Source organism: Liolophura sinensis, chromosome 1 (assembly GCF_032854445.1).
Source record: "Liolophura sinensis isolate JHLJ2023 chromosome 1, CUHK_Ljap_v2, whole genome shotgun sequence".
In the NCBI taxonomy this organism is placed as follows: Eukaryota; Metazoa; Mollusca; class Polyplacophora; order Chitonida; family Chitonidae; genus Liolophura; species Liolophura sinensis.
In genome coordinates, this window is record NC_088295.1 from 84,947,667 (window position 1) to 85,091,845 (window position 144,179).

A 144,179-nucleotide genomic window follows, 5' to 3' on the forward strand; every position below is an offset into this window, starting at 1 on the left:
CAGATGAATATTCTTTACTTTTATGTGTTTTTGTGCGACGATAAAAATGTGAAAAACGTTAAACTGATAGAAAACATTATTATCAAGACTCGTCAGCTGAGTCACCATTAAAAAAAACTTTCTTGTATTCATCAATTGTTTTTTGTACATACAATCAGCAAAACGGTAGAAAGCATTATTATCAAGACTCGTCAGCTGAGTCACCATTAAAAAAAACTTTCTTGTATTCATCAATTGTTTTTTGTACATACAATCAGCAAAACGGTCAAGCACATAAACGTCTAACGCTATTGTGATTCTTTCAGTAAACCCTAACTATCGAAACTACATTTCTTGAATGAGGTACCTTTTTCCTGCGGAATATGCACTCGGGTCCAAGCCGGAGTGACCATTGTTCCCTTGTAATACATGAATACTTGCATGTAGCTCCACGGTAATACATGAGTACTAGTAAGTAGCTCCACGGTAATACATGGGTAATAACAAGTAGCTCCGCTGTAATGCATGAGAACCAACAAGCAGATCCGCGATAATACATCAGTTCAAGCAAGTAACTCCGCGGTAACGCATGGTAACTAGCAAGTAGCCCCACGGTAATATATGAGAACTAGCAAGTAGCTCCACGGTAATACATGAGTACTAGCAAGTAGCTCTGTGGTAATACATGAGAACTAGCAAGTAATTCCACGGTAATACATGAGGTATAGCTCCGTGGTAATACATGAGTACTAGCAAGTAGCCCCAGGGTAATACATGAGTACTAGCAAGTAGCCCCACGGTAATATATAAGAACTAAAAAGTAGCCCCAAGGTAAAACATGAGAACTAGCAAGTAGCCCCACGGTAATATATGAGAACTAGCAATTAGCCTCACGGTAATACATGAGTAATAGCAAGTAGCTCCTTAGTCATACATCAGTACTAACAAGTAGCTCCAAGGTTATACATGAGTACTAGCAAGTAACTCTTCTGTAATACATGATAACTAGCAAATAGCTCCACGGTAATACATGAGAACTAGCAAATAGCTCCACGGTAATACATGAGAACTAGCAAGTAACTCCACGGTAATACATGAAAACTAGCAAGTAGCTCCATGGTAATACATGAGAACTAGGAAGTAGCTCCATGGTAATACATGAGAACTAGCAAGTAACTCCATGGTAATACATGAGAATTTGCAAGTAGCTCCACGGTAATACATGAGAATTTGCAAGTAGCTCCACGGTAATACATGAGAACTTGCAAGTAGCTCCATGGTAATACATGAGAACTTGCAAGTAGCTCCATGGTAATACATGAGAACAAGCAAGTAGCTCCACGGTAATACATGAATACTATCACATTACATCATCATCATAAAAGCAGGACTGAACAATGGACTGAACAACTTTGGTTGGCATTACATGAGGTGAGAAAGGTTCCCATTTCTGCCACTTGTTTACGATGAGAGTGTATGGGTTACGTTAGCAAGGTAATTTGGTTTCAGAGAATCACAGTTTAACCAATATAAGACTCACAGCATACAGTGTAGAACCAGAGCAGCGACGACAGTGTGATGTTAGCAAATGGTCACACATATCCGGTGAAATAAGGCCTCTTGTCTGTTTACCTCGTATTACGCAAGGTTTTGTTTTAGCTGATCGTGTAAATCCGACATTGCATAACAAATTACACGTCCCCTGGCACCATGGCTTCAATTAGGTAAACAAATGCAGTGATATTACCTGCAATTTATTACACGTCACTGGTCTAGAATTACCCAAAATGCTGCATTGTCATCACATTTAATAAACGATAGCATGAAAACAATGATTTACCTATAGGCTTCCATATTTTCCCGTGAAGTACAGCCATGAATCAAATAATTTGTGGCTTTTCTGCTGATGTGTGTTGATATGTGATGCTTTCTGTTAATTTAAGGTCATCAAGGTTTGATTCCCAGAATAAACTGTCAACTGTTTGTTCACAACACATTTTGCTTTGTACGTTTTGTAAATAAAATTATCATGACAAACCAGAAACAATGTTTTCTGTAAGTTTGGAAATTGTACAAACTGTCCCACGTTTAGTTGGTAAGGTGTGAGGTACGATTACTGAAAATGCCATGTGTAAAATCACGATACCGTTGTTCTCTTGCAATACATGAGTAATATATCACCAGATTGTTCACTAAACGTTGTTCACTAACAGATTACACAACTTACATGTATAGACCAGAATTAATAAGATGGGAAAAGTTCAACATTGATCTCGATGCGTGAGAAGTTTAACAGGCGAATAGCTGTTAAAGTTTATTAAAGCTTTCAGGGAAATATACCTAGCCACGTCTTCTTTCATTTCAAACAGTCCATATTTCCTATAGTTTAACATCTACTGTTGATTCTGTATTCCAGAATAACAGTCTAGATCATTTTAGATCATCTAGATGGCTTTTCTCTTCGAATTATTTGGGTTGATATTTACTATAAATAGATCTCTACAAAACAATCATATCCATTAGAATGTGATAATGTGAAAACCGCAACAGTATTCATAAATCCAGTGGTGGTTGAAATACTAGAGTCCGTCAGGTATAAAGAGGGAAACAATTTCTCAAGTCCAGGCCCCCGGATCACGAAGGGATCTTAAACTTAAGACAAAGTTTCAGTCATTAAACTTAGTATGTTACTTTTCGTCATTTCAGCTGAAATTTGTCATACAACAACTTACCCATGGTTTACGTTGTAAAGCAATATTTTGATCTTGTTACGTAAGAGTTAACAGTCTTTAAAGTGATTTGAAATTTTGACTTGTTTTCGTGATCCCAGGGACAGGTCGGGTCAAAACTAATGCTCTACAATGATGAAAATTTTGGTAGTTCCTCGCTGGGTAACCAACACAAGGGAATATATAGGCGTAATGTTTGCTGGCCTAGCGTCGGAAAACTGTGAATGGATGGACTTCCATGTCATATCTGGTATCTCCAGCATGCTGTTAGTTGGAGTTGTAGCTCACTGAGTAACTGGTGTGCGCGACTCGGACAAGGTAAGGATTCAATCCAGGCCTTGTCGCTTATGCTACGATATGGCATTCAAATTTGTACTTATGCATTTATAGGTTTAAAATATGAGTCTAACTTCTTTCAAATATGATTTGTTTAGTTTGAGAAAAATGCCTGGTTTTTGAATGTATAGCTATTTAGGTGGTATATGTACCTGACTTCTTGCGTTTTTCAGAAAAGGTCGTTTGGCAGGAGGTTGTGTGATGAACAACTCAAGAACAACAGCAATCGCTTCATACTTTATATCTAAACACAGTTCTAAATTATCCCAGAGACGAAAACTGTTATTGCAGAGAGTTTAACAGTTTACATTAGAACTGGAAACAGATTTCTCAATTTAATTATTGACAAATTCTTTTTCTCTTTAATAAATTTCACTTTCACCAAGCAAAATAATCACGTGTCTATTCAGTAACTATCTCAACGTCATCTAGAAGCTGTCTAGATCTTGAGTGAATAGCTTTTAAAGGAGAGGTCTTCTTTAAGATATATTTGTCTCGGGAATTTTTTATCCTGAATACCCATCTACTTCTTGACAAGTGGCGGAATTAGTGTGTTTAGATTAAGTAAACATGAGGACAGATACGGAGTAAATTTCGAAAAGGCTTGTATAGTTATTTAGAGAAGCAATACAGATTGCAGAATTATCAGTAAAAGCTCTCCGTATGTCAAAACAACTAAGCTGTAGGCGATAGGCAAAATGCGGGATGTACATTTATCTTGGTCAAAGCCTTCAACTGGGAAAGGGGGTAAGCTGTGTGTTAGGAAGGGAATCAACACAGCCTAACAGAAAATAACGACTTGTAGAAAGAAAGAAAGTTGCAAATCGGTAAACGATATGATCTTTTAATGCTGTCAGCTAAGTTTCTAATGCCGTAGAGCTGAAAAATACAAAAGACAGAAATTCATCGTGTTGAAATTTGCACTGGGAAGCATGCGGAAATAAACTAAATCCTGCAGATCTCTCTTTGTTTGGTGAAAATCTTAAAAAGGATCAATAGCGGGAGAAAGTCATTGTAAATGTCAACTAAAAGAACGATAAGAACATCCTGGGCGAGGTGATATTGGTAATTAAATATACTGAGAGTGCGTGTCTTTGTGTGGTCACATCACGACGTACTTCACAGCAGCTGATATGTACATGTGGATTGACAAAGGCAGCCAACATGCCCAGACACCTAACCTGCTTACACTGAGTCGAAGATACACAAACGAATTGACAGAGAGATTAACAGACTGGCTACATAAAGCTCTCTCGTTTCCAACTGTGAGAACAGCATCAAGAAATATTGAAACTGGTTTGACAGCAACACGTCTAGAGCAGATTTCTAACAAACGACACTAATCCTCTATAGGTGTATTCGTTTACCGCGTATTGGAAACGCCCCTTATGCATCGGGATTTACTCAAAGAGAAGGTCAGTAAAATGTGCTAACAGATCTATTTGCCGTTGATGAGCTATTATCAGGAAGCGCTAAAGTTTAGCAAATACAGGCTGTCGTCTTAAAGTGACTTGTTTTTAAATTAAATTCGCAACAACATGAAACAATCCTTTTACAGTTAAGATTGTTTGCTGTCAAGCTCTGAAGCGCAGTTAAACATGTAAAGGGGAGTAACTCTAACGACCTGGTTTGGGAGGTATCGATGTGTTGCCATTGAACTCTTTCTCCTTTAACCGCCTGGCACAAAATGTATCATAGCGTATAGGTTTGTACATACAACATTTGATATAAGGAAAATCTGCGAAAAAATGCTTCTGAAAAGTGACCAAAAACATGCTGGTCTGGGAAAAGAGTCGAATGTTAGTTTCACTTGATGCCTGACGATTGTATTGACAGCTTGGTCCTTCACTCTAAGGCCTATGTAACCTTGCCAGCACCAGATGTCTATATCGTATTGGAGCCAATGCCTTTAAGGTTGCAATTCAAGGTTGTGGTCAATGGCAGAAATAGTATTTAACTCTGTCCCACAGGTCTGACCTATTTATACATCTGCAAACAGATATATCCACGGGATAACTTCTGTAAACCACTATGTGTTAGCTCCGAGAAAATCAATACAATCCCTTGAGACTGACTTGCCCACGTGTTGTACAGAGAGTGTGAGAAATGCCCCATACCGACTAAACTTTGGGAAAACTTCATTGTCTTATTACAGACTATGTATAATGTGCATTGATGAGCGGATGGAAAATTGTGATTGTTCAACATTAAGGTAAAGTCATCTGCATTATTTTCTGAGCTACAACCGAAACAGAATTCTCGTCTGGTGCAAGTGTCCCAAGGCTTTTGTCACTTTAACTCCCATGGTGCTCTCGCCCTTTTATCTGTAAACATCATAACACGGATAACGTTCATGAAGACTTCTCATCTCTCTCAAATGCGCATTCTTGCTGCGACTGTCTGGTCGCCTTGAACAGTGAGGTCGCGTTTTCGAATCCACAACTTGTTGTTTCGGCTGACACTGCACTTGTGGAGTCTCGTCAGGTATATGGCAAAGATCGGTGCTCAACCCCCACCCTTAAATCTGAGCCATTAACGTTAATAAATAATATGTCTCTTTAAGCTTAATTCTGATCATTCACAACAATGTCAGTATGTGTATGGTACGTGTTTTGTATACGTACACACGGAATATAACATTATCTGTGGCCAAATAACTCTAGGTATGAAAGTAAATAAAAGGTACATCAAAGATTTATTTATTTATTTATTTATTTGATTGGTGTTTTACGCCGTATTCAAGAATATTTCACTTATACGACGGCGGCCAGCATTATGGTGGGTGGAAACCGGGCACAGCCCGGGGGAAACCCACGACCATCCGCAGGTTGTTGACAGACCTTCCCACGTACGGCCGGAGAGGAAGCCAGCATGAGCTGGACTTGAACTCACAGCGACCGCATTGGTGAGAGACTCCTGGGTCATTACGCTGCGCTAGTGTGCTAACCAACTGAGCCGGTACAACAAAGAAGAAAAAATATGTCTCTGAGGGTTTGTACAAACTGGCCACACTGGTACCGTGAGGACTGGACACAGTCGCTGGTCAGAAATCACAACAGACGTTAGACAGAAAAGAGTTTTTAAATGTGCATACAAAAATGCTACTCCAGAACTTCAATCTATATGTCGTATTTTTAGCAGTTTATGCCATACAAAATATGACATTGAAAGCCTGTAAAATCATTCAACCTTTCTGGAGTGGCTTGTTACGGCTAGGATGCCCTTGAATCAAGGTTGGGAGAATCAAAAGGAATCAAAGAACAAATTAGAATGTTCTTACAATCATTCTCCCAATCCACGAAATTGTGTTTGTATAAATAGTATAAAATCAAACACTACAGCATCCAGAGTAAAACCAGAACAACAACGACAGTGTGATATATAGTTGGCGAATGGAAACACACAACCGATGATATACATGTTTGGCTCCATATCAGTTTACATTCGTTCGGGTTTTATTCTAACTGTTCACGAAAATTCTTAAATGGTAGCAACATATACACCCTACGAAACTGTAGCGCTGTTACCTGTGATTTATTTATTCAAAAAGCTGTTGTTTTTTATTACATTTAATAAACATTTAAATGAAAATATTGCAAAGGAGGTAGGCCTCGTAGGAGAGCCTAAATAAAATACCATAAAAAAGACTTACAGCATGTAAAGGAAATCCGCAACTTGACAGTGTGAGAGCAAACATTAAATAAATCACACACCTCCTGGTATAATGGCCTAAACAGAATTAGGTAAAAATGAAATTCAGTGATGTTACCGGCGATTTATCAGACGTCACTGGTGTAGAATCACCCAAAACGCTGTACACGCTGTACACGCTGTATTCATCATTTTCACAGACTGAAACTGCTCATTCGACACCAAGGGAAACAACTTTTGTCCTATTATCTACGCCACAGTGAGAATAGAACGAATGAATCGTCATGGCTTAACGCGAACTGTGAGAATAGTCATTTCGTGGATCAATTTTGGTAGGGAACATCGGTGGCCGCGCAGTTAGCGTGCCAGCGCGGCGCAATGACCCAGGAGCCTTTCAACAATTTGATCACCATGAGAATCTAGCTCATGCTGGCTTCCTTTAAGGCCGTACACAGGAAAGTCTGGCAGCAACCTGCCGATTGTCGTGGGTTCCCCCCAGGCACTATCTAGTTTGCTCCCACCATTATGCTGGTCGCTATCGAATGAGTGAAATTTTCTTGAGTAAATGGAATCAGTGTCCACCTCGTGTACCATGAGCTTTTGTCTTTAATGCCTGTAAGACTGTAATCCAACTTGGTGGTACAGCTTCTTCATCCTGTAATATAAAGCGAACTTTTCACTTGGATTTATATGTTGTTAGGATGAAATAAAGTGACCGTTCATTTTACCATATCTTCTAACAAGAAAGACCACTGTAGTATGAAATGTGAAAAGTAGATTCTTTTTTTGTCTCAAGTATTGTAATGCTAAATTAGAAAGTAGCTTGCAATACCCATACCTCAAGCAAATGTATCATCCCCTGCACTAATACTCAGTAAACTGATTCGTCTGCCTTAGCTGTACGAATTTCGTCCGACATGTGACTGGATACTGAACACTCTAACGCCAGTGTCTGTTTCATCTTCGCGTGTTACAGAAGATACTGAAATATCCATGCGGCCAAAATTCTACATTTTACAATGTCTAATGAGACATAATGTCTGCGAACGATCTATATCACTGAACGTTTAACAGTTTACTTTGTTACTTATTGTTTCAGCAACCTGAAGAGTTAATCGTGACCTGATGAGACAAGTACCGCTTGTCTTGGTGTCAGTGAGTGGAGGGCCTCATTTCTGGTGCTTTCTGATGACTAATTTCAGTTGGTGTGTTCACTTTACATGTACCGTACCTTACGGTGCTTTATGGGTGCAGGAAAATGGCTATCGCACAAGAAAACCACCAAACGCCACACGTTGAAATACGAGCCAATGGAGGTGGATTCGTACACATAGCCGCACTGGTAAAGGGCTACAGTCGTATTATTGTCTTCAGCATGGTGTTTTAGTGAGGCAGTATTATGAATCTTGGTAGACAGTTGTCTACTACCATCAGGCACCGTCGTCGTATAACAAATAGTTTCACAATAAACCCCACATAAAACAATAAATAGAACACGGACGTGGATATATGCGTCAAAATAGGCATTCGTATAACACCCTTTCTGGCAAAATAAGCTGTGGAAATTAGTAGTAGAAATTTATTGGTATTGTTACCAATTTGGTAGTGGTACCTCTAAACCGCTGGTGAAATTTTGTTACAGCTACGACTGGTAGAATGGGTTGCCACTGCATAAATTTTGGATCAGAGGGCACATTTACACATTTTGGGTAACTCGCATTGCCGAAGAGATATACTTGTTGCTGATTTTGACTTTTTAGTAAGTAAATATACTCTGGCACTGTTGGTAACAGTGGTTGAAGACCTACCTTTGTTACTGCCAGCAGCAGGGTAACAAAACTAATCCATTTCTACTACTAGCAGCTAATTTTGCAGAAATGGGTGCGTACACCAGCCCTTCACTATGATGGATCATAGGGTCAATAATTGCACCGAAAGAACTAAGAAAGCATATATAGAGAGTGATAAAACAGGACGGTTTCTTGCCAAAAGAATATGTTTAAAATTTGCAGTGATGCTGGAAAGGTGCAAGAATTTCTTTTTGCAAATGAATTAAATCAGTGTCCAAATCATGTACCGTGCTAGTTTGTAGGTGGTCAATAATCAAAATATGTATATCCGTTGCGCTTCGAAGCTGGATGGTGTCGTAGTTGTCTAGATAACATCTCTAAATCCATATAACTCAGTGTGCTATTTGCATACAGCAAATCTTTATGATTTTAATCAAAGGAATAGAATTGTACCCCCAAAAGTTCAGAAAATGTCTTATACATATTTTATGCACATATATCATAGATCCTTGCAACCAAACGTTCAAGACGTGATAATTGGAAACTTCGACCATATTGCACAGTGTCTTACGTTGGAATCACCTAAACATCACAACGTGTGCTCTTATCGCAATGTATAAAACACTTTCCCAAGACATATGAATATATGTGTTTGTAATATATCTCTGTATCAACTCATGGTCAGTAATACGTGTATTGTACGAATGATTCTTATGTCTCTTTCTCGCCTTAAACACCATGTAAGCAAGCAAGCGCTGGATTTTGCGTCCAGCAAAGAGGGATAAAACAATTCAAACGCTAGATGATATAAAATTTTAAAAAAATGAATACCACACAGGGCCACACTAGCTATTGTGAAGAACAGCCTAAAATTTCATTCGAAATATATCCTCCGCGTATAAATATGGAATGCATCATTACAATAATGTAATTTGATATCACATTTCCCCTAAGCTAAGCCCCTGAAAATACCCTTTAATACCACAGGTAAATAATTCTTCAATATGAGAAGATATTGCTTCTGGTGTCAAATGTGGTTCGTGTCGACAAACTTGTCCCGGAGAAAGACAGCTTTTATTATACGTGTATACCTACATGGAGATATCAGCCTTCTAAGAGTGTTACATCTTAAGTGTCCAATACCACGGCGATAATGAGGACTTTCCAACAATCTTTCCGACAGTTCTGTAATGAGATCCGGAAACTGGAAAAAAATAGCAGTGTCAAGACAGAGGTGTTTTTGGCTAAATCTCCCAGTTTTGTCGACTGCTCAGGTATTTTTGCTGTGTATTCTTGGGGAGTTCCCATCGCAGCTGCACTCCACCAATTAGAACGGTGTACATTACCTGACCTTCAGCAACCTGCATGCCGAGACCCTGTATTGATAAACTAACTGTAAATTTATCCTAGCCAGTTAGAAAGTGTAATAGCTTTCACCTTCTAAGTGTTTAACCCAGACTCAACTAAAATATTGTATTAAATTAACCCTAGAAAATTTGTTCCGGGTTCAGTGCACTTTTTACATGCGGTTCTGGTCGAGTGATGACACTTCTCTGCTCAATATGACACGTTACGCAATTCCTATCTGTGACTGGCATAAAACAAAAACGATACATAAGGCGTGTTTTAAAACTGCGAACGCTATGAGATGTTTGCAGCTTAAAACGCTCTCACGTGAAAGCGAACAACATGGCACATTGCATAAGGTTTCAATCAACAAGTGGGACAAAAGGCTGCCAGAGTTTGTGCAGAACGACTGACTCGTTTCTCACGGACATTCTTAGCCCCATTGGACATAACCAATGCGCGACGTTTATTGGTTATATCCAATATGCGACAGAATGTCACAATATTGTGGCTGAAATATCAGAACCTTACTTGATCTGAACTCGGACTTGGAGGCATGATATGTCTTATAAAAAACCATGAAGAATCCGTTGAAGAATTTAGTCGCTATATGCCGTAGAAATGATACTGCCCTTTCCTGTATCTGGACAGAAAAAGGAATAGTTCTAAGAAATATTGAAACACATGACACAATAAAGAATACATATAATTTATTACCGGCACCACATAACACAATTTTACAATACTGAAACATCTACACCATTGCCTTTGAAACGCTTCTATCGACTTCAGAACACGTGATCCGTTATCAGACATTATAACCTGTCTTAACCAGTCTTGTTACTGATGTAACTATCTTTTGCAGAAAACAACTGTGTTTCCACGTTCTTAGTCCCATGGACTGGTGTTTTAGATTCTGCTATACTTTATTAAAGAGATATTGTAATTTTTGTAGCCCTTAGAAAAGTGTTGTGATATACACATTTCCCTTCTCTGAGTGTCTCTAACACTTAACCAGTTAAACTACCCTTAAATATCAAGACTCTTTGAGCAACCGCATAACAAAATTCAGCAACAAATTTTGGCAATGTACACGTGGTGATCACAGAATGAGTGTCTCAATCATTCAAATTCCAGTGTCATTGCACACTTCATTTCATCGAAGGAGAAGTACAGTTTGAAAAGGGTGAAAACAACAATTAAAAATTTAGCTACATGTAAACCCAGGTATCTGGGTCACTTATAAATAACTGAAACTTACATTGAAAGCTAGAGAAATCCGTAATAAGTGTTTCCGTGAATATGCGACATGGTTCCATGAAAATACTAATGTGAATACCAAATCGGGTTCGATGAGTGAATCGGTAGCTGAGTGAATGTGCACTAGCGCAGCGAGATGACCCAGGAGCCTCTCACCAATGCGGTCGCTGTGAGGTCAAGTCCAGCTCATGCCTCTCCTGCCGTTCGTGGGAAGGTCTGTCAACAACCTGCGGATGGTCGGGGGTTTCCCACGGGCTCTGCTTGGTTTTCTTCCACCATAATGCTGGCCGCCGTCTTGTAAGTGAAATATATTTGAGTACGGCGTAAAACACCAATCAAATGAATGAATAAATAAATGAAACAAAGACAAATTAATGTGCCTAAGTTGATAGTAAATAGGATTCGGTGAAATGTAAAATTCTGAAGATGTAAATAAGGATTCAAGGAATTTAAGACTCAGCAAATGTGAAACAGGATTCAGTGTAACTCGGATGACAGTGGATTTAAGAGACCTCCCGAACCAAACGTTGAAGCTTGAATCACAAAGCACATGGAATGTACATTTCACCACTCTATTCTCAGACGGAGAAGAGGGAATTCAGATGCAACAGCAGTCGCGTTTGATTTGCATCACAAAGGTATCCCATGTTGCAGCAATTTCTGAACAGGCACATCTTGTGAAACATACTCTTGTACGTCAGAATTCATCCACCCTATTTATCAAAATTTATCTATTTATCGATTATTACTTTAAACTCCCCTCTGCTATAACGCGACAAACAAGAAGCTTGTAATGAATTACATAATGATGCTTCTAAGCTACATTTCTTCAACAATTTCAAGTGACCATTATGCTGTGTTTTTGGAATATGAAATCCTTCAAATTCATTTGCGTGTTGCATTATTAAGTAAACACTTTGGAAGGTAATCAAATGTACAGATTATTGGAAACGGTTAGCCCTCCTCCATTTGGGGTCAGTAGATGTAAGCGCTGGTCTCTAAGCCTCCAGCTTAGGAGATCTGCCTACTTCCTCTTGCCGATGGGTCCATTGTGCCGTGCGTAAGCCGGTGACAGGAAGTCCGCCGGCTCATAATGATGACGATATCCCGGGTAACCATTTTGAAAGTAACTAACTTCATAAGCGTAGTCATCGGGGTTGCTTGAAACCGTTGTGCCGATGTGTCCAGTTCCTGTGCTATCGTCGATGTAGTCCTGATTGTGCCTCCAGTAATCGTACACGTAGTCACCGTAGTCCTGAATCCCTTTGCTGTTATCATCGTAGACGTAGTCTGGATTATAATCACGCCCTTCATACCAGGCGTAGTCGTGAGTGACGTCACTCCTCTCCTTGTCGCCCACCTCTCTAGAGATATCCGGTCCAGGGCTTCCTTCGGGGTACAAGAAGTCTATAAGCGACATATGTGTTGTGGAGGGCGGGAGGGTGCTTGGTGGGGTCTGAGGCGTCGCAGTTTCCACCCTTGGATCAGCCAAGCCAGGTATAATGCCGTGTATAGGAGTATTCTCTTTGCTGTCTCCTTCTACACCATCGTTGTTGTTGTTGTGCAGATCATATTCCTCGTCGTACAGCTCGTAGCTTTCGTTCTCCCAAGGGTGGGCCTCCTTTCCGTATTCATGGTCGCCCTCATTCTCATAGTCGTTCTCTATCGAGATGGATTTCTCCTGATTAGTCTGAGAGTGATCCTGTACGTGGGAAGTCCCTCCACACTCCACATTGTACTCAAAATCACACGTAAGAAGTTTGTGGTTCCATTTGGTACCGGTCGGGCAATGGAACGGGTAGGCAGCACCCCAAAAGCATCTGTAGAACTTGGTACAATCGTCTGGGTCAGGATAGAAGTCAAAAAGGGTTGGGCAGACAAAGTTGGCTGAAACGAGATTACGTATAGAAGCGATGTCAAACAATTATTATAGCTTAGCAATACTGAACTAATGGTGTGTAACTCTCGATCTTTGAAAGTCGGCTTTTGGGCAAATTTACCATAAGTAAGATACTTTCCATCTTCTCAAGTCCTACAGCCCTTTAACTAAACAATGAATAAAAACTTAACTGAAAAGCACACAGGAAATAGCACATGTTTGTCTTTGCATATCTGTCGTGCAAGATTGCGATTTATCTTGCATGTACATAGAATTGCAAGGCTGTGACATTTGTTTGTATATGTGAATCATCTAAAGAAATGGTTTGGCTTCTTCCACATCATACCCCTGGGAATATACTCTGGCAAAAACAAGTGCCGCTACCCGTCTTTTTCCGCCAAATGTTATGATGTCATCTGAGGTAAATGTACATACTCGAATAGAACTTTCGGCTTGTGCGTCATTTTTATCAGAATGCTTTGGGCAACTAAGGGAGGGTTCAAATAATGCCCCCGCCACACATGATCACTGAAAAACATTTCCAGGCCCATCACATCTCTTCCTCCCTATATCAATAGTTTACTCGCCGCTTGAGACTAGGCTAAAGAGTGATTTGATGTTCAGTTCGAGACTTACCTCTTGTGATCTGTATAAATAAGAGTCCTGCAAATAAATAAAGAAAACAAATATTTCATTATGGGCGCCGCCTCTCGTATCAATACTTCAACATGCCCCAGAAGAGGCATGTTCGATTCTCGGTTTCTATAATGTCTGTGGTGGTATGTTAATTGATGTTGTGTATTACTGGATTTTTTTAAAATTGGATTTGGCGTGCTCCCGAATATTTCATTTGGATATCGGCCCTGAAGGTTATGGAAGAAAAAGCCCAGGAGAGCAAACTGTACAAATTCATACATGTAGAAGATGATGTAGTCAAATATCCCCGCCAGCAATCCCCGGATGGTCGTAGGTTCCCCCGGGGCACTGAATGATTTCCTGTCACCATTATGCTGGCCGCCGTCGTATAAGTATGAATTTTTCCTGAGTATGGCGTAGAACACCAATCAAATAAGCAAACAAATGAAATGTCTCACAAAAAAGAAGACTGCATTAAAATTTCCATTTTCGCAAAATACTACATTGTTGTTTTACTTTATTGTTGTTGACAATAAACCGCTTTGAAAAGATGCCATTGCATGGACAGGAAATAGACTTTAGATATATAAAAAGGTAAGTGATATAGCTTCCCTCCGAACCATTCACTCTGAGGTTTGATAGTTTAATACTAATTTTAAAGAAGAAAAGAGACAGATACAGACAGTCGATACAATGCCATTATGAAAACGGTTCCTGGCACTGAAGACTACATCAATCCAAATATCTCTTCAGTTTGAATGAATGATTATGGTTTAACACATTCGACAGCTTGTATTAACATAGTGATACCTCCGGGAAACTTTGATCTAATAAAAATGGGCGAATTGATGGGTTCAAAATATAAAACAAAAACACAATTATACTATGAAAAGTTCATGGTCGCTAATGTAACGACTATTTACTGAAACGAAAGGTGATAGCGTAGGACGATATCGTCATGGTCGCTAATGTAATGACTACTCACTGAAACAAAAGGTGATAGTTTAGGACGATATCGTCATGGTCGCTACTCTAACGACTATTCACTGAAACAAACGGTGATAGTGTAAGACGATATCGAGTGAACCAAACTATCACCAAGTACGGACAGGAAGTACGGACAGATTAATAACAACGGTCAGGAGGTCTCTCTAGATCTTATTTCACGCTTGTGTGAGCAGTCGAACATCAACACTAATAGTTTTCTTTGAACACAAATTTCATTACATGCCTAGGAAAATTTGAAACAGCTTAAAAAAGATATTCTGCAAAGAGTGTCATTGGCTAAAAGTGGCCTGATGCAATCCAGTGGCACCATGTTTAAATGTTTGGATTTCTCCCGGGCTCTGCCCGGTTTCCTCCCATCTGGCAGCCGTCGTATAAGTTAAATATTCTTGAGTACGGCGTGAAACATCAATCAAATAAATAAATGCTGTTACCATTTGGACAATACACACAACTTGTGTATCTTGCATCTGGAACAGTTCCTAGACGGCAGACACCTCCGTGGAAACCGTTTTACAAGAAGAGAATGGTGTGTGACGATACATGAGAAACCTAAAAAAAGTCACAGGAACAAAGCGTTGTAAGAATGCAGGCTATAGCTTGATATACATGACTGAGATATCGTGGGCCATTGTAATTAACCGGGCACGTTACGTAATGGACGACGAACGCGGCCAATGTCTCTGTGTTAAAAAGACATAGGAAGGGAGAGAGAAGAAAGAATTGAGAAATGACAGTGTACTCATGGGAGTAATGCGCGAACCCACACACGGCAGAGCACATGACAAAGTGCTCAAACATCATTCCAGCAGCTATATAATACGCACCATTGTTTCTGCATCCTGTTCCTTTTTCTTATTATTGAGTTAAGAAGCTATGTTGTTGAATTAACGTCGGAATTATAAACAGCGAGGAGAAGGCCCTCGTGTCTCTCCCTATACTTTCCTCATGTCGCGGGGCTAAATCTGTAGATACCAAACGGATAAGCCGACGCTACTATCAACACGGCTTCAATAGCAGAAATAATTTAACTAACTGCACATTAAATAGGCCAATGAGATCTCCGGGCAATGTCCTCTGGGTCAGTAAAATCCAGGTACAGCAGACTAATTCAGAAAAAAATCGTCTTTTCCGTGGTTTGTGGCTGAGTTCCGTTGCCACAGAGAGGCGATTGATTGGTTTCGTTCAGTTTTGACCTTGCTTGTGGATTGGTATCGCTAATCAAAGAGTCAGATTTAATTTCATTTCCGGAATGGCCACCAGTGATTACTATGTCAATTGTCTCAGGGTGATGCTTGGGTAGCCTTCTCTATCTTCATTACACCAATATTTAATAGCAAGTCTGTCGGGTAAACATTGGTTCAGTTAATATTTGCCAGTTTTCGATTCGTGGTACGGCCGATGACTTTACCAAACAGAAAGATGTCCAGAAAAAATAAATGGCCTGATTTTAAATACCTTGGCATGACACCAGGTTGTAACACCTTCCACTGGGTGTGCCGCTGTGTACAAACGCCAACAGTGCCAAAAGGTATTTAACTCCCCCAAGACAGTGCCTGCCATGGCGCCTGATCGCTGATGCTAAGGCGCTGATGTAAAACTCTCATCTAAGCAAACTTTATGATACCTTGTCTGGCTTCAACTCAAGCCCTTGGGAATGGCCCACAAGATTGGACAGGGCGTATAGCGCCCTGTCACAGGCTTAGGCAATGCGTGGTTACTTTACGCTCTGTGTATCCCACAATGTTTCTCTACCCCTCTATGATGCACAACAAAGTTAGTTTAAGGTTGAACATTACAGCCCTACCCTTGCCGAAACTCAGCAGCATAACCTGGGAGATTGTGGCATCCTTAGTGAAGGTTTCCGCAGTGATAACTAACCTTTGTGTTGTTTTTTCCTGGCCTATGAAAATACCATCTACTCGTCAAAATACATACATAAAAGTTATCATATCCTTGCGGACTTCATGGTTTTCTTTATAGACAAAAGGAAGATACTTTTTGCTCCTTCCTCTTCGTGAGGGTAAAATCGAACAACATTAACAAAGAAGACAATATCAAAACGAGAATATAAACACTGAGACAGAAAATTTACCACAAGTCAACTTGACTTTGAGAGTCTTGACATGTATTGACCAGTCGCAATGTGGACAGAGATGAGAGTAGTGCAAACCTCAGCCCTAAGTGATAACAAACCAAGCCTCGGTGGGCAGTTCTAACGTGCCACATCAACACTGCTCCGGTCACGCCGCAAGATGGACTTACAGTCAACGCCGATTATCGAGGGTGTGAGAGGTATTCTATCCGTGAAAGGAATCTTGTCAGGGGAATTCCCCAAGGTAGTGTCTCTCGCCAGTGATACGTTAACTGTGTACTTCAGAGGCGTTGACAACAGTAAGTGGGACGGCGAGTCAATACTGAACCTCTGTCTTATAACACTGATTTACCTGAAAGCCATGTGAGCCACACGAAACCAAGGCTCCAGAATGTTTGTGGTCAAATACTTATCACCTCCTTGATGAGTATGCCATCACCATCGCCGTACAATGCATTTACCAAAAAAATGGCAATAATTAGCATGACAACTTTTTGTTATGCATTGACTCCAAGGAAAGTGATATGTTGGCTATTATGTGACAAAGGAATTGTCTTAGACATTCTTCATTTCAAATGTACATACAACTTTTAGTGATCAAAATTACTAATGTGTTGGCTCTACATAAAATCACTTTGGCCTTAGACAAAATGAAATTAACAAAATAGGGTTATTGGATATGTTTTTTTTGTTCCTTGGACAATTAAATAAGGAGATATGAAACCATTTTAATCATTTACTTTAGAAGTAGTGATTAAGTTGGGGCCCAGTGGTTGAAGGGGCTTGTCTTTCAATCCTTAAGACAGGGAATCTGAACATTCCCCCATTCTCACTGTACCTGGGTCTTTGGTGGACCACGATATTATGACCGATTACACAGTCTGATGTTCACTGAACGTCGCATGTCTTCCACCAATTTATTCATTTATTTAATTGTTGATTAACGCCGTACGCAAGAATTTTTCACTTAAACGATAGAGGCCATTTTTATGAGTGAAGGAAACCGAATTGCCTGGCGCAAACCACCGATCTATGGCTAGTTACTGAGGAAATTTCCCATATCTGACGAACAGATATGCACATCATATTGGTGAAAGACAAATGGTTTTCCAGAAACGTTAAACTCCGTTAACTGCCATCCAAGTGTCGTCGATCACTTATTACCACCCTGGCCACAGGTCGAGATTATTCTTCCACCAATATTGTGGCATATATGATCGTCACAGGTGGGAAAGTTTGTCAGCACCTTGCCAAAGGTTGGTGGTTTATCCCCAGCACTACGGTTTTCCCTACCCATACAAATGAACTACTAACTTTACATGAAACTTATGCCCAGTATATAGGAGTATGCCTACCTTTCTCCGACACACTCTAATTGAGAAAGTGCAAGACTGAGTTCTTATCTGTTCCATAAAGCATAGCAGCAGTTATTAAAAATGCTGTGACTGGAAGACTATTTCACATAATAGAGCAAAGCCTTATGCAGGCATTATTACGTTTTAAACGTGTTATGTGAGCTGAATGAAATGTAAATCCGGTTATAAAGCGCGTAGTCATTGAAAAATATATGTGTTGTAAATGTAACTGTAACTATGTTTGTAAACATTTCAAATACAATATAGCATATGCCAAAAATACAAAAACACCAGTCGATCGTGAGTGTTTTCGGCCTGGGCGCCATATAAAAAATCTTCAAAAATTTTATGTTCTTAGATGATTGTACAATCTGAGATGGCTGCATTCATTTTAATCCCAAGGCAAACCAGTGGACATGATGAAGACACGGGCATGAAGACGCAGAGAGTAAAGCAGGGTCCAGTTGACCTCTATTGCGTGTCCACTTCAATGACAAAAGGTTAGCCTCTTGGCAAGTTTTGCATTTTTGTACCTAGAACATGTTTAGTTACCCTTCAAGGAAGATTTACGAGCAAAAAATAACAGGACCTAAGAAGTGAAGATGCTGTTGTAGAACTGTTTGCCTTGTAAAGCACCTTTTGAACCCTGTCTACAAAACGTCCCTACAGATCGATTGCCCAAATGTTGACAAGCTAACGTGTATACGAGAGACACGCTAGTAATTAACGCTTGAGATACGAACTTCATTACCTTTGCCGTTACGTGGTGAACGGGTGCAAGAGAGACCCAGACAAGATTTGACACTTTATACACCATCGACGACCTTGTGGTAAGGTGAATGTCAAACAATAACTTCCTTCTTTCAGACGACGCCGGGCTGCCAGGTTTATCTCACCAATGCACAATATTAATGTTCTGTTTTTCATTTATCTTCCGTACTTAACCATTTCAGATATGATGCCAATATCTAACCAATATTATCCCTTCTGTCAGCACGTGATGCTCTTGTCCTGTTGAACTTTTCGGGAAATCAGCTGATTTTGTTTTGATCACGTAAAAATGTTGAGTTATTTCAAGGGTAGTTTTTGGAATTTTATGCCTTTGGCGAGTGAAGAGTTAACGATCAGGTATTCGTCGTCCTGGTTAAACACCAGACGCCAGCTTCATGCGTTTTCCGCTGCCAAAACCATAGTCACTCCTGCCATTTTAGAAATACTAAACCCTATAAATAATCCTGGAGTTATGCACAAAATGTGTCACAAATGGCCTCCAAGCTTATTGACAATCAAAGAGGGAAGAACAAGATTACTTTACGTGCAATCTGGCAAAACAAGACTTCATCCACGCATATCTCTGTTGAGAGTACATTGCATAATGTCACGCATCTGCCATAAAATAACAGATTCACATATTTGTACGATATTAATGTCAAAGAGGCTAATATTAGACCAGGTCAAGTTTCTATATTTACCAATTTGAGTCAATAACTCAACGTAATCACACACCAGTGCTTCTAATAAAATAAATGTGCTGAAAGCCGATGATTTGGGATCAATACGCCAGTTTTCATCATATACATAACCAGATGCATGAATACGACAAATAAAACAATGATCAAAATAGTTTAGCTCTTTAGGGATTACTGAAATAAAACCATGCCCGCCAAAGCGCACATATGAGCTGCGATTTTTCGCACGTTCACTTAATCAAGGGCATTCTTTTCTCCTGCATTATATATTTCCAAAATTAGAAATAGATCAGGTTATAGCTTATGTTATACATATGACACACTTACTCGCAAAGCTTATGAATATTTTAATGTAAATTCAACGCTCTTAGATTGAACTGTTTACAGCATGATTGATAAAGAAGGCGAAAATAGTGTTGTCTGAAGACTTAATGTCAAGGATAATTGAAAAGAGAAACTCTTATCAATTTTCCAGAAGTATACACGTGACCCGTGCTGTAATATTTCACACAGAATGAAAATGTATTTTCTATCAGAGATGAAAACTTCAAGGCATTAACCCAGTGTTCACATACAAAGTCTCTGTTGGTTTCCAAATCAAAGTCATTGTTCCAGTATGAATCTGCCAGCAGAAGAAATGCAGATTCAATTCCACAAGGTGGATTTCACCGAACTGAAAAATTCGACTGAATTTCTACCTGCTTACAGGGCACCTATTATACCAACGTCAACAGAAAGCTACCAAGGCCATTAACCCTAATCCAGTGCATTATGTGGGCAGGCAAATCGCTGTGACATGCCCACATTAAGACAGATTCCCTCCCGGAGTTGTGTGGAATTTAGCAGGTAATGACATCGACCTGTCTTCTACAAGTGAGATGTTCAATTCCAAAAACAGGGAGCCTTTGTTGAGATGCTGGGTAAGATCTAACCTAAGGCGAACAAGGGATGATACAGCAGTGTCCCCTGACGCATGCACTCGAATACTTTCAATTCTTTTCAAATTTTTCCTGGGGTCATCATGCAGGATATGCAAACATTGGTCTAATTGAATTTAACTTGGACAATATTTTAGCGGTGGACCTCAGTCTGCAGCTTTTATAGCCCAAAGTTTGGTTATCTCCAACGGTAATTCCTTGAAAATCATGGAATACAAATCTTATTTGCCGAAATTGCTTAGTACAAGGGTTCCAGTCATGCATAGAAATTATTTCAGATTCCAGCCAAAATATCTGAGGGCTGACAATGATAAAACACTTTAGTTTCAGAGAACAATATGTCATACGAATATGAATGCTACAGAGCACATCTACTGGTTTATGAGTTTCCAGTGATAGCTAATGACGGCAAGGACTATTGCTTACTGTATCATAAAGTATTGATATCAGGTTCAAGAAACTGTATTTAAGTTTTAAAACTGTTAAAATCAGCGTTGGCCAGGAAAAGGCTGTAATGCTGAAACACACTTTAAACTCAACTATAACATTGGTATACCAGTCGAGAGCTAGAAATGTATGAAATTCATTATCCTATGGCTATTTCCACAGACAACAACACTGACTCTCAATAGCAAACATATACGGTACGCAGATTAAGATTCGTTTGACGAAGAGATAATCTTTCACAATGAACAAAGATGTATTGCTCAGGGCAAGGAAACCTTTCAAAATCAAATTTCAAACCAGATGTCCAAAATGTAGAATTCATTTATCTGTGTCATGTATGTTTTCACTCCATTTGCATATATAGTCGCCAACGTTAATTGTCTTCACGTCACCTATACAATGCACAGCATTAGTCAGATACAGAGGATGAAGTGTAACTAAAATGTCTTTCATCACCTATACAATGCACAGCATTAGTCAGATACAGAGGATGAAGTGTAACTAAAATGTCTTTCATCACCTGTACAATGTACTGCACTAATCAGATACACAGGACGAAGTGTAACTAAGATGTCTCCACATCACCTATACAGTGAACAGTACTAATCAGATACACAGGTTAAAGTGCAACTAAGATGTCTCATTATTACCTATACACTGCATTGCATTAGTCAGATACAAAGGATGAAGTGTAAGATACCTGATCATCACCTATACAATGCACAGTACTAATCAGACACAGAGGATGAAGTGTAACTAAGATGTCTCCACGTCACCTATAAAATGCACAGCATTAGTCATATAAAGAGGATGAAGTGTAACTAAGATGTCTCCACATCACCTGTAAAATGCACGGCAGACTCTGATGCTTCAGCACCATCCGCAAACTCTACTTTCGTGGCGCAAGTAACTTCGTGGCGCTAATCTCTGTCTAATAACTCCCTGTTTAGACCTGCGCCTCCTTGGTGGCATCCGCAGATGGTACGTAACGATAGCACTGACTTTCGGCTTCTGAACAATCTCGTGCAAAGCTGTGTGTACTTGGGTGCACTCATGTTATAAAACCTTCAATAAAAACTTGGCCTAAGGCTATTTTTAATGTCCACTTTCACTACACACAGCACATGGGTAAAGGTTACGCGCATCCTCTCTCAGCGCTGCAAGGTTAACTGTGGTTTGAGCACAGTCCGGAAGCTCTCATCCTCCATTTCAACACGCGTTACGCAGTATTTATCCCAAGGGCTTAAAGCAATAGCTCTTTACCTATCACGAGTGTTAACGCATATTTGTTCCTGTCATTTTTTATACCAAGGTAATGGCACGCTTCTATCTATCTTGGTATAAAGCCAACCCGCAAATATCTAAACCGAAGGATTTTAGACGATTATGCCACGACTATGTATATTTAATGTAATAAATTCCACCAAAATGCTTTTTTTTAATTACGTAATATGACTAGAATTGAGAACTATATTTTGTGGCGCTCAATGACCAAGTCAAAAAAACACCGAAAATACTAATTCATACATTTTTAAGCCTCATTCCGTAATATATTTATTCATATAATACGAAAAATGGCTCGGTTTTCCTTCGGGCTCTGCACGGTTTCCTTCCACCATAATGATGGCCACCTTCGTATAAATGAAATATTCTTGAGTACGGTGTAAAACACAAATTAAATAAATAAATAAATGAAATGGCTCAGTGTTAATTATTTTAGCAATTTCTTATTAAAGGCAGCCGACTGTTCACAACTGGCATTTTTACAAAGATCCTCCATGAGAATGACATGTTGCTTTGAGCATTAAACCAACTTATCTATTAACTGAGAACAAACGCGTAGTTGATTTCACAGGTGTGCAATAAGCCCACAATTGTCTCCAATGTCTTACCTGTGACGAGTGTTCGAACAAGTTTGTTGGTCATGTTGCCAATCGCTCGCGTTCACACCTGGACCATCCAACTCCCACGGCGGAACGGTAAGTTATAAACACAGAGCCTAGCGCTGCTCTATCTTCTGCCAACTCGTTTGTTTGTTGCCCGGATTCATGCGCATGGGCTTTATAGCTCCACTGATTTCTCTGGCAGAAAAGAGTATTTATGAGGCTAAACACGGGTCGTTTGCCCAGCTTGGGCTCAGTCAATGTTTAGCCAACCCGTGTTCCGCCCTTGTGACAACACGGGAGCCGTTTTGAAGAAGCCTGATCTAAAGACTACCACTTACATACAAGTTATTGGAGATGTTACATTATTGGTAACGCTCACAATCTCAAATAAGTAAACTCACAACGACCTGCGGCAAGCACTGAATCAGGAACTCCAGCCCCACATGTCAACCGAAGTAGTAATTTTGTCAAATTATGTCGCTTCATTTCTACCCATCGTTAATAGAGTTTTGAATGTAGATCTTTAAAAACTAAGTGTGCCGTATTTGTACAGGTCAATTGTGAAAAAGATTTTGGATTAGAGGATAAATGGGCGCTATTTAATTTATTTGGCGTGTGGCAATCGCTGTGTTTGTGCACTTCCGGTAGCACAGCTCGTTGATCTCCCAGCTTATACAGGTGTCCTGGCAATGTCTTTCGGTTATCTATTCTGTCAGTAATACAGATATGTAACTGGGCACTGGGCAATCAGTCAAGGAATCCCACAAGCGCTTCCGCTGTACATTTTATACTTCTATTCTACATCTAACGGACATGTGACATACCTCAACTGGCATGGAAATTATCCATGCCAATAATGCACAATGCACGCCTTGTATCAGCAAATCTTGAGAATGCAATCAGTTCGCTTACCAATGAAAATCGAACACGTTGCCATTTACAACATGGCACTCCTCTAGTCTGTCCAACTTGCTCTCGACCGGCCTGTAATATACAACTGTCATCAGTTGTCATCCATATTACATAGCAGTCTGCGATTCTACCTTGATAATACATTAATTGCAATAATTACACTGATGGCAATCCTGTATTAACAATTTGCCCTTTACCACATCTTCTTATTTATTTATTTTTTTGATTGGATTTTTTATTCTGTACCGGTACTCAAGAATATTTCGCTTATACGATGGCGGCCAACATTATGGTGGGAGCCGTCTGCCATAGGCACTCCAATTGTCATCACTGCACCAATGGGAACCTGATGTGTCGTTGATTATTCCATTGAGGATTAATATACCTCCTGTATTGTAGTAAGAATGTAAGAACTTGGACCCAGCTGTCTTGCTGTAGATGTGATCTCAGCCTTATCTTACCGTTTATACAGGCCTTATATAGGCCCTAGACGCCTAGATAGACTGACATCTATGTATAGATAAGCCAGTTATGAGTGGAAGAACTGGAGCTCGTTGTTTCGTACTTCTTATAGCACATGAGATCTGTTACATGCAAGTTAAACCCTTTACGTTAAACTCAAAGCTGACTTTAATTACGAATCTCGCGGAGGAGGCCCTTCTCCGATAGCTACGTTATCTGTACAGGGAGGAGATTGCAACAGTGTCATCGCCTAATGTGACGACATTGTTGATTGTTTGGATGAGCAGCCATGTTTGTCAAGTGCAGTTCAGAAGGACACAAGTCACAAACAGGAAGCCAAGGTAACTGTCTGTTCCCAGATCCTCAAAGTGTGCACAGGGTAGATATTTATATTTGTCTGACAGTGTCGTTAGCAGATTTCATCCCACCCAGTCAACCTTTTTTTCCTAATCACACGTACGCCAACTGCTTTGGTGCATATTGAAAGGAGCTGTCATCCGTGCCCCTTCAGAAGTTTTACAGATTTCTGTTTGGTGCATCTCGAAGTGCATCTTTAGGGTACTCCTATTCCGCATGGGTCACATATAGCTTTTGTCACACACATCATACCATTGTAGCATGTATGATGCAAGTCAGATGAGACAGGTATTCAGCTATAGACGGGACAAATTAAGCATTGTGGATACATCAGATAGTCAAACTAACATTATTTTAAATGACGGTTCAGAAACATACTTTTATCTTCAACGAGATGCTATAATAGTATATGAACTGCTACGGTTGATGCTAAAACGTCACCAATGTGATAGTCTTATCGCCTGGTGCTTGTATAAACCCTCAAACTAACTCAAGTGACATATTACCTTTCAAATAAACAGTTTTTTTTAAAAATTATTTTCTATCTTGTCTTCATGTATATACAGATCTGTAGAGTTTAAGTGAATTGTATCATGAATTCCATCTAATTTGGCTAAAACACACACAAGTGGATTCATTAGTGCCTTTGTGTACTCACAGTGCTTTTGTGTACTCACAGTGCTTTTGTGCACTCACAGTGAGTTTGGCAAATTGAAACGATTGTGTAAAATATGGACATAATTTTGCTGAGGGCTTTTGAAAAATCTCACGCTCTTGCCCTTTGTCGGAGGGTGTAGTTCGTGAAAAATGAGCTCTCGGGCGAGTACTCAAATTTACTCATCAATATAGAGAAATACAAGATGCCGATATCTGGTAAAAGCTTTGGTTAGTAAGTCATTATAACTCGGATAAAGTTAGCTGATGAGATTAATCTACTGTTGACTGTATCGTGGCAGGATCGATGAGGCACGGAGGTGCGATTTGAGGACATGTCATCTAATATCCGAGGCGTCAGAGCTTCAAATATTGATGCTAATGATGTTACCCTGACAGAGACTGTCTTCGTCACTAATCAGACTTCCAAGATTGATACAGATGAGTCATTTTTTGTTGTTGATCAGACTGATGGCGTCTTTGAATCTCGACGCTCTCTGTGGCCAGGGAACACCCAGTACACGCCACCACACTACAAAAGAGAGGTTTAGAAACTACCACACTACAAAACAGAGGTTTAGAAAAAATTAATAGTTGCTCACAATGGTTATAAGCGGAAAAGTCAAACCTTTGTTTCAAATGTCATGAATATGAACAAATCAAACGAAACATGTTACAAATTGCTGTCCCTTTGATGTTTGATGTTTGATTTATGGGATTCTACACAGGAGGGTTAAAGCGTAAGACGCAGATCTGTGGAAAGGCTTTCAGATGTTGAGATGTTCACGTTTCCTTCAAGCATTCTCACGTCCTTATGGAAAAAAATAAACCAAAGGTCGCTTTGTGGTTTCATATGAAATTACTAAGAGCAGTAAAATTTACAAGGTTTATTGAGCACTGACTGGCTGCAATGTGTCAGAATTCCTGTGTATAGTACCATTAACCAAAATTTTCATTTTCGAATAATTATATACGTGTAGATTTTATCTGTATCCCTTTACATTTGCTGCACAAGAGAACAAATGAACATTGTTGGGTGAATGCACCGCATTCAGCTCAATCACCATGACTGGACATTAATACAATTACCAATACCTAGCCGTTACAACGTTACATATGTGTAACTGTTTGTGAGAAAGCTAAAATTCTTTTTGACATGGCGTGTAAATAAGCTAAAAGACTGCTATCTGGTGGCTAAGTTATATATACAATTGTTGTTCAAGCTGTGTTTTGCTTCGGTCCGTCTTGCATGGCTCTGGAGCGAAGGCCAGTGTTTTGTTTGGGCACCATGGCCTGTGGATTTACACTCCGCCTCTGTGTTATTGTATCGGATTTTAGAGGGCTGTCGGGCATTTTCAAGTCTCCTATCTCAAAGCAGAACCTGGCTTTCTAATTCCTGGAATATCTCTCTCTTCTTTTTATGTTTGCATTATTTTATTGGTATAAATGGAGAGGCTTCTGTGCGACAAAAAACACCCAAAGAGACATGCCTATATAACCTGTTGAAAAGACAGCCATTTAGAAATATGACGAGACACCGGTGTTTTATGGCTAGATTCAATTCTGTCGGGTTGCTGGCAAATTCCTGTTTCAACACACATCCAGTCGTGCTGCTTTTGGTATGTGTGACCTGCAGATCTTGCTTACTCGTGGATATTACCGTAAATTCACGACCACAAAGACAGCTACGCCTGGTATTTAATTCCTCCTACACCAGTGACAGAGCGGCCCCAGGCGTTGGGCTATGTGGCCAGAGTGTTACGTAATCCGGCTTTTACCATGATCTCACGCAGACAGCTCCCCCAGGGCCACGGCCTCCAGTCCCACGTTAACGTGGTTCGCGGTGCTTATGCTGTATAGCTTTATACACAATACCAGCAAGTACACAGGATATCACGAACAATTCTTCAGCATTAACCAGATCAAGACAAGACTGTAATGTCTTCAAGTACAGATCTCAGTTGCTTTACCTGTACGCCCTCTTTTAATCACCAACTCGCGAACTACAAGATTTTTGTCCCGAAGAACACAGAAGTCAATCAGGACTATATTTTGTCTTTTTAAAATATAAAAGTTTCTAAGACAGGGCTCTGTACAATCGCCTGCACATTTCATCTGTTCCACCCTTAGGTCTATACACACTATACACACCTTTGTAAATGCCTTGTGGGGGCCTCCGTGGCTCAGTCGGTTAGCGCGCTAGCGCAGCGTAATGACCCAGGAGCCTCTCACCAATGCGGTCGTTGTGAGTTCAAGTCCAGCTCATGCTGGCTTCCTCTCCGGCCGTAAGTGGGAAGGTCTTCCAGCAACCTGCGGATGGCCGTGGGTTTCCCCCGGGCCGTGCCCGGTTTCCACCCACCATAATGCTGGCCGCCGTCGTATAAGTGAAATATTCTTGAGTACGGCGTAAAACACCAATCAAAAAAAAAAAATGCCTTAATGCCAGCAAATAAACCAGCGAAGCCTTATTAAGGAGGCTGATTCTTTGTGATTGTAAATAGGTTACCAACCAGTCAGGTTGTTATAGCCATCTTTGGACCACAGATTCGAATTAACGGCACGAAAACACATAAATAATCATTCACAGATTTAAGACAAAAATACAATTATCTGATTTATTAATGGATTTTTTCCTGTCGTTATTGTATAAAAAACGAAGACCCAAAAGCGGGGTCAGATAATATTCATAGCTGCTGGTTCTCTTACATATAAACCCGACATATCCAAAACCTGTTATCCCTTTTTAAGAAGACATTATTTCGAAAAGAAATTATACGAAAAGTTTGGCTTAAAGAAATAGTTTAAACACTACTAATATTTAAACAATATATGAATGAATTGTGAAATTTCATAGTACATGTAGGTTTATCTTAAAATGAGATCTCAATTACCACTGGTCAAGATATGTCTCATTACCTTCCAATCGCAAGGGTTAGAAACCCGGAGGAGGCCAACATACTGACTATACATGACCCGAGCCTGCGTGAAACAATAGCTACGCGCCCACAGAGGCCAATATTAGGTGACACTTTAACTTCCTCTAGATATAAAACTCAGCTTCTTTCGACATCATGCGGACGATGACATTAAATATCGAACTGTGCTTGGCTGATAAGAACGCCCCTGTGTATGTCACGTTCAAAACATCGGCTAACAAATGCAGAAAAAAAGCAAGAATCACGTTTTGACAAATATAGCTGAAATATATCATCATAAGTTCCGGTTTTATAAATCCCTTTTGTAGTTGATTTATCAGAAAGTAACTGTTTGTATTTATGCACAAAGAGGTATAAACAAAGCTCCAAGACGACAGTCTATGACTGTACCCTTATTCCTCACCTGAGGTGTGCAGAAAACCATTGTCTAAGTAACATGCTACTTCTTTCTCCTATACATCGTAGACAAATGTTTCCCGTCTTGTGGTTTGAATAGACATTCTACAAAAACATGGTGACGTTCACTACCACAGCTTTTCAAAAATCACATTACTTATGAACTAAACGAAAACTGAACCCATAAACAACATGTTGTAGGTTTAAAGGTGGAGAAAACGTTCAAATGGAAGAGTGCGAAAGGTTAGTAGTAAATGTGGTCTTCAATGTTTTTTGATTTTTCTTTAAAGAGAAAAAGACACTAGAAAATAATTTTTGTATGGTGTGTATTTGGGACCATCAATTGGTACTTACAGTCTTTGTGTAATAATGTTATAAATGATGATGTAACAATAAATATATTTGCACTAGAATTTGGTCTTTTCAGCTAACAAATGTGTTCAAGCTAGATTTTGATCGTATTTTAATATATTCATAAATATCATAATAGTTCAGATTAAATGCAACTGTTTGCATAGAAACAACAAATATACAATAATAGATTATTTAATAGACTTGCATCACATCCTTATTTATAACATTATTGTGCAACGACAACAAATACCAAAAGGTGGTCCCAGATACCCACCATAAAATATTTTAAATACTTCTTTTTTTTAAATAAAAAAAGTAAAGACCATATTTGCACGTTTTGACGCCCTTTCATCTGATTTTGGCAGTAATTTTATGTTTTCTTCTCCTTTAAAGGAAAAGACCTCAAAATTAAGCGGGCATCAGCAGAAAGCAGAAAACTGTACCTGATAATTGCTGTGTACATCCAGAGTGCTCGATTTTAATGTAAATTGCGTCGCTAGGTTCATAAAGCATAAAATTTTGATTTATTTGTTTATTTGGCTGGTGTTTTACCCCCATAAAATTTTGTCTATGTCATTTATTTTATTAGACATTCACTAACTGCTAAAGAAATCTGAGTTCATTCATGTAATAGGTCTGGTGTGGATTTTGCTATTTCACGTATCGTTATATCGTTCTAAATTGTAAATTTGACTATTTCGCATTGTGTGCAGTTTTGCAAAAGTGCAGAGTTATGTCAGACATTAACGTTCGTAGATCTGAACAAAAATAACACTTATAGTATTATTAGAATAAGACTGGTTTTAAGATTTTATTCTGGTTTAACTTTCAGTTTAGACTTCTTGAATAACCTGCTCGATATGTTACAATTATCTACTCAGAAACTCAAGCAGTTCGTTCAGGTCTCGTATGTGCGATATATGCTGTTGGCTTGCACATTCCTGCGTCGAGACCGGGTCGTGTATACAATTCATGGTTGTGTTGGTAGTTAACTGACGTAACTGACGTTAAAGTAGCAATCAATCCGGTTGTTTGGTCTTCCGTCTCTAATGGATGCAAGCAAAGTTAATGTACAGGTAAACCCGTGAGTTAAGTGTCATGTGTATGGGTTCTACACGAGCTGTGTATTTCTGGCCAACAGACAGTTTCCCGTGAGCAGGCAAGATGCTATGTGCTGTTTTGTCTGTATGACTTCGGCATCTAGTTTGTTCCAGGTGATCCTACACAAGAGGCTGTATTGTTTGAAGCGCGGAAATTCTACACATGCAAGACGACTGAGACGAAAGATCTCGGAGATGATCATGTGACCGCCAGTTACGCGGGAACTCCGCGTTTGTTCTTTTACTATCAACACTTTCAGAGACGCTCTCAGACAGCCAGACAATACTTCGACTGTGTGTCTTAGGAAAATTGTGAATAATCAGATAACAGAGAAACTACAGCGTCTACGACAATGTACGAGATCTGCGTTCTGGATTGAGAGGAATCCCTAAAGTATACGTAAGCTGAAGCAAAGTATATGGTATGAAAAGAATCAATGCTTCTCTGAAAGTATGCTACACGACACGTTTTGACTGTAAAACGTTTATGTATATATCTTTAAATCTGCCACCTTTCAAGATTGTGTAAGCTATTTATTCGAACGCCTAAAAAAAGTATACTATTTTTAGCTTTGTGCAATAATTTAGGCAATAGTCCGACGCTTACTTCTTAACAGAACGTTCGTTTTGTACAATATGGGACGAAATGTATCAAATTTAGGTCTATACCCTTTTCTACCGGAAATCAACTAGCTTTTGTCCAATTAGTCAGCAAGATTTTACAATTCTACCCCTCATCATTTATGCGGCGCCTTTATGCCAGGATCTTTGTCGGGTATCTCATTTGATGTTGTAGTTTGCCTCGGGCTATATCATTTTATCAGATAATTTAGTTTTTATATATTCGATTTGTGTTTCGATATTAGATTTAAATATTTCACATATACCACGGTGGTCAGATTTATGGCGGAAAACCGACAGAACCTGGAAGAAGCCTTGCACTGCACTCGCGTACCTACTCAATGTCGCTGGATTCGATCATGGGACATTAAGGGCCATGTCAAATGTGGCATGTGCAAAGCTGTAGTCCAATGATCCAGAAAACGTTCCAACAAACTTGCATATATGAGCATTTTAAGCTACTTTCCAAAGGTAACCATGCTTTAATGTCTGAGAACAGAAACAGTTCACGGGGGTTTACATGATTCGATATTTTCGTTTATACGATGGTTACCTGTTTTATAAACGCAAGAAATCGAGAAAACGACAGCTACCAGCGTGGTAGATGACCACACTTCTGACAAATGGTCCAGCAGTACCAGAGACGACGTGAACTGGATTTGAACACACTCACTAAGCAAAGAACCCTTAATATTGTCATGTCTCTAATGCAGCGATGAGTGCTTATTTTGTCAGTGTCCCTCCCGTACGCAGAATGTCCACGGTATGGGTATGTACACGTCGCCACTTGCGTAGTACTTAAATATAACCGGATGGTAAGACAGTTTGTGCGAAGTAATTATCACAGCCAGCTCGGCATCGACAAAACCATCTGTTTCTTTTGAAAGAGTAAAAAATTTCAAGTAACATATGATGAATATATTTAAAACAAAATTAAAAAAAAAAATTTCACCAACGTTCTTCAATTATCTTTCAAGCATAAACATGTAACACTAAATATAAGGGTTCAATGTTACATACAGGAGAAAATAAAATAAATTTTTCCCCTATAAACCTCTACGGATTATTATTAAGACCAATCTGACATGAAAATGCTTAACAGATTGCACAGCCTTTCCATAAATGCTACAATTTCTCACCATTAACAGAAGACGTGTTCTCGCTCGTATTACATGCATTTAGTTTTCATTAATGTACATAGCAGTACATCTTATTCACATATATTATATGTATACGGTCAATAACATTTATTAAACCATTTTCTAAAAAAATAGCACATACACCCATGTTTTTTGTAGTTTATACACTGATCAATTTTGGAAAGTTTTGTTGTTACATTTGATTCCTTTATTTATGCACATGTGCATGTACACTGTAGACTTAAAAGATGTGTAAAATTAATTATTTTAATAAATGGACAACATTCAATCTAAAAACCTTGTTCTAAAAACCGGAAATATATTTTCGTTGAAAAGTTTTCCACAACTAGATTTGACAACAAAAAGGGCTGCGCCTTACAAAAAAAACCTGAACATCAAAGATCTCGTATATGTGTGAAACAGAACACTTACAATAGCACGGTAGGGGTGCTCTCTCCCTTTGAATAACATTTAGCCGGCTGGTAAGCCGTAATGTTAAGATAATGTAGTCTTTCACGTATATCTGTACAAAGAATCTGCATAGTGGGTATATTCATGTATACAAATTGCCAACTACAACTTTTTCATTAACTAAAGATATATCACGTGCTCAACACGATATATAAACAAACAGAATACAGTAAATACAGTTTAACTGGATACAATGTCAACAGTCGTGAAGACAGCTCTTTACTTATGACATAATTATGGTACAGAATGAAAGACTTTGATATTCAAAGATATGATCCGACATTCAAAACGATCAATATACCTGGGTATCCAAAAAACACAGTCTAGATATCTAGACATAAATAGTACAGACGGTAACAAAGAAACGTAACTTCAGGATTCCTACCAATAAAAACGCCGCGTATATATACACACATATATATGTCTATATGAAAACACATACCTGTGTAGTGGATTGTCTAAACTCTGATAATGAGCTCATGATTATGGTACTACAGACCATTATGGATGCAGGGTATATGCTGTCTACAATACAGTTTGTCCTTGAAGCGCCTCTGAAGGCGAACACGGTAAATACGCTTACATGTGTTATCACAGATACGCCCAGCCTAAGTTCATTTGATGCTTAATTCTATATCAAGATACTTTAACACAAAGAGGTTTTCACACAGCACCTTGGTAACTCTTGTGACAAATAATATATTGTTCTATTGTGCCAGTGCACTTCGCATCTGGCGTGATAAAGTAATGCTAATGAACTGTATAGTCTAGTGTGATATTTTGAGAATCTATGATTAATATGTTGGAGGTACACATACAAGAACAAAAGTGGTCCATTAACGTAAGTTTTAGTCAAATTATCTTAGTACAAACCTGATTACCGATTGGAAAATCACCTTAACTGCATTAACAACAATCAGTTAAAATAAGTCTTCAATAAATGAGAAGTTGACCTTTGAGCAGATTTCAAATGGATAAATAATCAAAGAATCATTGGGAATAAGTTTTAAAAAATGTTCTTTCATAACGAGCCATGGCGTTTTTGCTAACAAGCTGCACAGTTAAAGATGAAAGAACAAGGTGTGAATATATACGTCATGGAAAAGAACTCCGTGGAGGTAACCAGGCCATGGTACATGGTTCCGCTGATCATCATTCTGGATCGATATTTCAACCTCAGGTTCTTGGACTAAACATCCTAAAATCTATAGGTAACAGAACAGAAAGATACGGATATGGTGTACACAATGGTCAGTTTGTTTGTTTTTGTGTACATCACAAACGAACTTCCCACGTCGATGATACATCAGGAGAACCATTAGCAATGTGGGCGCCAGGATGAGCGCTGATGACTGCCACCCATACATCAACGATTCACTCACATCATTTGCCTAAGTCAGCAACAATGTCATCAGTAACTGAATCCCAAGAGGGATGCGATCAGGGCCAGCATACACACGATGTCAAAATATCCCTATGACACAATCCAGAGAGCTCGCATTGTCGGGAAATCGAAGAACTCGCATTCGAACAACATCATCGCTTGAGCAAACACTTTACGGGAGAAAATGTGGAAAGTACAAGGCGTGGTGTGGGTTCACGTTGACTTAGAACAGATGCCACAAAAATAAATTCACCAAACATTAAAAATAGATAAACTGTCTTTGGTTCTCTGGCTCTGATGGTATTCTATACCAATTTATATAGGATGGCATCGGCGGATGACAGGTGCATAGGTATACAGGTCCAGGTCTGGTAAACGCTAAGCCTTACCACCAGCTTTCAAGTTTTCCACGTGTTTTCGAACATACTTTAAATAGTCCAGTAAAAACGAACTCATTGCTTTATCTATCACAGCCTGCGGTAACCAACCCTGTAAGAAGACAAGAAGTGTGTAAAAATACACATGAAAATAAATTATTGTCGATAGAGTATACTTTGCTACCGAACATCAAAGACGGAAGAAATCTGAAAACTTCAAAAATTTTTAGATTCATAATTAGCAGTTTTGTGTACATTTCAAAAATGGTATTCGCATCAACTTTCTCTTCAACACATAAAGTGGCCACCTAAGAGTTAGAACCATACCAAACTGTCCCCAAGAGGTGCATGCAAAATGTTAACATCAAGAAAACGATGTTAGACAAAATTAACGGCCTTCCGTTTAACCTCTCCAAATTAGACGAGTTACTCCCAGTCATGAAGTCCCCAAACTTGTGATTCCATACACCAGCAAAATACTCACCTTCAGGTCTGTTTTGTTTATCCACAGTAACAGCGAGGTGTTGGGTTTTCGGGGTACTGGCTTTATCACCCAACCCCCAGCACCATTCTCACCCCTAAGCCAAATAAAATAAACAGTGTGCTTAAGAATAAAATCATGTTTATGGATAAAAAAAGGACAGAGATTTAAACTCAGTACTTAATAATGACACATATTTCGCAAACCTAAAAAAGCAAGCGATCAAGTCAGTTTTGGTTATTTCATTCATATGTAACATATTTATTTTAAAGTTCCAAAAATTTCAATTTATTTAGGTACATTTGCATTTATTTTGGTTGCAAAGACTTACCGGACCAAATTTTTCTGTGGAGGCATGTCCGGGTGAGTCGTGGAAATGCCAGCAGATAAGTAGATACCATCCCTCTTTCCCCAATGTCGAACATTCACAAAATCTCTACTGGACACCATTCCTCCCACAGCCTCCGCTGATATACTGTATGTAATACACGTGTAATCATCCAACACTTGTAACGTCTGAAAACCGACATGAAATCAAAAGACATGTTAGCCTAAGTTAACAGTTGACAATTAAGCAGACACTAAACCAACGAGGTATCGCTAAAATGCCTTAGGCTTTACACAAACGTTTAAATATGAACTGTAAAAAGTTGAGTATCTTTTAGGTTCTCTGTTTGCTTTATTACTTTGTATGAAAATCATAATTCCAAATTGATACCACAAGTTCCTGTTGTCTCCAGGGCGGTTGTCATCATGTTAAGACAGTTTTGCTATCTCTTAACGACCTACCAAAACCTACATCAAACTGTTAGCTGTCTTACCCGACTCTCCACCAAGGTTGGATTCCAGTTTGGGGACTCGTCCAACCCATAAACCAGCTCATGCCATAGTTTGTCAGGACTTATCTGCACAAGGCCCTGAAAACATTCCAAATATTTCATCTCAAACCCGCACATAAACAAATTTCATATATATTTTGGATAAGTTGTTGAAGCAATTTGACCTAGTTCGTCACGTTTTCAATTTTATCTAGTACATACCAAACTGTTTCCCGAAAGGACAGTATGTTCTTCACACATTTTGAAATTATCGAAACTCTATTACCAGACCAGTTAGGTGACACGAACTATCATTAGGTTTGTGTGAAATAGGGAACTGGTCTCAATGAAAAGACTGGAATGAATGTTTTTAAGTCGACGACTGAGCCAAAAATTGCAAACAGGTATTTCCACCCACACAAGGCATAACTTTACCTCCAACATAAACACTTTGCCTATGCCTTTCTCATGCCTGCTCTTGACACAGCCCCGCACCTCGTCTTTGCCGGTCTCTAGCTTCCAGTCGTCTTTTTGAGCTAAGTCCCAAAGGGCGTCCCAACATGACGCTGCTTGGGCCAGGTATTGCTGTTCCTATTCAGAACAAAGTACGACCAACGATGAAACAAAGAAATCTCTTGGGCAACCTGATTAATGAAAAGTATACGGTTCTATTCTTATGTTGTGTTGTGTTGTGTTGTGTTGTATTGCGCATGGCGGTAGTTACAAATAGTGACACCAGACCAGGGTTGCATGTTACAATATACCATTATTTTCCCGTCTGAAATTAGTTTATGTAAGCTCCAACTTACAACAATCGATGTTGTTGATGAACGACTGGCATTTCGACTGTGGTGACGTGACGCTCTGGCCGAGTGAAATCCTTTTTCGTTTTCATCATCAGAAACTGAAAGACAAGCACCAAACAAAATAATTTTCCAGTACGTTTGATATGAATTAGCCCAAACAGGATAAAAAAGGAGGCTTCGTTACAATTTTTAATCAACACATTATCGGCCTCTACGTTGGCAACCACAAGACCACAGATCACGTTAATAGCTCTGGCACTTGCCACTTTAAATGTGATACAAACAGCTAGTGTTATAACTGTAGGCCTACATATTTATTTGGCACTCCTGTTGCACGAAATCAGTCGTACGTAATAAATTATTTTCTCCTGAAAAATAAGCCTCTGGACGAAGTCATCAGCAGAGTATGCAGGCAGAGCATGCGGGTATATCGGTACACGAAAACAGGAGTCCTGGTCTTGGCGCAACGCTATAGTGAATCACTACATACCTCTACGGTTAAATCTTGTCACAATACATTTCCTCTTTAACATTCTTCTTCGGGAAAATAAGTAAACCAAACATTAACACATAACAAGAGCTAATCTAACCAAATTCAGACGGCCTGACAAAATACACCGAGGGTTGAAAGTCATATAAAATGGTCATATATAAAGAAATGGTCTGGCAAACCTTTTGACCCGTTCTGTTAATTTACTTCGTGACTTTGTGTTGATGGATTTGGGCAAATAGTGCACCGTTTTCCAATGAAAGGCCTCTCCGTAACATGGGGTAACGGGCAAACATGCTAGACCAATGGATGCATTGCCGTAATTTCTGTTCCACTGCCAGAAACATAATTCCTGTGTTTGTTGAAATTTTCCATTAAGATCATACTCTGTGATAGCCGCATGTCATTTAGGAGATTGACGACTCGCAATGAACAACGAACCCCCTATATGTGAATAGAAATATGTCCAATCATAGTACTATATGGTTCGACACAGTTCAAACATATACTCCTACTACGCCGGTCAAGAGGAATACCCTGGGCCTGTACAAGAGGAAGAAATGCCAATATTTCGCAATATCATAAACTATGTATTTGTTGAGCTGCGTTAAAATCTACAAAAGGGTGCAGTATGACACCATAATTAATGGACATCGGTGCGTGCATGAGTCTCGTCTGACAGGTGATATTGGTGAAGTCTAAGTACAAATTGAACCTCCAGATTAATCTGTGAGCGCTGAGTTCAATGTCCTCACAATACATGTGTTGACAGCACGACATTACTGAAATAATGCTTATACTGCTAAATTAATGGCGAATATACAAATCCAAAACATTTCCATATAAGTCATGAATGAAAATAACACTCGTGATAAAAGAACTTATGAGGAAGTGAGAACTATACATGTCTGATACAGCGATGAATAACTGACAGTAACCTCAAATTCCCGCCCGAATTATAACCAGGTCTATACACTCCAAGTATACACTCCAAGTATACACTCCAAGTATACCTACAAATACGCACACAATGAATATCAATTACGATAAAATTACTTGGACTAAAATATGTCCAGATGTATCAGCTTTTGCTCATATTATAGTCCATGACGTATTCGTTACACTGTTTAATAATGTTACTGACTAGCGTGCTAGTGCGTTGTTGTGTCTTCTAATCCAAATGAAACCGTGTCATTTAAATAGCGCAAAAAGTTTGGTCCTCAACCCGATGATTTCGGTAAAAACTCCAAAATAAATACAGAATGGGTATCAGGTAATGACCTTTGAATGCCATAAATCAAACACAGAAAACATCAGGGTGGGAAGCAAAACAGGATTGCAACCAAAACGGGAAGGATCCGAAGATTTAAAGTACCCTTTTCTTCTCGTGATTCAAAGGTACACTGTTTTTGGCGTCAATTCACTGAGCATTATTCTTTTCACAATTTATCTATTTAACAGTTTGTTTAATAACTTTATGAAATAAGGCACGAGTCAAAATGATGAGTGAGTGAGTGAGTGCTTGGGGTTTAACGTCGTACTCAACAATTTTTCATATGACGACGAAGGAATCCTTAGTGTGTATGGAATGTACTTCCCTGTTGCAGGACGGGTTTCCACCGCTCTTTTATCTAGTGCTGGTTCACTGAGACGACTTACCGAGGGTAAGTAAGGTGCCCCGCCCGAGTCATCATATTGATACGGGTCAACCTGTCGTTGCACTAAACCCTTCATGCTGAACGCCAAGCGAGGAAGTTACAACTTCCTCTCCTAAAGTCTTAGGCGCGACTCGACCCAGGATTGATTCTGGATCTACCGCTCCCGAAGCGGACGCTCTACCAACTGTGCTACCTGGGCCGGTCAAAATGATGAAGTAACAGTAGTAATATAATATTATGAGACACATGACTTATTTCTGCAAGTGCAAGAAGTCCTATTTCCCCTTCACGCGGCCAATCCATGAGAAAACAAAACAGTCCGTTATAGGTGGCCTACCAAAACAAACAGCAACAGAATGAATCACAATTACAACAAAACTTTCGATACCTGTTCTTCTTCCAAAAAATGTTAACACCATGGCTGTGGCCATCGCTGGTCACCATTCGGCCAGCTAGGCATAGCTAGTATCGGGACCCAGTACAATTTGTGTACAGTGTGACAGCCGGTAAAATCTTGTACTCAGCTACACGTATGATTGGCCAGCGGTCTTATCAGACCACTGTTTCGATCTATACATAGGCGAGTGACAAACGCCGCCTTAGTAGCTGCTATATCGGGTGATCGTGACCTCATGTTTATATCCTGCATAGCTTCTCATTTACCTGGCGAGCTATGTTCACCTAGTTTACAAATGTACTCACATCCAGGAAATAATTCCCCCTTAGAATATCATTCACGGTACAGGGCACACCCATTACTGTACAAAAGGCCTGTTCACAAGCCTTGGATACCTTAGTGGTAGGCCTAATAACTGTATTCCAGCTAACGCATGGCAACTAAAAATGCACTTGCCACTTTAAAGGGCTTAAAATGATACTTTTGATGCCAGTGCTTAAGTTTTTCTGATGAGAAATTCGTCAAACGTTAAAAAAAAAAAAAAAAAAAAAAAAAAAAAAGTTGCAGGCTCCTAAACGTATCACTTGCAGAAAACTAAACTACAGGTGACAGTACTGTCAGAGTAGTTCTGTACTTATGTCCCACATTTACATTCACGGACTTGTCAGTTGTCAGAGTTGAATTCCAGCAAATGACTTACCACAGTATAAATAGTTTACACTTTGTAAATCAATCGATCAGTTGTTACACAACAGCTTTCATGTATACTGATCACAGAAAAAATTCACCAAACTACTTCACAGTGTGAAATATAACACTTGATATATATCAGGCTTGTCATCTGGTTCATTTGTGGTTTAGCATAATTTAAGTCAACAAACCCCTTGTTAAATACTATGGTCAATTTCCGGCTTACTTCTCAACACAGCCACTCACACTGAATCTGATCCATTTTATTTTTATTTCACTCCATCCAGCCTTCATAATGTTCCAATGGCTTCACTGAGACGCCTTACCGAAGGCAAGTAAGCTGACCTGCCCGAGCCATTATACTAACACGGGATACGTCATTTTACTATGCCGTTCATGCTAAAGGCCAAGCTAGAAAGTTACAACTTCCTCTTTTAAGGTCTTAGGTGTGACTCAACCCAGGATTGTCCCTGGATCTACCACTCCCAAAGAGGACGCTCTACCAACTGTGCTATCTGGGCCTGTACTTTCACCTTGGAAATTCGATTTCTACATTTGTTTTGAGTAGGGTTTTCCCCAAAGCCTCAAGAATATCTCAGGCTATTTCACAAAACAGCATTAATGTGCACAGAGAAAACTAAAGTCATCGCAAAATTCTTGATATAAAGCTACGGCTTTCCATGCAGTGCAAATGGTATCTTAGATGGCTATGCCAGCCTGGGTACTTAAATCAAGCCTAGTGTATGTATCAGAAAATGGCAAAAAGTGGTAAACTGTACATTTGAAACCCATCTTCATACACATATCACAACTTTTTATAAAAAAAAAAATTGCAAAAACTTAACCTATAACCCACAATACTGGAGCAGGAGATCATACCGTCACCATCTGCCACTATGCTATTTATGCTGGAAGACAATGTTGTGACATTGCTGAAACACTAACAAACCCCAAGCAATACAAACAACCAAGCTGTAGCTTACCATCAGGCGTGTTGACTGGAGAGTAGTACTGGTTTTGATCAACTGGCTGTGATTGGCTGTAGTAATTGCGACCATCATGAATTAAAGGAGTACGCTCATTAGCAAATCTTACTGTCAAAAAATGAAAACATTTATGTTACTGATTAAGAATTAAATACTATGAAGGTTAATATTTCATGAAACTGTACATGCATGTACATGTCCACAATAACAAAAGAACAGTCTTTTTTACACTTTTCTACATATTCTCCTCAACTCCAATATTTCCATATAGTCAAAATTATTATATACAGAAGGGTAAGAACCAGTCAGCATATTTTCTTTTTTTTTTTTTTGGACTTCAATTTTACACCATAGTATGGAATATTCTCCTCATATGACAGTCGCCAGGTTTGTGGGTGGAGGACCAGGCACAGTACAGATAAAACCATTGCTCTTAGCACATGAAAAAACCTCCGTCCAGGATCAAACACAGTCAAGCTGCAGTCAAGCTAAAGACAAGGTAGAGTCAAGGTAAAGTGAAGCCAATGATACAACACAGGATGTGAGTGGTTAAGCACCTGCAATCTTCAGCAAGTGCATTTAGATTCACGCCGTCCTCAAGAATATTTCACTTATACAACGGTGGACAGCATTATGGTGGGAGGGAACTGAGCAGAGCCCGGGGAAAACCCACGCCCATCCACAGGCTGCTGACAGACCTTCCCAAGCAAGAGTAACATGCATCCTTGATTATGCTATTTACAACCTAAGGATACCTACACAATGTTAGGTGATAAAATTGGGCTACAGACATGCATACCACTTCTTTGTTCAGCTTTAACAGTTTGACCATTAAGCATGTATAGCATATCACTGGTTGTATACTTACACGCATCAATGGCTTTCTTCTCCTGAGGTAAAACCTTAAAATCAAGAAACCAGGTTTCGACCCAAGCGATCACAAATGGAATGATGAGAAGCACATAGCTTAGGGAGTTACCTGACCCCGCCGACCTATTTTGAAACTGAAACAATGAATTCAGATGTAAACTTTAACCTAATTCAGTCTGGGAAATTATCATCTTATATATCCTTATTTCTGGTATATTATAAGTTCCCCAATGCTGAGAAGGGCTTCTGGTAAAACCTATCATTCAGAAACACAAGAGGCTAGTCATAAATTTTGTAATTTACAGTAATTCAGTGAACATCCCCCTCGTATTCCTGTGCCTTACATGTATGTAAAACCTCAGCCCAATACATGCAGTACTTTCTAAGATACATTGTACCACCTTTAACATTTACCTTAATATTGTAAACTTTAACTGATTAATGGGACACAAACGCTCAGGCTAGACCATAAGTTACGCCTCTACTTAATACTTGGTACAGGCAAGTTAAATAGTATTCTAAGTCAACTGGTGGGCTGATATTGCTCACAAAGTGGTTTACTTTCGAACATAAAAACTGCTGTTTTTTTTTTTATAACTGCTCAGCTTCCACAAATAAAAAGACATAAACATCATAATTCAAACAAAAAAAGACAACTTGCCCACCTCAAAATTTGTCAACAATAAAAACGATATGCCACACTAGTCAAGGTCAGTAACCATATTTAATTAACAGATTAGAGGTCATCAAATGCCCTTATAGTTAAAGAATAAACATGTTATAAGAACTAATTCAACAAGCACCAAATGCTAGAGAATATCCTAGTTCTAAACTTAAACTTTTCAAAATAATTCATGAGTTTCTCCTGATTTTGTCCTTGAAAGACATATAAAGGAAGAAATTTTTGAACTTACCTGAAATAAAAAGCACTTTACAAGTAGGAATGCACATGTTGAGAAGGTAGTTATCTGAAAAATACATCAAATAGCAACTTAAGGAACACGAATACCTGTATCTCCTACAAAGATACCTCCACAACACTGACATTAATATCAGTCAGTTTTAAGGCTGTAATACTTGTATCTCCTATAAAGATACCTCCACAACACTGACATTAATATCAGTCAATTTTAAGGCTGTAATACTTGTACCTCCAATAAAGATACCTCCACAACACTCACATTAATATCAGTCAGTTTTAAGGCTGTAATACTTGTACCTCCAATACAGATACCTCCACAATACTGACATTAATATCAGTCAATTTTAAGGCTGTAATACTTGTACCTCCTACAAAGATATCTCCACAATACTGACATTAATATCAGTCAGTTTTAAGGCTGTAATACTTGTACCTCCAATACAGATACCTCCACAATACTGACATTAATATCAGTCAATTTTAAGGCTGTAATACTTGTACCTCCTACAAAGATATCTCCACAATACTGACATTAATATCAGTCAGTTTTAAGGCTGTAATACTTGTACCTCCAATAAAGATACCTCCACAACACTGACATTAATATCAGTCAATTTTAAGGCTGTAATACTTGTATCTCCAATAAAGATACCTCCACAATACTGACATTAACATCAGTCAGCTTTAAGGCTGTAATACTTGTACCTCCTACAAAGATATCTCCACAACACTGACACTAATATCAGTCAATTTTAAGGCTGTAATACTTGTACCTCCAATAAAGATATCTCCACAACACTCACACTAATATCAGTCAGCTTTAAGGCTGTAATACTTGTACCTCCAATAAAGATACCTCCACAACACTCACATTAATATCAGTCAATTTTAAGGCTGTAATACTTGTACCTCCTATAAAGATACCTCCACAACACTCACATTAATATCAGTCAATTTTAAGGCTGTAATACTCGTACCTCCTACAAAGATATCTCCACAACTCTGACATTAATATCAGTCAGTTTCAAGGCTGTAATACTTGTATCTCCAATAAAGATACCTCCACAATACTGACATTAACATCAGTCAGCTCTAAGGCTGTAATACTTGTACCTCCTATAAAGATACCTCCACAACTCTGACATTAATATCAGTCAATACTTGTATCTCCAATAAAGATACCTCCACAATACTGACATTAACATCAGTCAGCTTTAAGGCTGTAATACTTGTACCTCCTACAAAGATATCTCCACAACACTGACACTAATATCAGTCAATTTTAAGGCTGTAATACTTGTACCTCCAATAAAGATATCTCCACAACACTGACACTAATATCAGTCAGCTTTAAGGCTGTAATACTTGTACCTCCAATAAAGATACCTCCACAACACTCACATTAATATCAGTCAATTTTAAGGCTGTAATACTTGTACCTCCTATAAAGATACCTCCACAATACTGACATTAATATCAGTCAATTTTAAGGCTGTAATACTTGTACCTCCTACAAAGATATCTCCACATCTCTGACATTAATATCAGTCAGTTTCAAGGCTGTAATACTTGTATCTCCGATAAAGATACCTCCACAATACTGACATTAACATCAGTCAGCTCTAAGGCTGTAATACTTGCATCTCGAACAAAGATACCTCCACAACTCTGACACCAATATCAGTCAGTTCCAAAGCTGTAATACTTGTACCTCCTACAAAGATATCTCCACAATACTGACATTAATATCAGTCAATTTTAAGGCTGTAATACTTGTACCTCCTACAAAGATATCTCCACATCTCTGACATTAATATCAGTCAGTTTCAAGGCTGTAATACTTGTATCTCCAATACAGATACCTCCACAATACTGACATTAACATCAGTCAGCTTTAAGGCTGTAATACTTGTACCTCCTACAAAGATATCTCCACAACTCTGACATTAATATCAGTCAGTTTCAAGGCTGTAATACTTGTATCTCCAATACAGATACCTCCACAACACTGACATTAATATCAGTCAATTTTAAGGCTGTAATACTTGTATCTCCAATACAGATACCTCCACAATACTGACATTAACATCAGTCAATTTTATGGCCATAATACTCTTAAGACAAATACTCCTCGAAGAATATACGACTGAGCTGTCAATATGCCAATACTTCCAGAGTGAACACAGACATCCATTTTAACTTAAACAAAAATATTAAAAATAAATTGTGTGAAATGTGTTGTTCTTATGCTGGCAGATTCATACTAAGAAAATATCGTTCACGTTGACTACAGAAGAGATGATTTTCTACCTTAAATCTTATAAAGCTGATAAGGTGAATCTGCTTTAAATCTATGCAACTGTCACCCTGTGGTGATAAAAAAGCGTGAAAGTACACACAGCCTGGGAGAATACACAGACCAAATCTGATCGTGTCAGAATCACACATTAGTTCACCATTACCAACCTTACCCCACCCCATTTATCATTACGCAGCTGTCACCCTATGGTGACCTAAAAGCCTGGTAGAATACACAGACCAAATCTGAGTGTGTCAGAATCACACACTGGTTTACCACTACCATTCACCCCCATCTCTCATTATGCAGCTGTCGCCTTATGTTAGTACACAAAGAGACCCAAACGCTGCAGTGTCAGAATCATACACTGGCATCCCTAACACCTTTACCAATATGTCTGATATAAAGGTAACTCTATGTACTGGTCACACCCCACAACAATACAATACTAGTTCATGATGCACAAGACCACATATTCCTAAGTATAAAATTCTGTACACTTTCTTATGGTTTCATCACTATAATGTCACTTATCAAAGTGCCAGTAAAAATTTAACTGAAATAATAAAATAACCAAAATAAGCACTCCTGGATGCTTTCACTTAATATCTCATCTTAAAAAAAAAAACAACAAATCTTTCTCAGAACATCTAATTTCATATTCTCAGTAGCTCAAAGTCCTACACTTTCTGTTGAAAGGTAACAAACCAATTATAACTAAGGAAAACCAGGTTGAGACTATATACATGTACTCTAATTATAAAGAGGGAAGGCATACTTACAGCCACAGGCCACCAGTGGTGTAATCTGAAGAGAGCATACGCCAGCAGTAGGACAACAAAGCGGAACCCAGACACCATCTATGGGAGATAATCACGACAGTGTTGATGATAACTGTGACATGTGTATCAGACTCGCGCCAAAGGTAGACTTAAGCAAGTTTTCAGTTAATTAACCTGTATTATGGGTTTCTTTCATACTTAATATATTTGTACAAGTTGAATGACCAATTGGACATCATTGTCTCCTTCATCAAATCAAATCATCATCATCGAAATAAAACTAGAATTAATGGCAAAATAAAGTGAATACATTAGCTGACAAAATCACTAATTTAGGGGGTTACAAAACATGTAGTTATGTAGTACATGTACAGTTCCATTTGACCATCTATAATACATGTATTTTATACATACCACCGTATCAAACAGTGACAGCTGAAATGAATAATTTTCTACTTGGTCTTTGAAAGCTTTCCAAACCGGGGTTTCTCCAATGAGCTGAAAACACAGCAAGATATAGATGAAATATTACATATGAGTCAAATAATAAAAGGAAAGTCAACACAACACCAAATGTATATATGCATTGATAAAGTATCTCAGGTACAGTTTTATAACTGTATTACTTTATTTTTGTGATAACTGAGATATTACCGTTCAACATGAGTAAAAACAAGCACAATGAGAAAACTGAACATGCCGCCATGATACTAATTTTAACCAATCAACAGGCTCAAATCATTACTACAACCCGAAAACACAATCAAATCCCAGATAAAAAAAGTTCATTTATAGATTTATCAAGCATAACACAAAAAAAAAACAAAAATGGCTGCGGGTGTTCAGGGTTTGTTTTTGCTGCTTGTTCAAAAATACTAGGGTGATATTTCCTTTATTTAAAGTAACAAGACAACCTTGCTTTCAGGTTCTTAGAAATGTGACCAGCAGTTGCTGCATGTTGCGAGATTTTCCCAGCAACAAAATCTTAAACATTTCTAAAATGTTGAAATGACAATTCTGAACCCTGTTGGTTTACAATGTTCAAGATGGACAAACTCATGAAGAAATCAAACTTAAATTATTTCACTTAATATATTGATGAACGGCACTCGTTTTAAACTTATTTTTCTTTCTTCTCACATGGTTAGATCATGTCATGAACCACATACTCATATCTTTGCTTTCCCAAAAAGATGGAAAAGAAATGTAATATTTTGCTTTCAACACAATTAATATCTGTCCCAAAAATGAGAAGAATTAGGTAATACACATCTGGAGCCTCTTTCATTTAAGCCATGTTGGACTAAAATCCAAAACATTAAATTTCCTGAGAAAAGAAAATATTTGAAGACGGATGTTTAAAATTGGCTGAATTTTGCCACACTATATTTGATGCCTACATTTTAAGAGTTTAATTTGAAATACAATTATAGGCTAAAGCCCAAGATCGCTTTGTGAAATTGTTCAAAGATGTTGTGAAATTTCTGTGGCATCAAAGCACAGTGAGCTTTACTTGGTGAAAGTTAACATGCTTGGCAGCTTTACCTGTTCCTAAGTAATTACAACTCAGCTTTGATGGGTTCCAGTTTTTCCTGTTAATGACAACTTGGCTTACCTGCGTGTAAATGATCCACAAAATGCTGGTTAAGATCAAGTCAAATGTGACAAACAGACAGAAGGTTCTGCGGACTGGAGACATCTTCCCATCCTCCAGCCCCTCCAGCGCATCCTGGGAGAGAAGGTCTGGCCGCTGCATACTGTTTATCGTACCATTTCTAAAATAACACAACAAACTGGGATAAATGCACATGTGGCAATCAGTGCTCTTGGGTCTGATTCCTAGAGCCATTTCAAACTCAATTCAAAATGTCACATACAATGTACTACAGTAGAGTACTGAAAAGTTCAACTGCAATAGACTGGTTCAAATCACTTTTCCCATTTCAACCAAAATTTTGCACAAGTGCCAGGTAAATTAGACATATTTGCATATTGCTGACAAAGTACATACATCCATGTGCACTGACAGATGGCTGGCTGGCCAGATGTACATGTAACATCACTTCAACCTTTACTTTGGACATTCATGTATGCAGATGCTTTCACCTTACAGTACAGCGTTCCTCACCTCACACACATGTACGTATGTACTCTATTAGAAAGTCCTTCTTCAATGAAATTATCAATTATCAAGGTAAAGACACTAGAAATGACAAGACTCTCAGTACCCCATTTTCCTCACAATCATTTAACCTGGCTGGAGGCCAGCATTCTGTAGTTCTGTATAAGAGAGGAAATACAAAACTCACGAAGCCGTCAATGATGTCTGGCTGGACTGGATGGCTTCATAAAGGAATCTACCCGCCTCCTGAGCTTGAAGGTCCCTATTTGTCTCCCTTGGAATATCCTGTGGAGACTGAAAAGAAACATAAATCAAAGAAGATCATTACATGTGTTACATCTCAGTTTTATCACTGTGCATAGACAATAAGAAACTGATCAACTTTGAATGTGACACTACTGTTGTAAAATACAACATTACAGTTCCCATTATTATTAGGCATAGCTGCCGAAAACACAGCCTGTTTTGTACAGGTACGTCCACAGTAAGACCTACACTTCCTCATGATTCACTAAAATAGGGATGACCAGACAAAGCAGGTAAACATCACAAGATTATGATACTGACAGATATACATTTACAACAGCACACATGACACAACCACAATGTTTACTCATGTACATGTAGTTACCCAGTAGTGCATAATACAGTAGCCCGGTACCTGAGTGAGGAAGTTATAAAATTTAGTTATAAGAAGTTATAAAAGCTTGAAGTGATATGTATTTAGTGTACATTATACCAATGATACTGCATTTAGTGAGCAATATACCGATGATGTAGTATTTAGTGTAAAATATATCAATGATGCTGTATTTAGTGAGCAATACACCGATGATGCAGTATTTAGTGTACAATATATCAATGATACTGAATTTAGTGAGCAATATACTGATGATGCGGTATTTAGTGTACAATACATCAACGATACTGTCTTTGGTGAGCAATATACCAATGATGCAGTATTTAGTGTACAATATATCAATGATACTGAATTTAGTGCGCAATATACTGATGATGCGGTATTTAGTGTACAATACATCAACGATACTGTCTTTAGTGAGCAATATACCAATGATGCAGTATTTAGTGTACAATACATCAATTATACTGCATTTAGTGAGCAATATACCGATGATGCAGTATTTAGTGTACAATACAGCAATGATACTGTCTTTAGTGAGCAATACATCGATGATGCAGTATTTAGTGTACAAAATACCAATGATACTGTCTTTAGTGAGCAATATACCGATGATGCAGTATTTAGTGTACAATACATCAGGTATACTGTGTTTAGTGAGCAATATACCGATTATGCAGTATTTAGTGTACAAAATATCAATGATACTGCATTTAGTATACAATGTACATGCACCAATGATGCTGTACTTAGTAAGCAATATACCAATGACACACTATTTAGTGTACATTATATTGATGATATTGTATTTAGTGAGCAATATACCCATGATACAGTATTCAGTGAGCAATATACATGTACCACTGCTGCAGTATTTAGTGCACTGGTACAATATACTGTATATATTGTATACGTATATAAACTGTCTTACCCTTTTTCTTCTAAAATTTGAGACACCTGGTCTGCCCCTTTTAGCCAATATGTATGTAATTCTTCCAGAAATATTCAGCTTCTGTTTTCTCACATGATGAGACCATCTTATAAACAACATACTCATATGTTTACATTTCCAAAAGGCTGGTAAAGTTCAACACTGCTAATATCTGTCCCAAATTTTGGAAAAATCAGGGTAATTATTCAAAGTCACAAGGTTTGAATTGTTGTGGCATATTTTTGATCCAGACATGAACCTCTTCCCTGTAAATGTGTGTATTTTATAGGACAATTGCATCTGGGCCTCCACAACTTCTCTGATACTTTAGATATTCTAATATAGGGATTACAGATCCCACAGGATCTGACATCAAATATATCAAACTAGAAAATACATGTACAATAAATTAAGGTCCAAAACCATCAATAGGTGAATTAGGTCTCAAGACAAAAATGTTTTCTGATCCAATATAATGGAATTCACTTTTAAAAGATTTACTTTTATTTGATTTGATACTCGTACATGCTTTATTTGATTGAAGCCATACTCAAGAATATCCATTTTTAAGGAAGTCATATTAAGATAACGTTGTCATGTGACTGCACAGCGTGTACACTTAGCCCAATCACTCTCCATCACCCTATGCACGGTGAGACCTGTTACGTTGGCAATATTAAAAGGCAACTGTAGTTTTTATTTACCAAGATTTATTTATTTGATTGGTGTTTTACGCCATACTCAAGAATATTTCACTTTCATAACAGCGGCCAGCATTATGCTGGATGGAAACGGGGTAGAGCCTGGCCTGTAGTATTTTGAAATCTTAAGCATATAAACAAAAACTGAATCTAAAGACATCAGACATCCAGTAAAATCTTAACCATTTCAACACTAAACAAGAAAATAAAACTTCTAAAAAGTCATCGAAATTCCATTTCTTGGAAGTCAACAAGAACCTGAAGATCTAGGATGCTGAGAGTATTTAAGTGAACAAGATATAAATATAGACGAATTCACTTAACTGTAATTTATAAACTTCAATTTATAAACTTCAAGGTACATGTAGCAATGAGTGCAAAGACTGAATAATTCACTTGCAGTTTCCATTAAAGCCTAGGACAAAGAATAACTCTGTCTTTAGGTAGACAGGCCTACTTTCTGAAATCAGTGATAATGGTTACAAACAGGAAGAATGGCCTAATCCCTGAAATCCGTGACAATGGCTAAAACACGAGGAATGGAATACTCTCATTAGACGTTTTAAATATTAGCCCGTGAATGTAAGACACTTAAAGCGCTCAACCAGCGGATATCAGTATCTAAATCCTCTCTTGTGAACCTGTAATTATCAGTATGAATTCTTTTATGAATCTGTAACTATCCGTATGAATTGGGCTTTAGGGGTCATTGCCCGTTCTGCATCAATTTGGTCAAGGTCAACCATGTTCAAGACTTAATAATCCAGGGTTTATTCAGTCAGAGCTTAACAAGGCATATGTGGCTCACACCCCTTACCTTTGTGCAGATGTAGATGCTGATAAAATGAGCACTCTGAACACTATTAGCCTAAATATGCATGTAACTCAGAAAACATTTGACACGAGCGTACATCAGGCAATCATGGCACTCTACAACCACATGGAGGTAAATGTAACAGCCCAACGTGTTTTCTGATTTACATTAATATTTAAACAATAATTTACATGTGGGTACTATTACACATTCATTTCAAATGTTTAAATAAAATAATGTATAAGCTACATGTGCACCACTCAGCAATGCATTTCACACGTAAGACATAGCTGTAGTACAGGTAGGTGGACATGAAGCCTACCGGGGTACGCCAAACACAGTTTGCAACATCAATTTTCTCTCTCTCAGTTTAATTTCACATTAATTTTATAATAATGCTGACAGACACCAAAGTTTAACAAGTTGCAAACATGTGTCATTCATGATTTAAGCACTAAGCAGGATAAAACACTTTGGAGTGAGGTGACTTACTTTCTCTTTCAGTGGAACCATCTCTGGTTTGGCTGCCCAGTGATTACCTTTCCCTATCTTGCCGCACTTCTTGCCTGACTTGTCAATGGCATTATGCTTAGCATTACCATCGACACAGTACTCTATATCAGCTGCTCGTTTGAGGCTGGGTGTGTTTGTCATCAACCCAACCAGGTGAGCCAGAAATGGTAGAATGATCACAGGTAGACACATTATCCTCACAAACAGGCTAGTCTGGAGCGTTGAATCAGGGGATGCAGGTTGAAGCCTTGTCATTCTGCTCCTAAATTATCAAGCTCACTTCACAAGTTTAATAGAGCTTTTCTAATGAGGCCCCGTGTGTTTATAGTGCACACATCCTTATTTGGCCCTTTCAAATCTCCTGGAGCTGGGCCATTAACAGGTAGGCCTATGTGCATCCATTTTGTTCAAAATCATTCATCGTAAACTAGTACTGCAGTATATGCAGTGATATATATAACTTCATAAATGCCAGCCTACATATATACAAGTAAACATCAGCCTACATATAGACAGGTAAAGGTCAGCCTACATATATGCAGGTAAACTTATGCATGTACATGTACCAGCCAATTTCAAAGTCAACAATCCTTCAAATGTCTTGTCATAATCAAGGAGACAGGTTTGCTTATTCAGGGACTTCGATGAAACAGCTGATAGTAATCAAACAGTTACAGCCCTCATTACACAAATATATCCACTTTGAAAAAAAAAAAAAAGATGACATCAAAATTCCCATCGGTACATGTACTCTTCCATTCCTGTCAGATATTCTTAAAACATTCAAGTGACACTTCAGTTGTTCAACCTTGTATAAAGCTTTACAGCAGACAGTATTCACAAGAACGTAAGTGGAATATGAACATATAAGACCTAATGCACCTGCACCCCATCTATACAGGTAGGCCTATAAGCTTTACACTGACCAAACTTCCACACAGGAATCAGGAATAAATGTGAGACAGGTGTGGGGACATGGGAGCAGGGTGGGCCTTTAGACATCATACACACAATGATAAAAGGGGGAGGGGGAGGGGGAGGGGGAGGGGGAGGGGGGGGGCACCAGAGAACAGCATGGAATAACATGGTGTACACTGGATGGCTTTTAGATGGCCTTACATGACAGGTACTATGTTCAAACAAACTGACAACTGAACATCTGTTGCCTGGATGGGAGGTGCAGCAGGAACTTATGAAAACATTTGGCTGCTACCCTCTGTCATTTTGTAATACTTGTACATACTGAACTTAACATGTCCATGGGTTTACACACTGTGATATGTCTGATAAATGCTGCATCATTAAACTACTGGCACGACAAAAACTTGTTCAAAATCAATGGTGTATCCATGTTATGTATTATGCTGGATGCGATTCCACACAACCATTTTTGACTTCAGTAAAGATTTTAGCAGTTGTTTTAGGACCTCAGAAATTCAAATCTAGAACACATGATAAATGTGATCTGAAGACAAATGCAGGGCATCCAACTTTCATCTTTCAGTAACCAAACATTTAACTCCGTGACACGGTTCTGAAAGTTTTGCTCATGTCAAAAATAACTTTCGGGAATTGGTCCCTTGCCCCAACTTAGCTACCACTAGTTTTTAATTTTAGTTTCTAAAAATGTACGTGGGCCAAAAAATCTTTTTTTGTTCAGTGAATGTTGATATGACTAAAATTCTACAGATTAAGCCAAGAGTTTAATCAATTTTTAACTTTTTGTTAATACAACTTTTATTTTATTTTTTTTTTCTTGACAACTTAAGGTATCAGTACGTTGGGGTAACCAGTAATAATACTGAATACTGTAATTTTTCATCACACAAATATATCTGGATACAATGTTTTGGGCACAGCACAAAAACAGACACTGAGTGGTCATCAAAATACAGTAATAGGAATTGCAGTTCATAGAGTCCTTATTTGATTTATTGATTCTGCTTTTTTTTTTCTTTAAATCATGACACTTACATTTTCTGGTCGAAAACAAAGACTGTGCTGGTTGAACTTGCTCAATCTTTTTCTTTTCCATACTTGGTGTACATTACATTTTGCCTTTTACAACATGTTTTTGCTCAATTCCAACAGCTTACCTTTTGTGGTTTGATAGGTTTCAGTGGAATCGCTGGCATGTTTATATCTGTGATGGTTATCTCACAGGTGATGTTTTATGAATCCAATCAACGAGGTCAGAATACAGGCCAGTGCTGCTGCTCACATATTCAGGTGTTACATGTCCTCAGGTAATAGGTAAATCCTTCATGCTATCAGGCAGCGTACAAAGTAACTCACTCAGACACCTCAATATCTCATTGAATGTAGCTCATCTACAAGCGGTAACCTCACAAAGAATATCACTGCAGCAGTGATTTCATCCCCAGTTAATGATGAAGGAACTAGTCGAACAGCAATCTGATCAGTCAATTACCTACTTTGGAGAAAATCATACATGTATGTCCTGGTTGCAGTTTTACAGATAGGACTTTTACCGTACTGTCCAACTGCTAGTTCTTATGGCTGCTTTACATGTACTCTAAATACCTGTGGAGACTCAGTCTGTACTGACATAGAGGGGCAACCATGCCTGACCATCAGCAGTCAGAGCAGAAAGCCATGCAGTTACAGTTGTGCCCACTCAACCAACAAGTCAGCACACTATACATGTGCAGACAGAATGTTTTCAGGGAAAATATTTATTTTTTAAATAATGACATACTGCAAGCCTACATTCATATATTACATGTACATGCTATATGCTACAGGACATACTACACCTGCAGTCTGTGGATTATTTGTATTTTGGCTCACAGTGACACAAACTGATTAATTTTGGATTTATGCTGGCTACAATTATCTGTGATGATATAAATGTTTGAAGCAGGAAGTACACTTAAGGAAGTACAGTACCCAAATTTCTAAATGTAGCTTGATAGTACTTTCTTTTAGTTCATCACCTGTGTTCGATCTTCATTACTGCTTTATTACATATGGGCCTACATGTCCCTTAGCATGCCTACTCAACTGAAAAGCCCTATATATCATATACATGCTCAGTTTGTCAGGCAAAACTTGCACCTTGCAGGATGGGGTCTGATGCCTGACAATGTCCCTTTAAGACTGCTGATTTCATAATATCACTTGACACATATGCAGTGGTGAATATCATGAATGACTCAAAAACATGTTTCAAGCAGTTCACAAAGACGTGCAATTACATTGGAAAAACAAATACAAAAACAAAAAAAAAAAAAAACAAACAAAAAAAACAAGATAGCAAGAATTAACCAGAAACCAAGGCTACATGTAATATACTAACACACACTTTGGACTGGAACCCAATCTAATCAAGCTATAAGTAATCAACAATCAATTTGATGAAAGAAATATAACTTAAGCAGGAAATTTGTCAAGTGACTTGTTCGTTACCACTGCAAATTTGACAAGTTACAAATGTTGCATGTTTGTGTGATATAAATAATCAAAAACACATGTCCAACAGTACGCAAGCCAGTACCAAAACTAGATGTTTACTCAAAGAATCATTGACCAAAGTTGATTTCTTTAACCACTGAGTCAGCAGGGTTAAACTGACATTTGTCATATTAAAAACATACATGCAGCAAGTTTTCAGGTGAACTCAATTTACACTTGAACACATATATTCCTATTTATATAGTAGATACTGAGAAATTGGCAATCTGTCAGGGCTGGGTCGTATCTAGAGCCATTTTAGTTTTCGAAAACGTTTGGACTCCCAAACTGTTTGGCGCCAACTACATGTAATCAAGCTGTATTAAAACTAACAAGTACACGTATATATGATTGTTTACCAATAAAAAGTTTTCCTGCAAATCTCTTTCATTCACAGACTGAGAAGCTCCCAGAAAGTGTCATTTTGTTGCATTTCATAAAATTTGTTAATGCAGGCTGTCACACTGTGACCATTAAAGTTTGGGGTCAGAACCTTCAACTTTTTCTGGATACGGCCCTGACAGCTGTGACACATGAGTCTGCTATATCTATAAGTACATGTGGATCTACAAATAGATTAAAACTCCAAATGTACCGATACGGTAAACAACTAGCATGACTCAAGATGTAGCTTAGACACAAAGTCATACTTACAGCTGTGGGCACCATAGGGGAAAAACATGGATACCATATGGCAATCACAAAAACGGATAAATGGTAGGAGCAATAAATCGTCATCTCTTTATCTACAGTATGTATCCAGCTAGACTTAAAACTGCATATGCAAAGCAATTAGAGATGGAACCTGGACACAAACTGATACATGAAACTATTTATATTGCAGGTATAAACTATAGTGAAAAGGCAATCTGGTTACCAAGCTGACTACAGACATGGCAACAGCTGAGGCATAATGCATGACACCATTGCCTCTGTATTTATGTATCCATCAAATATTGAAAGTGGCATTTAATACACAAAAACAACCTGACATGGATATGGAAAGACAAACACTAAATATCTTGAAACTGAATGTGCAGTTGTTTAAGTAAGAGATGATACATATATAATAAGACTTCAGACATTAAAACATAATGTAACTCGATTCATAAGGTTAGAGACAAAGGAGGGCTACATCTTGTGTGTAGAGGGCATGTATGATCAGCTGACAGCTGACAATGAAACAACAACAACTATCACTTCTTTATCGCGGTTGATGTCTTTACAGCTTCGGTTCGACCCAGTTAAATATATGTACAGCACTGATCTTTACTAAAATTACCGGACAGGAATGAATTGGGAGAGTTTGTCTAAGTTATTCCAACAATAACCAAACTGAAATGTGAATACTGGAAAAAACAGCAAGAACCTTTATCTTCTCAGTCTCACTGCCAGCCATCCTTCCAGACCCAGTACTAAAACCCGACAACCAAAGGTGATTCTTCACATATCTCGGTAATGTACACTTACCACATTGATGGACATAATCAACAATATGAGGGTGCAATCATGTGACTTTTCCTGAGCAATCAACAGGGATATGTCGATAATAACAGTTCAGAGTCCAAGGGAAGTTGGACGTCTCAAACATTGAGGTTTCAGGTGATGAGACGTAGTTACCTCCCTTGTTTCAGTGTTTGGTCTCTGCCACGCAGAAATGATTTGCGAAGAAGCACCCATAGACGTTATTTCCATAAATCCTGAAGCAATGCACAGGAAATATGTATTAAGATGCCACGGAACACATAAATTGAGGTTAATAATAACACACGTGTCCATAAAAGTCGATCCAAATGAAATAATTTGCCTCGCATGTCACCACCACCTGCACAGGACCCGACACGGCCTGGGACAGATCACGATCATGCAGCTGTATCTAGGGTCAACAAAGAAAGTTTCGCTTGTATAAACCAAAATTGAAATTAGTAAAGTCGCGTTCGTTATTTCACAGCTTGTAAGTAATTTGTTTTCACCTCCTATCACGTGAAAATAATCCAAACCCTGTCATCTAAGTCTACCACAGAATGACAGGGATTATTTCATAACCTTGACATTCAAGACGAGGTAGCCGACAGGCATTGTTGTTCCGGGTTCAAAGGTCAACGCTTCGACACGATCGCGGAAAAGGTGATTCTGTCAGATGCTGACGTGTTTTATCGCTGTGAATACAATTTTATCTGATCAAGAAATTGAAATGGTACCACATCACTGGTATTGTTGGATTAATTTTCTACAATCTTGTTAGTCTAATGAAATGATGACGAATTTGTATTTGTGTAAAGTTGTAATGAAACCTTTATCACGAAAAATGGCTCCTGTATAATAGCGTAATACTTCATACATTGATACGATTATTCCTATCTTTTCCACGTGGTTTCGCCAGATTTTATCTTTTGGTGGTATTTCAGATCAAACTTTAAGTGATCTTGACGTATAACCACATAAAGAATGAGGTGGTTTGAAGGATCGATCCCAGATGCCATTCAGTTGGCAAAATCGAAAGGATCAGTCTTCATTGTGTACATTGCTGGTAAGTGATATTCTCACTAAAAACTAATCTTCACTGTTAAAAATAGTTTGGTTTACCGCTGCTAAGGTCAGCTATCGAAAAAAAAATGTAAGAAAATATATAAAGGTTGTCGCATAATTCTCGGGCTAGCCACTGCTACCATCTGGTTCGTCTGATAGGAATTGGACATCCATGGCATGATGGTAGTACCCGTGGAGAATTTGGCATGGTTTTGCAGTCCACAGGGTTTAAATTTTTATAGCCAAGTCAAGTGATGCCGTCTGGGACAGTAAAAACTATGCAGTCAGATAAGTGTTTTGTGAATGGCAGTGATGAGAACAGTGTAAGTAACAATTGGACTAATCTTTTATGCTGTGAAAAAGTATGACTGGCAAAAGTAAGTCATAGAGAGCTGGTCCAAAAAGTCTGTATCTTTTTAGCCATGTATCCCGCATTTAGCTAGTGCTGTCATAAACCATGCATGGGCATGGAATAATCTCAAAAAAATTGGTTGTAAACATATATGAATTGTCTCCTGTGATCAGTGTTGTACACTTATAGATGCCTCACATGTGAAATGTATTTGACATCATTTAGAAACACACATAGCACAACATGTTAGTTATAAATTATTTTACAAGTGTATTTCTGAAGTTATGAATGTTTTCATGATGCAAAGTCATCTTTGTGGTGACCTGGGCTCAATTTATCATTTTTATTTTGAACTCTTCAAAACTTTTAGCTCTTATTTTGACCTCTAGACTGGATGAACCATTCTTAATTGTGATTGACAGTGTTGTATTGGACTACAGTGATGTTCATGTATGGGAGTACATATACCTGCCTGAGTAAAATTACTATATGTTGTTTATTACAGGTGAAGATGAGGAGTCTAAGAAGATGGAGGCTGTATTGAAAGACAGTCAAATTGTGCAGACATGTGAATCTGCTGAATGCGTGGCAATTAGGCTGATGTCCAATAGGTAATTTATAGTTGACATAGATCATGTTCTTAGAAGTGAAGCAGTGCCTTTCAGGCATGCATACAAAAACATAGAACATAGGTGCTTGTTTGTGTAGAAGGGTTTCACCATTATTGTAGCCATTAATGTGCCTGTTCACTAGTGACAGAATTTATAACCAATTAGCAGATCAAATGAAATACTGTATTTAGCTTTTTTATGTGATGCATTTTGCTTGTTTCAGGCTGATTCATCCGACTTTTAGTAGCATGCATGCAACTTTCCTTATAATACATTGACATGTAGTACAGAGCTTTTTTTTTGTTTTTTTGTTTTACGCCGTACTCAAGAATATTTAACTTATATGACGGCGGCCAGCATTATGGTGAGCGGAAACCGGGCAGAGCCTGGGGGGAATACAGGGCTTCTGCCTTGTACCATTATATGGACCCTGTTAAATATATTATTTTAATGACTGTTACCATTAATCAATTGGGCACATTCAGGTGATCTGATTATGCTCACCCTAATTTCTAAACCTTTTCACATATGAAAGAGCAGCTTTCTGTGCAATTCATGCACATTTTCAATTTGATGTTTGGGACAAAACTACATTGGCTGGATTGGCCAGTTTCAGGGCTTCACAAAAAATATAACATTATGTCGTCATAATATGCTTGATTAAACACCTTTGCAAACCCGTGAAAAGGTTGAAGAGTTACAGTACCATATTACAGTTTACTCAAGGGTGTCATAACAAAAGTGTACATGTAATCTAGAGAATTCATTAATTTCTGAACTAGTATATTGATACTCTATATGTTATGAAGTGATAACTGAAGAGTTTTTATTATGTTGATGAAGAGGGACAATCTTAATAGTATGGTCTTTTCATGTTTGACACATGCCATAAGATGATAGACAAAGTATTAGTTTAATTTTGTCTTCAGCAACAAAAATGATGTTAGTTAGGCAGCATGAAAATAATGAATACTATGTGTACATGTACACATGAACTGAACAGTGATATTTTTTCATGTCATGTTCGTTCTAGTTAATTTTTCGTGTACAAACTTGCTTATGGATGTATGACCAACTGTTTCTTTGTTTTCTAGTGAGGCCTGTGGACAGTTTTCTATGTTTTGTATCCTTTGTACACATGAACATGGATTTACAACGGCTATCAGAAAATGGTGAATCTCCCATCAATGATCAAAAAATGGAAAACAGGGACTGGACATTCAACAAATCAGCATACCTGTAGACCTGTATAGAACTCCAACAAGTGTTCAGTCTTAAAGTCTGTATTCTAGGTTCAAAGGGCGATAACTCTGGAAATATTAGATGTGGCACAACCTAAATACATGTATAACATGCATATCCTCACATGTCATGTCTACAAAGTTTCATCGAAATCCAATTCAAACTCTATGAGGAGATGCATTCAAGTGGTAATCATTAGGGAGACACAGAAAACCTGTTCACCACATGTATATACCTCACATATGTAAATAATATATCAGTGGGATAGAAGTGGTCTAATGACTGTATCTAGCTACAGAACTTTTGGTACCCCTGTCGGTAACCTCTTTTTACCAAAGTCAAATAGCACACCTGTAAAGCCCTATATTAAAGAGCTACATGTAATTGTATCTTTGTTCCGGAAAATGATATGTGCATGATATATATTGTCCATATGGTTTGCTCTGGCAATGTTTTTGTAATTTTCTCCTTAACTGTAGATGAAAAGATCCTGTTGTTGTTGTTCCTTCTGTGTTTTTGATTGGTAACAATGGTATTCCATTAGAGGTGACTGGTGGGGCTGTATCAGCCAAGGATTTCCGTGTTAAGGTGGAGTCAGCAGTTCAGGTGGGTGAGGCTTTATCTTGTCATTATTACATGTCCAACCTGGTTGGTGAAGCCAGGTTTTAGTTTTCTGTGGATAGTATTGATTTCCCCATATACACCTCTCCTTACAACACACGAATCAGTACATCAGTCAACATGGTCACAAATGTGCCTCCCAAATTTTTCACTGAGTTGTTGTTGCTCACAATCTTACATTCTTCCTTTGTTATAGTCTTTGCATTCAGAAGATAGGTTATTGCTTGGGTATTCAGTGAAAGCCAAGATAAATTGATCTTTTGGCTTTCAGTTAACAATGAGCAGGATGCACTTTCTGTTCCTGTGTATCTTACATGTCCCAGCCTGTCAATGACTAATGACCACCTTGTAACACACTTAATGTAGGATTATATGCATGGTAGGCAGTCTACTCTTCCAGCAACAGTGCTGTAATGAAGGAGAGGTGTATGTGCGCTCGTTTTCTGTATCCAGTTTATTTATTTGACTTGTGTTGTATGCCTTGCTCAAGTTCATTTCACTTATCTGACAACAGCTAGCATTGTGGTGGAGGAAATTAGGCAGTGCCAGGAGAAACCCAGAGCCATGCACAGTTTGCTGGACTTCAACTCACAGAGAGGCTGCGGAATCTTTGTTCTGCACTAGCACACTAATCTCTCAGCTACATGGTCCCTTTTCAGAATTTAAGGAAACAAAGATGTACATCAGAATAACATGTATCATTAATTGTGTGTGGCTTAGATTTGGTTTTTGTTATTAACCATACATATAATAGGAATCAACTTAAAGAACATTCTCTATACATGTAGATGTATTTTCCTGATTCTAGTCACCAGAAGTTTTCATGGCATAAACTAATTTTGTGTTTATCTAGGCCAACAAAAAGCAGCAACCAGGGTCCCCAGGTGGAGCCTCAGCCCCTTCTGGCCAGCCACCCACTGAGGCCTCACCGTCGGTTGTTTCACAGGCTGAAGGAGCATCTGAGCCTCGTGAAGATGTGCAGGAAAGGGTGGAAAGGTTTGTGTCATAACATGAAGTCACACAAGAATACAAACAGTACATGCCAGTGCATCTCTGCACCCACTTTAGCTGCTGAATGTAGCTTTCTGGTGGCTCATCTGTGACGGTGGACTATCTGTACATGGTCATGGGTGATTAGGGACAAATGCATTACCTAAAATATCTCAGCAGATGAGGCTGTTTTCGGTTACTCATTTACCACCAACCCCCACCCATTCACGGATCATCTCCTTGGGTGACTCTCCCATGTAAGTGGCATGTTTTGAAAAAGTGTGTTGTTGGTTGGTACCATTGAAAATGGCTAATGTCAGGTTTGAAGTTAAGTGACAAAAGTTCAGGCATACTTAGATGTATTTGTACAAACCCATTGAAGTCCTGTAAAATCGTCTAACGTTCTATCTCTGCCTCACTTTGAGAACATCAATCGTGAAAATCCTGTACCTGTACTTTGCATGCAGGCAGCTATCCTCAAATAAGACCACTTCAGCATCAGTCAAAACGAGGGGGAAAAAAATAAGTACATTTATCTTTTTTTTCCCCCTATTATTAGGAAATTTGACAATTTCCTGACAAACAACTGAAATGTTGGTTTAATGTATGTTGTAAGTTGTTATTAGTATTATCTGCTGCATGCCACAGTGATTGGCCTACAGTGTGTGTTTAGAAGTACTTAGATCAGGCAAATCTGTATCAGAAATGTGACAGATAGCAATCTGGTTTTATGTAGAAGACTTACAATTCTTTTTACCATTGCGGAAGGACAGTTGTTGTTATGAAAGAAATGTTTAATGCAACAATTTTGGACAGTAACAGGCAGTGAGCATACAAACATATGGACGTGCTTGCATATAGTTGGGTAAGTTGTATACGAGACTTGCGTGGGAGAGTGTAGTGGTCTTCTAGTATATGAATGTGCAAAACACATTTCATGTTTCACTTAATTTTCACATTATATACACATACCTATATTTTCTGTCACATCCAGTTTACCCGACTATGCATCAAGCACTTACATGTGACATCGCCAATTGTTGACGTATACCCACAAATGATTTTTTTTTTTTTTTTTTTTTTCATTGGTGTTTTACACCGTACTCAAGAATATTTCACTTATACGACGGCGGCCAGCATTATGGTGGGTGGAAACCGGACACAGCCCGGGGAAACCCACGACGATCCGCAGGTTGCTGGCAGACCTTCCCACATACGGCCGGAGAGGAAGCCAGCATGAGCTGGACTTGAACTCACAGCGACCGCATTGGTGAGAGGCTCCTGGGTCATTACGCTGTGCTAGCGCGCTAACCAACTGAGCCACGGAGGCCCCGACCCACAAATGACACAAGGCTTTTGATATCATTCTTTGATATGAAAACATATCTGCCTCATTTAACATCACATGGCATCAAGAGTACCTATGTATAATGTATTACACCAAGCACTTGGGGGCCTCCGTGGCTCAGTCGGTTAGCGCGCTAGCGCAGCGTAATGACCCAGGAGCTTCTCACCAATGCGGTCGCTGTGAGTTCAAGTCCAGCTCATGCTGGCTTCCTCTCCGGCTGTAAGTGGGAAGGTCTGCTAGCAACCTGCAGATGGTCGTGGGTTTCCCCCAGGCTCTGCCCGGTTTCCACCCACCATAATGCTGGCCGCCGTCGTATAAGTGAAATATTCTTGAGTACGGCGTAAAACACCAATCAAATAAATAAATAAATAAACCAAGCAACTTGAGCAAAAACTGATGAAAAATCCTGTCATTGATGACATTGCACAGTGCAAATTTTTTTTAGCCATACTCTGTAAGGATTCCTTCACACATGTGTGGGAAGATCTGTCAGCAACCTGTGGATGGTTGTGGGTTTCCCCCGGGCTCTGCCCGGTTTCCTCCCACCATAATGTTGGCCACCGTGGTATAAGTGAAATATTCTGGAGTACGGCGTAAAACACCAGTCAAGAAAGAAAAAAAATCTTCATACATGTATGTGGCTCTAAGCATTTAGGTTGCTTATGATTATGCGGAAACACTGATGTTGCCGGGACATGAGGACTAATCACCTAAAACAATAATGCTCAGTAACATCACATCATTGGCTGGCCTAGGTTCCTGCACCGATGTTTCCACATAATGGTTGGTTTCTCTCAAAACTGGAATAGCTCTTGAAGGGTATGTGGCAGTCATGAACGACTTACCTTAACAATTTCCACCGTCGGCCAAAGTGATTGCATGTCATTGGTGTAGCAATTTTGTTGCAGAGCCATGTCACCGAGATAGAACAAAAGTGAGTGTGTAATGATATCATGAAGGAGCATTTGCCTAAGGGACATGAATCATGGCGGTTTGGCAGGGACAGTAGATCCAAGCTGAAAATCAATCCTGGGTCGGGTCACACCTAAGACCTTAAGAGAGGAAATTGTACTTTCCTGACTTGGCCTTCAGCATTAAGGGGATAGTGGAGCGAATGGTTGACCTGTATTAGTATAATGGCTTGGGTGGGGCGGCTAACTTGCCTTTGGTGAGTTGTCTCAGTGAAGCAGCCCTATATGTAGGTAAAAGAGTGGTGGAAATGTGCACATTAGACATACATGCACTCTTAGGACTCCTTCGTTTGTAGAATTGTTAAGTATGACCTTAAGCCCTAAGCACCCACTCACTCATTCAGTCATGGAGGTTTAGAGGAATTTATTATGTTAATGAAGCGACTGTGCAAAAAGTAAGTAAATAGGTCTGCGTCTACTGCCTTGATAGGTAAAGTCACTTGTATTGTTTGTTTTGACGTGGTTGATTTGATTTTATACAGAGCCAAAAAATTGATAGCCGAGAAACAAGCCAAGAAAGCCTTGGAAGAGAAAGAGGTAAAACTCCCCATAAAGTTTTCATAGCAGAATATTAAACGAAGTGGAACAAATTCTGAGACTATACTGTTGTGATAAATCCAATATTATGAATTTTGTGTACGTAGTGGAATGTCCATCCATAGTCATCAACCAGTCTTATTTTGGGCTCCATGTTTGTACTTATGTTTTTTTCTTCTTTTTTGGGGCATTTTATAAACATGATATATAAATGTAATCTTTGTTTTGAAAATCGTGTTATTTTTTTCTCCATGTTTCCTTTTTCTTACAACAGAAATATTGTATAAAGTGTAAGTCTTTCTTTATGTTTAAAAAGTAAGACATTGGGTGTTTAATATCTGTGCAGAAGCAGATTAAGGAGGAGAAGGAAAGACGCTTGTTAGGCCAGAGCGTATTACAGTCAAAGCAGAGGAAAGAAGAAATGGAGGCAAGAGAAATACAGAATGAGCTGCGCAAACGAAAAGAGGAAGACCGAAAAGCCAGAGAAAGAGTAAAGGAGCAAATAGCCAGAGACAGGTAACAAAAGGGTATAAATTGTCGTTGATCAAATAATGAGTTCAAATATTTTCAGACAGGTAAATAATATGAATGTCTCATCCAAGTTATTTTTTGTCAAGTGATAAAGTGGTTATAAATGATTCAAACAAGATTTATAGGTTTGCTAATATTTAATGTATGTGGCAAGGAGAGTTGGGTGGCAAGGTGTTTTTCTCTGTGTTTTTTTTTTTTGTTTGTTTGTTTGTTTACATGTAGGATTTCAATTGAACAAACAAGGAAATAGTATATACAATTCATGTAAAACATACACATTATGGTTTAAAGCTAACATGAATATCCATACGAGTGGGTGGTATTTAATACATCTATTGCGGTCCAAATTTAAACATATCACTTGTCAGTTATAAGATACAGATGGCTTTGTTGTCTGATAAACCTGATATTAGTCCTTGGACCAAGGCCCAAAATTTCACATATTGGGTGACCACTCAGGTTGGCTGAATCTCCTTGCTATTTTTAAGTTGGTACATGTCTTTAGTTCATGGTTGGTACATGTCTTTAGTTCATGTTTCAATGTGATAGTTCTTGCAGATGAGTAGCTTTACATGGATTTCGCCCCCCTCTAATAAACGTACTATTGTTCAGTGTGCTGACTCATGTATTGCCAACAGTCATGTACAATAACAGCGCTATTTGAACCAACAATACCTTTAAGAATACTTCCTTAACTAATTCAAGCTATTGTTCTCAAGCATAATGGCAGATTTGTTGATGAAAGATAACATTTTAGCACTGTCATGGTTTGGAGACGGGTGAGCTAAAGGGGTGAGCAGGACTGCATCAGCAATTTTCTTTGCAGCCAGAAAATGACAGAAGGCATGAAGTTTATATTTTTTAATATTTTAGGGCATTTTTTCGCGGTTGTGTAAACAATTCACTGTTGCCTTAAAGTTTAAAGATCACAGGTAAATTCCAAATGGCACACATGGGTCTTTCCATGACTCCAAAAACCAAAGGAAGACTTTTGATTCTTTTGGAGGGACATTAACACTCTCATTTATCTGTCAACAGGTGCCATGAATGTTAAATTAACATCTTGCTCCTTAATTTGATGTATTACTTGCATGGTGGCTTTAATTACGGAAACCTGGGTGTTGACAGTCATTGGTTCGTTGTAAGGTCAAGCAATTGGATGGAGGAGAAGATTTCTCATCCGACAGTTTAAAAGTAAAGTAATTAATCCAACGAAGTCTGAAACATGATTGTTTGTGAAGATTTTTACTTTGATGTTAAATCTGTCAAGTGCAGCACTTTTTGATTTAGAAGGAAAACAGCCCTGATAAGAAAGGTTTTTCAAGGCTTTTTTTATTGTACGTTTTCATTCACTCCAACAGTGTCTGTTTCTTGTCCTACCCTGCACTACTTCTGGAGGAATGAATGAGTGTTTATGGCTTAACCCGGCTATTTCTGGAGGAAGACTCCACTTTGTGTACAATCTAGAACTTCCTATACACGACTGCAGCTTCAAGGTCCGTATTGTGTAGGGCAAAGATCCCTTGGTTGAGTTTTTGGATTGCTGTTCTAAGTCTGCTGCCATCTGCACCGAGCAAAGCAAAGTGGAACTGCGTGATAATCCTTGAGATATCTTGTCTGCTTTACTGCTGGGATAGAATTATAGAATGTTCCACGAACCTAATTTTCTCGCAGTATCAAGGATTCAGACTCATCATCAAAACAGTGAATGATGCCAGGCTGCTCTGTTTGCATAGCCTTGCCTTCATCAACGAACGATATATCCATTAAGAAATAATTTGCTTTAAGGTCTGTTCAGTTAACGCATTTATGGCTCTATACAAGTATGTCTGTGCATTTTAATGTAGTAGTTTTGCCGTCTGGATTTATCAAGGGCAAAAACTTTATGTGACCTCACAGATTACAGTATGGTCAGAAGAGGCTACTCAAGTATCCAATGTTTTAAAGGCAATTTACTGGGTTGTAAAAGTTTGTAATTTGCACAATGCCTTATAAGGGGATTTTTCATTCTATCAAAATGTGTGATAAAGCCACCATTGCAGAAAGGCTATCATGTCTTCATTTACTTCTACTGGCCCTTTAAACATGTTAGTACCAATTAGGTTTGGCCACCTTAGGTTGTACCAGTATCTTTTCTGACCCATGGAATATATGTGATTATGTAAATTTGTAGGGCTGATAGAGCAGCTAAATACCAGAAGGATAAAGAAGACATTGCCAGAGTGAAGGAAGAACAGGAGAGAGCCAAGCTGGAAGCCCAGCAAATGGCTGCAGCAGAATTGGCTTCTAAGAGGAGGTTTGTACAGTTCATAGCTGAGACTTTAAAGCAGCTGTAGAAGTTAGTTGCTGTCCGGACCAGTCAACCTTCAGTTATTTGTTCAAATTTTTCAGTCCTGTGTGTTTGACATAAGCCTGATACATCTTTCAGCATTAGCAGTTCACTCGTTGAGGGGTCTGAGTGCAAGGACAATACAAAATCCTGCACAGGTGATATTACAGATATTGCAAACTTGCACCATAGTGCTGACCATCGTATGAGTGAAATATTGTTGAGTATGGTGTAATACAGTAATCAAATAAATCAAATACTAGTATTAAAAAAATCAGTGCTGTACATGTAAAGATTTTGTCTTTGGTTCAGTGAGACGGCTCGACTACAGTTCCGGTTACCTGATGGAACTTCAGTCACAGAAACCTTCCCATCTGGTGAACCACTGTCAGCAGCCCGAGACTTCATCTCAGAGGTGAGCATAGCATTGACTGTGCTACTTGCAGTAATCTGGTGAGCATAGCATTGACTGTACCACTGTCAGTAATCTATTGAGCATAACTTTGGCTGTACCACTGTCAGTAATCTGGTGAGTATAGCATTGGCTGTACCACTGTCAGTAATCTGATGAGTATAGCTTTGGCTGTACCACTGTCAGTAATCTGGTGAGTATAGCTTTGGCTGTACCACTGTCAGTAATCTGGTGAGTATAGCATTGGCTGTATCACTGTCAGTAATCTGGTGAGCACAGCTTACCACTGTCAGTAATCTGGTGAGCACAGCCATGACCTTACCACTGTCAGAAATCCGGTGAGCACAACCATGACCTTAACACTATCAATAATCTGGTGATGATAGCCATGACCTTACCACTCACGTGTGCTCAGCCAAGATTTTATTACTGCAATGATTTTGATGCTGCTACTGTCACTAGTATGAGGTGATCATATCCATGATCATTGTGTTGATCATCATCAGATTCTAACTGATATTAAGAGTTTTGATCAGACTGTATTACAGTGGCTTGGTCACTGGAAGCATTGGTTCAGTCTCATTCACTAGGCCTTGGTGACAATATGCGATGAATGGTGCCTAAATGCTGCCATAGACTTTACCTATGGTAAGCATAGTGTTGAACCTCGCTGCCAGCACAGGGTTTGCTACTTGCACTTTTTGAACACTCTGCATCATATAAGTGAGAAGTCACAAGGATAGCTGTAAACAACAATCAGATATATGTAAATAAATAAATTAGATTTAGTTCCACGCAGGTAGCTAAGGTGTGGCTTTTTGTTGAGACCTTATCAAGTACATGCTGACGTACCAAACTTGATTCCAAGCTGTGATTCCCTCATTCCCTCCCATCTGAGCTGATGTGTAAGTAAGTCAGCGTGTTATGTGGATGTCTGGATTTTCTAGAATATGATATACATGTTGTAACAGGCCTCTTTTTCTTTTACATGCTTATTTTCAGTATTTGGGTGCAGGCTTTGGTTCACCAGTTTTGTCAACCATATATCCAAGAAAGTCATTTACGGACAGTGATATGGGTGAAAGCTTTAGCAGCCTTCAGCTGAGCCCTTCTGCTGTTATAATGGTTTTACCGGTAAGTGAACTATGTATGTATTGTTTAAATATGGAGGAAAACTCAGGACTTGTGGGAATGAGCATCTTCTCGGAATGTTATTGCTTCAATATTTGAAGAAGTGTGGCTGATTTGTGATCACAGCAAAAAACTATGTCTTGTTTTTTTTTATTTTTGAGAGATAAAATAGTCTTTGCTCTTGCCCACAAGAGTCATCAAGGAAGAGTGGCTGTTCAGTTAGTTGGATGTACAGTGTATTCCTAAAACAAGAGGAGTGTTATACTCAGCTGCTGGTATGCTGTAGTATATACTATGCTGACATGCTACAATCTATGTATACTTCGTGAAATTGGCTCCTGTCTTATATTTGAATTGACACCTTCTTTCATTTGTCGTAAATGGCTGAATGTTTGTAAAGCCTTATACATGTAAGTGATAAGTGTGCAGCAAAGTTATAGGATCAAGGCCTTTGTCTTGGACATGTTTCATGCAGTCCTGGAAGTGGAACTGTCGGTTGATAAGGTACATAACCTGTACATTTAGCTGCATCTGACATCTCACAATTTTTCCAAATTGAGGTCTGATAGGCCACAGGGTTTACATGTGCTTATCACATTGATCATGACGAGTGAAAGTGGTGGACGGCATTGGTTAGTGGGTGTATGTGCATCTGACAACTTGACACCGTGAACCTTCAGTAGTAGGTTCAGTAGTTGATCGTGGGCCTGGTGTGCGAACCAGCTGCAGTGTCATGATTTATGTACTTATCATAGCGTTGTTACTTATGTACACACACGTACACAAGTACATGTGTTTCAAACATATTTCATTATTATTTTGTCGTGATACATCTGTCGCCACTGTCTCTGCCACATGTTGTGGGAGTTACTCCCCTACCGGAAGGACTCTGATTATGATATTTCATATATATGACATTTTCATTTGTTTCATGCAGGCCCTACTAAGGTCAAAGGTTAAGTCCACAGAAGGGTCATGCTTGTTCTAAAAATTGTGTTATCAAGTTTCAGAGTCAACCATTATTTGAAATTTCATGAGACGTGGTAGACATCACCTGTGTACTAAGGTTGCAAACTGAATGAAAGTGGTCTGAAGGCTGAGGTCATGGAGAAACTTTTTGGGAAAATTGCTTTATCTAAATTTTCTTAATTTTTTTTTATATCTTACTGTAATTCTTTAACCTTTTTCTCATGTTTGCAAGGTGTTTATTCAAGCATATTCTGAGGGCAGTATGTGTTGACTGATAAAATTATGCTTTTTGTGAAGCCCTGAAACTGGCCAAGGCAACCAACCAATGTACATGTAATCATGTCTCCAAAATCAAATTAAAAATATGCTTAAATTGTGCTGAAGGTCGCTGCTTTCGTATGTGAAAAGGTTGAGAAATTAGGGTATCACTCAAACAATATATATGTATGCCTCGTTTGTTTATTTCCTTTTTAAGTTAAACATGAATTGTTAGCTGGCTTGTACGTAGTACAAGCATAGCTTATGTGGTACCCTGAGCGTCAGTCTCCAATAACAGAGGAAGTAATGTTAAACAAAATGGTATCAGGGGTGGTATCTTAAAAAGGACTGCAGGTATTGAGCTCAAGATTTGCACACATGTAGAGCACAATAGCATGGAGGGAATAATCCATAATTGATTCCGTGTGTACATATTAAGTACTGTAAATTACTGAATTCCGGACTTAGTGCCACACAGTAACTCCAAGCAAGTCCGTTTGTCCTCTGAAGGTTTCTTTAATTTGTTATCAGTGGACAGACTTTGAATAGAACAAAAACAACCTGAGAAAATATATAAAAACAAAACAAGATTAGTCACTGTCTTACCATAGACAATGGCATTAGACATGTAAAGTTACTGGTATGTACTGATATTACTAACTACGTATACAGTTCAAGTCCAGCTCATGCTCGCTTCCTCTCCGGCCGTACGTGGGAAGGTCTGCCAGCAACCTGCGGATGGTCGTGGGTTTCCCCCGGGCTCTGCCCGGTTTCCTCCCACCATAATGCTGGCCGCTGTCGTATAAGTGAAATATTCTTGAGTACGGCGTAAAACACCAATCAAAAAAAAAAAAAAAAAAAAAAAAAACGTATACAGTTATAAATCTGTGTATATAGACATGTACCATACAGGTAGTTCAGCTTAAACACACATTTACAGGCTTATATACACTGGGATATAGCATTTCATCAGGACATTAATCTATGTCACAGTTACCATGCAGGTTACAGTTCTTCTGACACATACTGTTCTTGCTATATAAAGGCATCCTAATGCATGTACATGGTAAAATAATATTTACCCTGTGACTGCCGGGTAGAGACGAGCCACACAGCCGTCACACCGTTTTGACAAGCATGATCTCACCCAGTACAAGGCCCTATCAAAGCCACAAATAACTGGTTACAACAGGTACTAATAAAATCTCATGCTATTGTAACACAACTTTTATCATGAAACATGTAATGGATTATTTATTTATTTATTTTTTTTTTTTTTTTTGATTGGTGTTTTACGCCGTACTCAAGAATATTTCACTTATACGACGGCGGCCAGCATTATGGTGGGTTGAAACCGGGCAGAGCCCGGGGGAAACCCACGACCATCCGCAGGTTGCTGACAGACCTTCTCACGTATGGCCGGAGAGGAAGCCAGCATGAGCTGGACTTGAACTCACAGCGACCGCATTGGTGAGAGACTCCTGGGTCATTACGCTGCGCTAGCGCTTTAACCGACTGAGCCACGGAGGCCCCCATGGATTATTTAAGCCATAAAGGTTATCAAACTGTGCTTAGTAACTTCCAAAGAATTTATGTGACCTAATGAAATAAATTCTGAGCAACAGTCATTTAATATTTTGAACACAAAACGTATAAAATAAGGGATAGTGCAACGACTGGGTGACTTGTATAAGTATAATGGTTCAGTTGAGGTGGCTGACTTGCCTTCGGTAAGTCATCTCACTGAAGCAGCATTAGATAAAAGAGGAGTGGAAATCCGTCCTGCAACAAGGAGGCATATTACCTGCACTCTAAGAAGTCCTTCGTCGTACAGCACAGTTGCATGAGGGGAATATTCCATCGTTGATTCCGTGTGTAGATATTAGGTACCGAAAATTACTGAATTCCTGACAAAGTGTATTGTGTATAAGAATCAATGATAAGCAGAGTGTTAGGGTGTTATCTCAAAAAGTACTTCATGTATTGAGTTCAGGGTTTGAACACATGTAAATACTGTAATTTACTGAATTCCAGACTGAATGTATCTTAAAAAGTATTGTATTTATTGACCCGAAGTTTTACATTCGTATAAAGCTCACTGATGCAAGGTGGATATTCCATCGCTGATGCTCTGTGAGAATATTAATTACTATAAATTACCAAATTCACAATTTCACTTCTTTATGCATTGAGCTAAAGTTTTGCATGTGTCTCATACAGACGAGTATTTCGTAGCCTTGCCACCAATTCTGTCTTTTTCTCATCAGGCTCGAGGCCAGTCCTCTCAATCAGCAGTCTCATCCACAAGCTTTGTTTCTCTCATCTTCACACCTTTGCTGGCCATCTGGAATTTTGTTTACAATCTCTTGTTTGCCTCGCCACCTCGGCCCCGTGGAGCCTATAATCCTGGGAGAAGTCAGCAGGCCAGCAGGGCGGCTGATTCTGATGATGACAACATTCCCTCAGAAACCACATCAAGGTCTAACAGACCCAGAACGTATGTTGTAGTCTAGACAAAGTGATTAACTACTATATCTACAGACCATCTAGAGTACGGCGTAAAATACCAATCAGATAAAATATATACAGACCTACTAAGGAGAAAGCAATAAATTAGTATTACAAATACACAACCTACTACTGCTGTGTAGTGTACATTTATGTGGTCAGGGTACAGAATTGAACAGAATACATATCACAGTATTGCCTATTGAGATATTCACCTTGGAAAAATGTGCATTTAAGCATTTTTGACATTTAAATATTTTGTTGGTTTTGTTTGTAACTATTGCATGTATGAATCTTTTTGGTTATCAAGCAAATCAGACATGATTCCTGGTTTCCTGACACTGCCCTCACATTATTTTCTTGGAACTCATCATAAGTTTTTCTTTGACAGAAATTTTCACAAAAGCAGACCCTACAGCAGACTGTCACACATACACGTACTTGCAAGTTTGACCACCATCATGTGTGTGGAATAGTGTAGGGGCAAGTTCTTGCCTAGTCTTTCAGTCCCAAGGCCACACAAGGTGCCTATATTGGTTAAATCCCAGCCTATTGGGATATACAGGTTCACCTGCTTGTAAGTTTATTGGGGCCTTGCATGAAAGTAATGGCTAACAGAATTAGGGTTCACCAGTTTTATCCACAAACTGCTGTCTTATAATTGAAATATTCTTGAGTGTGACTGAGAACTGTTCTGAATATTTACATGTACATGTTATCCTTTTTTTCAGCGCTTACAAAAGACGAACTCCAGCCTCAGTTAGTCAAAGAGATGGAAACATTCACAAGTTTTCAAATGCAGATGACGACGATGATGAACAAGCTACGTGGAATGGCAACTCTACTCAGCAAATGTAAAGCCTGTATATATATATAATGTGGTGATTATTCTCACTTGTGATCCAAAGGTATCTAAATGCAGAAGGTAGTACAGAAAAAAGGAACAGGCTGGAAACATAAACATGGCAAACAGTCCTGACCTGTGATGCTGTTACACACATTGTTGTACGGTAGTTACATGTTTACTTTATCTCTGACATCGCAGATGGCTTGTGCTGAGAATCATTCGTGAAAAGTAGCATCATGGTGCAAAGGGATGGGACTTGTCAGGGCCACCAGCGAAATAATGATGAATGAGCTATGTACATGTGTTGTTCTTGCCATAGCAGAGGTGTACATGTACATGATGTAGGTGTTCTTGTGAAATCACAAGCAATCAGTATCAGCAACATTACTTATCTCAGTGATTAAGGTGAATTATTACTTATCAGAAAAATTATGATGCAAAAGTAAGTAGGTCATGTAAAGCAATTGCCCATTTGTTGCAAATGAGTTAATTTTCACAAATTATGAGTTTAATGCATGTGATTTTGTGAAATATATAATTTTGGTTGTGGCACATATAACAGTGTGCCATCATGAATTTAATGATGACAGAAAACATGTCATGTAGAATGGCCTATATTTTTCACTATGGAGACTGAATAGACTACTTCTTGATTAATTCCTGATTATAAGTATTAAAGAGGGTTAAAACTATTGAATCAAATTTGGACTTATCATTTGTCTAATTTTCCATTTAATTTATGTAGAGTTTTACAGGTTTAAATTGTGCTAAATTAGACTTTTTAGACTAGAATCTTTTTATTAAGTGTCCACAACTTGCTCTCCAGGATGCAAGAACAAGCGTTAAAATCACATTTCAATTCCACTTAACTCAATTTGGCTTCAGGACCTACTTACTGGTATCAGTGCAGATGTCTTCATTGAAAAATTTCAAAAACACCATTTGATGTGTGTGCATATTTTGACATGCAAATTTGTACTTATCGGTTTTATGCACTTTAAAGTGATACTATGTAACTCAAGGAAAATATGCTTGTATATACATGTATGCCAGTAATTTTTAATTTCCTAAACTTTACCCCTCATGGTGCCCATATGAACAGATACAAATAAATGTAGGCCTACATGGGGAAAGACTATTCTTCATCAAGGGTTGTTTTGCTTATGAACATACACATATGAAGTTTGCTTACATTGCTGTAATCTACTGTATTTTGTATTTCTTTTATGTACATCAGACATGTTATATGTACTCAAGACCGACCACATCAGGCAGATCACTCACTCCCTTTTCTCATGACATGTATCTGTGGGGCCGTGGTGACAATAAGTGATCAACAATGCATGGGTAGCCGTTTGCAGTCTAACATTCGTTGTAGACCATTTGCCTTCCACCAATATGGTATGCTTACTGCATTTGTCATGTGGCAAAGTTCATCAGTAACTTTCTAAGGGTTTGTGGTTATGTCAGGCACTCCATCCATGAGATTAACCAGCATTGTGTAAATGAAAAATTCCTGAGTATGACATTTGAGAACAATAGAATAAATAAATAACTTCACTCACCTGCAGCAGTGGTGAGGTGAAAATAACAAGGAAAGGAATAGGGGAATAAACAAAAAAAAGATTTTCTGAGATCCATGTCTGTGAAGTGACAAATTCCCAGATGTCTGCAGTCTTGAATGTGTTACTAACCTGGAGATTGCTTTTGTACTAGATAGCATGTATTCTACGCCTGTTTTTAGTGTTGAGAGCTGTATTTAAACCTGGATGTACAAGTCTGTCTGGGTCCTATGTACCTGTCTAATAAATTTTAATATATTCAGACCTGGCTCTATTCTTTTGTCTACATCTCATCCTCCCAAACCCCAATAAGTTGTTCAAGTTGATATCTGGTGAAATGTATTGTTGGCTTTAGTATTTGCATGCTTAGGACAACCTGTCCATCATAGTGTTTAAGAGTTGTTGATGCATTAATTGTCAAAACTGTAAAAAAAGTCTTTTTTGGGGGGAGAGATATACCTGAAGTAATCTATAAATAAAAATGAAAATAAATCTCTACTGCTACAATTTTGACTTAGTTATTGTTTTTGGGTGAGCCTAGTACACTTCTGACTGAAACCATAAGAAGTTGTTCTACCACTGTCATGCTGGGTTGGATTGACAAGTAATTTACATAGTATTTAATGTGAATCAGAACAGAACACAAAGAAGTTGTTTAAATAGAACAGGCACATGCCTTTAATAAGACTGAAGAACTATCAAGCTGTAATATTCAAGTTCTAAATTCAAATACAACAAACTCTCGAAGGTTAAATGTAACAGTGATACTCAACAATGGTATTTTTCCACATGAACTTGCAAGCTGGGAATTTTCCCATCAACTCAATCCACAGAATCAAATTATCACCACTTTATCACAGTCTTAATCACAAAACCATTCATTACTATGACCCCTTCAAATACATCTCTATAATGCCAAATGTATTATATGTAATCCACAATACTCAACAAGTGATGCGTCATCAATCTTGCTTCCTATGAAAAACGATGCAAAATGTCTGCTTTCTCCAATGCGACATAATCCCTAGTATGTATAATGCCTACTGCTAGGATCATTTATACACCAACCAATGTTACAAACACATGAATTAAGATTCCAGGAGAAAGTTTTACCTAATTTACATTAAGTAGTAATATCTAGAATGGTATTTGCTCATTATCAAGAATAAACCAGAGGCATGGCTACTGGTAATAAAATAACCACAAAACATTCAATAAGGTACTACTGGTTAAATTTCTCTCAAACAGATGTGAATCTTTGATCATTTTCAGCAAATCCTCAAAATTCTTTTCCTCAGACATACCTGTAAGTGTTCTGAAGTGGGCAAAACTGTAGATTTTAAAAAATAGTCAAGCTAACCACTCTACAATTAAAACTTGTTCAGCGATTTTTTGATTATTTGTACAATGGCCTCAGCTGGCCATAGTTGTAGCCTAAAGTGAAGAGGATCTCATTATTAGCAGCATGCACACATTTATATGTAGGTCTATTGGTCTATTCACATTTTTCCAATAGGCAGCTTTTTAGTTTTTAAATGAAAACTGTTTACTAAGATGAACGTGGGAATCCTAAGATGTTTTGGATTTCAATACTCAGATAATTTATGGTATATACAGTACAGGTACACTGATGTACATTGTATAATGGTAGTCAACAAAACGTAAATCGGTGCACTAAAGCTGTCATATATGTACCTAGCTGGTTAATGGAAAGTTTACCATGTACATAACCACATTCACATCGGTCAAAAAAGTTACTTATTATCATGTAAAAAGTACATGGTGCAAAAATACAATAAAACATACCATAAATGCACCAGCAAACAAAAGCTAAACAAGTATATCCACACTAACCACAGAAAATCAAAGAAAACAAAATGTTGCATTGTTGTGGATAGGTTTATAATCATGTCAATTCCTCTTGCCATAATCACCACTGATCTGTTTCTTTTAGGTATGAAATTTGAACAATTTTTCCTCAAAATACTGGTAACTTCACAAATGATGTTTTATGTGTATCACAACTACTTATACATAATAAAGTCACATAATAAACTGCATAAAATAAGAATATGTGGACCATGATCCAACCACCACATAAATGTTGTTTCTGTCATATCTGTTCTAATAGCACTTAGTTATCTATGCACTGATAACCAGATTGTTATGAGATGAACTTTCCTCCTCAGTTGTCATCATGGTGTAAACATAATGCTCTGAGCAAGCCCTAAACAGTTGCTGCTAAAGAACAAAAGTGAATCAACAAAAAAATCTTTACTAGTTCTACAGTGTATAAGATTCACATATCCATTAACCAAACACCTTACAAAGAAGTAAAAATATTCTGCCCATTGATGTTGTCTGATACTTATAATATGAAGGGACAAACTCAGATCTAGAAACTTTACACATGTAACAAAAACAAACCCTGACTGGAACAGGTTGTAGTTTAGTTTTGACATACATTTGGCACTTTACTTGAAGACTAATTTATAGGGTGCTTTTGACTATAGTACGTTGAAGTTTCAAGATCTATTAGAAATTGAATGAAAATTTCTGGTCAGAAGATCTTCCTAACAACAACCATTTGCTAAGTACAGTTCTAATTTCACTTATAAGTCTTTCACAATGGACATGATGTTTTGCTAACGTTACTTTTTACCCAAATACTTTATTGTTCTTGGTAGGTAATGAATAATGAAAAACTTACAGTAATCAGGTTTTAATTTTAATTGTAAGTATAGCGTTTCAGCTGGTAATCTGAGTGCTAAATCTGTGCATATATACCATACATTTCAAGAACTAATTCATTGCATCTAAATGTACATAAGAAATATATTGTGAAAATATAACATCAAAGTATTTTGGTTCTGCCACAATGCTTATGATGTGTCAATTACACTGACATATATAAAAATACTTTAAGATATACAAATCACATGCAATTCACAACCTGGGAATTCATTGATTGTGTCAAAATAACAACCACAATGAACAAAGACAATCCTAGAACCACTGAAACATTACAATACATTTAAATATACAATGTATATATATATATATATATACTTTTCTCCTGTGAAATGTGAACAAGTGGTTGACAATGTCGTCAGAGGAGCATTATTTCCTTCAACCAATAAACATCTGTTTATACTCAATTATGGAAATATCACTTAGCTTATTCCACTACTAGCAACATATATATATATATAGATACACACACACACATAATATTTACAACACTATGAAATATATAATAAGTATTGCATATACATTCCTTGAGGCTGTACCACTGACACTGACTTTTAGCTCTCTATGAAGTTGGATTTGTCTCTCATTGATGGAAAAATACTATAGCCAAATAACGACGCCTGATACTGAACTTATATTATTTTCATGAACAGACAGGTAATTACAACAACATTAAACTGTCATTTAGCATGCAGAAATCCTACCCTGTATCAATAAAACATGTTCAGGCTGAGAAATGAATTCAACAGTGTTTCAAGTGCTCAGAAGCTACATGTATTCATAGTGTCTCACTAAAGACTCACTAAAGTCTCACTACTCTCAGGTTTAAGTAGACAAAATGGTGTCTGCATATGTTAGCATCTACGACTGTACTGTGTACCATAATGACATGAAAGACTACATTCAAGGCTTCTTTATCAATTACATCACATCTAAATAACTTAACACTTAAGGAAAGTATTTATTCAAATCATTTCTGTACAAAAATAACATTATAACATACAGGGTACTGATACAGACGATAGCATTTAATTATCGCCTTAATGCTATTAATTTAAGAGTTGGAATCCTATAATTTAATAATACAACGGTTAACAATGCTAAGGAACAAGCACTTGATATATACATGTACTTAGACCATCAAGCTCTAGAGGTTTGAAAGGGTGCATTTTACAGAAAATATATGTTATCATTCAGAGGTAACTGCAGCCTTAATATAAATATACAGAACTTCTGCAAGTACAATTTATTGCATCACACCTAACATTAAACAGAAAAAAACCCCAATAAGGAACCAAAAACAAACCACTCACTCAGCATAAATAATAAATACCAACTGAATACATAAGGAATCATAAAATTGCCAAAATACATACATGTACATATATCTTTGGTGTTGAAAGAATAAACCCATTTCTTTTATTTAAGAATATGACATCTAATAAATTACAGATATCAGTTTCAATGCATGCCGTATTGTATCAATAAATTACATTTTGTAGCAGATTTTGCTCAGCTAATTACTCCTGAAATGAAACAAGAAGATTATAAACAAACTCCTGTATTAAACAGCTGCATATTATTTTCACATATGCTTGGGAGTGTCTCTGACATGCATGGTATGCTGGGCGATTTCCTTGAAACATCTAATAACCACATGGAATATTAAAATATTCTTTTGTGTGATCAGGGTTTAATTCCAATCATACGACATTGATAAGATTCTTTTTCTTTTCGTACTATTTGTTTGCACCACTTGAAAAGACTTTTGAAACAGTACACTTAACTGTATTACCAAAGGTTTATGAAGAAAAAAAAAATATATATATATATATATGCAGTCTGAAGTAGTGAGATAATTTTGTGAAAGTCAGTTTATTCTAACTATATCTTCAGTATAACTGTATCACCCAGCCAGACACTTAACATGCCAATCACATTCACAAATCAAATCAAAATAATTTTTAAAATAAGACAGCACCTGGTCTCAATCACATTTCAATCTTACGATGAATGTTCAATATAAAAGAAAGCAATACATTACTGCATATACTTTCTCTGATATGCTGGCAAATAGTCTGATACACAACTGTAATCTAATATAATACAAAAGCAAAGACACTCTGAATGAACAGATAACATTTTGAAATTACTTTAAAACAAACAAATCGTAAGGTCAAAGTATATTTGATTCACAAGGAGTTGCATTGTTGATTACATTATCATAAAAATAATTTAGGTTAGGCATGATCAAACTTACATGATCAGTTTAAATAATAACCAGCCTTTTTCCAAGATTCCATAAGTTACAAATGAGCACGTAAGAAGTGTATAGTTTAATATTAGTGACATGAATATTTACATGCAGCCCACTGCCATATGAATATAACACCCTTTATCACATTCAGCCAATAACAAGACCCACTTGCTTTCAACAGTTTCATTTTAACTAGCCAAACTTATATAACAAATCAGATCTAGTACCAAGCTCATCAGCTCTGTTGTCTGTGCTTCTGCAGCCTATAATAATATAGTTCATATTAAGACTTTTATCTATGAGCCTTAGCAAAAAAGCTCAATATACAACTGACAATATCTAAATGTTAAATGACTTGAGGGGAAATATATAACAAAAACCAAAAACAAATAGCCTGAAAGGAACATGGTCATAAACAAAGCGTCACACAATTTGAACCTTTAAAAACTGAAGATGAAATTATTCATCTGGTTTGTATGATCTTTAGAATTGTTAATAAAGAGACAGTTGTCAAAACATGAACACTGGAATGTCCGTAAAAAATGGAATGTTATGATACAAAAAGAACTTGAGCCTGACTATAAGTCCTCTATAATATATGAAATTGATACCAATTTAAATCCCAAATGAATTTACATGTAGATAAGAACCATAAACAAAAAACACTGAATAAAAAAAAATAAACCATTAAATATATATAAAACATTAAGTGTCCACACATACATATAACCACTGTTCACATCAACATAAAAAGCAAATTAAGTACATTCAGAAAATAGATCTTATGTAAGAGCACTTCATGTCTATACAATTAGAGTTTCACCCCACCACCACACTTGTCTAACAATTTTACCTTCTTGTATAGCAGGATTACAACACATGAACTACCACAGAAAACGTTTTTGATAAATGCAGCAAAGCCATATTTTTTCAACAATAATTTCTGATTCTGATACAGCACTAAATGATGATAGTTGTATGAGTATGGTGTGGTGCTGAAATGTAACAAAAATAAAAAAATAAATCTTTAACTCAGCAGAAAATAGCTTTTACACTGTACTTTGCAAATATACCTTAAAAGACCAACAATAATCCACAATGAATAAAGGGATTTCTTCATTCATTATAATAAATAGGTTATTAATTTCATACTACAATGTACATCTATAATTCATATTGTGGCAATATTCTGAACTAGACTTGAGCCGTTTACATATCAAAATATTGAATTTACAAAGACAAACCATTTAACAATCGCACTGCCAATTAGCAGATGCTGCCAAGAATTTTGTTCTTTTTTTTTCACTTAACATTGTCTGATTTGTCTCATAATACAACATTTAAAGAAATTCCAGAACGATGAATAGAATTTAGTTGACAAACAATTAGATCTCAACCATTCATAACCTTTCACCGAGTTTTGTGAGGTGGATCTAGTCTTAATAAAAAAAACGGTCACATGACTGATGACCAGAATGTGAAGGTCCCTGTTAATGTCGTACTACAAAGGTCATAAAATTTACTCAAAATCCTTGGTGCAGCTTGTTTCACAGAAAGCGCTTATCAGGTACATCTTTGCTAGCCATTTGAAGAGCACACCAGGTAGCGGTTCGAGCACGTCTTGTTGACACTGACAACATACCAATACTTGTTGCCAGCCCAAGAACATCTGCAGAGAAAGAAGTAATTCAGTCAAGAATGTTTCTAAAATTTGAATTTTGTAAATAAGACTAACACTCCCTAAGCCCTAACTGTAATAGTGAGAGAGATCATCGCAAATTAAACTCAAGCACCCAGATTTACAGTAGCAGTTACAACTCCCGACAGGTTATCAAAGAAAAGACTACATAAACTTTTTACCTGTCTAAACTTTTACCAGTTTAAGCATCAAGACTGATGCAACACATAACGACCAGAAGTATTTAGATAATAAGCAGTTGTCATATAGAAACCAACAACCTGAGAAAGCACCAGAGCATCATCAATCCCTATTTTCAATTTATCCCATAAAGCTTCACATCATGCTACATCATATTTCTGATTTTTCTTTAATATAGCACATCTTTTGGTCTCGTAAGTCATGGGCAATCATGCTGTGGGCATATGTTATTGAGGATCAAGCATGTTGCCTGGAGCCTTTTAATGAGCTCCCAACAAAACTTTTAACATCTTGAAGTCTTATTTTCTGTCTTGTTATCTGCATATGCAGTACAATTGACAATTAGGGCACTAAAACGAAAATAGATTTGGTAGCCTTCCTAACTGTATTATTCTGCTTTACATGTATTGAAAACTTGAGTTCAATACAGGCAGTACTTATTAAAATAACCCCGTTAACATTTATGTTAACACTGCCTAATATAATGATATACATGTTTTTAACACTGCAACGTCATTAAAAATCGAGTTACATGTATAAAAGTTCATGGATAATAAAAAAAGATGTTTTACATACTTTTTAAACTGAAACTATTAGTGGTCTCAGAGAAATAATATTTTGGTCATTATTTTCATGTAAATCTCCAGACTAAATGGAGATATTTTTTTACATTCCATATAGGCTAATTAAATTGTAGTTATAACATCAAAATCTTTACATGTCAATGTCTTCAGCTCACTACATAAAACACTTATCTTTATCTTAACGTTGATTCCAAATACAAACGAAGGCTAAGTTATCAATTTTGTAATTTACTGTAATTAATATGCATTATGGATAATAATATCAATGATGGAACAGCCCCCCCACCCCCACAAACCCACCCGTGTTATTGCGCTAATGTGTACCTCTACAAGCAAAATCCATACATGCAGTATTTTCTTGAGATACCATATGTAGCTTTTACCATAACATATTGCTTTCGCTGTTGTTGGGCGTTCTACTAAATCTGTGTTACTTAGCTGTTAACATTCTCATGACCTGCACACACTTAATCTTGTCCCAGATATAATAACGCATTGTTTTAATTATTTTGCCCCATTTCCTCACTTCGAGGCAGATGGCCACGTTCTGGAATGTGTGCTCTGATTAATGGTACCATATTACATTAGTGTCTAATTGAAATCTACCAACATTAATATACTATCACTGTATTCAGATGAGAGCAAAGTACCAGTCAGTGTACACATGTCTGACAGTCAATCAGTTCCTTTGTGAAAATCTGAAAACCAGCAAGTGTAATATGGTAGTATTTACCTTTGTCATCAGGATGTCTTTGGCCTCCATGGTGATATCTATCTGATGCATTCATGATTTCTTCCTTCCTCATGGTTTGAACTTTTCTAATAGCTTCTAACCACTGGTCAAGGGATGTTTGGATGTTCACATGTACAGATTCAACCCTGAGTCTCTCCATGCGATCAACAAGAGTGATTATCTGACAAAAAAAGTATACATAAAGAAAAGCACAGCATTTATAGCAGTGCTGTACTCACTTGTAAATACATGGACAAATACAAACACCAAAAAGCATGCAGGAACAACAATAATGAAATAATTTTTTTTATTTCTTGAGGGCAACTGCCAAATTGATTCTTAACACTTCCCTGGGGCACAATAATAATACAGGAATATTTACCAGGGAGTAAGTAGTAAGAGTATATACAATTCCATAATTAAAATAAGAAGAAAGTCAATATATAGCTTAACTATCTGACTTCGGGTGAATTTAATGACTTATAATCAAAAGATCAAGATAAGCCACTCACACACTTCAAATACTGTGATTGACAAGCTTAAAGCAATGTTTGATGAACATGTCAATAAATCAACTTGACAACTGAATACATGTAAAATGTTACCTGCATCCATTACAGAAATAAAGTGGCATTAAATGGGACACAGACACAACGTAATTGAGAGTAACATTCACAGAGGTTAAAAAGTGCAACCATAGCAGGATCAACATGCATCTTGATCAAGACATGTTTGTATAAAACAGACATAGGACAAGTAAAATTAGCAGTCAAACAAGAGATTTGACAGCAAGCCTACCGAAAAGCTTGCCTGTAGGAGACACATAATGTAAAACTTAACGAATTGCTTGGATTCTTATTGGATGCCAATGCTCAGGGTATGATATTAGCTACACCTGTACTTTGTGAATCCCGAACACAAGCCCGCAAACAAAAACCTTTGCAGACAAAAACCCCGTCGTCTTAACTATCCGACAATTTAACAAACATGATGTTAAATATTTGACAAGGGGCATTCATATTACGTGACTTTGTGTTCCACCTCAAAAATTGTCATCAAAGTGTGTCTCACTCTGTCACTTGGTTTTCTTCTCATAAGTGTTGTACACTTACACTACGTTTTCAAAACAATATCGCCAAAAATGACTTTCTCTGATGTCTCTAATATTATTATCGAATGATATTTGTCAAGCAAATATAAATTTAATCTACCAGTATACTTGATTTGTTTGGATAAAATATTTCAGCATGGCATACAGGTTGTAGCTTACTACGATTCATAATATCACCTCACAGCTGCCGTAAGGTATGCATTTTGAGTCGGTTTACAGGCATCTTATGCAATTTTATATGTTAACTACAACAGATGGATTTCAAAATTTTGATTATTTAAAAATTTAAAACAAATCATATTATAGTTCACCAGAAAAATATTATTTCTGAACTGTCTTAAAAAAGAATAAAAAAAATTTATTTTTATAGGTTACTGTGGATTTTTTTTCTATTTTATATGCCCTACCTGGAGGAATGTGATAAATAAAATGCGTCCATAATCTTAACATTAAATCAGAAGCATTCCATACTAATTGCCTAAATTAAAACATATGTTGGTTGCATGCTTTTGAACATCTACACTCTGAAACACTGAAACAGGCACATTTGTTCCTTTTGTTTTCTGAGGCTGAGACCATCACTGTTACACGTATTTGAAATTAACCATTTTATTTAGATGTGTTAGGCCATCGCATGTAAATTCCGGGATGGGAACAATTGACATACTGTATAAATACTAGGCACTTTTCAGGAAAATGCATAAATGACAACAAAGAATTTGGGGGGGGGGGGGGGGGGGGGGGCTCTCAACAGTTGAGGGCAAAAATGTTTTCCTTTGGTACAATGTTTGGTTGAGAGGTTTCCCTCAAACCGGCAAAGCAGGATTCTTTATATCTTTTAGCAAAAACTAAAAATGACTACATACGGCCTTGTCTTTACCATGATGTCATTAATGGTAGAAATTAATTATTTTGACACAATATTGACACACTACCACAGACTTCAGGAGCAGACTGTGCTGAGTGTTTACTAAAGGAAAAGATCACATAAAAATAAAGTGAGCTTCAGGTGAAAGACCAGTGAAAAACTCTCTATAAATATATGAGGGGTTTTTTGGCATCATATCACCTTTCTAGCTCGCCTTACAATGTAAGAAGAGGTATTGTGAGAGGGAGATCAGATGTTGTCGGTGACGAGGTCAGTGTTCAGTTTGGTTAAAGTTTTTGGCCAATCACAGGGTTGCAGTGGCCATCTATAGTACACAGATAGCCAATTGTTGATAGTGATTTGCATATCAAAGACCAAGGAACTCTTTTTACCTCACAGTTCAACATTTTGCTCAGCTATTCACAGGGTTGCAATTGCCTCCCACAGTACATGGATTGCCAAATGCAGTTCGCAATTTGGATGAAGACCTCGGTGGTAAATTTTTGCTCCCCACAGTGCCTTTTACCACCACAATGATTAACAACACCGTAACATATGAATGTCACTGCTCTGCAATACTTACACATGTAATAAACAGTGATAGTTGTGACAGTATAATAATTTTGTTCTTTCTTTTTGATTTAATGGCAAGATAGTGCTAAATAATTAGGGGATAATAGCTGCATACGAAAGTGTCAATGATTCTGACTTGGGGGGGGGGGGGGGAGGGTAGAAATCAATATTTGAATGTACCACAAGACTTGAACATCATACAGTTTTCCAAACTGCTCAATCAGGCAAGCCACTGGAATTCTCTGAATGCCTTGCTTTTGTTAACATTCATGTACAAGCCAATTTTTTGTGAACAAAATTAATATAATCTTTCAACTGTAGGAGCTATTCCAACATTAAAAACTGTCTTGCAGAGTGGGAAAAATTGATCATGACACTAGAGTACCCAAACACCAGTTATACTGCATACTTCATAAAGCCCATCATAGAATTCCGACATTCAAATGCATTCTAAACAATACATGAAAGTTCTTTTACGCACAGATTTGAGTTGACTGTGGTGCAGAGAAAACAGAGAGACAACTAGATACTCAGTGGTATATGGTTACTTTTACATATATGGTTTTCAGCTGTCCATCCCTATTTTTATTCAGCTTTCTTCAAATTTAAAAAACACTATAATCCTGTCCTTGGGCAGGGAATTTGTGGATTCTGCTGGACTTGGTGACAATTTAAATTTGCCGACAATGCTGGTGTAACCAATTCACTGTCTAACTTTCGTTGAAATCTGTCTTCATATAAGTAAAGCTAACATTATCTTGTCAAAGGTTGGTGGTTTCCACTACCCATAAAATTGATTGCTATCTTAACAGTGAAAAATTCTGGTGTATGGTATTTGTGTATGGTATTTAACAACCATTAAACAAACAAATACTGAGCTGAGTGGGCTGGGCTGATCAGTCCATGGGCCAACCGAACCCCTTTATGCTGAGTCTCAAAAGTGGTAGATGTTTTGTGGCATGGCACAGCACTGGACCTGGATTACTCAACTATAAGGAGGGTGCCCCAATCAGGTGGTGGATATGTGGAAGAACATGACAGGGCAATGCTGAATTTTGCACAAAAACAAGATGTAACAGATATTGAGTGTAACTAAATGTAAGTCAACTAAGAAGTTTGTGCAACTACAGCAAAAAAGAATAATCATTTTTTTCCCTACAAAAACTATGCTTTATTTATCTTTGTAGTCTCCTGAAAATCATGGTGTATGAAAATATATTCATCGTTTTGGTGACTTTGTAATTTTCTCTTCAAATGAGATACATGTATATTAAAATATGGATAATACAAAAATATCCAAACTGAGTTTTGTGTTCTGGTTGTAAAGTGGAACTATTGCATCTGTTTTTAGCTGAGCTTTTGGACAAGTTACAGAGAAGTGTTGTACTAAGCCAAACAATGGCTTTCAAGGAGTGGCAATGGCAAAACAATGAAATTCAAGGAGTGTTCCAGGTTTTTTTTGTCATTTTCAAGGCTAGTTTAAACATACCAGGAGCAAATTATAGACTATACTTTACGCCTGAATTATAGATGATTGAATCTGCATGCATGTATATTGAATAGTTTACTTCCCTTTGCAAGAAATGTCTGCCCTTCACCTCTGTACTGCGACACAATCTTTGACCCAGCCTTGGTTCAGTAAAAAAATGAATGCCATATATCATTACGCAGGGCTTCCTCTGGGACAGTATTTTTAGTCTTTTTTTAACCAGTAACTTTAGCCACTCATCAGATTTTGTAGTAAATACTATTTTTCTTTAGCCATACTTCCTTAGCGACCATGGCTCTTATAGGTTTCCTTCTGTAATTCATTCTGATCTGCCTTGGTGTAGCTGCTAGAATCAGTTTGGTCTCTTCCAGCTATATCTGGAGTTTATCAAACGTTACATTTAGAACAACTGCCCTCAAAATAATGGACCAATGCTTGGCAGCATGTTTTTGTTTTTTAGGAAAAAAAAATCAATCTTTTTTTCAACCTATCTGTAGGATCCTAGTAAAATGTAATTTCCTATATCAGAAAAATTTGTTATGAAATTAATTTGTAAATTCAGTTTTAATAAAATGCAACATTATGATCACTACATTGGAATAACACGGTCTGACAGGAGAAAACCAGACGGCGTACACATTTATGTAATAGCACATACCCTGAAACATATAAGTTACTTCGGATCCCAAAATAAATAGTTTATTAAGTGTAAAGTTTAAATTTTTAATGGGAGGTAACTTCATTTACAGGTGTAACTCGACCTTGATTTATTTCTTTTGATATATATATTTTTTTAAAGATTGGCGATGAAAGGCATCCCCAAAAATGCCATGATTCTCTTTCCTTATGTAACAAAAATGATTTCACGCGTTATTTAATGTAAGTTAACTTGCAACAATGCTGAACCCCCTTTGTAGATTTCTGTCAAGTAATTGCCATACAACTGTTGTTGTTGTTGTTTTGCCGAGATGAGGCCGTTTGAAATGAAAGTAAGTGGATTATTTTCATAAGAAAAATTGCGAAAATGTGCCAAAAAAAACCACAAAACTCTCATGGTAGATTTTGTATAATGTTTGTATTTTTTCTTAAGTAAATAAATTTGTCGCCAAAAACATTCACATTTTTCCAAATTTTATGGCCATTTCCAAAAATTGTTCTAAATTTGTGACAATGGCAAGTGCAGCAGAAGCCCTGATTATGAGAGAATTATCAGCGAGGTCCCAATACAGAGACTCTGTGGTCAGCTGATAATATTTAAGTTTGGGACAAACTAAGATTTTCAAGGATTTTCCAGGAGTATTTGTCTTTTTTAAGGACTTACAAGTACTTGAAAATGAAATTGTATTTTTCAAGCACTATCAAGGAGTTTCAAGGACTGTGCGCTATTACCTGCACTGATGACAGGCCCTTTCCAGTGAGGGCAGGCTGGCTTGAGGTGCAGGCTTTGTGATGGCAGGCTCAAAAAAAAAAATTATGTTACACCACTGATCCCGGTGCTTCTAACCAAGTACAATAGCTCCTCCTATCTGCACTTAGTGACTTAAATGCTCTTGATGATGAAAATGTTAATGGTAAGGGCAATCCAAGGTCTATCAACATTTTCCAAAAATTTTATTGTAAAAAATATAGCGAACAAGGAAATCCTTATACTGGTACAGATTTAAAATTATGTTTATTTGATGCATCAAACATACAGGTTTGTGATGAATAAGTTTTTATTAGAAGTTAAATCAGTTGGGGGTTTCAACCAAATGGATGCTATATCATAGAAAAACATGTAAATTTTATTTTCAGCACTTTATACTACACATTTTCCTGAAAATGGCCCATACATATATATATATATAAGATTTATATTTTTATAATAGGAAAAAAATCTAGCACAAGCTGTTAGTTTTCAGAAAAGACTGTAATGTAGGGCGCGCAGTCTGTGTACTGTATAGAGATATCCAGCTCTTTCCTATGTCATCAAAAATCATTCGAATACATGGGGATTGAACAAGTTAGAAGGGTTCTATAGATTGCACACATGTATTGAAATCTGAAACGTCACTTCAGGGAGAAGGCTTTCTCCAACAACTTATGCCACTTACCATAAACACTTAATACTGATCGAGGGGCTTATGTCCATTGGGGATTTTGTCTGCGGTGCTTTTGTCTGCAGGGTTTTAGTCCACTGGGGCTTTTGTCCATGCCACATACTTTGTACTGGTGAACTAAAGTCTGAGCATAAGTTTAGCTCACACAGAATTGCTATGAGCTCTGAGGAAGCCACAAACTCTGACACCAGCGGCAGTTGTCATCACTTGGAACATTGCTCAAAGGTTTCCATACCCATTACCCCAAGCATGCTAAAGCTGACATGGGTCTGGCAGGCTTGAGTGAGTTATCTTCAGCTACAGATCTGGATTCATCCAAATTCTGCATGAAATTGATACCCATTTGACCGGCGAAGCCCATTAACAACTTTAAATAATCAACACATATCACAGATGCAGGAACAATGATTGAAGGATCAATGTACAGCAAGATAACTGTTAACCTTGATTCCATCTTTGAGTAAAAATTTGTTTATGATGATAATAAGGGGAGGAAATCAATCTTACCCTTGCATGCTCCCGGAAAGAGTCAATTATTAATCTGTCAACTCTTGATGGGTTCGGTGGGAGTCTTGGTATTGGCAATGTATTATTACTGGTGATCTTCTTTGCTGGATTTTGCCGTGCAAGCTCTGCCTCAGTCTGAAAAACACCAACAATTCCCACATATTGCACACTTAATGACAGAAATACATGTACAGTATCTGTACTACAAAAATACTGTGGTGCAAAACCATCTATCACTCAGAGTGTACAATAAAACTCTCGCACTGTATCATGTCAGATATAGAGTGAACCAACTTTACATGTGCAAACAGGGACAAACCACTTTGGCTGTCATATGACCTAGCTCTCAAAATGTCAGCCCCCAATTCAACTGGCCATAATTATCAAAATGAATTCAAGGGAATTACTTCAATTAATTGGTTATTTCCCTTTACAAAGAATTATCTCCCTTGACAGTAAGTTGGCCTCATTAATTTCAGCACTAATGCACATGGGACGATGGAAAATAGCGGCGTTTTCTCTGTCAGTTCCCCAATGAATACTAACAGAAGCAAATTGGAATGATATAACAGCTTTAATTGAACTTGATACCTTCTGTCAAGGGAGGTAAATCCTTGAAAAGGGAAGTAACCTATGTATTATGAAAAAAGTTGATAATAAGTCCCACATGAAACAAAACTTTAAAGTACTATTCCTAACAAAAATTATACAAATTCCCCAAATCATTATCTGAATGATTCCTCTTCAAAGACAAGTTATTAAGTAACATTTTCTGACTTTCACTTTCATTAAATTAAAGCTGTTACATTCCTTACCGCAATCGATACACGGTGCCTAATGGTAACAGTCAAACATATGTTTAAATCCTTGTTGAGTATAGCATTACAGAAGCAACAACAAAAAAAAAAAGTATTTGGTGAAGAAAAGTGTACATAAGTATCATATGCAAAATGTTCTCGCCATGACAATGATACTATAGGCTATATTGCTGCCTTCAGGTATATGCTGTGTTGACATCTGGTCCCAATTTCACAAACCATACTTAAGCCTGTTTGAGCTTTCTAGCTTCAAACCTTTTCAAGTTACACAGAAAAACACAACACTCAAACATTTAGAGAAAAATCTGATGCCATGAATTTTCAAAATTCAAAAATCTGAAACGTGCAAGTTCGGAGAATTGAATCACTGTACCTGTGTACCAAATTTAAGAATAATTGGCTCAGTGGGCAGACCCCTAGTCAGTATTTATGAAAGGTATGGGGGATGAGTGTCATAGCTAAAATAGCTGAGTGTCTGCGAACCCACCTGCTGCCAAGAATTTTGCCATCGCTGGAGGCTATGTTGCGATTCAAGTCCAGTTTAGATCTAATTTAAGTCATAGTTTAAATATATGTCAATATTAATACCATGTAACCCATAAAGCTCTGCCAATGATAATAAAAAAAAAGCATATTTTCACAGATACTGCATAAGTATCGCTTATTAAATTTATTTCTTAAAGGGAAAGTTTTCTGTTGGTCAGATGGTGAGCTGGAAATGGGCGATAACCCTGTATAGGCAAAACTGTGTAACTTTTAAACTTTTAATGGCAGACGCAAGCAAAATAACGTCCTTTTTCCATGCCAAAATGATTCCAGTCTACTCTAGAAGCATTATTCATTCACCAATGGAGGCGCTTATTGACGAGGTCACAGCACAATTTGAAGTTCAGAAGTCAACAAAAAGCCACATGGGAAAGGTGCTCTCAGATAATACACAGGCGAAGTGGTTTAAGAATTAACCATGGCTAGTTATTCAAGTTGGACATATTCACAGCGGCCATTCACCAAAAAGCAGAGCAGAAATTCAAGAGAAAAAAAATCATTTTGCAAAACTTGCAAGGGACAAAAGAAAGCCAACGTTATGGCCACTGTGGGCTCGTCAAATATCTAGATCTCAACGATAAAAAAAAATGAGAGTAGTACTGAACATAAAGACGCCATTAGGTTTTTCCTGAAGCGTGCAGCTGAATCATCCACTACTGTCGAAATTTTCAGCAGTGATAGTGACAACAAACTGACAGAAAAAGTAGGTCAAACGGATGCAGCAGTGTTTAGAACAGTTTATTATTGTGCAAAGGAAGGTCTACCCAGTGAGAAAATTACCAGCCTCCTGGAATTGCAGACATTGAATGGAATAAAAATTGGCTACAAACATCTGTCATGGGACACTCTTTCAGACATTCAAAATAGCATAGCTGTAGTGCTGACTAAAAGTCTGCTTCAGAGAATAAAATTTTCTAATGTTTTTGCCCTTATGGTTGGTGAACCACAAGATATAGCAGTTAACAAGCGGTTAAGTATTTGCATTCGACATGTGGGCAAAAAAGGTATTCTTTCAACAGAGTTTTTGTGTAATTTAAAAGTTGATGAAAGCTATAATCACACACCACATACATGAGTTTTTGTCAAAACATAAACTTGATATAAAGAGATTTGTAAGTTTGGGAACTGATGGGGCTGCCGTTATGCTGGGGCGCAGAACTGGAGTAGGTGTTCAAATAAAGTCAAATATTCTCCATTTCTTATCCACAGCCACTGCATTGCTCATAGGTTAGCCCTCGCATGTGATGATGCCCTGATAGACATTCCTGTTCTTGAAACGTTTAGATCTAAATTGAATTCTTTGTTTTATCTGTGTAACAACTCTGCAATTAAAACCAGAAAGTTAGAACAAATTGAAAAATTACTGGATGACCCATTGTTAAGAATGGAGGAGCTCACACTGTCCAGTGGCTCAGTATAAGAAATGCTGCGCAAATGGCATTTATGTGCTATCCGTCTGTGGTAGCAGCACTGTGTGAGGTAGGCACATCTGACCCAGTACCTATGGGTCTGTACAAATACTTTGATGAAGTCAAAACGTCATTACTTATTGCTTTCATGCTTATGTTCACACAAAACTGGCTGTCCTGAGTTGTAAAATGCAGAGGGAAACTCTACTACTCAGTGAAATAAAGCCTCTGATGGAAGGGACATTAGGTGGACTAAAGGGACTGAGTAAAGGTGGTGCTAGGTTCAGGGAAATGGAGGAGGCCCTAGATGAAGACTTTACACTGAAGCAAGTTGAACTGGGAAAACTGAACCCAAAGCAATTGTCAGACTTATCTGGCCTTACTGGAAAGTATGTTCAGAGGCTGTCGGAAAACATACGCCTCCAAATGGCAGAGCCAACTGACACTCTTTACGACTTTGATCGTGTTCTATAGCCAGGTACATTTGCAGTCAATGTAGAGGAAGTTGATCTAGCAATTAATGAGTAAGAGTGAGTGAGTGCTTGGAGTTTAACGTCGCATTTCATATGACGACGAAGGAATCCTTACAGTGCATGTAATGTGCCTTCTTGTTGCACTGCTCTTTCATCTAGTGCTGCTTCACTGAGACCCCTTACTGGAGGAAAGTAAGCTGCCCTGCCCGAGCCATTATACTGATACAAGTCAACCAGTCAATGCACTATCCCACTTATACTGAATGCCAAGCGAGTCACACCTAAAGTCTTAGGACTGACCCTGGATCTACTGCTCCCAAAGTGGACGCTCTACCAACTGTGCTATCGGGGCCGGTGACCTGGCAATTTAACGGCTGGGCAACATTTATGGGACAGCCAAAAGGTCACAGTATACGATAGTGAAATAGACATACGCACTGAAAGAACTGAAACGAACTTGAGAGTGAATGGCCTACATTGAAAGCAATGTTAAATAGAAGTTAAAAAGACCTCAAAACAAATGAATGAATGTGCTGGTTGTGCATAATAAACTTATGCCAAACATTTGCAAGCTGTGTGAGATCGGCTTGTGTTTATATCTCACAACTGTAGAGTGCAAACGTTCTTTTAGCACACAGAATCAGTTAATGTCTTGTATTAGGGCCTCAATGAATCAAAGATAAATTGGACGTTTTAATGAAGATAAGTACGGTTGGGCCCAGTTTGTCAACCATACCGGCCGACTGGGCCCAAACCAAACAACAAAAAATAACTCCATTTGCTAGGAAATAAGCTGATGATGTATTTAAGATTTAATAAGTACACTGCATGCAGGGTTAAAAATTCACCCTTTTTTTCAAACATTCATGTAAACATGTCTCGTTGTGAAATTAAAGCATGTCAGTTAATTTGTGTGAACTGTTTATTTATGATTAATACTTTTCGCCGGTTTGCCAGTAATACTTTGATATAAGCCAATACTCCTTTGTTGAAATTCGGAGGAGTTCTGTACAGCCAAAATTATTTATCTAGAGCACCGCTAGTCAATTCGCTCATCAAACTTTATTCATTATTTAAATGTCTCCAATGGTATCCATTTAATAATCATTCATGTCGAGAAAGAATAATCATTTTAAAAAAAAACTGAGCACTTTCAGTACAGTTCCCAGCCAAAAGGGCTAGGAACCCTAGAAATAAACGTTTCCAAACAGCATGGTATGCAAATAAATTTTTGCCTAAAGCTACTTTCAATCTTTTTCAGGAATGAAGTTAGAAGATTTACCTTTTTTCTTTCCTTTTCAATAGCCTTAAACTGTTCATAGCATTCCTCAAGTTTGGAATGGAGCTCATTTGATGGACCAGTCCTATTTGAAAGAAAAGTGTATAAAAATATACATGTACCCTAACTTACAGAGATACCTCGAGATACTTAAAACATCTGATAAATTCTGGTATTAAAACAGCATGAAAAATACACCAAAAATACATAACTAAGCAATCTAAAACAAATCTTTATTATTTACCATAAATTTTAAAACAGTTGCAATCACCAAGTCTTGCTTTGAGCACTGTCTGATTCGCAGTCTAGTTCTGTTACTAGGAGATGGTGGTACATGTTAGTAATGCCCCGTCAACTCTTGACTACAGGTTGCATGACACTGCACAGTAATCAGAAAACTGTATCTATTTGATTTTTTATCTATGTTTAATGCACTCTTTAAATATATTAATTTCAATGATTATTGTTTAATGATACACCCACTCATTCCCAATTGAAAAGAGTGCCAGGAGTAAACAACCTTTGCCAAATTACTGGCAACCTTGTCAACATGTCACATATGGATATGCGTATCGGTACCAAACCGTACATGTATATCTGGCACTATAAATACAAACCTTGGATGTCTGAATCCTGGATAAACTTGTCTTAGTCCAAACACTGAATATGGCGGAATATCATAAAATAACTCTGGACCATAGAAAGCAGGTGGAAGCTGGAGGTAGGGATCAACACAATACTCAACTGGTTCTCCATAAAATGCAGCAGAGTGGGGCCCAAACATTGAGTTAGGAAAGTGTGCAGGAATCTTTACCATAGGTTTTCTTGGAAAATGGCCAGCAGGAGTACACAAGTCTGCTGGAAGCTCACCAAAGCAACGTTGGCGAATACCTTCTGTCTGATGATTTCTGTTAGCAAGGTTAGTTGCATTCATATCACATTCCCCTCTTCGCGCTGCCAGCTCATAAGATTCTCTCATCACTTCAGAGGGTATTTTGCCGCATAAATTAGACTCTTTAGGTAGGTTCTGCCATTCAGGTCCATTTCTTTGAAGCCTTCCTGACAGTCTGCTCTGCAATAGAGTCCCTTCAGCCATCAGTTGATTATATCCCTGTGACCGCTGGCTTCTCTGTGCACAGTTGAAAGCATTGTTTTGGTGGCTTGCTGTTGTTACTGGTTGTTTCACAGAGTCTTCTGGTAATGTGCAAGCACTTGGATTTGACCAGCAATGAGCTTGACCACTTGAGGTACTTGTCAAGATTTGTATGGGATGAGCTATGTTTTTGATCTGACCAGGATGGTGTCTTTTCTCTGGAGTCATCATTTGTATTTGGTAATCTGGCCTGCTACATTCAATTGTTGACTTGTGGCGTTCTTGTTCCAGGCAATGTTCTTGAACTGAATGAGGAATGTGAAAGGTGTGATTTTTCTGAGATGTTGTATGTCCCATAATTGCTTGCTGGCCTTTAGCTGCTGATTTGGCAAAGTCAGCTGTATTATAGGAAGAAACTCCTCTTCCACTTATGAAAGACATTCTGGGATTCTGAGCTTTATCACCGACATGCTCACATGAAGGAGGTTGTGTAATGAGCTGTGGGCATTTCGTTCTTCCAGGCATTTGACGATTTGCTGTTTGAGATGGGGGAGACGATATATGCATTTCATTTGAAGAAAAGCTATTTATTAAATGAGCACTTGAAGATATGCTACATTTTCCATACAGAGAGTTACTCAAAGATAAGCTTCTACTGTCGTCATTAGAATGCTGAGAATGCGAAAGAAAATTGTTGTAGGCATCTTCTGGTGTTTGTTGCAGGTTGTGGTCTGAGGCATCCTTTGCAAAGCAAGGTAAACCATTTTCCATGATATCTGTCATGCTATCCTCCCAAAGCTTCAAGTTACGAGGATAAGAGACATCCAATGTAGAATGTTGTTCATTTCTAATGGATGGCAAGTTCTCTCCTCCATTTGACCAAACACTAGCCAAATTAAAGCTTGGAGACCTGAAAAACAAAAGTACATGTCATGTGACGAAGGTAATATTACAATTTGCCACCATGGCAGATTCTGATCACTAATTTGGATGTTACAGGTGTAGAGTAATAGGTAAACAGACAAAAAACTTACATGTAGAAAAACACAACTGAAAACAATGATTGCTAACGTTTAGTAAATGGAAAATTAGATTTGGTAGGAAGACAACCAAGAGCTTGCCTCTATGAGACACAATAATGTAAAATAGTAGGATTTATGTGAAGAATATCCTTGAACACTACACTACAGTATTATCATTTTATACCATATCACTGAATCTAGTAAACAAAAGACAATTCAGTAATGGCATGTACATGTAATGTTAGCCAAGTGAAAATTTATATAAATTCTAACCAGACAAAATAGATCTAAGGTTTCCTAGAAGCAACTTTTATGAGGGTACACAGCTTAGTTTTCAAAATGCTTGAGTAATGGACAAACTTACAAGTAAGCAGTATTCAAAACTTAATCGTATAGCATTAATTTCACGGATATGTAAGTATCTATCTGTTTTAATATTTTACCTGGTTAAACACGAAAACTTATGACTTCAAACCAAAAGCTATAGAGAACATACCCATCAAATGAAAAAATGTCTGAGTTACACTGGGATGCGGAGTCTTCACTACCATAGAGACTGTTGGAGGTGAACAGAGAAGAATCTTCCTGATCATCAATTATTCGGGCCACAAGATCATCCATTGCTGTAAAACGGTCGTTGGCAATATTGGAATTTGAATTAGATTGGTTATTATCACAATCATATCCAAACAAGTTATACTGCATATGCTGTTCAGAGGGACGAGACGCAGAAAACTGGCAAGGCATTGAGTTAATGTTGTTCAGGTACCACTCTGCACAGCCCGAGTCTCCCCTAGTTCCATCCATATCCTGGCTTGAAACTGGTGCCATGTCAAGTGGACAATGATCAAAATACTTTTTCTGAAAGCAACAAAAATTAGAAAAAAAAATCAACAAATCTCTTCTTCTCAGACTATAGGGGTCAGTGTTCAAAAATTTAAATGATGACTTCAAATTGAACCGAGGTTATAAAACTGTGCCATGAAAATTTTCATATTTCAGACACATAAAAGATTAATTGTTGCATTTTGTTCACTTTCATGATGCTTTACAATGATATAAATGGAATCCAAAACATGTATATGTACACTGTTAAATCATAATGGGTGACCTTAATTTTTATAGATTTCATCACTCTGAGGAGCTTAAAATATCAAACAACTTGAACTCTGCACTACTCAGTAAATATATGAATTAAAAGTATTTCTACGATACAAACCTCCTGACTGTCTTCTACTGTCTACACTAATTACGGCCAACCCAGCAGAGCTCAACTTCTGATATCATATGCTCAAATTTTGACTTTATTCTTTATCTTGTGATATTTTCAACTCACAACGCACAGGTATGCAGGTCATTGCGTACATTATTACCTAAACTCAGAAAACATGCATGTTTGTCCCCATGCCAATTTGATGTGTACAAAAGGAAAATTTCTGACTATCATTTTGATCAGTTGAGTATTGTGGGTTTTGAAGCCTCCCCCACTCCATGTTTCCATTGTAATTGTATGAATAAATTCCACTGAACGAAATGCATTAGAGGTCGAAAAGGTTGAAGATCATTTTACAGACTCAGAGTGACAGCCACATATTCACAAAGCCTTTAATGCATGACCACTGTATATTCATTCATGACTCCAATACAGCTTGAAAGTGATGTCAACACCAATTGCACACATTATGTGTTTCAGTCAGTTTAGACTGACAGTCTTGGTTGTTACTTCACTGGACACAGTGTGTGCCAGGCAGCCTTTAATACATTAAACTGCAATTTGCGCCGGTTAACAGTTTGCAATATTATATAAGATGTCAGCTTTAACTGAGTTTATACAGGCAGTGATAATTACTATGGTAAAGTAAAAATATATTCCATTTGCTTCCTCAAACGGCCAATCAAACAAAAAGAAATCTATAATCAGTCAAATGAAAAACTCAATTTCCTCCTGAAAGTGTTGGTCGGCATATGGAAAGATGACTTCTATGAACCTGTGGTAGATATGATTGTTTCCTCTTAATTTCAACCATCCACTGCGTCCTAATACCTGTATATCAAAACATGTCTTACCTGGCCATTTCGCAATCCTATGTAATTCTCATCCTGATCAAGTTTTTCAACAACAAGCCTGTCACCCCCTCCTTCATGGAAATTGCCAATTGAGTTTCCATACTGAGCTGGAAGAAATGGCTTTGCCCCAGGATTATATTTAAATTGCTGCAAAGACAAGAAACACTAACCAATGAAGAAAGACAAAAATGTTATGATTCAAGCCAAAAAATATAACAACTTTGTGACTGATCAGTTTAAGTCATTTTTTGTGGATATTTTTTGATGTCACGGCATCATCTGATGTCACCTTCATGTATTTCAAGCTGGCTGACCTCTCCTCATGTACAGCTCAAGGTCAGTCCTATTAAACTCCATGAGCAAAATTTCGTGTACCTCAAATCCTTCCAGAAACCTTCAACAAGGTACAAGCTGGATGTTTGCAAGACAGATAGCTGACCATGAAATCCAATTTCCGGAATACTGTTGGCAAAGTAACGAAGACCTGTGGGAAAAATTTTCCAAATTTCACATGCCATGATGGAGCTTGTCAAAATTTCAAATTCAAAACATGGCATATGTTGGTTTGACTTGCTTAATTCAAAAGTTTATATGCCTGGATTTATGATAGAATATGGGTTACTCAGCTGTGGAACTCTCTACATTTTTTTATTATTTATAATATTTCTACACTTCCAATGACTTAGGGAATCAGTGCATACCAAAAATAACGACAGGATCACAGTGTAAAGATCAGTGAAATATTCCTCATGGAATTGATAGGCAACCGTCCTGGGCTCCACATAAAAGAGACAACTCTTAATTAGTCTTGAAGTGTCCAAAAACTGTTCCCAATAGCAAGACAGACGTACACGATACAACTAAATGGCATAAACTGATGATTTGAACCTCTAATCTGGCTGTCTACCTGATGAGAGGATACTGTATGTATTATTTCTGTAGGCCTCCCAAAATACTGAAGTTAGAACACTTCGTGTGAAATACACTTATCTGTCTACATCATGAATGAAGCATTCACCTACTGTAATTGTTGTGTATATTTTGTTCCCCCCATCCAACCTTAACTTCATCTATTCCCTTTGAGATTTAATCGACTTCACTCTTGCTGCCATACTCAAAGTTGCAGACTATTGCATTGGCATGAAATGATGGAATAAAGATGCAGGCCTATATTTATCTCTGACAAAACGTTATCACCACAGTAACTTTAGCGTATTTACGCTGTTCGCGCGCTGAACCTGTATTTCGTTAGTATATTCATTTAAGGCTCCTTATGTTATCACTGCTACTGCGACTGTCAGTTCTGTTTATTTGGTACACCCACGGAAATATGGAGTTTTTAACTTCAACTTCCGCTGAGATTTTCTATCTTTGTCACATGGTATTCAGAATATCTAAAACCAAACACTCAAAAACTTAACCTGTTGATCAAACTGATTTTCTCCAGTAGGCCTCATCAATGCTACCTGGCGTTTGTCATATTTTCTGCTCTCGCGTTGGATCGAGAGCGCCATTGACGATCATCTTGATATATGCTAATAAGCTGTTACATTTCCCTCCCTCTACAACCACAAAGGTAAACAATGGGTTTCATGGTACATACTTACATTCTTGCCTTAGGCTAACCATATGCATACCTCTTACTTATCAAAATACAATTATTTCTTGCATGTTTATTTTACATAGCAGTATACAACGCCTCTAACTAGAACTTTCTTCGGCGGCAGACGAGAGATTTTTAGACATATCGAACATCAAGGGAAGACAACTTCAGCCTTTTTTTCACATCTGGTATTAGAGTTACCTCCCTCTTTTGCTTTGGCGCGTCTCAAACGATGTGCTTTTGTTGACAGTTATTTAAATTAATTTAGATTAGATAGGGCCTACAAAGCTACATATTATTTTTGACAGCTGAAAGTCTTCACAAAAGTTTCTAAACAAACACACAAAAAAATAAACAGAGCTTGAACAAAACAGGCAACATTGATACGGTTCTGGTATGCAACCTACATTGCAATCATGATGTGGTAACTTTCAGAGTAGTCTGGGACTCAATCTGTTGTTGCAGTCTAACGGTTCTGTGTTAAAAATTACATTGAGTGATACTGAAGGTATTAAAAAAGCTACAACAGTGTCGAGGCCTTGATGTTCTTAAAAAGACGGGCAAAACGATACGGATTGAGTCTGGAAACAAAATATTTCTGTGGTTTGGCAATCTGAACAAATGATGTACTAGCTGTCACAAATGACACTGCACTTTCAAACAAACAAGTCATTTGATTTATTTATTTGATTTATTTATTTGAATGGTGTTTTATGCTGTACTCAAGAATAATTCACTTATATGACGGCGGCCAGCATTATGGTAGGAGGAAACCGGGCAGAGGAAACCCACTGGCAGACCTTCCCACATACGGCTGGAGAGGAAGCCAGCATGAGCTGGACTTGAACTCACAGTGACCGCGTTGGTGAGAGGCTCCTGGGTCATTACACTGCGCTAGTGCGGTAACCAACCGAGCCATGGAGGCCCAAGTCACTTGAAGAAAGTTACCTTGACGTCACACACGCTGCCTGAATCAACAACCAAAATAAACCTACACTTCCTGCTTGTATACGGCCTACCAGTATAATCTGTTACATGTATGCCCATCTTTGCACCATTTTCAAACAACCGCGGATGCCCACCAAGCCTCTTTTTCAATCTAACATGGCGCAGACGTGAATTCGGACTATAACCCAAGAGCCTCTCACCAATGAGATCGCTGTGAGTTCAAGTCCAACTTATGATAGCTTCCTGTCTGGTTGTACATGAGAAAAACTGCTAGCAACATGCCGGCTGGTCGTGGGTTTTCCCCACCATAATGTTGGCCACATCATAAAAGCAAAATATTCTTGAGTATGACACAAAACAGCAATCAATACAATAAATCTTTCTAGAAAAACTAATAAGGCCTAATTAAATACACATTTCAGAGATTACATTGGCCAATTATGAATAACAGTCAAATTTTTTTTAAATTTTTTTAACAGGTACAAAAAAACAGGAGTGGGTCTAGAAAACAGACTGAAAGATTTATTTCATTTCATTTTTTTCTTTCATCAGTAAATGCATCATTGATGTCAAAATGGTCAACTGATTTACATGTACAGGAAAATATAACATAAACAACCCTGCTCAAAACACACTGCTGTGCAAGAATTTCTTTAGATGTTTCTCTGGAGATGATGACCAGAGTCATTTCTATAGGTAGATATTTTGCAACTGAACACATGTAGAATGTAATTAAAACTGTTAGTTGGTTCTGGAAGTGCCATCAGTTTTAGACTCAACAGTTGCTCAGCCTACTTCCTACAAAGCTGGTCATAACAAGTCATGGAGAAGCACTGTTAACAATAGCTCTTAATAGCTTTCGTCAGTGAAAGCTGTCCAGATGGTATAAATGCACTTATTGCACAGCATTTTCCTTGCAAACCTCAGGCAGGACAGACAACTCTAAATACTAGCAGTCATCACAACAACGAATATCAGGATTTCTTCTTTTTGGATGGTGACGCTCCATTTGACTTCCCCTTAGCTTTACTTTTTGCTGGCTTAGCATATTTGGCCTCTAAATTTGCCAGAAAACCACTCATCTGTGCTTCGCGTGACTTTTGGTTTTTCAGAATCAGAGCTTGCAGTGAGTTTTCCTCCCCTAGTCCTAGTTCTTTCGCATACTCTTCTGCTTCCAAAGCTTCAGCTTCAGCCTGAGGATACACACAAGATGTAAAAACACAATGTAGAAACATAATTCCATGATGGCAAATTTCCTCTCAGTGGATAGAAAAAAAAAATGGAAACACAGATGTGCAGCTGAAGAAGGTGTAAAGGAAGTTAGTGACGGCATGGTTGTTTTTTGTAATTCAGCTGATGTAAGCCTTTCAATGGAGACGTACAGGTTTTAGGTCTCTACCGATTAAGATTTAAGACAACTCTTCACAACAAAGTAACCTCAAAACAAACTTTAAGAAAATTATGATATATGATTTGATACATGACTACGCAGATACACACAGATACTAAATATTCGTGCAACTAGCCAACACATACCAAATGCATGACAGTCTGCTATCCTACCACACATAGAAATAACTTTAAAGATAGAGAACACCATGAGAAACGATTATAACTCGATGAAGTGTTTCACAGTTTATACCTTCTTCTTTCGTTTCTTTTTCTTCTTGCTACTTTCATTTGTAAAAGTTTTGAACTCTGGAATTTCTTTCCTCTCGATACAACCCTTCAATATAGAACGGAATCTGCCTTCATCATCCAGACTGGCACACAGAACTCCATCCAAGATTTTATCCATGTCACCTTCATAGTCCACGTAGGCACTCTTCAGGTCAGATAACTCTTCCTCAGAACCTAGGAATTACAAGAAGTGAGTGATTGGAAGCTGCCTTATAGGATATCCCTTTCACATCAGATTCTAGTGTACACATCACTGTCAAAACAGGAGTAGTGTTCCACTGGATAAAGTATAGGTCATTTGTTATTGTCAAAAATTAAAACAGATGTACTTCATCATTCATGTAATATCACAACCCTTTGACTATTCTAAGAACTCAGTAGAAAACAAAATTTCAATGAATACATTTTCAATCTAACATTTGCCTGACATGGTAATGTAACAAATTTCAAGCAGAGAAGAGGAGATTTAGTAAGGACGGCAGCATACCATACATCCAGTGAAAACATTTATCAGATATTAGCTGGGGGCCAGTTTCATGAAGCTCACTTAGCTAAGTATAAGCCCTTAACTACCACAATAATACATGTGTTAGAAATAACCAGTGCACTCAGCCAAGAGCAACTTAAAATTAAGTAAAATTCATGAAACAGGGCCAATCAGACTACATGTATACTGTGTAATCATCTCGCAGTAAATAAAACAAAAACATTTTCACAAATAACATATTACAGTAGTCTGATTGCAGTCAGGTTTATGAGTGACGTTAAGCAAGTAGGGGCCTCTGAAACTGTCGGCCATCGTGAAGTGCCTGATAAACCTCCTGACATAATGCCATAGCCAAACATGCAAGCGGATGATCTGAATATCAAACTTCATTGGTATTAGAGACAGCTCAACCAGATAGTGCAGGCGACAGAGAGTCAAGGGAGTCATTTTAGCAACACATGTATCTAGAATGCCTACCCACTCTCTGGACTAGCAATCTATGTTCTGAAATACTCATCTACACTTTGAATCTGTATGAATCATTTTTCCGAAATACCTTCCCATTTCCCAGACTATCTACGAACCTACTCTCACACTCCCTCCTCTCTGGAAAGCGAAATGTCTCACAGGACTACCTACCTTTGCATGCTCTACAGACTACCTCCACAGTTTCAGGAAAGTGAAATTTCTCACAGGACTATCTACCTTTACGTACTCTCCATACTACCTCCCCAGTCATCTTCCTCACAGAACTACCTACCTCTGAATGCTCTCCACACTACCTCCCCAGTCATCTTCCTCACAGGACTATCTACCTCTGAATGCTCTCCACACTACCACCCCAGTCATCTTCCTCACAGGACTATCTACCTCTGAATGCTCTCCACACTACCTCCCCAGTCATCTTCCTCACAGGACTATCTACCTCTGAATGCTCTCCACACTACCTCCCCAGTCATCTTCCTCACAGGACTATCTACCTCTGAATGCTCTCCACACTACCACCCCAGTCATCTTCCTCACAGGACTATCTACCTCTGAATGCTCTCCACACTACCTCCCCAGTCATCTTCCTCACAGGACTATCTACCTCTGAATGCTCTCCACACTACCTCCCCAGTCATCTTCCTCACAGGACTATCTACCTCTGAATGCTCTCCACACTACCTCCCCAGTCATCTTCCTCACAAAACTACCTACCTCTGAATGCTCTCCACACTACCTCCCCAGTCATCTTCCTCACAGGACTATCTACCTCTGAATGCTCTCCACACTACCTCCCCAGTCATCTTCCTCACAGGACTATCTACCTCTGAATGCTCTCCATACTACCTCCCCAGTCATCTTCCTCACAGGACTATCTACCTCTGAATGCTCTCCACACTACCTCCCCAGTCATCTTCCTCACAGGACTATCTACCTCTGAATGCTCTCCACACTACCTCCCCAGTCATCTTCCTCACAGGACTATCTACCTCTGAATGCTCTCCACACTACCTCCCCAGTCATCTTCCTCACAGGACTATCTACCTCTGAATGCTCTCCACACTACCTCCCCAGTCATCTTCCTCACAAAACTACCTACCTCTGAATGCTCTCCACACTACCTCCCCAGTCATCTTCCTCACAGGACTATCTACCTCTGAATGCTCTCCACACTACCTCCCCAGTCATCTTCCTCACAGGACTATCTACCTCTGAATGCTCTCCACACTACCTCCCCAGTCATCTTCCTCACAGGACTATCTACCTCTGAATGCTCTCCACACTACCTCCCCAGTCATATTCCTCACAAAACTACCTACCTTTGCATGCTCTCCAGACTACCTCCCCAGTCATATTCCTCACAAAACTACCTACCTCTGAATGCTCTCCACACTACCTCCCCAGTCATCTTCCTCACAGGACTATCTACCTCTGAATGCTCTCCACACTACCTCCCCAGTCATCTTCCTCACAGGACTATCTACCTCTGAATGCTCTCCACACTACCTCCCCAGTCATCTTCCTCACAGGACTATCTACCTCTGAATGCTCTCCACACTACCTCCCCAGTCATCTTCCTCACAGGACTATCTACCTCTGAATGCTCTCCACACTACCTCCCCAGTCATCTTCCTCACAGGACTATCTACCTCTGAATGCTCTCCACACTACCTCCCCAGTCATCTTCCTCACAGGACTATCTACCTTTACGTACTCTCCATACTATCTCCCCAGTCATCTTCCTCACAGAACTACCTACCTCTGAATGCTCTCCACACTACCTCCACAGTCATATTCCTCACAAAACTACCTACCTCTGAATGCTCTCCACACTACCTCCCCAGTCATCTTCCTCACAGGACTATCTACCTCTGAATGCTCTCCACACTACCTCCCCAGTCATCTTCCTCACAGGACTATCTACCTCTGAATGCTCTCCACACTACCTCCCCAGTCATCTTCCTCACAGGACTATCTACCTCTGAATGCTCTCCACACTACCTCCCCAGTCATCTTCCTCACAGGACTATCTACCTCTGAATGCTCTCCACACTACCTCCCCAGTCATCTTCCTCACAGGACTACCTACCTTTGCATGCTCTCCACACTACCTCCATAGTCTCTGGAAAGTCTACCTACATGTACTTCCTTCAAATGTACAAATCTACTCTGAACTACATGTACTATACATACGTCTTCCACACATGTAATTGTATGTCTTTTTATATGAATATACATTTGCCAGCCTATTTTTCTACACTTTACCCTAATAGGATTTTCGGTATTCATTTTACTCATTATGAGGCAGTACATACAGCAAAATATCTATTGTATACATGTATGCTTGAAATTTTACATCATACCTAACAGTTTCTCAGTGTTATGACAAGGAGTCATTGAATATGTGAAAATATACTCTCTCTTCTTATGGCAGGGCGAGTCCATACAAGTTACACTGATACACTGACATCAGGCCAACCAGTCATGTTTCCATTTTTAATGTCTCTCGTATGACCTGACCCAGGTCTTGTGACTGCCAGTTGGACGCTCTAACCATCAGGCCACAAAAGTGGTTAAAATATCTGTCGAGGCCATCCTTATATGATTCTCTGTCAAGCCTAACCACTTCATCTGGGAAATTTGGGTTGGCTGGTCAGTCACTCAGGACCATTTTTGTTAAAAATTATTATTCTAACTAGTAACATACAGACTTTAAAGAAATTAACATGGTAAGAAAAATACTAAAAAACCTTTTATTAATGTAGAGGGAATATAGGCAGAGCCCAGGAATTACTCACTGCCATCCATAGGTTGTTGGCAGACCTTCCCACATATGACAAGAGTATATTTTTAATGTTGGCCTGATTTTCTGTGTAACAAACATTCTTTATTTACTAAAGTGTGCTTTTGCACAAATAAAACCTATTTACACAAAAAGACAGAAAAACCAATATCAGTTTAAACAGAACCTCTTTCCATCAGGCATTCCTTACATGATGAATACATTCAGCATTTTAAATCACCTTTATATTTGGCTTCGAATTCCTGAATATCCTTGACAGAGATTTTGGCAAACAGGAGCCTCCAATACTTAGCCCAATCACGTTCTTGTGTCTCATTCTCCTCATCAATCTCTCCTGAAAACAAATTCATTCACAGCTTAAAAGATATATGAAAAGGAACTCTAAAACAAAAATTATGTTTCAAGAGAAATGGCTCCCCACCTCAGAGGTGACAAATAACATCATTGGTGTCTAGACTGCAGCTATTTATAATTCCCAATAAAGTACCCAAAAATGTTAGGGTACATCCTAAACTGCATGTTAAGAAGTAAAAAACAAATGTTTCTCATGTATCATTTCATGGGAAAACAGTCATTTACTTAGCAAAAGTAATATACATATTTTGTACAAATTTCAGCATTTTTGCTTTAGAAGTTTTTTTCACAGAATACAAAAAAGATGCTCATACTTCCCTTTCCCTCCATTACCAGGTTTGCAACTATATTACTTCAAATCATTATTTTGTAAAAATTACTTAAAAATACAAACATGGTAGTAATGAATGAATTTAAGTATAACACAGCAACCAACTGTCAACAACATAATGACATCATGCATTCCTGACAGGTTTCCAATAACCTAATTATTTCAAATAACACTTTACTGTTTGGAACAAATGTTTGATGATAATAAGGGAAAACTTGAAGGAAACAGCATTCATTGTTTTGTTGGCTTCAAAGCATGCAATGTTGGCATTTCAAAATGCAGTGGGATACATGTATATCATAAATTTGTTTTAATCTGACCAGGAAACAACATGTACTCCACAGATGGACAAACCAGTGTTAAGTTGAACAGTTTGAGTGCTTAATGGTCAGTGTTAATAGGAAGAAGCATACCCGACTCATCATATATTGCCCTCTTGTCCTTGTCAGAGAGGACTGAATAAACCTTCCCCAGAACCTGGAACTTTTCTGTGGCAGTCTCTTTGTCCTTCTCAGCAACTCGATCTGGATGCACAGACAGGGATAACTTGTGGTAGCCTCTCTTCACTGCAAAACATTAACCCAGTCATCAGTGACAAGGGAAGATGTAGTAACAATGTGCAACATTCGATATTTGGGCGAAACTCGCCAATCCTTCTTTTTAATATCCATCTTGCCTATGTTTTAACGTTGTGGCGATCATTCATCATACATGTTTACAAGTTCACCCCACCTGTCAATTAAATTCATTAACACAGACGACGATAAAGTTGTATGTGTATATTTATAGGTTGCCATTGCGATACTCAACCAGCCTAGTATAAAAACAGCCCATGGTAAATGGCTAGTACCAGTTAGTCTAAGATTGCTTTGATATTAGATTTGGCAAAATTTTGTGTGGCCAAGAATGGTCCCAAACAAACATCACAGCGCACTCCATTTATAAAACCTGATGCAGTTAGCTGTCCTTGTCAAAGGTTGCTTTGAGCATCACCAAAGAATCTCAGGCCCACAAAATAACCGACTGACATTGCATTTCTTTCCGCCAGACAAAAAGATAAAGAACACAGGTGTCTCGAACTTCAGGCCATGGAGTCGTATTTGACTGGTAATTTTTGTGTCAAATGCCGCGAAAAATTGCCACCATAACAGCATCAGATTTTTAAATGGAGCACACCCTGACCTTGACTTGGGGTGATCCTTAGCCGAACAAAATTGTGCCAAAACTAACATTAGAGCAATGTTGCCTAGCCATGCATGCGCACTGGGTAGATTGCATCCATTTCGTAAATGAAAAGTCAGTGAAGAGGTTGGACTTAAATAAATATGGATGGATATTTACCTTGGGGATGATCAACATCAGAATTTTAGCAGTCAGGTGCCCTAGGACCCTAAGCATTGTAAAGGGGTGGCTGGACGGGCGTGGGTAATCGAATGTTTTCCGAAATTTTAGAATGCGTCCATTAGCTGTAAATGCGACCCAATCAAGACTATGCGAAGGTCAGTACACATATAAAAGAGCGGAGCGTAGTCATCCAAGGCTAATGGTGGCAGTGGTGGACAGTACAGTGAAGATGTTCGTTTTCGTTCGTTGATTAGACTATACCATCATTGTACGAGCCCAAACACTTGTTGAAAACATGAAACAGCCGTGAACGCACAACAGCACTGATTTTGCTTAGACTGAGGTTTGTGTCAGTACAACCTTACCTTCAGTAGCTGACGCGCTGCTGTCAATTCCTAGTACATCGTACAAAGTCGTCCCTCCAAACAGCTTCTTACATTTATCTAAAAGACCGGACATCTTCGTGTAATTTTTGTTGTCCAACTCTTTACATTTCACCACATTAGCGCGCGTTTCCCATTTCGGGCAATACGATTGGTAAGAATTATTTTATACTCCACAGTCTAAAGATGACCGATATGGGAGACAACTCATTCCCCACACCAATCATCACGGTTCCGGCCACGGGCACGGTGAGTTGTGATGTACCCGGTATGCGTTGGGAAATAAATGGACAGTGGTACGTCCAGAGCTTACGAAAATTACACACATATACTCACAAAATCATTCAGATCTTCACCGCGAGGTAAACAGGATAGGCTGTTGGGTCTGTGTGGTACTAATGTACATTAGTACCATTTGGTTGAAGGATTTCTCTACGTGGGTCACGCAAGGATTCGAATTCGGGTCTGCAGCCCAAGCCCAGCGCTCTACCAACTGAGTTGAAGGGAAATTCCCCGCCGGGTACTGCTGGTATAAGCACTGGAAAGCTGCACCTGTTACACTCATCCCCACTTAAATCCTTCCCCACTCCCGACACACTCACGTCCACAGGCCCAGAGCCTCACGCTTCTTGGAACCTGTTAGGTCACGCGCCGGTGTAATGGTTGAAGGATTTCACTACGTGGGTCACACAAGGATTCGAACTCGGGTCTCTGCAGCCCAAGTCCATCGCTCTACCAACTGAGCTAAAGGGAAATTCCTCGCTAGCTACTGCTAGTATAAGCACTGGAAAGCTGTTCACGTTACACTAATAGGTTTGCAACTGTTAAGCCTATATTAGTCCCAGGATCTACTTATTAGTTTCATGTAGAATACAAATATGTATAACTTTGAAGAAAGTCAATGTTGTCATTTACCTTGTTACAGGTAAAACTATATTTAGACATCTATAAATCGTGACTGCACATTTCAGGTAATGAACAATTTATACGGTACATGCTGAGCAAAGCTCATTTTGAACAGCTAAAGCCACAAGGAAACAGAGAAAACAAAAAAAAATAAGTAAAAATAAGTAATAAACTACCTGAAATTCATTAAGTGGGTCGCATTATAGGGCAATAACTTTCTTCAAACTTTAGAATCAGTTTAACATTATAAATAATACAGGTACGAGTCTGACATATACTGAAAGGCAATAATATTCGAGCTATTCGTGGTAAATATACAGAAAATTTGAACTGAATACAGGATTTTTTGTTAGAAAATTTCCGGTTGGTCTATACACTTTAAACAATAGTTCAATCCAGTTTATACTACAGTCAACATGTTTGCAGTTTTGCAGGATGAAATAATGAAGTTAGCTTCAAGGAAGGCAATTTATAGGGCAAATCGATATATACAAGATCTTTGCAAACGCTATCTCGGAGTGATAGCTTATGTGAGCACACATGTATATGTCGAGCACTGAACCCATTTGCTTTTTCTGCCCTTAAAGCTGCACTAGGCCCATTAAAGTGAAAGAAAACTAAAATGTGAAGTAAGGTTCATCATAATGACAACTGAAAACTATGCATAAAAATACTTTCCTTTATTTTTTCAGATATTTTTAGGGTGTTGAAAGGCATTTAAATAATTGAAAACTATGGTGGGCTTTATGAGCCAACCTGACGATATCTAGGAATTCTGACGTCACATCACCTTGTTTTGTTCACCAGAAGGAAGGAATTTTTGGGAACATTATTTCAGTAATCTTTCACTCATGGGTAAGAAGAGTTATTCCAACATTCAGTGTCGTGATTAGAGTTAGATAAACTTGTGACGTCAGAGTTCCTAACTTTGGATAGTATGGTCCATAAAGCCCACCTTAGAAATCAAGTGTTTGAGCGCCATTAACTCATTTCACAAAAATCCAAAAATATAAATGAAGGTATATTTATGCATAGCTTTAAGTGGTCTACATAGTGATGTCTTTGCCTTTAACTGGTTTTTCTCGGGTAGACTGATCACGTGACTAAGAAATCTTCGTTCACAATGTATAGGCCCTACTGTTGCCCCTCTGGTTTACTGTCAATAAATGTCTGACTTTACATGTAAGTGTTGGATTGTAAGGAGATTATATGTATATTGTCCATATGTAGTCTACCTTCTTTAGATCTGCAACCAGTGCACGTCTGCAGAGAGTGGAATTATCTGTCACCTCGCGTTTTTAAAATATATGAAGTTTTCACAACCTGGAATAGTCATTGTTATAACAGATTTGATGCGAGTACATTTGTATGTAGAGGAATATTTTATATACACTTTACCTATATCGAATTTAATACACTGGGATTTAAAAAATAATGTCCCTACCATGGGTGTCCAGAGGAGTTTTATAGTCAATTTAAAAAAAAAAAGTTTTTAACCTCGTTCTCCATAATGACTATAAAACTGCCGTTAGACAGTCATAGCATGACAAATTATCTCAATTCTATAACCCTCCCCAAAACCTTAAATGCGGGAAATCTTATAATTAAATTACAAAAACTTGAGTGATGTAAACTCTTTAACACCCACACGAAATATTTATTTATTTATTTATTTATTTATTTATTAATTATTTATTTATTTGATTGGTATTTTACTCCGTACTCAAGAATATTTCACTTATACGACGGCGGCCAGCATTATGGTGGGAGGAAACCGGGGAGAGCCCGGAGAAACCCACGACCATCCGCAGGTTGCTGCCAGACCTTCCCACTTACGGCCGGAGAGGAAGCCAGTATGAGCTGAACTCACAGCGACCGCTTTCGTGAGAGACTTCTGGGTCATTAAGCTGCGCTAGCGCACTAACCAACTGAGCCACGGAGGCCCCTTCCCCCCTCCCGCCCCCCTCCACACGAAGTAGGGTTGGATGAAATTCTAAATATTCTAAATAGCACGAGGCCTGAAACGTCATGCACACTAGGCAAAAGCATTGCCTCTAAACAAAAGGGATACCAGTCTACATGACCACTGATTTCAGTTCGCACAAGTATCAAACTGAAGGCAAATGCGGCTGCTGATGATAATCTGTGAACTGTTTTGAATGTTGAAACAGTCGTAGGTAAGGGTCTGCTTGTAATCATCGACAAGGACACATTTTTCACCGTAAAATGAATACTTTTGCTATGTGTAACAGAGGCTGATTCCACAAAGCCATTTCTGACTTAAGCAAAAATTTGAAATACGATCTGAAAGCTTGTTTTGGGGCTTTCGAAATTAAATGTTGTCTCCAACATCAATGTTGTCTTCAGACAAATGTGTCCAGATTTCTGGAATTCCAAAACGTCCCATCCTTGATCTTATAATTCCTTAATTCATTTGCCTAGAGTATGCACTGCATCTTTCCATTATGATATAAAACCGTCCAAATTTCGCACTTTACATACTTTCTCAGATTTGTAGTGGCTTGTGGTAACGTTGTTTTGTGAAGAGGCCTTGCGATTATTTACCAGGAACGTCCACTTTAGGGGAAAAGAAACTACGATCTTCTCCGGATTGTGTCTGATTTGCAAACATACATGCATCATCGGTTTGTATACCTGATGTTCTTTGTGGAACTTCGCGATGAACACCAGCTAACACTTCTAAATTTCACTTTGTCGTCCCGAAAGCACGTCTATAAACACAATGCTCATCTAAACACAGGTCTGCTTGCACAGGCCAGATCATCTTAGGCTTTCTCCTGACCAGATTTTCAAACATGACGTTTAAAGAAAGGCGATGTCTGAATCATCTAAAACTTTGAACGGCTCTTCATTACAAACGCCCCAAATGTACAGCAATAAAAATATATAATTCAGGCAATTGGTATCTTTAAATCAAAACTGTATAAAGTTATTTTTTTTAAGTTCTTTTATCGAAAAAAAAAAACTAAAAAAAACACACCCAAAACAATAGCTCTTGAGCGAATTTATTTGGTAGGCAGAGCACTACTTCGTTTAATGAAACTTTTTATTTTAGTGTCATTAAAATAGATAAAATCAAACCAAACCTGTTACATAATTCATCATATAATTTCAATTTTCGGTACAAAATTCTGGATAAAGTACAAAATAATCCAGTGATTTAAAACATACTTATTATACACTGGAATACAAATTTGAAAATTATACACTAGAATACAAATTTGAGAACATCATGGAATATCTTTCAGGTGTTATATAATGTTTAATGTAGAGTATACTTTACTTCAAAGACATGTAGCTATTACAGGAGAAAAGGCCAAGTTTAGCACAAATCAATTTATTAGACTTAATAGCATCACATCTTCATTTTGGCCATGCTAATTTATGCATAATTTAGGCCTTCCAAAATTGTCTCAGTACAGAAAGTTATTTTCATCTATCCTTTTCTCCTTATATAAAGGGAAGCGGAGAGAAATTCATTAAATCGATTCACAAGTAACTTTTTAACTGTCATTCACATGCAATTAGAAATTTGGAATTTTTTGCAATTAAAAACATTGAATTTAAATTTAAAACTTGGGATTCTACAGAGGCCTATTCTTACCATACTGTGACCAGTGATGTCACCTCTAGCTTTTACTAATTAATATATATACAGACTGCTTTAATTGATTGATGATTCAAAATCATTTTACCCGGTTGGAAAAACTCTAAAAATATCAATCAGATTATCAAGTCATGAACAATGCTCGATAGTCTTTCATCAGACAATGTTCCATGTTAGTGTTTTCTTTCCATGTTAGCTATAATCTCTAACATCCACGTCATGCAATATGTGTATGTGACAAGGCCAGCAACTGGTCCGATTTGCCCACGGCTTCCTTTAATGAGTTCGGCCTAACCTGTGGCTGTGTTCTTGACATGCATTATTTTATTGCGGCCTTAGCCTCAAATGCTTGCTGAGGCTCTACTGTGCGCAGTGTTAACAGCACAATGCATATTAAGATCCTCCTCACATCCACTGACGCGGCGTACAACTTTGCTGATGCAATAAATGTTAGACGGCTTGAAAGAGACATTCGACGTGAATATAATCTCGATAAATTATTAACAGAAGAAGTTTGCTCGGGAATTTTCCTTAATTATTCAGCGGGGTTTTAACATGAATAAGTATTGGCGATGTTTTTAATGTTTCTGTCACGCAGAGGTATCCAGCACATGGTTATAAATATATGTAGATTTGTGATGGCGTTGTTTTTTTTCCCTTTGCATCATTGCTCGCATGTCCGCAGGTGTGCCTACATCAACACATACATTTCACGTCAATATGATCAGTTTAGACCCCTTCAGTCAACTCTTAATATAGAACAATCATGTCTGAGTAGGATGTTCCAAATACACTGAACCGGCTTAATCCTTCTAAGTAACAAAAGAAACGGAACAAAACACACGAAATAATGAATGAAATGAGCTTATAATACCACCAGTCTATATAACGCAGTTTCACTGGAGATGTGGTGCATTATCAATAAATATGCAGATAGGTGACATAGGGCCTACATTTAGCGCGTTTACAGGGCGAAGATCAAATAGCACCGTTATATGTTAACCACACAATAATAACATAATATATACATACAACTGGCAACCAACTGCTGAGCTCTTCATTTATTAACAATAACAAAAAGTTTTTTTTTTTTTGGAAGGGGCGGGGGGGGGGGGGGTGAAAAATCAACGAAAAGATCTTTGGCCTAATGATAATATCAACAGACATATAATAATGGACACGGCCATGCAGTTCTCTCGGCCCATAGCATGTGTTGAAAAAAAAAAAGCACTTGGTATACAGTCAACCTGAAAGACAAGATGTTTCTAGACCAATGTTGTGGATGTACAGTCATTTGGGCTTCTCATTCTCCAACCCAGGATTGTTAAGTACGACGTTAAACCCCAAGCACTCACTCATTCACTCTCATTCTCCGATTAGCATTGGTCTGTGTGGACCTTTTATTGATCTCTCAGTATTGAGTAACCCAACTAAGTTCAAAGACATAGGCGGGTCAATGTTAAGGGGGATATATGTACATATGTGTGCATGCATATACAGAAGAAATATTATTGTTCGTTGTAATTATTGATCTATAGACATGTTTAATGAAGCATTTAAAGACCTGCTATGGTTATTTAACATGTAGAGCTGACATTAAACTTTTCAAAGACATATACATGTACTTCACAGATACAAGATGGAGGGATAGTGAGGGTGCAGCAGTGCAGTATATGTGCAGTTTGTAGCCATAGGGGTGGGAATCAGAGTATCAGCTGCCCCGCCCCCGGAAGACATGCGCTGGTAATGTTGCACCTCGTCTGATGATATTCTTTAGAACAGCCTGTCAGAGCCACAGAATAAGGACAGTGATGGTTATTGGAAGAGAGGGATTCCTCTTGCTCCATTAGTTAGACACAGCCTTGAAGGGCAGAATTAGCGGTGGAGCGTTATGAGCAATTAGAGACGGGGTTAGCCGCTCCCGCGCCGTGTCTTCAAGACGGTGTCCCGTGAAGATCGGTCTGAGCCAGTAGGCAGCACACGTGCTAATTCACACGGCAATGAGGCGGGTAAAAGACAGATCAACTTACACAAACAACTCATAACTACTCCACTTGTCCCCAAAAGACATTATCCTCGATTACATGAAAGCGCCTTTAATTTTACTGGACAGTTAGCACGTTAAAGCAGTTGCCTTGGGCCTTTGTTTCACTCAAAAGATGGTTATTTGCCGCCGAGGATGATCAGAGTGCACGGAGAAGGAATCTTTGTTGGATCCAATCAAATCTGAGAGAAGTCCAAATTATCATTGATAAAACAGGATTGAAGATTAGGTTCCTCGAGATTTATTGTTTCGAGTGTTTGTCGTCAAGATGGGTGACACCAAAATAAACTCAGCGGACGATTCGAATACATCGACATCCAGCCCATTGTTTTTACCTCACACAGTCCCGAATCCCGAGAGTGGGAGACCATCAGCTTTTACCACGGTGAAACATCGAGCTTGGGGATCAGAATCAGAGAAAGACAGAAAATGGGGACCAGATACAGATAAGGCTTCTCCCCCAGCCAGAGACGAGGACCTGGAACCTAAACCTGCATTTCCTTTCCTCACTGGCGATTTTTCCTTCTTCAATCCTCCTCAAGCGTGGTACCCTGGCATTTCCCCTTATCATCTACCATCGTTTGCCTCTTTGTGTAAGTATATAGGCCTACAGTATATATGCACTACCTAATGTTCGAGAACGTGCCTGTGTCCACGAACTAACTCAGTATCTCAAACTGTGTTTTATTTAAGCATTTATTTAGAGATTTTCAGCTGAAATCTACAGTGCGAAAAATGTACTTTGTGAAAAGCATATTCAAATATTTTTTGCTGAACTAACCACATTTTAAAATGTTTTACTGAATTTACATGATTTTCTATAAGAGATTTTGCACAGACTATAACAAGGACCATTAACGTACCTTACGATCCATTCCCATAGCTCCTTTTGAGTTACGACTCCACTGATTATGGACTTTTCGTCACTCTTGTATTTTGACTATCAACACTCGCTAAGAATTCATTTGTATTTACAAACAGCAATGGGCTATATACACAGCGTGTGGGCTTTATACCCCAGTATGAGAGTGTGTAAATTTAACTACATTTTCCATCTATGAAGTGAGTCTATCACATGAATTGAATTTCTGAAGAACTCAAAAAGTTTGTGGAACTGCATGGTTGAGAAAGAGTGACTCCTCTTCATTTATGCACGCTGAACGCAGCAATTAAAGTTAAAAACCCAGCACGATAATGGAAAGGGAAATTATTCACAAAATTTATCGATTATTATGAAAATAAAAATATTAACAACATGTACTACTGTATTCAATTTTAAAGCGTAGCTAAAAACTTCATTACAAGAACACAATACTCCTTTCACATCAGTGTACATAAATATAAGCAGATCAACCCTGTAAAGATCATCTGCAAGCCATTCATGGTATACTTCTTTCCATATATTGTTGTTGTTTTCTTTTGTTGTTGTTTTCTTTTGTTGTTGTTGTTTTTTTTCAATTTTTTATCAGTTATCAGTTATTCTCCTCAAATATCATTGTAATTATACTTGTATGTAAGTAATTCAGTTAATTAAATCCAGCAAATTATTTCTATTGTTTTTCCTCTGTAACACTTCCATTGGTTACACTAAAATTGTGCATGCATAAAATGTACATGTTAAATTGGCTGTAAATATATAGAAATTAGAATAACAAAGAGAGTTCCGGGCAATGGGACATTTTTGTTTCATTTTGAATGTTCATGAGCTTGCCTATATATATATAAGGCCATGACTGAGATGGAGTATAAAAAAGGTAAAAGTATGCAGTTTGTTTAGTTAAAAGGCATTTTACTTTCAGGCAAGTTTTATTTGACTATATACACTATAGGAGACATACGAAACCTCAGTAAGATATATTTTAGTATATATTTGACATTAGTTAAGCTTAGTTCACATACCCAGTGACCGAGTGGTTAGCGTGCATACTGCCTCTGAAAAGTGACCCAAGAATCATTGTTGACAATGAGGTCACTTTGAGTTCAAATCCACCTTATGATGACTCCATTTCCGGGCATACGTGGGCATGGATGACAGCAACCTGCTGAAGGTCGTGGGGTTTTCCCTTGCTCGGTTTCCTCCCACTGTCGGTCACGGTCGACCGTATAAGAGAAATATTCTTGAGTACAGCGTAAAACACCAATCAAATAAATAAATTAATATATTTAGAGTACGGCGTAAAACACAAATCAAATAAATATACATATGATTGCACTTATTTCATTTATGAGGTGGGTAAGCCGAAGTACTCGAAGTAGACCACCGTATGTGACATTTCTCACATTCTGGTGGGAGCGTGTTTAAATTAAATGTCTTTAATTACTATGATAAACGAGGTATGAGTTCAGTCCCAGCCTTTGCCAAGCAGGGGATCATTGGATTTCCCTTCTCTGAGTGATCTAAAGGGCTAGGTTGTCGTCGATGTAAGTGTGGTCAGCGTTTATACGTCGCACGCTTTGAAGACTGTCAAACAACGGCGTGTTTCTCTAGGCACTCTGGTTTTCTCCAGGAACTCTGGTTTTCTGAACCCATAAACTTGACCGTCATTCTTGAATATATGGCGTTAAATAACAATCAAATAAATAAATAAATATTCTGGAAGGCAATCGGCCTTCACAGAAGTTCATGTAAGGCTACACAAGATCGAGGGCGGTGAGGACCTATTCTGATCACCAAAATTCCCTGGAGGAATGCATGAAATCATGCAGGGTAATATTCTAAATTTCTTGTTCCGATAAAGGTATTTAACCCATGTCTCAGTTCACCTAAAGATTTTACAGAAAGGACCTTCACCACGCACCCTCCATCCACTCATGCACTCAGTAATAAGTTATTGATCTGTTATATATATACACGTGCTTGGATGGACAACGTTACTTACATAAACAGCTAGTGCACCGGTAGCGGACACAATTTGGACAGACGAAATAAGTATCATGTATCATGTTAGTGAGTTATTATACCGTGAGATAAATGATTGTTTTCGTTTATTTCCTCGACTCTGACCGCATACAACCTTCTCATGCTGGCACAATGACTTAATTCAATTTATATATTTAAATCTTTAGTTATTTATTTTTAAAAATCCAAAAATGTATTTTACTTTCAGTTGTTTCCTCGAACTAATGTATGCACTATATGCGCACAAAACCCAATTATAAGTCATAGTTTATTTATTCTATTGGTTTTTGACGCCGTACTCAACAGTTTTTCTCTTACATGATGGCGGCCAGGTTAATGGGAGCTTGGAGGAAACGAGAATGTCCGGATTAAACCGGTATAAAGCACCACCCTTAGCCATGTACCTGATAAAAACTACTGTCAAACACTGCATAAATTTGTGCTATTTAGGGTAGAACTCTACATCAGATTAAATCAATTATATATATGTATGCATATATATAAATTTAAAGTCGGTTTAATCTGGATTGTTTGCGAGAGACTACACTTTATATACCCTTTGTTATTTCAGCCAAATTTCGGTATTTACTTATTTATTTGATTGTCTTTAAAGTCTTACTCAAGAATTTTTCATGTACATCACTACAACTAAATTTATGAGTGGAGGCCCAGGCTAACCAACAACATTTGGCAAGTTGTTGATGAACTTTCCCACGTGCGACTTATGCCTATATGTACGTCGTTATGGAAGACAAACGGGCGAGATACAGCGAGCTTCACGCAAGACTACGCGAAAGAGCGCCATCGACCGTTCCTTGTTATCAAGGCCCGCGAGTAATGGATGAAAGGGAATCTTTAAATTGTCAGAGAAGGAGACTGAACAATCGTTTCGGGTGGCCTATTGATACATATAGAACAACGGGATCACACTTTAAATGTATATAGCTTCATAAAATGAACGAAATCCTCTCCCAGGATGATTTCTCTTCAGTACATGCCACTTTACCACATCAGCTACTATTAAGCTTAATTAACCATATGCTATCTTACTTTTGCTGATTCCAGTCGAAAGAAGACGACGAAAAGAAAAACGCCAAAGACGCCAACGAACAACGTTCACGAGTGAGCAGACGTTACGGCTAGAGCTTGAGTACCACAGAAATGAGTACATCACCCGTACCCGGCGGTTCGAACTGGCCGAGATGCTGAGCTTGACGGAGGCCCAAATCAAAATATGGTTCCAGAACAGAAGAGCCAAGGACAAACGAATTGAAAAAGCCCACATGGACCAGCAAATCAGGTAAATCATGTAGTACGACGCCTTCAGATTATCACTTATTTACTCACATGAAATTTATTATTAGTTAATGTGGTATAGTTAATATGAAAAATACTGTTGAAGGTGAGATAGAAACTTTGAGTCATAGTTCTGAGTGATATGATATCAAGCTGCATGCAATCCTTATATCAGTTAGAAAAGATAACGACATGGGCTTGTGTAACGACGTAAGGATATGACCCTCTCTCTGTGCGTCACCATCAGCAGTTTAATACATCTCATACGTAGTGAAATAGCTTTTTTGTTTATTAAGTGCTTCAGGGTGGATAGCTTATATTATGTATATACATAACATATATTTTAATTATATTTTTTATTGCTTTGCAGAGCTCTTGGACTCAATTCCACACCTCGACCATTCCCTAACACAGCTTATATGAACTCTCTATGTGCCCCTTATTTACCACGCCCACCGGGGCATAATGCACCCATCCCAGCCATTAAACCACTCTACCCGATCCCTTAAATATCCAGGACCCTCAGGACATTTGTTAGCTTTTATACGGACATACAGGCGTTCGGTATAACTGATTTTAAAAAAATATTCCATATTTTGAACATTAGGTCTATGCTACCGATTAATTCGGCGTTGTGTGTGAAAGACCCGGAAATATACCAATTTCTTTTACGTCAGAATAAAGCTACAATGTAAAGACATGTGTATATGTTAGATGTAGAAGAGAGGAAATTGAGTAATTACTTTCAAGGCGGAAGAACAGCCCCTGGGGCATGCATGTCGGCTTGCCATGCAGTCACCGAAGGACAAGGCAATTTTAGAACATGACCACAAGCAATGCAAGTAATCACTAAATGCAGATGTTCAAGCCGTCATTGGCGAAACAATCAAGTGTGATATACACTTTAGAGCATCAGCAAATGATCGACTTGGTCGCGGGTTCGAATCTAACTCATACTGACAATGTTTATACTTTTTTCGTCTGGGTGTGTGTCAGGTATATATTTTGCAAAATGCACATAAACCAAACCGTGGTATCAATGTATAAATATTATAAAAAATGCAAGTGCTTAAGAGATTTAACTGTAGTTAATAACGTATCATACACTGGGTATTTTCACACATAATCCAGGGGAAATAAAGTGGACGGCACTGATTTTATTATAAATGTGGACCAATGCATGTTTTTATTTTAATTTTCCAATGATTTGGAATGTTATTTTATTCCATTTTACGATTCTTGTAAATAGAACTTAATGTAATAACTTGTTTGAATGTATTTCATTGGTTATATTCAGTGAACTGGTGAAACACTCATTGTGGTTTGGTTGTATTGATGGACATTGATAAAATAGAAACAGCGAACTTTTGCTGGAATAAATAGCGTTATAAAGACTAATACGAGGTAAGTGGTGACAACGTTAGTGATAATGGTCGTTGATTATGTATTGCATTACTACGAGGTTAACCTTAACGATAGAATTAGTGGTTTCTTTATTCTGGTTTGTGGTCTTCCCATTGTGCCCCTGTATGGGAGGGTTAGGCCGGGTGTGCGAACCGCCCATGTGTATTGAAGGCCCGTGGGTTGATTACCAGCCCACCCTGGCCTTTAATGACGTCCGATATCCGAGTGGTTTAAGCCGATCGTCATTATCCCGAGCCGGCAGCCAGAGGACCCGGCAGAGCTCCGCGCAGATGTCTACCGGCTTCCCCAACAAGCTGACAAAACGAACAGGAAATTGCCTATTAGGACGAAAGAAAATCATGAAATGAAACGAACATGTTGTCATTCCAATCAAATCAGTTACACGATAACACAAACTCGTTTTTCCCCTAGGTTGGCGTCGAATAGGATATAAAGATAATCATTTATTTAAACGACCAGTTAACAGCGATTAAAAATTAATACGGACTGCCATTCTTCCAATTAAAATGAGAAACACGTGACTGATAAAGCTCTAAACGAATCTCCGCAAGTTGTCCATGTGACACGCAAGGCTGTCAGGTCGAAATATCAAACACGTGGCTGTAGCTTTAAACCTACAATTACAAAAGTAGCCTTGGTATAAAACCCTTATTTAGAGGCCATGCACCGTGAGATGATTGTCCATACACCAGGTGCCTTCCTCTGCATCGTAAGCGGGTATGTCCAAGAACTCTTCTACCCTTCCTTACAGTCAGAATAGTCACTTTTGGCCAGATACTTCTTGGAGGATCGTACCGGGTTTAACCATGCTTTTCAGTGATAAAGTACAGAGTAATTGCTGTGTAATAAGATTTGACGGATCTAAGTTCGAAACCATATCCGGCTTTCTGGCACCGTCTTTAAAAGCAGGATATAAACACAGTATGAAAACAATTAGTCGTTGAACAGTTCAACTAAAACTTAATATGCTGTGACGAAAGCTTTTAGTTTAGTTGGATATAATAAACTTGAAAAAAAATGAATGTATACATGATGTGGCTTATATCCCTTGCAGTACCTAAAGAATAAGGTATGGGCAAATGCTTTCTATCTTTTGTTCATAGCAATGGGTGTACAAAACACTAAGACGCTCGATTTGTTATATAAACGTTTAACGAGTGTCGGGTCTCAAAATTTTGTCTGCACGTGTCTTGTACCACACAGAACGCATCTGATATGCTTAAGTTAAAAGAAGTTAATACTTGTAGCTATTCACAGCGACATAACAGGTTGGGCTTTTACTGTGTAGAAATTAGCATTGCAAGGATATTTAATACTGGTAACATCTTCTCTGACATTTTGATTGATTGTTTTATTCACTGATTGATTGTTTAACACCATACTCGTTATCAAGAATTACTGGCTTATACCATAGCGATCAATTTTATGGGAGAAGGAAGCTGGGGGTGCCCGATGTTACGTATACATCAGGCTTGCATATTGATGGAGGTAGCCTCCAACAAACGCTAGACTCACACACCTTACAGCACACACGCCGCTTTTTATGTCCTCTATCAATGCCACCACTAGCAAATTTTGTACAGAAATCTTGAACAACTCAGTCAGTGGATCAGGAAGATGAGACAGGAATTGCTATCAGAAAACACTAAAACCCTGTCTTAACCTTTGGTTATAATAATACAATATTCACATGCATTTTCCTTATCTAAAGTATTCACACGACGATTCTAACCAAAACCTAAACCATTTTTGAAGACGCATATTGATGAAATATTCCGCACGAGAACGCTAGTGGTGAAGCTAAGTCTTCACAACACCTCATGTATTGTATAGGCTCCTAGCGGTGGCGGTGAGGTAAAGCCAGCGTAATGAGCGACACGGGCGATGAAAGGAGTATGCGCTTGACTGCGTAAACGGACCCGAAATCAATATCCCCTGTCGATCAGTATCGCCTGTCGATCAGTATGGGTGGCGTCCAGTAAAATTTCAAAGTGCGCTGATTGTATAAATATTTCGTCTATTATTCTGCAGTCGATCATAAATGATATGTTATCGGCCATTAATTAGTAAAACGTTGCGGTTAATCTACGTAGTTAATTTGATCATTTGCCAGTTGCAAATGTGCACCACAAACCCGCTATAATAAGCCGCAATAAAAACTACAATACATTTTAGGAGGACTAATTAAATTTACAGCATCAAAAATGATCGTGAAAAGACGCAGCAATTCTGATTGTCTGCTTTACACTCATTGACGCTTCTGCAAGGTAACATGACGGAATTCACCACATAATCAAGGCACGGCTTTCTACTTTTTTTTATGACTTTTGGTAGTGACATTTGTAGAATGTAGGTGCATAAAAGTACAACGTAAGACTACAGCAAGGGCCCAACATCGACGGCAGTGTGATAGTTGGTAAATGGTAACATATGAACGATGAATTAAGGCCCTTTGTACTTTCCCAATGTAGGCCCTTTGCATACTGCACGATGATAGAAGATTGATTGTCAAATCATAAAAGATAACTTAATAAATGACTTTGATTCAGATGAAAGGTATAAAACATAAGGAATAATTGTTGGAGGAAGTTTAAAATGTTGTGGAAAACTCCTTTTAGAATATAGACGTAACTGTGAAGGAAAAAGACGTTCGTATACCAGCCGTCAACCAAGGTCAATGATCGCAAGTCTAATTCCAAAACGATATTAAATACAAATTACCACTTAGGACTAAGAAAGTATATAAAGTACAAAATTACAACAGAATCATGAAAAGAGATTTGCTTTGATCACTTTCATAGGAGCTGTTCATATATCGATCTTATTCAACACGATGAGTATTCAACCCCTACAACCGGGTTTTGACAGTAGTAAATCTATATTTCGACATACATTTATGTATGAAAAAAAAAACAGGACACATTGAGCAAAGTTCACATCAACTAAACCAGTTTACAACCTCAAAGAAACAAAAACAACGAAAAAGGTGATATCTGAGCTTCCTTGCTGGCTTTTTGTCAGACTGGGGGAGTTACGTCTTTTGCACATAGCTTCTTTGAGCAATAACCAATTCCAGGTTTCTGATTTTTGTGGGATGTAATAATGAAGTGCTCTGATGTGTTCATCATTTAACCTACAATGAATATCTTCGAAACTGAAAGATATCATCATATTCTCATCTATGTGAGAATATCTCACTCGACCCAGTGGCCGAGTCTTCAAGTCTTTCAGATAGTCAGGTTTTTAGATTTCCTACATACTTAGCTTTACAGTGTGGACAAGTGGATTGATAAACAATACGCTAATATACTGAGTTGAAGATTTGCCTTGTTTTACAAAGTGTAAGTTTTGACACAGTTCCAGATTAAGCAAAGATGGCCGGTTAATTGAGCCAGTATATAATCTGTGGATTCTGCTTGTTTCCCAGAATTCGCTAAATACGGTACGTTTTAGGTGTCACGATGAGTGTGTGAACTTAGGTTCGTGATGCACAGTTATCTTTATCACTAGAGCTCAGGCGTTGTAACAGCCATTTGTACTTCAACAGTCATCCCTAAAGGATGATCTAGGTGAATGGTCGCAATATCAACTATGAAGACAGCGCTGAAAACAAACTACTAAAGAATGTAAGAAATATCTAGAAAGTTTATGTTCACGTATTCGCGTTTTAGTACAACTGATCATGCATGCATAAAGGTAACAATTTTATTCCAAGCGATACATATACATCCCAGTGAAATTAGACCCAGCTATGAAGCACAGCAACTATTCATTCACAAGAAAATCATACTCATTCAAATTTTAACATTGAATACAATCTTCTGATGGAACAACATTCGAGCTATTTCTATAAGAGCTTAACTATGGTTTGGAATGTTTCGTTTTTCATCGAGTTACCTGATTTTCTCATTAATAACATCTATGTGAAAATCGGGAAAACCATATATCATATATAGCCTGTGAAAGATATGTATCCACCTGTGCTGGATTTAAAGGCAATTAGCGAATCTCCAGATGGTATATCTTATCTGGACCTTTATTCGGACAAAGACCAAACGGTTTCTTCTTTGGCACACTGTGCGACAACAGGGATGGTTTCAATTTTGACATTGTAAATTTCTCTCATTTGCAGAGCACATATCTCACCTTGTAGCATTTGATAGATCACGGGTGTTATTTGGCGATTTCAATCAATTTCACAAGTTATGACTACAAAAACTAGTGAGTCAACTAGTGAGTATAATTCTCTTGTAAATAAGTATGAACAGAACGTCCAGAATTTCTAGCACTCTCCTGTTTGCATCTCATTCCGCTTAACCCGGGGCTTTTGGCCGCATATTCTTCGTCTTGAATTAGATATCCACTTTAGATATAAGAACATTTGCCATCAAATCGCAACTGAAATATATTTTGTTGTCGACAACTTATTTTCTAAAATGGTACATGGTTTGAATACTGATTTCACCTTGTTGCCGAAAACATATCTTGCGTCTTTCATACTTCACTGAAACGACTGCTTCTCTTCGCATGATTTCGTCCTATTTCCATACTTTATATACTGTCTTAGTGCATTGGTGCTGATAAATGATATCAGTAACCATACACTACTTTACTCTCATTCTAATACGACAATGTGCATGGTGCTCTTTAAAAAGTGCAAAAAAAGAAAACAAAAACATGTCATTGATAAGTATGGAAACTACCTGACGAAAATGTGTCCAAAACACGATAAAACTCCTACCCATAAACACTTTTCTAGACTACAATTGTATGGAACAAACTTCATATCACATTCTCACAATGGCATACACTGTGGTTTGGAAATTCTGAAAGTTCTCGCAAATGCGTCATTTATTCGTGAGAGTGATCTCCCTTTCCCCGTATTCTTCAAAATGTAGCACTTCTTCGATCATGTGTAAATTGTGGTGATGTAAATCTAAGTCACAAGTTGTCGATTAAAAGGCTTGAGTATGGTCCCAACTGCATTGTTTTAATGTTTTTAAATGTGCTGACAACATTTTGAGTATTTATAGACCAGTGAAGTATAGTAAATTGCAACTGATATCACTGTACTTTTTTACTTAATGTTGCTTATGCAATGGTGCTAGGGGAGTTTAAGTTGCTAATTTATAGCATTTACATGAACATTTAGAACAAAACCTTCACTGATGTAAACTGACACGAGCCCAAATGTTACGTGTGATTGCTGGCAAGTGGTCACACGTAATCAGTGAAATACGGCGTCTCAACCACATAACTTGGGACTAGGGGATGTATAGTTTATTTATTTTTCTTTGTCTTCACGCCGTACTCCAGAATATTTCATTTATACGACGGCGGCCAGCATTATGGTGGGGGAAACCCACGACCATCAGGTTGCTGACGGACCTTCCCACTTACGGCCGGAGAGGAAGCCAGCATGAGCTGGGCTTAACTCACAGCGACTGCATTGGTGAGAGACTTCTTGGTCATTACGCTGTGCTAGCGAGCTAGCCAACTGAGCCACGGACGACCCCGGGGCTGTATAAATTTTCGTATTCATTACATTGTACACTAATCTGATGCTTTTATGATCAGTTGCAATCAAATTGAGAATTAGATACGTACACTGGAATTCGACATGGACATTTTTTTAGGATGAGTTTGGAATTTAAATTAGATGTCTTACCTGCACCACAGAAAATTGTTTCTCTGTTGCACGATACCAATATGTTCTTGATACTTGTTAGTAGATTTCTTTTTATTAATTCTAACCTGTGTCTTTGGGAGGCAGACCTTGGTCCAGTAGTTGACGACGCTTCCCTTTTAATCGCTGGGACACAGGAGGCATGAGTTCAAACCGTCCTTGGACAAGATAGGAGACGAAAAAAGTGATGGACAAGGAAGGCCGGGATTTGACTCATGTATCAGCTCATGTCCAGGGATAACATTGTAATAAAGTGTCAACTCTTGTATCGTTACAAATGCAAGAGCTCACCGAAAATGCGCCAATGTTCATTTCGCTCAAATTAATGCAGTTTTGTACATTTCAAGCCCTGATTAAGGACGAGCATAGTTTACAAAGGATTAGTATCTGTACAGTTCTAATATTTCTACTTTATGGTTAAAACAATACCTTTGACACACTGAAGAAAAAAACGCTATCCTGAGCTGCTTCTGTAGTGTAGTGGTTACCGGGTATATTCACGCAGTCATTTTGACACAGAGAGAATGAGTCCGGGTTGGTCTGGGTCAGATAAATGAATTTAATTCTTTATACTGATTATAAAAATATATGTGTCACAAAACTCTCTGTGATCAAAGCCATCTGGACTTAAACCCACATATCCAGTATAATGTACGGGTACACATTAGACGATGAAAAAGACTGTTTAACTCAGTGCCAGTAAATCTCTGGATGAGAATGTGCGATTAACTGAAATAATTTGGATCATTTTAATACTGCAACCCTTTTCAATATTGATTCAAAATAATATCGATCTGTCTATTTTTCACACAGTCTTTTGGATTGAAATCGTAACTTAAGTGTGTTATAGTTATCTCCCGTACATCAAGTAAACGTCTGTACTTGACCTCACCTTCCAGGTTACACATGCGTAACTCGTGCAATTGGGTCCAAGATTTCATTAATGATTCCCCACTACACGGTACGAATTGTATTATTGATCTATTTGCGGATGACACAACAGTATCTAGAAAAGTGGAAAGTGTAGACAACACCAGGAAACGAAACCAAAACAATATCGCAGTGGTGCAACGACAATGACATGGCAATCAACCTTGATAAGATAAAATGTATGACAGCTTGTTCATGGCACTGTATAGCTAAGTTGGAGAGGAAACTCCACTGAGAAATTGATGGAACAGAAATTGAAAATGTTAAGTATACAAAGCTTCTAGGTGTAACAATGGACGATAGATTTTCCTGGGAGAAACAAACTTGGAATCGATGTAAACTTATATCGTTCAAGCTCACATTGTTACAAACGATCAAAAAATATCTACCAGACCATGCCAGAGTTTTGTTTTGTAATGCCTGTGTACAACCATGGTTGGATAACTGTTGCACAATATGGGGCAGTGTCACTTGAATATATGTTAGGCCTCTAAAAATGTGAAACAAGGATTATTTTAAATGCACAATACACGACACCGAGTCAAGAACTGTTCAAAATCTTAAAATGGATGACAATATGTAAAAGACTCATGTTGCCCAAAAATGTAATGTTTCAATGTATAAACGGAATAACCCCAAGCTACCTTTTCAGCCAGCAACTGTCTGTCAAACTAACCTTCGGTCTACAACCTCCATGAACCTCATCCCTCGGAAGTCTAGAACCAATGCCCTTAAAAATTCTTTTAGAAATTCTGGTGTGATACTGTGGAACCGATTACATATATATGTTAAAATATCATGGAATGTCAAAGTTAAAAAAAAAATGAAATTTTTATCATCTCGAAATATGCCTCTGTTGATTAAGTGTGAGATTGTCTATGATACACTACATTGTATATAGTCTTTGGTCATTGTATATCGGGTTCATCTATATTTTATATGTATAGACTTTGTAAATAACTGTTTGTTGGAATGTGTATATGCACGAGGGACTCACGAAAGATTGGTTTTGTAACTAATTGATTTCCCGCAGAAAATGAATTATTATTATTATTATCATTATCATCATCATCATCATCATTATTATTATTATTATTATTATTATTATTATTATTATTATTATTATTATTGTTAATGTTATTATTATTATCATTATCATTATTATTATTATTATCAGCATTCACTGATTCTAGTATATTCACCGTGCTAGTATATGATTTTTCAATAATAAACATGTATATATTCATCATATATTCAAAGTGGCAATCTAATTGAAGACGATGAATATACAGCCCCAAGACCCGGGTTAGGCGGAATTAGACGCAATCATGAAGCAGACCGCTCTGCTCATATTTATTTAGAAGGAAATTATACTCATTGTCAAACTTAAGAAACTTAGAGTGAATATATGTGTCGAAACAGACATTCGTATACAGCCGTCAACCAATAAGGATGTTCCAGTCAATTCCAGTGACCAATTGTTTTACACCGATACAATTAGTGATGAAACTAATCTGTTAAATCTCTGTGAGGAATAGTAGTATATAGATTCGAGAAATCATAAGTTGAGCTGTCGTCATACGGCTGATCCCCTACCCTAATCTGCACCCCATCATCTCCCTCCCCCTCCCCCCGCATGTTTTTCGTGCACAGTTTCCCACTGGCAGCTTAAGCTTGCATTTTCAACTTTCATATATAATTGCATTTATTTGACTAGAACTATTGTAGGATGTATAGATAGTCTTAGCAAGTTAATTTTATCCAATTACTCTGAAAAATCTACATGTGAGACTTACTATATCAACGCGCAATTATGTATTGCCATTTTGTTACATGCAAGGTGATTAAAAAATAATAAATCTGTTAATGGTATGTTTTAAGATAGGTCTTAAAGTTGACCTCCTTCTTATGTTGACGAAATTTTGTGAGATGTGCTATCTGTGTGCAACAATTATCAGACAATTGTCAGTTTTTGGAACAATTAATGTCTACATGTTCCTACATAAATTCAGTGCCGATGAGAATAGGTGGTCGAACTGTAGTTTCCAATGGCAACAAGTATTGTGTTTTCGGAAAAAGCAGAGTAAATCTTCTCGGTGATCATTTTTACAGAATTTATTTTTTCACAAAAGATCTTAAAACCCCCTCCTCCACAAAAAAACATAGCCCAGATACCCAGAGTATCAACCTGGGTTTGCTCCTACAAACAACCCTGAAATGTTTGCTTTTACCCTTAGCCATGTAATATTCTGGTTTCAGTGTAGGCATCGTGTGAAAATGTTACTGGGCAAAGTCTCAAAACTTTCTACTCTTAAAGGGCCTGGGGCTATAAGCATAAGGAGAAGTATAAGCATCCCTGTATGAAATTTCTGTTTTGGATATTATGCCTAGGGTATCGACTGTCCCGTCCTTGTCATTGTTACTAGTTGTATTTATTATTAATGTCATTGTTTCTTATATGTTTCCTGGGAACTGGTGTTTTAGGTTTGGTTTGGAAATGAGTCTTGGCTGTATCAACTTGGAACGCCCCGTATTGGCCGTCAAGTGGTATATAAATATCAAGCTTGATGAGTAAATTGAGATGTTTGTACTGTAAAAAATCTTGTCATCTTATACTTGACCTTCAGTAACCCATTATACCTAATAATAAGTACGCCTTTTACACGTGTTATGTTAATATTGGAAACCTCCTACCCTACACTCCTGAGTCTATATATTACATAGATTGTTATTTTAGTGTTTACAGGATTTTGACCCATACATGAGGTCTCAGGTTCGAGCCTAGCTTCCGCCGTGTATCCTGCCAGGTGCATGCGATTCATTCCACCGATAAACTTTAATCCTAATTCGTAAACATAAATCCAGTAATGAATAAATCACACGTATACTGTTACCTGTTTCCATTTTGTAGATAGTCGCCATGATATATACGGCTGCATAATATTACCGATGTGATGTACGGTCAAAAGTCGATAATAATGGATGGTGGTCTTTTGGCTATGGGCCGGATGTCCATTTAACGGTTGATAAGAATAACGTAAAAGTAGCTGTTTTCAGCTTACGGGGCTGCTCGGTACTAATTGTTAAGAGGGTCGTGAGAAATATAATTGATATATTGTGGTAAATATTGCATAATTACATATATTTTCTAATTTATATTTTTATAGTAAAAATTACTGCGAAGCGCTTAAATATACAGGTGAAACACATAATTCTATTTGTTCAGATATAAAAGACAACAGCATAGAAAGTAAGACCAGAGCGGTGGCGACAGTTTGATAGTTGGTCACACTTAACAAGTGAAATCCGGCCTTTTGTCAGTTTACCTCAGTCATGGATTTATACTAACTGTTCGTGTAATTGCATACTTAAAAAGTAGCAACTTAAAATCCCCCTACAGCATCATCAATGTGCTGGACCTACTTTAAATATTAAATCACACTCTGCAGCAAGCATCCTGTTGGTACATGTAGGTGTATACAATTATATGCTAATTTAATTTCACTATTTATATTCCAACTTGAACACAAACCTGGTATTATACAAGATTTAGAATATATATATATATATATATATATATATATATATATATATATATATATATATATATATATATATATATATATATATATATATATATATAATTCTGTTAGTACTATCGAGACTTGGCCAAATATTCCATGGAGCTTGTAAAATATAAACATGTTGACGAATTGTGGTAACAGTGAATAATTGCAAAACAGCCAGGCTTTTATGCCATCTGCGACGTATACTTTTCTGCAAGATAAGACATACATGGATATACATAGATTCGATGCAACATACATCATATGCCAGTTTAGCCGAATAGTTGTATCTTCCTAAAACACAGAATACAAACTGAGAATCTTTAAGATTAGCCCGCTATTTGTTGGGTTGGGTTGGGCACATGTGTTGAATGGTTAGGAAATTCTACACCTTGAGGAGGCGCATCAGATCAATTTGGTCATGTTTACTGTAATAACACTCCTTCAATGCTAACACTGAAGGCCCATTATATGGGCGTTTAAACCCATCAAAAGCCACTCGGTCTCATTTTGTCGACCGGAAATGGACGAAGGAACCGGAAATCCCATCTCATTGGCTATCCACGAAACTGACAACTGCAGGCATGATCTGGGTAGGAAATTAATATTAGCCGTATTTGCGTATTCAGAGCCGCCGGTTATATTCGACAACGAATGAGTTTTATTATAGTTGTGTGACTTCACGATGAAACGCCTTATTGATTGGGATGCTAGGTTAGCTTAATTTATGCAGTACCAAGCGAAAATCCTTGTCTAAGAAAATAAAAGCTAAATGAATCCTTCAGTATATACTATAGCCGAAATGTAAAAATCACAATTCAGGGATCAGAGAATAAAACTAAATCAACAACGTCGCACACTCCTAAATTATACATGTAAGTCCCTCCAATGTGATATATAGTTTATATATGCGTTAAATATTGTAATACATGTATACAGAGTGGTTGACACATAGGACAATGTCATTTTTGTTCTTGTATCATCTGGATAGAAACGCACCGAGTCATCTCCATTGCGGTCTTTCGTACCATTTAAATACGGCGCGTTGTTGAGCGAGGTGAGGTGGGACCTCTGAAAATGGCTAAGCATAAATGTCGAGTTTCGAAAGCAAATCGACGTCAGGTGGCTGAATATATGCGTTGAAACAGACATTCGTATATAAGTAGTCAACCAATAAAGATGTTCCAGGTCAATAATCGCAAGGCCAATTTCCCAAAACGACGTAAAACACAAACCACCAAATAACTAAGAAAGTATATAAAGAACGAAAATTGGACGGAATCATGCTGAGAGAAGCAGTCAACAGTTTTCAATGATGTAGGAAGAACGCAATGTGTGTCCTAGGCGACTGAGTGAAATCAGTTTTCAAATCGTGCACCATGCTAAAATGAAAGTTGTTGATCACATAACATGTATCTCCATTGCGCTTTGATTGCAAGACCTACGAAGGAGACCTGCCTTTGAGGCAGGTTTTAGTTTTTAAACTGACCCGGAAAAAACAGTAAAAACGTTATCTAATTTTTAAACCATTCGGAGGAAATGTAAAAATCCTCTAATAAGATTCTACTCAGGCAAACATCGACTTCTTATTAGATGTCTCCACATTTCTGCGACTCTCAATAGATGATATTCTCTGTTTTTCTTCGCTCTGTTGCCTAAAAATAGTTTGCGCTATGACGTTATATACCTGCCGCCGTGTGCTAAGGGAGGTAACTTAGAAGAGACATATTGATGTATTCAAGATCATTAGAACCATTTTCCATGACTAAACATAACTAACACATAAACATGCACATCACAAACATTTTTACTAATGACGTTAAACAAATATCAAATAAATGAACAAATGTATGATGGGCTGTATGCATACGTACATTAGAAATCCCGACCATTTTATAGTACCATCTATTCTCCCCTTTGCTCATTACTGTTGAGAATAAAGAATGTGCAATGAATAGAAAAAAAATTCGATGTAAAGTCTTGGCTTGCATTTTATGTGTTGATTGCCTCAGGAGTCATTGAATTGGAGAGATATGGGGAGAACATTAAGGAACACTTGGTCGAAGTTAAAGACTGGAACAAACTTAGGATGAGACAAAACGATGTCGAAACTGTCTGTAAGAGGACAAATAGCTGCTAACTCGACCTTTCCAAATTTCTCGGTAAAAATCATTTCAAATTTGATCAAAGCTGTTGGAATTCCATCGAGAAGCTAATCACGTTTGATTGTGACCAATATTTGCCGGACTTTTGGCCCGGGGCATTAGAGACCTGTCAAATATGGAAAGATGGCGAGACTCAAGATCGCCGAGTGCCAAATTTCCTGGGAAATGTTTGTGTAAATCAGTGTTAAAGTGTAGACGGTGTATAGGAAGGGTTTGGGGCAGTCGTGTGGCACAGATCCAGTGAGCTGTCATCGCCTAATCTCTCTCCGTAACTCAATCACACCCAGAACACTGCTCATTCGACTTTGGCTCCAGAATGAGATATTGTGTCTTTTCATTAACACTTTCTTGCTCGATTACGCACGTATTAATAAATGTCAATTTTTGCCGACCCTCGAGGCAAAGACACGCTCACAAGAGAGAAAGTAAACACACATTTAATCTGTGACTATTTGTGTGTAAATATGCTGATTAAATCAATCACTTGAGCTTCCGTACTCTAGCCCGCTGGCTAAAAGCATTGAGTTAAATTAATCTCTTTTATCGTCTTCCTCTCTCTCTTAGACTGGTCGCTAATAGGCCTTAAACGAAGCAATCACTGCCAGCCAAGGCTCGTCCATAATGCTGACGTTTTATGCCATTTCGGGAGTAGCCACTTCACAAATACCCAATGAGGTTTCCAATTTTGCCCTCGTCTGTACTGAAATAATAACTTATAGCGAAAAATAAAATCTAACGGAATATGTTCAACAGAAGACACGACCGAATGAGAATAAAACCCGACGAAGGGCCGAAAGACACCGAGTGATCAGTTACGCTATGGCATGACAGTTTACAGACATGGCAAAATCAAAAAATTCTTCTTATTATATGAAACCAAAACTTAAACCTAACTTTAAGAAACAGGAAATTTAACCAAAAAAAAAAGGTGAAGAATATGGGGAGACATATTGAGAAATAACTATATCTAGTTCCAAACCTTGTGCAATATACTGAACAGAAGTTTTGCTGTAAAAACCTTATTTATAGCTTAAAGTAGATAAACATGAATGAATTGTCATAGCGAGTTAAACATCTCTAGCGCACAGGTCTCAAAAGTGTGTCAAGGGTATTTCGTCGAGCACTTTCAACCTAAGTTTATTTATTTATTTATTTGATTGGTGTTTTAAGCCGTACTCAAGAATATTTCACTTATACGACGGCGGCTAGCATTATCGTGGGGTGGAAACCGGGCAGAGACCTAAGTTTAAACTGGAGAGATAAGTGAACTGTTCAACGTTTTTGTCACTATTATTTGTATAGTGAGTGAATGAAAACTTGGAAATTTAATAAGTTACACGTATTATGTAAATTAATAAGTCAAGAAATTATCCGGAAAATCATTTTAGAACTATAGAAACGTGTTCAGGCAAGATCTGAATAAAGCCAGTTGTGTCCATTTGAGCTAATTGAGTTCCAATGGTCCTATTTATAAGTAATAAAATTTCAAACCTGGCTCGGGTCATACGAAAGACTGTAAAAATGGTACTTGTCCCTCAGCGCTGAGAGCTTAGAGCATTGGAACATGATTGGTTGGCCCGGAGTCAGTATACTGTGACTGGTGAGGTTTTATGTCTGGTGTCTTTGGCATGATACTTCAGTAGCGGCAGCCCTTTTCTGGCATGGACGCGCCCTGCCACACGTAGATACAATATATGTACACACACATGTACGACGTTAAACCATACATATATCATAATAAAATGTGAAAGGTGTCCATACCGACTGAGCTATACCAAGCCAGATGGGAACGGCTGGCTTATTAGAACCATGCACTTATACGAAGTTATTAACTATACACATGGAGACAGTGGCAGATGATAGAGCGCTGCTACGGACTCGAAATCGTGAGTTCGATCCTCAGTCGAACCAGTATAGGTGAAATATTGTCATCGCCAACAAATAAATAAAACTGAATATTTTAGAGGCATAATCTGTCATTAAAAGTGGTTTCTTAGTGTTGTCCGGTTTTTGCTTAATTTTGCTTAAAACACCAACCACATGAATCATCTATCATTACTGCGAAGACACACCATTGTATAAGTGAAATATTCTTGACTACGGCGAAAAGCACCAATCAAAATAAATAAAGAAATAAATAAAGAAAGAAAAGGATAAGCCTGATTGTCCAGCCTTGTAATACACCACACAAGGGTCCACACAAAATAGAGCATTACTAATTACCACTCAAGATTGAATAGAATATGTATGCAGGTAAGAATTAAATTTCCTAAAAAAAAAAAAAAAAGAATTTTATCTACCTAAGTTTGCCTCATTGCCATAATATATATGATTGAATGCTGGTTGTAACATTTAATCTTCCGGGCGTGAAATTTGGAAATGTAATAATGTAATCACGGTTGGTGGAACTCCGGTCGATCATTAATTGTTGTCAATCAAAAGATAAGAGTTATAGTTGTTCCGGTGCAGCAAATGTCGTCATGTACCATATTCTTCCCCCCAGAATGACAGGCAAGTCATTCACATTCACAGAGCCACAGTTTTATTACTGTTTTTTTTTTCTTACCCGCCTTTGATCTCCTGAAGTCGTAGGCTATAAGAACATTAATCTCTACCTGAGTGTGGATATTTCACACAGTTTTACATCGATCTAAAAAGTACTTGATTTATGGGCATAAAGAGTTAACCGATATGAACGAGTGAAATCAAAATTTAATAAGATTTTCACGCTGTAATGATCTGAACAGAGGTTTATGTTAAGAGTGTGTGTCATTATTGATAAGACACGGTCTGTCCATCAGAGAGATTTACAATATTTGATCCGGGTAATTTTACAATCTTTAGGATGAATTTAGTTTCAATTTATTTAACAGGGAATGATATATCATATGAATGGTTAAAATTCTCCCGGAAGTTTTCATTGAATGAGAAACACAAGAACAGTCTTGGGATGAATTCTGGATTTAACTTCTCGCGATATACCACACACATTTAATTAATTTACGGCAGTTAAAAGAAAAAACTATAAATATCTATACCGGAGTTATTTATGAAGAGGGTTTAAACAGACCTAAACGGTCCCAGATTTTTGTTCTGATGTGCTTGGTAACACAATGAAAAAATTCCAAATCTGGAATTCTTACGGAGCAGTGGAATGTGCCTTGTTAAAGACACTGGAAACATGATGTAGATGGCCTCACTCGTATCCCATTCATGTATGGTTAAAAGGCAAAACAATGCTCGGGTGATATGACGCGTCCTCAGGTAATAGAAATAACTCGCGCCTGAATGGATAAAACTGATAGTATAGCTGCGCTTTTGATTGTCTCAGTGCGCGTGATTTTTTTTTTTTTTTTACTTTGAACTGTGATATTTCGAATGTACAACGTCACAGAAGTAAAAAATGTTATGCTTTTTAAACTACATCTTGCATGACGCCGATGCATTTAATTTTATACATTTGATCTGATGATCTTTCCTTTTGGCAACAGCATTTTTGACCTGTTGAACTACTTACATCTCGAATTAGCTCGTGTGTATATATATATAAGCACGACATATAAACGGCGCAAATACAAGTGATACATAAAATGTAACTTTGGTACAAGGACCTGAATTGTTGTAAAAGTTTTGATTTTCATAATAATAGTAATATTTGAATATTTAGTACAAAGCTTGGAAATGTTGAAGTCCTAAAGGTAGTCCTGAAATCACCAGATCATTCTTGATATGTTGTAATGTTGAGGAATCACAATAGATGCAATTATCGGTAAATGAGATAAATCTCGGGGGAAGGGGAAGTCGGTGCTTCGAGTGAAAAAGCACCGCATTTGAATATATATATATATATATATATATATATATATATATATATATATATATATATATATATATATATATATATATATATATATATATATATATATATATATATATATATATATATATATATATATATATATATATATATATATATATATATATATATATATACGTATTTATTGCCAGATTATTAGGTCAATATTCCATGAAACCGCAGCATATTGTTTTCTGGCCAAGGATTGTACCGAGAATACCTTCTTCGTTTGAACAGCCCAGGAGACCGTACGTATGTAGCTTACGCATATACCAGAGGCCACAGACGGTACTCCATGATGGCATGTATGGCAGCCCTCTACTGCTAACAACCATGTATTCATTTTTATGTCAATTTCTGTAGTCCAAAAAAATCGAATTTATTTATTTTATTTTTATCGCACTAATTTTTCACTTGTATTTGACCATCAGTTTCATGGGTTGAGAAAACTATAAATTGCCAGGTGTAAACCAGCGACCTCTGTGCACAAACTTTGAACGCCATTTTGGTGGGAGACATGTGATCTTCAAAGACCATAAGTAACATTTTCCTAACGGCGGCATGGACTCCATGAAATGCTCATTGTCGCCAAAAACCGCATGAACCATGAGAGAAAGACATATTCGGGATGGAATACGCACCTTGCGTTCCTCGCGTATATATAGGAGACCTTACTCAGTCAGTGGCCTTCCGCTCTCAAAATTCAACATGCAGGCCTAATTGTTCTTCACAACCGTTAATTTCATTACATTGTTGTTGATATGTAGATTATTACAGTATTATTCAAGTTCAATAACAATCATATATATATGCTGAGTATAGGCAAATTGGCAGGTTGTCAGCACTATCACCCATATATAGATTATCTGCTTGACTGTGTTCTCTATAGCTTACAAATCCTGATGGGCTAAGTAGTTTGTCTGAGAGGTGATCGACTTACCAGGAGATTTCCAAAAGGCGTATATAGTTACAAAGGGAAATGAACGAGTTATTTTCCTGTCCCAGAGAAAACTCTCATTAAACACATTAGGTCCAATGCTTTAACCACTTCCAGAAAAGCTAAAGAGGTTTTTTGTTTGATTTAATCTTCATATTTGTCGGACTTCTAGCGAAGATAAACTGAACATTTATGAAGCTGCCTCTACTTTTGTCCCGGTTAAGAGCCGGCTGTCGATGGGTCTCTTTCGAGCTGCCCTGTAATCCACCTCGATCACGCCAATGGAAGAGAAAACCATTTCATTCCCGCCATTATCCCGCAATGATTCAATCGGACTGGATGAAAACTCCCGACAATTTATTCATTTAGTACGTATTTGTATGAAGCAGTTGTCGGCGACTAGGTCCAAAGGCCAGCCTAATGTTCCCATAATTTCTTACCCTGTTTTATGAATTTTGCATTTTTCACGGTCAGTGCGAAGCAATCCTCGGAAGTTAATGTATCATACAAAGAAGGCCATGGCGTTAAGCTGTCCAGATTAAAATGGATTCTATCAAGATAAACACATTATCTTCAGTTTTTATCGCATCGATCTATGCTCTGCTAATCGTCTATCTACTTGTAAGTTCTGAGATTCGTTGCTTCATCACACTCATTCCCTTCCCCATACCACCCCACTCACATATTTCTTTTCATTTGATGAAGGTCTCCGTATCATCAAAGCTTGGCATATTCTGTTTCAAAGAGGGGCTAGAAAATATTTCCCACAAAACTGTTTATATGTTTTCATAACAATGCAAGTATAATCTGATGTTCATGGATATCAGTTCACCGTTACTCAAGCTAACGTTATTCACAATGTACATATAGTGTGTAATAGATAATAATGTTTGTTGTTTATTTTTTCGTTGTATTTGCTAATAGCAAATAGGTTATATATATATATATATATATATATATATATATATATATATATATATATACAACTTAATGGAAAAGTTAAAAATTCTGCAATGATGGCAAGAAGTGTGTGAGTGGATTTACTTGGAAAGATCACACAACATATAGTGTTAATTCATAACTTCTTGCTATATGGTAATAATATCATAATACATGTTACCAAACACGTTGTTTTGTAATGCTTCCGCCCTGTGGTTTACGGACGATGAAGGGTTAAGACGAGGTGGTCCGTATGCTGTGAGGAAGACAATAGTCTCTATCCACGGAGTACGGCTGGAAGAGGAATGGCGACAATCATTGTCGAGGCCCCTTCAACTCTGGGATTTGTTCCTTTGAGGGGAGATGGCGCTGTGTCAATGTTGATATAAGCGGCTCTATCCCATTAGGCGGAGAGTCAATTTAATCAGGGGCTGTGAATCATAAAAAGGCTATGTAAGAGCTAATTATTCGCAATAGTCCGGCTGATTTGGCTGTTAGCGGTCAGACAAACTTGACCTCCGTTCGCCAGGGATGGCGGCGTGGTCTAATCAGATCCGCGCACAGAATGCGGCATGATCTTCTGCTCCAAGTCGTTTAGATTTCTCTAGTTCAGGAAACCTGGCAGCCAAATGGCCCGTTTTCAGTTTGTCACACGCTACAAACACTTCAGCACGGTCTTAATTAAACCGAACAGTACAGGGATTAAACACCTTTGACGAGTCTCACCCTTAAACGCTCTGAACAGTAATTTTCGGCAAATAGTCACATTTTATTGGTGGGGATATTCACACCCTATACCCAGCAGACGATCGGTCACGTGCATGCTGACTGTCAAGTAACGATTGGACGTGCCTGTGCATATGCTAATTAATTCTAAATCTTATAGTTGACGCTTCGATCTCGAATAACTAAGAGTTCACATGTTACGTGAAACAGCTCACTTCTCATGATAATCAAATGTTCTTTTTTAAAAGATATATTTTTATGAACATTGTTTCTTTTTTGTATTCGTATCATTACTTCTTCTGACAATTTTCGTAAAGTGAAATAGGAGAAAAGGGAAGAAAAAAGCAAGGTTTGAGATATTCTGAAAATGATTTTGCGATGAAAAGTGCCATTCCTATTTATCGCTAAGAAATTGGTCGATAGAACTGGAACTGACAAGGGAAATCGTACACTGCGTTAATACAGTTGCGCTTTTTTCTCTGATGACATGGCCGGGCTTCGCAGCTGGGCGCCGGCCATTTCATCAACCAATGTCAACACAGTTAATCACTACACGCGGACCCCACTTCCATTTACTCAATGAAAAGGGGACTCAATTTGTTAATTTAATTTCCATTTTGCTGCCATTATTGTAAACTTCAGCCAGTTCCTCTCGACCGCAGTCACCTCCATTTGTGCAAAGTGGTGCAATGATGGTTGTGGAAGGGATCGTTACTTAGTTGTTGGTCGCTAGTTTGCTGTCATCAACATAAGTGCCATGAGGATAAGCGGATCTTTTAAGTGAGCAGCAGTCAGCATAAATATACAACACGTGCTAGGTTTGTGAATGGATAGACAACTCGGGAAGAGCTCTTAAATTCCGATATCAACTGCCTGCCATCTTGTGAAGTATTTATCTCCCCGCTTTCACAATAATGTGATGTGATTTAACAAAATCCCAGAAGCCATGCACACATTTACTACTACAGGCTCCGAGAAAACATTTTGAAGGTATATAGCAAAGCGTGAGTGTATATATCGACTATAAATATTAAATAAAATTCCGAAGAAATGTTGAAAACATATGGCTGGAGTCCATGTTGGATCGATCAGCATCTTCGATATATGATCATAGGTGAAATATGTCGGAAAAATCCATGATATAGAAAAATCTGTCAGAGTAATCACTGGATATATGCGACTAATATACCAAACAAATTCAACCACAAAATTGACAAATAGTTTCTATACTTTTTAATCCCCCCCCCCTCCGGGCTGTGGGGGGATGCTGGCCGCCATCGTGTAAATGAAACATTCTTGAGTATATCGCGTAAAGCACAAATGAAATAAATAAATACTTCGTAATTTTATCATCGTAGGGATATAACAGACATCCCTTGAAGCCTAAATGCAATCTCTGTACGAAACAGAAGGTAACTATGACATAAATGCTAAGGGACAATTCGATGAGGAAAAAATTCGAAAGGTGAATAAAACACATACCTCTACAATGTCTCAGTTAAATTTATAAAGTTGAGTGAGTTGTGGTTGGGTACGATTATGAGATGCTTATCGTTCATTCACAGGACTCACCAGATGTGGGTTCAATTCCGGCTCTGGGCAGGAATTCCCTATAAATGGATTCCCTAGCTCTCACTGTTTGTGGTGACTTTGTGTCGACGACGATACAGTGACCGTTTGTGCACTCTGTAACATTCGCCGAAGACCATTTGTCTTCGATACGTATACGTCAACTGTTAATTAAGTGTAAAATTCTTGAGTATGATGTTAAACCGTTAAAAAGCAAATAAATAAAGAAATAAAATCCACAAACATCCAAGAAGTGCAATGACAGGTGTATCACAATTCCAGTTTTCATGGCCAGAAACTAAACTTAACCTGTTTCGAGCATAGCTGAAAATCGCTTCATGACAATGGCCTGAGGTACACCGGGAACTCTGCACACACAATCGATTATAAAGAATGGTATTCCCTTATGGTAATGAACAGTATATGGTTGATAGCCTCATGTTCAACATATATAAAACTTATGACTTTTATACACAATCACCTGGAGTATAACATATCCGAGATTTTGTTGAGTCTTTAAATGGAAGAGTCCATGACTAGTTCAATCACGCTGCGTTGTTTCGACATTTTGTCTTAATTCACTTTTGTATTTATACATGCTCGTCACCTGTTATATATATACACGTATATATACAGGGGAAATGTTTGCCTATGCTTGACCAGTGGCAAAAATAGAACGGATTAAGAAAACTTCAGAAATGGAAAGTTTCCATCGATGGCTAACTTTAGGTGTAATGTACAGTCTTCACTTGCTACATTTTGTAGTAGTCTTAAAAAAAGAAGACGAAGGCACATTCGCCTTTCAGCGCCGAGTTAGATACGTGGTCAAATTTTACCCGCTCAGCCATGGTACAGGCGGAAGCAATTCCCTAAGCCCAATAGATCAAGTGGATTAATCTTGCTTCCTTCTTAACTGGGAAGTCGACATTTCATCACAAAATGCTAACAGTTGCAATGATCAGCAAGGAATTAAAATTGTATTTGGCAACCCCCGGGTCCCGCTTTTTCCCTAATTTAATTTTCTATTCAGCGACTATCACTTGGATTGCTATTCTATTAATGCGTCGTTGAGAGACGATTTGTATACGTGGCGGTTAACGCCCGAAACTGAGCCAGACGCCCAGCATTGAATGAGATTAGCATTTGAATGGATAAGGACGCCGGGGGAGACTAGTGATGATCGGGATGGGAATTGGGTATGAGCAAGATAGAAATTAAACGTAAGGGAGATGAAGAGTTGGTCACTAGAGATTAAGGGCAGCAGAACGACACGAGGCTCTCTATGGACCCTCTGGACGAGACTGGATGAAAGACACCTCGGGTGAACCGTATAAACCCTTAATCAAACCTCCTAAAACGTTCGGATCATGCCTAATTATAGGCCAAGCATGGCTGAACTGGTAACTTATAGCCACCTTTCAATGACACTACCTCCAGGCGCGACTCGGATGGAGTCCAGCCAAAGGACCCTCTTTTCTTTGGTATAAAATATTCGGCCAATTTGTGCCTTTTCTTCTCGTTATGTGTCCCTTGATTGACCAATTAGCGCTAATCAATCGAGCACCGACCCAGTAGCTCGGCCGTTTACCGTCAGCCATCTGTACCACTGAGTTAATTAATTTTTACAACCGCACCAATGCTGACTACAGTCATCTGAGTCTACCAATAAGTGACAAGTATCTGGCAAATTTCTGTCGTATTAGGGAGGATTGTTGTTTTCAAAACTACATCTCATTCTTCGTGCCTTTTTGTTTGCAAGTGCAAATACTTTCGAACAATAATAGTTGTAAACCTTAATTGGTTAGTTTTAACCCTTGTCTCGGACATTATTGCAAAGAACATTAACAGAACTTAAATCTTAAAATGGGGATTTAAAGTTTGTTTATCCACCCTCCTGTTTTTACTTTAACGGTCACTGCCCATCGCAGCTATTATATAGATAGATAAATAGATGTAATGACGTTGGAGCGTTTAATCAAATTTACCAGGAATATCTCTAATTGATTAAACATGCTCTCATGAATATAACTTATCAACCGCTTCTATAAATTTATGTCAGAAAAAAGTGCTATTAAGATTTCAATTTCATTATAATTTTCAACCACGATATTCCATATACGTAAAGTCACATGCAGGGTACAGTCTTGGAGGCATATCAAATACAGTTATGTAACTTTTTATATTTGAAAAACAAATTTTGTCAGTTTTTTACTGTGGTTTTTTACTCATTTACTTGGCTTCTAACTCATGCCTATTTATGATCATTTGAAGGTAGTAGACTTGAATGGATATAAGGATTGTTGTCTGCATGTATGTATACTATGGCTGATGGTTAGCTTAAAGGTGTGACTTAAAACACCATAGCATTAAGACTTGGGGTAACGTGTGGAATTGTCATTGACCACATTTTTTAGTACTGGGTGTTTTTTGCACGGTAATAATGAATCAATTCAATTACATTCTCTCTATGTTCTTGCAAAGTTTTAATCTCAACATTTCAGTCACAGATGACACTAAGAATTTTTCTACACTTTTATACTCTATATATACAATGTGGTAGAAATGTACACAATCCAGTTACATGGGCTAACCTGTTAATAATGTCACAAAGCACTGTTTATGCAAATTAAGATTAGTGAAATATCGTTTTCAGTTATTATTGTCTTTCCAGAGGCTTCCGGAAGTTCATAATAAGAAATGTCCATCGACATTCAAGTCATACTGCTCCTGTCAGAATAAATAATAGTAAATGTTTTTTCAGCAACCTAAAGTCAGCAGGGGCCGCTGACAACACTATGCCTGTGCTGGTTGAAGTCTGTTTTGAATGTGCAAATTTTCAGATATTTGTGACGCTGACAACACGTGACCTTCTGGTCTTGTCACGTCATCGGAATAGCTGACGTCAATCAAATCGTCACAGTCTGAGTTATCTGTGTCAAAGTCCACATCGTTATCGTCAACACCGCCTTTAACTACTTCGGCTTCCTCCGCTTTTGCCGTGGGTACTTCCGCTTCTGTTCCCGGACTTTTTTCGACCTTAACAGGGGTAATTACATGCTCTTTTAGTTTATCTCCCTTGGTTTTCTCCTGCGACGGTTTTGATTTCGCTTCCATTATGGCTTTTTTACTTCTCTTCCATTTCATCCTTCTGTTTTGAAACCAAATTTTCACCTGAAATAAAGACAAATTAGAACGTAAAATCTGAAACATCATGGTATTTTTTGTATAAAGTATGAAATCAAGCAAATATTATTGTAACAACAATAGACAGGACACAAAATCACCGGTAAGCAGAACAACAGACACGGACACACCCAAAGGCTAAGCAAAGTAAGTATACAGGTCATGCACTGCTTTTTGAAGGCGATGGTGACATCAACATTCCTGAAGGAACCCGTCACTTGTGTAATAATGTAACTCTTGTCGACGTCCTGACTGGTACATTCCTCAACATCGGAGTTTTGACAGACAAATCAATCAGTAGTTTAGATAGAGCATAGATTAACGCATATCCTTTTTTTGT

The 144,179-nt window shown here is 38.0% G+C and overlaps 6 protein-coding genes across 10 annotated transcripts in view; 2 read left to right on the top strand and 4 right to left on the bottom strand.

Annotated features, from left to right (window-relative positions):
• Positions 1-29,342: 29,342 nt before the first annotated feature.
• On the bottom strand, positions 29,343-55,948 carry LOC135461900 (stAR-related lipid transfer protein 3-like). Of its 2 annotated transcripts, none has more exons than XM_064739181.1 (14): positions 55,830-55,948; positions 47,474-47,580; positions 46,780-46,939; positions 45,579-45,662; positions 45,165-45,242; positions 42,076-42,129; positions 41,160-41,295; positions 40,289-40,399; positions 36,074-36,168; positions 35,700-35,855; positions 35,268-35,363; positions 34,778-34,962; positions 34,450-34,543; positions 29,343-34,077 (listed from the first exon to the last, which is right to left on the bottom strand). In XM_064739181.1, the coding sequence occupies exons 1-14, from the start codon at positions 55,842-55,844 to the stop codon at positions 33,967-33,969; spliced, it is 1,482 nt and encodes a 493-aa protein (XP_064595251.1). In that variant the 5' UTR covers positions 55,845-55,948; the 3' UTR covers positions 29,343-33,966. The 2 variants fall into 2 exon arrangements, with proteins under 2 accessions (XP_064595251.1, XP_064595250.1); XM_064739180.1 differs by lacking the exon at positions 55,830-55,948 and adding an exon at positions 55,729-55,797.
• Positions 55,949-56,453: 505 nt separating this feature from the next.
• Positions 56,454-74,605, top strand: LOC135461902 (UBX domain-containing protein 4-like). 4 transcript variants are annotated; one of them, XM_064739184.1, is made up of 13 exons: positions 56,454-56,486; positions 56,768-56,889; positions 57,746-57,851; positions 58,946-58,974; positions 59,581-59,699; positions 60,568-60,710; positions 63,506-63,560; positions 63,907-64,076; positions 66,265-66,387; positions 66,733-66,835; positions 67,835-67,966; positions 71,458-71,687; positions 72,430-74,605. In XM_064739184.1, the coding sequence occupies exons 2-13, from the start codon at positions 56,808-56,810 to the stop codon at positions 72,554-72,556; spliced, it is 1,419 nt and encodes a 472-aa protein (XP_064595254.1). In that variant the 5' UTR covers positions 56,454-56,486; positions 56,768-56,807; the 3' UTR covers positions 72,557-74,605. The 4 variants fall into 4 exon arrangements, with proteins under 4 accessions (XP_064595254.1, XP_064595253.1, XP_064595255.1 ...); XM_064739183.1 differs by having other exon boundaries at positions 56,470-56,556; XM_064739185.1 differs by having other exon boundaries at positions 56,483-56,570.
• A 153-nt stretch (positions 74,606-74,758) lies between these two features.
• Positions 74,759-97,517, bottom strand: LOC135461901 (uncharacterized). Its single transcript, XM_064739182.1, has 6 exons — positions 96,095-97,517; positions 94,101-95,486; positions 93,487-93,568; positions 88,959-89,093; positions 82,312-82,492; positions 74,759-80,784 (listed from the first exon to the last, which is right to left on the bottom strand). Exons 1-6 carry the CDS (start codon positions 96,427-96,429, stop codon positions 80,663-80,665), a joined length of 2,241 nt encoding a protein of 746 aa, XP_064595252.1. The 5' UTR covers positions 96,430-97,517; the 3' UTR covers positions 74,759-80,662.
• A 3,201-nt stretch (positions 97,518-100,718) lies between these two features.
• On the bottom strand, positions 100,719-108,216 carry LOC135461372 (dnaJ homolog subfamily C member 9-like). The gene is made up of 5 exons (XM_064738421.1): positions 108,067-108,216; positions 106,771-106,923; positions 105,893-106,006; positions 101,859-102,070; positions 100,719-101,409 (listed from the first exon to the last, which is right to left on the bottom strand). Exons 1-5 carry the CDS (start codon positions 108,158-108,160, stop codon positions 101,191-101,193), a joined length of 792 nt encoding a protein of 263 aa, XP_064594491.1. The 5' UTR covers positions 108,161-108,216; the 3' UTR covers positions 100,719-101,190.
• Positions 108,217-114,930: 6,714 nt separating this feature from the next.
• LOC135464896 (homeobox protein engrailed-1-B-like) lies at positions 114,931-119,366 on the top strand. The gene is made up of 3 exons (XM_064742467.1): positions 114,931-115,255; positions 118,627-118,861; positions 119,228-119,366. Exons 1-3 carry the CDS (start codon positions 114,931-114,933, stop codon positions 119,364-119,366), a joined length of 699 nt encoding a protein of 232 aa, XP_064598537.1.
• Positions 119,367-143,129: 23,763 nt separating this feature from the next.
• LOC135461275 (motor neuron and pancreas homeobox 1-like) overlaps positions 143,130-144,179 on the bottom strand; it is a 6,457-nt gene continuing 5,407 nt past the window's right edge. Inside the window, exon 3 of the mRNA XM_064738281.1 lies at positions 143,130-143,827. Coding sequence (XP_064594351.1) covers positions 143,450-143,827 — 378 coding nt within the window. The 3' untranslated portion in view covers positions 143,130-143,449. The remainder of the gene's footprint in view (positions 143,828-144,179) is intronic.

Coding starts and splice junctions, on each gene's coding strand:
- LOC135461900 (XM_064739180.1), bottom strand. CDS start 55,758: ATGGCTGGCAGTGAGACTGAGAAGATAAAG. Junction 40,400..41,159: donor GAAGAAAGCCATTGATGCGT/GTAAGTATACAA, acceptor ATTTTTTGACAG/TAAGATTTGCTAATGAGCGT. Junction 35,856..36,073: donor CATCAACAACATCGATTGTT/GTAAGTTGGAGC, acceptor TGTTCTGAATAG/GAACAGCAATACCTGGCCCA.
- LOC135461902 (XM_064739184.1), top strand. CDS start 56,808: ATGAGGTGGTTTGAAGGATCGATCCCAGATGCCATTCAGTTGGCAAAA. Junction 59,700..60,567: donor AGGTGGAGTCAGCAGTTCAG/GTGGGTGAGGCT, acceptor GTGTTTATCTAG/GCCAACAAAAAGCAGCAACC. Junction 71,688..72,429: donor AGGTCTAACAGACCCAGAAC/GTATGTTGTAGT, acceptor CCTTTTTTTCAG/CGCTTACAAAAGACGAACTC.
- LOC135461901 (XM_064739182.1), bottom strand. CDS start 96,429: ATGGCACCAGTTTCAAGCCAGGATATGGATGGAACTAGGGGAGACTCG. Junction 93,569..94,100: donor CCAGGATTCAGACATCCAAG/GTTTGTATTTAT, acceptor TCTTTCAAATAG/GACTGGTCCATCAAATGAGC. Junction 89,094..93,486: donor TTGAAAAGGAAAGAAAAAAG/GTAAATCTTCTA, acceptor GGTGTTTTTCAG/ACTGAGGCAGAGCTTGCACG.
- LOC135461372 (XM_064738421.1), bottom strand. CDS start 108,160: ATGTCCGGTCTTTTAGATAAATGTAAGAAGCTGTTTGGAGGGACGACT. Junction 106,007..106,770: donor GGCAATATATGATGAGTCGG/GTATGCTTCTTC, acceptor ATTTGTTTTCAG/GAGAGATTGATGAGGAGAAT. Junction 102,071..105,892: donor ATTCGAAGCCAAATATAAAG/GTGATTTAAAAT, acceptor TGTAATTCCTAG/GTTCTGAGGAAGAGTTATCT.
- LOC135464896 (XM_064742467.1), top strand. CDS start 114,931: ATGGGTGACACCAAAATAAACTCAGCGGACGATTCGAATACATCGACA. Junction 115,256..118,626: donor ACCATCGTTTGCCTCTTTGT/GTAAGTATATAG, acceptor TGCTGATTCCAG/TCGAAAGAAGACGACGAAAA. Junction 118,862..119,227: donor CACATGGACCAGCAAATCAG/GTAAATCATGTA, acceptor ATTGCTTTGCAG/AGCTCTTGGACTCAATTCCA.